At 42.3% G+C, this 144,179-nt stretch overlaps 9 protein-coding genes across 9 annotated transcripts; 7 read left to right on the plus strand and 2 right to left on the minus strand.

Annotated features, from left to right (window-relative positions):
- Positions 1–27,912: 27,912 nt before the first annotated feature.
- tlcd4b (TLC domain containing 4b) lies at positions 27,913–44,652 on the plus strand. The gene is made up of 7 exons (XM_080043224.1): positions 27,913–28,163; positions 31,972–32,124; positions 35,381–35,470; positions 39,800–39,858; positions 40,224–40,318; positions 40,439–40,512; positions 44,021–44,652. Exons 2-7 carry the CDS (start codon positions 31,979–31,981, stop codon positions 44,370–44,372), a joined length of 816 nt encoding a protein of 271 aa, XP_079899350.1. The 5' UTR covers positions 27,913–28,163; positions 31,972–31,978; the 3' UTR covers positions 44,373–44,652.
- Positions 44,653–56,932: 12,280 nt separating this feature from the next.
- On the plus strand, positions 56,933–68,603 carry cnn1b (calponin 1, basic, smooth muscle, b). Its single transcript, XM_080044457.1, has 7 exons — positions 56,933–57,214; positions 62,709–62,830; positions 62,936–63,002; positions 63,870–64,007; positions 64,459–64,575; positions 65,345–65,491; positions 67,147–68,603. The coding sequence occupies exons 1-7, from the start codon at positions 57,155–57,157 to the stop codon at positions 67,387–67,389; spliced, it is 894 nt and encodes a 297-aa protein (XP_079900583.1). The 5' UTR covers positions 56,933–57,154; the 3' UTR covers positions 67,390–68,603.
- A 160-nt stretch (positions 68,604–68,763) lies between these two features.
- Positions 68,764–71,575, minus strand: elof1 (elongation factor 1). Its single transcript, XM_080044458.1, has 4 exons — positions 71,527–71,575; positions 70,641–70,772; positions 70,475–70,545; positions 68,764–70,250 (listed from the first exon to the last, which is right to left on the minus strand). The coding sequence occupies exons 2-4, from the start codon at positions 70,754–70,756 to the stop codon at positions 70,186–70,188; spliced, it is 252 nt and encodes an 83-aa protein (XP_079900584.1). The 5' UTR covers positions 70,757–70,772; positions 71,527–71,575; the 3' UTR covers positions 68,764–70,185.
- Positions 71,576–75,235: 3,660 nt separating this feature from the next.
- Positions 75,236–78,385, plus strand: tmem205 (transmembrane protein 205). Its single transcript, XM_080043482.1, has 4 exons — positions 75,236–75,339; positions 76,497–76,605; positions 76,718–76,881; positions 77,476–78,385. Exons 2-4 carry the CDS (start codon positions 76,506–76,508, stop codon positions 77,776–77,778), a joined length of 567 nt encoding a protein of 188 aa, XP_079899608.1. The 5' UTR covers positions 75,236–75,339; positions 76,497–76,505; the 3' UTR covers positions 77,779–78,385.
- Positions 78,386–80,293: 1,908 nt separating this feature from the next.
- On the plus strand, positions 80,294–94,391 carry rab3db (RAB3D, member RAS oncogene family, b). The gene is made up of 5 exons (XM_080044208.1): positions 80,294–80,613; positions 84,954–85,190; positions 90,772–90,890; positions 91,281–91,405; positions 91,498–94,391. The coding sequence occupies exons 2-5, from the start codon at positions 84,954–84,956 to the stop codon at positions 91,683–91,685; spliced, it is 669 nt and encodes a 222-aa protein (XP_079900334.1). The 5' UTR covers positions 80,294–80,613; the 3' UTR covers positions 91,686–94,391.
- Positions 94,392–95,995: 1,604 nt separating this feature from the next.
- On the plus strand, positions 95,996–99,464 carry epor (erythropoietin receptor; the record flags this gene model as incomplete). Its single annotated transcript, XM_080043946.1, has 8 exons — positions 95,996–96,098; positions 96,390–96,525; positions 96,750–96,916; positions 97,361–97,512; positions 97,978–98,137; positions 98,277–98,364; positions 98,491–98,578; positions 98,721–99,464. The coding sequence occupies 8 exons, from the start codon at positions 95,996–95,998 to the stop codon at positions 99,462–99,464; spliced, it is 1,638 nt and encodes a 545-aa protein (XP_079900072.1).
- Positions 99,465–102,144: 2,680 nt separating this feature from the next.
- swsap1 (SWIM-type zinc finger 7 associated protein 1) lies at positions 102,145–103,965 on the minus strand (the record flags this gene model as incomplete). Its single annotated transcript, XM_080043711.1, has 2 exons — positions 103,385–103,965; positions 102,145–102,717 (listed from the first exon to the last, which is right to left on the minus strand). The coding sequence occupies exons 1-2, from the start codon at positions 103,676–103,678 to the stop codon at positions 102,145–102,147; spliced, it is 867 nt and encodes a 288-aa protein (XP_079899837.1). The 5' UTR covers positions 103,679–103,965.
- Positions 103,966–104,028: 63 nt separating this feature from the next.
- On the plus strand, positions 104,029–116,029 carry znf653 (zinc finger protein 653; the record flags this gene model as incomplete). Its single annotated transcript, XM_080043673.1, has 10 exons — positions 104,029–104,324; positions 104,511–104,551; positions 106,659–106,976; positions 107,421–107,929; positions 109,051–109,228; positions 111,270–111,354; positions 111,483–111,600; positions 111,710–111,824; positions 114,603–114,702; positions 114,875–116,029. 10 exons carry the CDS (start codon positions 104,029–104,031, stop codon positions 115,050–115,052), a joined length of 1,938 nt encoding a protein of 645 aa, XP_079899799.1. The 3' UTR covers positions 115,053–116,029.
- A 3,562-nt stretch (positions 116,030–119,591) lies between these two features.
- tspan34b (tetraspanin 34b) lies at positions 119,592–125,287 on the plus strand. The gene is made up of 8 exons (XM_080044463.1): positions 119,592–119,691; positions 121,685–121,762; positions 122,592–122,807; positions 123,764–123,838; positions 123,933–124,040; positions 124,149–124,280; positions 124,394–124,486; positions 124,769–125,287. Exons 2-8 carry the CDS (start codon positions 121,706–121,708, stop codon positions 124,826–124,828), a joined length of 741 nt encoding a protein of 246 aa, XP_079900589.1. The 5' UTR covers positions 119,592–119,691; positions 121,685–121,705; the 3' UTR covers positions 124,829–125,287.
- The last annotated feature ends 18,892 nt before the right edge of the window (positions 125,288–144,179 follow it).

Below are 144,179 nucleotides of genomic sequence, written 5' to 3' on the forward strand. Positions count from 1 at the left end.
GCCTTAGGCACACTGGGAGATTTTTTCTATTTCTCAATCCGTCTCCTGCGCGAGGGGGGACCTTTATGCTATTTCCCTGTCCAGTCCCTCCCTCCTGCCATCCCATATACCGATTCTCTAGGGAAGTATGAGTACGCCACATAAGCCAACCCTTTTGGCCTACATATACAACGACTTTGGGTCCTTCTTGATAAGAAGACAAAAATGGTTAAAGGGCTGAGAGAAACATTGAGTCAGATCCTTTTCATATGTAACACATTGGTGATTTCTGATAGCCAGGTTTTAAAAGAAAGGTACATCATATTTTTTCCAATGGATTAGAATATTTATTTTTGCAATAACCATAGCATATTGGTTTGTCCTATATGGTGTAAGTGTTGGTACGAGTGGAAAGATGTTGAGGGCCACCTTAAATTGACATGCGGGGAGGATTTCACAGTTATGTATATGTCAGAAAAACACTGGAAAACACCAGAAATGATGTAGTTTGGGACAAGGCCGAGAGGTGGTGACCAAAAAGTATACCGCTGGCCGATTTACATTTAGGGCAAGCCAAGTCGGTGAGACAGAAGGGTAGAAAAAGAGTGTGGTTTGGTACAAGAATAATGTAGCCTGTTGAGAAGCACTGGGAGAGAATTGAGCTTGACTTTGAGTCCCCCACGAACAATCCCCCCCACCCACAAACCACCAGGACCACCAACACCTCCTCCTCCTTCCATAGCAGGTGGCGCCACTGGCAGCGTGGCAGAGAGAGGGCTTTGATTCCTAAGCCAGTGGGCTCAGTGCATATTCAAACTAGGGCCCTTTTGTTTGTGTTGCTGCGAGGCCTCGAGTCGGACTCGCATGCGGAGAATACAAATCAGACCTTTGACAGGAGCAGTTAACCTGCCGCTAAATATAGCTGCCCTGGGTCTGAAAGAGATGGAGGGAGCACAGGGGAGAGAGAGAGAAAGAGAGATGGAGGGAGCACATAGGGCAGGAGCGACATAGAGAGTGAACAAAGGGAGAGATGAGGTACAGAAGTGAGCCTGGTACCCTTTAAATTGTATTCAGGCACCCCTAAAAAATATTAGTTAAAAAAAAAAAAAAATCTGTATTTGACAAGCCCCCACTAGTTAATTTTTCGAAATCACAGTGTTGATTCTGGGATAAGAGGAAACACCAACCCCAGACCAACTGGTAGGTGTTACCACATTATGATAGCAAGCTGTGAAGTGGTTGTAACATCATGCCTTCAAACTCGGCAAAGCTTTTGAAAATAGGCAATGATGTTAAACTATTCCTTTTAGCAATTCTGGAAAAGGCTTTTAGTCAAAAACATGGAATATCTCCTCACAATCCGCTATCCATCCATACTGTATATGGGCTGAAAAAAATCCTGTGTTAATACAGAGCCTCGACTCTGTAGACGCCAAGGGTATGTTATCAGCTACAGTGGCCCCCTTTGATTACTTTTTACAGAGCCTAGGCGGTGTATTACACCAGATCTTTATTTAAGGTATGGACAGTAGGCTGCTCACGAGGAAATATTCCCTGTTCTTTCTTTTCTCATCCAACTTAAAAATGCTCAGTTTTGTGTAAATAAAGTTTTTTTTAAAAAATACATTAAAATGGTGCCAAGTGCCCCTAAAGCTCTGGTCCTATAGAATGCCCCCTGCTTTCCCCTCTGTGTCCTTTGGTTTCCCTGTGCTAAAGAGATTATGGCAGGGTATAGATGGGTCTGGAAATGTGTACACAGATATGACTGCTGAGCAATGCATTGACGCGTGCAAAGCCATTAGTGATGCATGTGTGTGTGTGTGTGTGTGTGTGTGTGTGTGTGTGTGTGTGTGTGTGTGTGTGTGTGTGTGTGTGTGCACGAGCATCGAGGAGGGGGGCAAAAGAGAGAATAAATAAAAAACACACCGAGTCTGGGAGTGTAGTGGGTTGGGGGGAGAGAGAGAGAGAGAGAGAGAGAGAGGCAAATGAAAGATAGGGAGAGTCTGTTTAATAAAGCAGCAATCTTGAGGGAGCCAGGGTGAGGGAGCGAAGGAGAGGGAATGAGAAATGTGCTCATACCACAGGGATCTGAGCGGACTGCAAAAGAGAGGGGTGGAGAGAGACAGAGAGAGAGAGAGAGAGAGAGGAAAGTTAGAGAAGTAAAGAAGGCAGGAAACAGGAGGGGTGGGGCGCAGGACTTACAGCCGTCCTGTGGTGCTTACACTCCCTCTCTCCATTGCCTCGGATCCTATAAAAGCCCCAGCACCTGACCGCCGGCCGGGGTCATCTTGGCTCACGGAGGGAGGACTTTGGGGGAATGGAGCACTATAATACATGGCTGGACAACTTGCAAAGCAAAATGTGTGTTCCCCCGGCCTCATGCAGCGTCCTCTTATCCAAGTTGATCCACATGGTGTGCACACGCGGCCTGCATGTGAGGGGAAAAAATCGAACCGTTGAGTGATTGACAGGCTGCAATACAGCAGTATTATGTAACAGCTGTATATCAGCCGCAGAGTGATAGATGGTCAGATACGGTGTGTGTGTGTGTGTGTGTGTGTGTGTGTGTGTGTGTGTGTGTGTGTGTGTGTGTGTGTGTGTGTGTGTGTGTGTGTGTGTGTGTGTGTGTGTGTGTGTGTGTGTGTGTGTGTGTGTGTGTGTGTGTGTGTGTGTGTGTGTGTGTGTGTGTTTTTGTGTGTAGGGGTACTTGTACACCTATTTTTGTGGGAACCAATTTGAGCTTTAGACCTTTAGGAGTGAGGACATTTTTAGAAAGTGAGTACAATTTGGCCGTGTCTCACTTCGGAATAGGCCATCAAAGGGCTGTTTGAGGGTTAACACAAGGTTTTGCGGTTCAAGTTAGAATAAGGTTTAGGTAAGGGTTAGTTTAAGGGTTGGTGAAAGGCATTTAGTTTTGAAGGTTAGGGGTAAGAGGCTAGAGAATCCATTATGTCAATGAATGTCCTCACAATTATAGCCATACAAACGTGTGTGTGTGTGTGTGTGTGTGTGCTCTTTCCGCATGGCCCTTGGAAGATATAAAGTACATCCGCCTTCAGTGTCAGCCCCTGTAAAACCCTGCATCCTGATACTCACTGACAAATAATAAAAACCATGATGAATGGTGGCGCAGTCCCACAATATGCCCACCTCGTCAGCTATACTGAGCTATTATGCAATGATGGAGCAACACTGCTTCAACATCACTGGCGCCACCACAAACCCTATTACTACTGCTACTACTAGAGTACACGTATATAGCCACTAGCCCCACTTCCACACTGCTACCCCAGGGAGCTGAGCTGTGTAATCCCCCCAGCGGATAAGGCCAGGTTTTGGGGGAGATTTGGGAAGCAGAGATCCCCGCTGAAGCTGCCAGTCCTCTCACTTGTGGAAATTTCAACAGCTGGAAATCCCATGGGATTGGATTAGGATGGATATAGAGCCAGTCACTGAGAAGTTGCTGTCAGGGAGCTGCAATGCTCACAGTGGGGCCACAGAAGGCTACACAAGCAAGCACGCGCTCACACACACACACACACACACACACACACACTCACACACACACACACACACACACACACACACACACACACACACACACACACACACACACACACACACACACACACACACAGATTGTGCTCTGAATGGGCAGGCAGTGAGACTTCCTTTACGTGTGCATGAGGCAGTAATGCACTTAGCTCCTTTTATGCGCTGCTGATGAAAAAGACAATTTTAAAGGAGAAGGGGGGTTGGAAGAGAAAGACGCTGGATTGGGCCTCGTTTTAAGCACAGTGATGGGGATTTTTTATTTGTAGCGAAGGGAGGCGGGGTCCCACGAATTTTAATAACAGAAGAACGTCGATCATTCCGCCCCCAGAATTTAAATGCGGGACCATCTGTAATTTTGAAAAGTTAATTAGCCCAACGCGCAACGCGGTCATGTTCGGGGCAAACGGCTCCAAAGCACAGCACTCCAGGCAGTCTGCCACCGCCTAATGAGTGTCTCCCGGTGAGCGGGTTTATCATTTCAACTCTTTGGTGAAGGTTACATTTGAATAATTTCCAAGCCTTAGTTAGAGACTATTGTTTAATGTGCTTATTAGTAGCCTGTATCCTCCTGATGGAATTAAGACGCGAGGGGAAAAAAGGGGGAAGCTGACCAGTCCAGTGACCAAAGCATGGAACCAAGTTTACATCTTTTTTTTTCTTTTTTTTTTTAACTTTACCCCGATTATAGGATACTTCTTATTATTGTTAAGCTATTATTACTATTAGAGAGTAAAGATTTCAACCGAAGACATCCTTCACTGAGCTGTCACTGCATCCTCATCAGTGTGCATCACCATGATGTGTTCTTATCCTTTTTCTTCCTTTCTTCATCTTCTCTCCGAATCCCGGATCGTCGAGTCGCCTCCGCCGCGCCCCTTTGACCACGTTTGATTCGCAACAATGGGAGGACAGGAGAGAGAGAGAGAGAGAGAGAGAGAGAGAGAGAGAGAGAGAGCAGAATCAGAGCCAGAGATTCCAGGATCTATAGGGAGGATAAAGGGTATACAGAGTGTCTGCCTGCTCTCGGATCTCCTCTTTTACCTTTATTTTCTTCCTATGAGGTGAGAGATTTCTTCTTTCTTTTTTTCTTCTTTTTTTGGTGTGTGTGTGTAGGGGGTGTTAAAGAGAGAGTTTTACAGAGGGGGGCGTTCCCCCCCCCCCTTCAGTGTGATTTCCAGATATTGCCAATGCACCGCCAATGCACCGCCGCCGTGCGCGCACGGGGAGGAAAAAAATTGACAGACTTCCAGCGACAATGAGGTGAGTATATAATGCAATATGAAACCTCCGGAGATGCCGCTGCCGTGTTGTCTGTGCTGTGTAATAGAATGAATGGGCATAGGCGTTAAGTCATGCCAATATGGCCACAGACTGCGCTCTGCGTAAAGCGGGTAGCAGCAGGTTGGTCAGGTGGTAGTGGGCTTCTTCAAATGTTTGGCCATTGCAAAGAAATCGCTCTCCTCCGGGTGGATGGGTGGATGGATGGATGGGGAGGGAAGGAGGGAGGGGAATGATAAAAGCGCTTAGTGTATTAGAGTCGCATTGGTGTCGTGGCATAACCTTGTCAGACCATGCCTCTCTCTGTCTTTATTCTCTCCATTCATCCGTCTCCTCCTCGCGTATAGCCCAGTCTTTGCCAACTTGCGCCGGAACCTGCTCTTTCTTGTTTTTTCATCTGTCTTTCTTTACTATTATTTTTTCTTCTTCATCACCGCAACGTCAAAGTAGGACGAAAGAGTTTGGACGTGACTCCCGCTTGTTGCTTTACCCTTTTGCGGATGACTCGCCTTCGTGTTCAGAGTGAACAGCCCGCGCCTTGTTGCGGATGTGAGTGACTTTATTATTGCTTTTTTTATTTATTTTTTTAATGGGCTCAGAAATTCAGAACACTTTCAGGAGAAGAAAAACAAAGTAGAACAATAAGAGAGATAGGGTGAGACAGGGTTGAGAGAATGTGTCAGATTGTGCTGTGCTATGTTTTGCCAATGATTCCCAGAATTCCACACAATGATTCTTCACTTTGTCGCACCTCCGTCATGTATCATCCCATCAGGGCCATTTCACCATCAGGGGCTGTGGGTTCACGGATACAGGCTGGTTATATATGTTGTGTGGACCCTCACCTTATACCTCAGGCTCTCTCGGCCTCCCACCTGACATTCTCTTTTATGTTCCACATGCAGCAGAATCTCATGTCAGTTTCATGTCAGTGTCCATGTGGAACCAAACGCTTTAGACCAACCAGCCAGCTCCTCACATCAACATTTTGGAGCTGCCTCGACACAGAGGGCTCCCCACCATAATGTGAAGTCCTCTTCAATTGATTGCTTTCTGCTCACTTCAATGAAATATTCAAGCCTTTCTCCTATGGACCAGCCCCCCCCCCCCTCCCCACACACACAAACACACACACACCCTGAGCTGCATGATTCAATAATGAGTGAATTATTATTTCAATCCGTGTAAAAGCTAATTCTGCCTATAGCTTATAATTGATTGAATTTCATAGCATTTGCAATTCAACTGGCAGCTTGTGTGTGTCTGTGAGAGCATGTGGCAGTGTGACGTGCACGTGTGTGTGCATGTATGTGTGCGCGCACCATGGAGCAAGAACATCAATTTGAATAAGTGTGTGTGTGTGTGTGTGCATGCGCGCCATGGAGAAAGAACGTCAATTTGAATGAGTGTGTCCTTGTGTGTGTGTGTGTGTGTGTGTGTGTGTGTGTGTGTGTGTGTGTGTGTGTGTGTGTGTGTGTGTGTGTGTGTGTGTGTGTGTGTGTGCGCGCGTTTGAGTGCGTGAGCCTGCCTGCCCGCCTGCCTGCCTCTCAGCGTGCATGTGCTCAGCCCCTCAGGCACGTTGGCAAGCATGAACTCCCTGAACTCAATCCTTGTCCATTAAATTCCTATTGATCAAGGAGCCGAGAGAGACATAAAGTTCCATCTCCTCGGTTTCATGTGGGCTCTGGCTCCGAGCCCCGTGTCTTTTAAGGCCCCCCTACCCCCTGTGAACAGGGCTGGAATGGAGGAGGAGAAATAAAGGGAGGCAAGACAGGAGAGTAGGCGGAAATATAGGAAAAACGAAAAAACCATTGGTCGAAGCCTTGGGAATCCATTAGGAGAGATGGATGAAGAGGGGGACGCAGGAATGAGCTAACAGTTGATTATTAGATTGTACTTCAGTGCCTGAACGTAGTAATTGTAGATGTACATTTCCAACACGTTTTTCCCTTTGTGCACCATGTCCATTTGTTTGAGTAGCCGTACTTTTGCGCAATGCACACGCACATGCGTGTGTGTGTGTGTGTGTGTGTGTGTGAGTGAGTGAACAGGGGGGAGACATACATTTAGTAACGCAGCAAAGCGCCACATAGCTTTCCACTGGGAGCTGTCCTTGGTTCTGATCCGTGGCCCTATATGCTCCTCTCTCCTCTGCCCACTACAACACACACACACACACACACACACACACACACACACACACACACACACACACACACACACACACACACACACACACACACACACACACTGCCAACCCCCCTCTGCTCCCTCCCCAATCATTCCCTTCCTCCTCTCTACCCTGTTGATTGACATCCAAATGCTCTACGTTTGGCTCGCTTAAGGCTCTCTCTGTGTGTGTGTGTGTGTGTGTGTGTGTGTGTGTGTGTGTGTGTGTGTGTGTGTGTGTGTGTGTGTGTGTGTGTGTGTGTGTGTGTGTGTGTGTGTGTGTGCGCGTGTGTGCATACATGCGTGTGCCTCCGTTTAGTGTGCCTGGTGGAGGGTGTTTTTCGGGCGTCGCGGGGGAGGGACTGGGCCATCCTCAGAGGGCCTTGAGCAGAGAGAATGCTGGGTAGAACCAAAGAAAGAAAGGGGAAAAAAGGAAGGAGTGAGGGGAGGAAAAACAAAACATCTGTGTGGTAATTGGGCTCCCTTTAGTATTGTAACGCATACATTGACATCTGTTTGATAATTGGCTACCCCGGCTCCTCGGCGTGTGTCATGCTAAATGCCGGTTTGGTGGAAGAGAAAGAAAGAAAGAAAGAAAGAAAGAAAGAAAGAAAGAAAGAAAGAAAGAAAGAAAGAAAGAAAGAAAGAAAGAAAGAAAGAAAGAAAGAAAGAAAGAAAGAAAGAAAGAAAGAAAGAAAGAAAGAAATGAGGAGGGGTTGGGGTGAGTGTGTGTGTGTGTGTGTGTGTGTGTGTGTGTGTGTGTGTGCACATGCATTTGTGTGCATCAATACGAATGGGGGAAGGGATGCTTGGATTTGTTAGCACTGTGAACCGCTCTACAGGTCTCTTGTGCACACACATTCACTCACCATTGTCTCTTTCATAAAAACAGGGCCCTTACCTGCGGCAGCATGCGTGGCCCTGAGCAGGAGGCGTGTGTGCGCGGGTTCACAGCCAGCGCTTATATAAAAACATACAAGTGCTAAGTGTCAAGTGATTGTTTACAGCCTCTGTCGTGCTCCAGCCTCTGGGGTTTTTGCTGCCGCGCTGTGATTCGAGCCACAGGGCCCAGGAGCGATATTAGCTGCTTCCGCAATTTGTACAGAGCTTTAGAGGGGAGAGGCCGTCAAATTGCATAGATAAATATGTTGAATAATTGATGCGGCGCATAGTGGGGAGCTGTTTGGGAGCACACTGGAGATTGCCGGTGATGCCTGTGTGCATGCATCCTTTGCAGACAGTCTGTCTTTTCTTTTATTTATTTTTTTATTTTCAGACAAGCGTATGCTCTCCTATCCTCGCAGGCTCCCAACACCACAAACGCGCTCCACTCCCCCCCCCCCCCCCCCCCCCCATGCTCTCAGCCGCGCACAATCAATCCTCGACGTGTGGGTCCGGGGCTGCGGCTTTTATAGATGGGTTCTGTGATCTGAATTCTTACATCATCCTTTTAACTCTCCTATCCACTAGAAAGCACTTTGGGTATCAATAGGACAAAATGTTTCATATAAAAACTCCTTTCGCTGGACCTCTGCGTCATCAGACATGGAGGTTTAAGCCGCTACTTAAAAAAACTAATTCCTTGTAATGCCTTATAATACCTACCTGTTCTATAATCCTGCAGATCTACACACAAGAGTGTCAGAGCTTATAGTAATGGCTAAGGGATTAATTTGCGGATTTCTTCCTAGATGACACATAGGGGAAATGGTTGACAGAGTCAGAGGAGACTGGCTGGACAAGCCCCCCCACCAGGACAGTTAAGAGCAGGAGATGTTAAGTCCTGCATGAGCTGAGAATTGGTGGGGGAGCTGCTATCTCCTCCCCTAATGCAGTCTAATGCGAGAGCTTACGGTGACAGAAAGCGGAAGAAAGAGTTGTAAAGACGCGGGGATTTGAGATCTGCGGGCCTCGGAATCCGCCAGGGTACTATCAGGCTACAACCTCCTATGAAGAAGCCCTAGGTTTTTTTTTCTTTCTCTCTCAAAACAGCCGTTCTCTTTCACTGCAGTCTTTTCATCCCTTTCTCCACATCCATCTCTTTGAAAGAAAGAAAAAAAAGTGTGGTATTTCACATTGCAGAGGTGTTTAGAATAATAGCAGGAATCACTCCTTTCATGTAGTCTCTTTTCAGTTGCCGAGGAGCGCGGCGGCGCTCTCCGCCGTTTGATTCCGGGGGCCTTGAAGATGCGAGGGGCAGAGGGATGTGAGGACTGCTTATCTCGTCCTGACACAGCCAATCATGTCCTAGAATGACAGTCCGAACCCAGCTGATATCCCCCCCCCCCCCCCTGTGTCTCTTTTTCTCCGTCTCACACAAACACACTCTGTCGTCTCTTGAAATTACACTCCGTCTTCTTCTTTTTTTCTCTCCTCCCATTACATTCCCTGACGTTTCCCTTATTTCGGCCACCATGGGCGCAGCTTTCCTTTCAACATGGGGGGGGGGGGGGGACACATTCAGCAGACCTCCTCCAAAACAATGTTTAATGTCAAACACGTTGCATCAATTTGTGCCTTTTCTGCATCAATTAATGGTTAAATGTCCTTTAATCTGTGTTCAAGGAAGCCATAGCAATGGTGGGAGGTCGACTAGATTGAGATAGTATGATCCACTTTAGGGGTGTCTGAAATCAGTGGGAAATATATAGTTACAGGTATGAAGGATATTTAAATCTTTCGAGTCCCTGAACAGTTATTTTGACCTCTTTTGGGAAATTATTTTAGTGTGGGACAAATTGACCTCTTCTATATGTTGAGGGGGACATATCTAGGACTGGGTAACCAAGTTCGCTCATTTTTTGGCACCGACCAAAACTCCTCCATACCACCAAAAATCGAAAATTGTCTTTTTCATTCAATACCAAATTTTTATTCTGTAGGGATTAATCTCACGATTGGCTGTGTGGCGCATCCAGGAAAACTACACTATAGGTAAAAACATGGGTTACGCAATATGCACCAGTGAGCCTTACATACTGACATGCACCTGTCAATTTTGCTCTGAAACTATTTGCACCGATTCATTGCATTGTTCACATTTTGTTCATTCTTGGCTCAGGAGATCGGGAATCATTGATTAATCTGAAGGCAGTCAGTTTGACTCCAGTTTATTAAAAGTTGTATGATTGATGTCAAAATGAAAAGCTGAAATATAAAACCTAGTGTGTAATGTCTTCTTGTTAAAACATATTTCATAAAATTGGTATAGAAATAAAAAGGGATAGTTCAGGAACCGATATCGAGGTCAGGGTGCCCGTATCTGTATCGATATTGAACATTTTTGAATGACACTCCCCAGCCTTTGACACATCCCCTGCCTCTAGGACTTTGCCTGACCACCACTGCCGACACTTTTTCCTTTACTGTCGTGTACCCGTCTCCTGTCCTTCCCCATCCCCCACCCCCTCCCCACACCGTATACCTACCAACACACTTGCACACACCCTCCAACCCTAGTGCTCGCTCCCTCCTCTTCTCTATCTCCTCTCTGTCTTCTCCTTTTCCCTTTCTCCTCATGTGTCTCATGTGTGTCAGCATGGGGGCTGGAGCTCGCAGCACTGCGGGGGCAGCAGCCCTCCGCTCTCCCCCTTAGTTGTGTGCGCGTGCGACTGTGGCGCTCACTGATAAACACAGGGACAGGGGTGGCAAAGCTCACATCTCCCACACTTCCTTACAAGCACTGATGAAGCGGGGGAAAAAAGCCCAAACTTTATTGCACCCTAGTGCTCGATGACAAAATGACTACTTGTGTAAGCATGGCAGCATTCTCTCTCTCTCTCTCTCTCTCTCTCTCTCCGTTTTCTCTCATTGCTCGCCTGCTGCTGACTGTAGATACAGTCGGCGTGGCAGAAAGAAATTGTGAGTAGAGAATATTTTTTTACGACACTGGAAACAAAGGCGGTTTCACTGGCGCATAGAGATATTTGCAGCGGTCGGCGAGGACCTCGATACAGAATGGGCATCTTCAACAAAAAACACTCCATTTAGAGCGATAAAACCTGTAACTTGCTAATTATTTACTCCCCTTTATACAATTGATTTGCTCAGAAGTCATCATTCATTGTTTTCTTCCACCATAGCAAACGTTACTTTGACACATAAACAGACAACGCTTAGCAATCTGATACGATTGATGGATTCATCGATTAGTATAGATCCACTATTGTAAGAACTGCTACGAATCGTTTCAGTCCTCTTTTTTAAACTAAAATGGTGAAGAAAAAGCCCCACATTTTCAAATTCCAGCTACTGAAATGGGAAAACTTGCTGCTTTTTCCTTTGCTGATTGCATACAGTAATTGGGGTATATTCTGTCTTTTTTTTAAAAAACAGACGAGTAATTGATTAATTGTTAAAAGACAATGTCCAGATTAATGGATAATGATGATAATCCTCATTCGCCCGCCCTTAATGATGGGATGAATCGTTTCCCAATAGAGTTGTGTTCTGTTTCTTCTTCCTTGCAGGGGCCTGGACAGTTTGATCAGCTTATGAAATCCCCACCCTTCCCCTCCAGCTCTCTCTCTCCTGCTGTATAGCGTCAAACAGAGGAAGGGGGGATGGGAGGCCAGAGAGAGAGAGAGAGAAGAGAGAGAAAGTGGAGGGGAGTGAGGTGGCCTGACTGTTTGCTCCCGTCTCGACCACGGGTATTCTTGGGTTGATAATACAGATGTCGATGTTATTGCTTGAGAATACGCGTAGCTGAGCGGAAGCCATCAACATCAATCGGCAACAAAACAAATGGATCTTTAATACCCACGCCCTCCTCCCGGACAACCACAGACCTGATGTGAGGAGCGAATATCCACAGAGCGATGGTAATCCCAAAGACCTGCAGCTTGTTGTGGTCCACCGAGACTCGCCCAGTTTTTCGGTTCCTCTTTCTACCCAGCATCCTCTTGCCTCGGACTCTGCAGGAAGTAAGATCCTTCCAAGCGTGCATCACACACCTTTTTTAAGCTCTGATTGTTCATCCGCTTGACAGGTGCCCTTATCAGCGTTGCATGGCGAAGAAGGGGGGAATCCAATAAGTGCACATGGTGGAGGGGTGAGGGGAGGGGGGGGGGGTCGGGCTGCCTAAGACACGACTCTGCACGACAGGACAGAAGGTCCAGCCGTGCCACTATGCGCTCCTGTGGCTAGCCCCGCGTATATAAGGTCACAGTCAAAGAGCAAATCCAATATCCAGACAGAGGCCGGCGGGCAGACAGGGGCCTCTCAAAGGCAGGTAGGGGCACACGCATGGCAGGCAGCGCATTTAGAGAGAAAAAAAAGTCAGTGATAAATCTCTACTCTCAGCTGTTCTCCGAGCAGCCCGAAAAAAAAAGAGGAGACAGAGTAACAGAGACAGGGACAATGACACGGACCAACTGGTAGCAGCAAGGCAAGTACAATATGCAAAATGAAATGTGCAATATTATGGAAAATGTGTGTGAGCAAAAGCCGTCTGGATCCAGTGGTGGTGGCACGGTATTAAATACATTGACTCAAGTTATGTTCTGAAGTATACAGTTTCTGAGGTACTTGTACTTCTTTTGAGTATTTCCGTTTCCTGCTGCTCTATACGTCTCATTCATTACATTGCACAGGGAAATACTTGACATAACAATATACTGTATGTTGTACTCAATTGCATTTATCTGATAGTTTTGCAGATGCAGATTTTTTATGCAATCAACTGTTGAATTCAAAATGTGTCCTTCTTATTGATTCGGATACTGAGCTCTTAAAGGGTTTGTAATCCATATTTATTATTTTAACCATGTATCAAATTACAAAGTGGAAACAAATGTTACAGTGTGAAAGGAGTTGCTCGAACAGCGATGAACCAAAAGAAATTTGCTTCAAAAGCATCGGGTACGTACGTTCATCAGATGGACACAAACACGACTCCAAATGAAAAAATAACAGGTTTGCAGGTTTTACAAGTTCACCATATATCAACTAAAGAAAAGGCGAGGCTGTGCCAATGTTATGTTCACAGCCTATTCCCAGTGCTCTTATGTGTTCAAAAAAGTCTTTCTAAAGCATGTAAAATGCTCTGCATTTTATTTAATGCTTAAGTGCATATTAAGTAAAGCATAAAGCCATATTTACTGCAGTTTGTGAGGACCAGCGCAACTCTTAATTAATATTACCATATATATAAAATAGCACAGCATAATTTACCTTGCTTATCACACACCATAGTAACATTATGTTTGCAGTCTGTAATTATCAAATCAAATCTAGTTATTTTCAAAATTGTAGAAAGTGGAACTGCCTCATCCTTACTAAAGAGGCTAATTTCTTTTAATACAATTTGAATTAAAATCAGGTTTAGACAGATTTCAGTTTACTAAAATAGTTTTTGTTGAGAACTCATATAAAAGTCTTCATACGACTGACACACACGATTAAACCACCCAACGATTTAGAAAATCAAAGTAGCTCTACCTCCACCAGCTACAGCCGTAAAATGCAGTTGATGCCTCTGTACTAATGAACGGATATAATAATCATAACTCATGACAAGTGCTTTTATTTATGATCCTCTGAGTATATTTTGGTGTTAGCATTTCTGAACTTTCATTGAAGGAACATTTTGAATGCAGGTGGCATCACTGCTTTTAGGATTTCAGGTTTTGATAACGTCTCGCACCACTGGATCAAATCACCAACCCGGTCATTGTTTAGAGAGCTGTCATGTTGGTTGATTCCGCTAATAAATTCACTATTCCTTCCATAATCTCTGTTCATTTTGTGATGTAATTACCCCGTCTGTGTTAGCCTGTGATGAGGTTGGTCAAAATTGTCAATCTCCCCTACCCTGGTACAGTTCGCAGGGCATTGGATCATATTAGCGTTATTGTAATGGGGTGTAATACGATTATTCAAATCCCTCTATTTCACAGTGGGCGAATGGGATTCTGGGGCTCATCCATGTAAAAGGGCCCTTTGACAGAAACTGTGTCTGTGTGCTAAACCCTGGAAATTCCCAGCCAAGAGGATTCTCCACGCCACTCCCTAGAGACTCCGCTCACATCAGCACCACTTTTTCTCTGTCACATTGTGCGCGCGTGTATAGGTTTCTCTGTGTGTGTGTGGGGGGTGTCTGTGTAATGTTTCTGTCTCTTCTTCCGCACAGCAATTAAAGATCAAATTGATTTCCCTGCCTACACTGATTACCTGCTTCACTAGTTTTGTTTTCCTATGATATCTGATTAATACTGAGACTATACACATGGGGGGGGATGCAATAGCATTGAACTCCTCACATTATCATTCAATAATGTTCTATCACAAGCAAATGTGTATCAACACTTCTGATAAATAGTCGATTGTTGAAGTCCTTTTGGTTTTAACGGAAAATGCCCAAAACTTTCTCGTTCAAGACTTTTGAAAGTGAAGGGTTCCTGTATTTGTACTTGTCAGATGAATTCATTTAAAAAATAAGCTTTAGTTGCATCCCCTACAGTGCATTCCATTGGATTCTTTAAGTAGACATATTCTGTCCAACTCTTGTACATTGATGGCACTTTTCCATATGGTACTCTCTACTCTTCTCTACTCTACTCGCCTTTGGTACCGGGTCCTTTTCTGGAGTTTGTTTTTTCTATTACAAGATAGTACCCATGATAGTACCGCCTCTGTGTAGCTAGCTCGTTGTCTTAGTAACACTACGTGAAGCCGCGATGTCAATGTGACAACACACTAGTGGAGTGACCAGGGCTTGGTTGTCCGGGATGCCATTTTGAAAAAGATAGCAGAACCAAAACTGGAGAGAAAGCAAGCTCAAACACTGCAAATGCTACAGTTGCTTCACTGTTTGTCATGCAGGATAGGATGCCATGCTTTGATCACTTAATGGCAGTCACAATTTGCTCTGACCTATCAGTGTACTGCATCTGCTCACGTCATTATTTAGTACCCGATACGTACCTTTTTGGAACATCGACAGAGTAGGTACCAAAAAGTAGGTGCCAGGTACTTCTACATAAACCCGAAAAAGGCGAGTAGAGTAGAGTAAAGTAGAGTAGCATCAGTATCTTGAATGGAAAAGTGGCTTCAGCTGTTCTGGAAACATTTCAGTTGAAACCACAAAAGTATAAAAAAAAATATTTCGGGGAGCACCTAAGTCTGTAGGCTATCATTCTCTGGAAAACCATGAACGACTGTGCAAACGTTTGTGCTAATCCTTTGAGTAGATGTTGAGCTACTTCACAAGATCAGTAAAAATGTTGACCTGCTGGTGGTATCACAACAAGAAAGGTTAGGGGATCACCAACGTTAGTATAATTCATCCTCTGGGAACAAGGGATATCCGTTCAAAATGTCATCTTAATCACTCACTAGCTATTGAGGTGTTGTCTGGAATAAAGTGGGGCTGGCCAGCAAACCAATATTTCCATTCTTAGAGCAATTCTGCCAGCATGGCTGAGATCAATATTGCTGTATATACCATATCTAGGTAATGATCTGTGGCAAGTATTTCCAACATCTCTCTCCACCGAGTATGGTGTTGTTCCTATGCATAATTGAAAAGCCCACACTGTATATCTACAGCAGTGTATGATCAGTAACACTGCCTACATGCCCAATACTAAAATCACCTATAGTTCTCTGTTCTCGACGACCAAACTATTGTATTTCCTGTACCATAGGCCTCTCAGCAGGAGCGCAGCGAAACATGGCCGACAAACAGTCCAGCATGTTACACGTGAGAGTGAGCAGAAATCAAGGATAGAAAAAAAATTCCACCTGGTCAACCGAAGCCCTCTCCTCCTCCTCCTCCTCCTCCTCCTCCTCCACTTCCTCCTCTCCTCTGACCCACTATCCTCTTCCCTCCTCCCTCCACTCTATCCCCCCATACTATCATCCGTAATAACCACAGCACTGAAACAAACAGAGACAATAGACTCTGAATGAATAAGTGCGTCTTGGGTTTGGCCTGCACGGTGATAGTGGTAATTTCCCCCTCGATGGGTCACTCCATTACAATTACCCCGCAATATTTATCCAGACAAACAAAAGGCCTGGTGCATGCAGGAGTGGCTGAGGGGATGGGATTGGATGGATGGATGGATGGATGGATGGATGGACAGGGTAAGGATGCTGCAGGTATATAGAAGGAATGGATGGGGAGCGAGGGAGGGAGGGGGACGGAGGGAAGGAGGGAGGGAGGAAATGGCAGTGCAATAAGAGCCCTCTCATTAGGGCCTGTCTTTATCACTGTGCAGCTCCTATGAGACGTGGCAGATGAGAGGAGGGAACAGAAGGCCAGGAGGAGAGCAGAGCTCAGATTAGGATCCTTATTGCTATGATAATCACTGTTTGTCATCCGATGCGCACGTTTCACACCTGTGGTAAACGCAGATGGGTTAGTGCGTTAGCGCCAGGGTCATATCAGCCGGTGTGTGTGTGTGTCTGTGTGTGTCTGTGTGTGTTTGTGTGTGGTGATTCTGTGTGCATGTGCTTGTACGTGCTTTTTTTGTGTTTGCGAAGGAAGGAAAGAAAAAAAGAGATAACAGTTCATGTATGTGCCCATGTGAGAGAGTGAGAGAAAGAGAGTGTGACATGAGCAGTGAGAACAATGTGTGTGTGTGTGTGTGTGTGTGTGTGTATGTGTGTGTGTGTGTGTGTGTGTGTGTGTGTGTGTGTGTGTGTGTGTGTGTGTGTGTTTCTGGTGCGTGGAAGGGCGCGCACGTGAACGCAAGTGTGCGGACGCATTTAGAATGAACAAATAGATAAAGATAGAATGAAATAAATAAGTAACAATCACATGCATTGCTCTCGGTGCCTGGCAACCGGATCCCTCCGTTGCCTTGGAAACAGTTGCTACAGAATGTGAGGTGATTGGCAACCGTGACAACGAGGAGGGAATAACATTTGACCCCGCTTGCTGACGAGGGGAGGCGTGTGGGGGGGGGGGGGGGTGAAGAGATATAGAGAGAATAGTAGATAGAAGGTGGTATCAGATAGAGCGTATTTAGAAATTCATCCTCTGAAGCTGTCTCACTCTCACTCCTTCTTTAACACACAAAACCTCTTCCCCCTGGCTTACACACGCGTGTGTGCACACACACACACACACACACACACACACACACACACTCAAACTGACTCTTACTGAAACTGCAAAAGCGTGCGTTTGGACATACAGGCATGCACGCACACAGCCAATCCTTTAACATACCAGTGCTTGTGCCAACCCAAACTCACACTCTGCCACCCACCACCATGGCACACACACACACACACACACACACACACACACACACACACACACACACACACACACACACACACACACACACACACACACACACACACACACACACACAGTAGTCTTTGGGACTCAACAAATTATACACTACTTATTTCATCACATGTAAAATGTGCAAGGGGCGCGTTTGAAATTGCATGAAGGCGTGCAAGTGTGAGCTTGTGCTTGCTTTATGTGTGTTGTTCAACAACCACACACACACACACACACACACACACTTAAGCTAGAATATAACCACACACGCTGTACAGTGCCGGCGCGTATTCATCAGGAAGGCATTGTTTTGCTCCTAAAGCTACACTATGTGAAACAGAAGGCAGTGTGAAATCACAGCCAGCTCCAGTGCCAAGAGCAGAACCTTCTCCTGCCCCCCCACCCCTCCCACCCCCCTCTCTATATATTTCCTTCTCCTCTGTTCTGTTTCCAATCCGATTTTACTTCCCGTCTTTCCATCCCTCTCCTTCCCCTCTCTCTCTCTCTCTCTCTCTGCCTGGCTAAACTAATAAGGGTGTGATTAATGGTCTGCTAATTGCTATAATCTCAGTTAATTAGGGTTGAGATTCTTCAGCGGTGGAGTGCTTTAGGGAGCGACGCATGTTGCACTGATGTGGAGGTACCAAACTGGCAACACTTCACGTACACAGGAAAAAGAGACGTGCTCGCTGGCAGGCTGACCAGTGCGGTACAGTAGTAATATCTCACTCCAAGGTTCCAGTTTACACTTATACACACACACACACACACACACACACACACACACACACACACACACACACACACACACACACACACACACAAGGGATGTCTTTTGAGACTATTTACGTACACATGTATATACCACTGTACAATATAGCCTACTGCATTTTCGTCTGGACAACATAAGAAATAATTTTTATTCAGTCCAAAACTCTACAAGCTCCCCCCATGTCTCTATTAGGGCTTGAACTAAACTAAATCAATTATTTCTGTCTTCAAGTAATTATGAGGATTATCGTCTTTATTAATCAATGGATCCCTTTTCTGTGCAGATCTTTTGACCCTTACATTTTGTCAGGGGGTCAATTGTTTTCACTTTGCTTGTTTTGTCCGACCAACACCCACATATATCTGGATTCATTTGACGCTCAACTGGGGGGGGGGGGGGGGGCAAATATTTGTATTTAATAAATGCCTGATTGAATAATAATGCAATTGTCAAAACTGTTTCTCTTTTACACACTTCATAGTGTCGAATTTACTTGTGAATTTCTCAGTTTTACATTTCAGATTTCCTGGCTTACATTTTTTCTTATTTGTCGCACATCATTTGCCTGTTACTCTGCTGTTGCTGCCTGTGAAAGAGACACTTGACATTAAGTCTCATTGAGGGTTTTTCTCATCAAATGACGGTTAAGGGACATTCCATAAATTATTTGTTTGGGGGGAGGGGGAGGGCTGCACCTTATGATCCATTTTACAAAAAAAAGCAGGGCCCTCCCAACCATTATTCACATTTTCCTTGAATCCCTGACAAAGGGAAAAATATTCACATCAATTCTATAAGGGAAAGACCCTCCCCTTGATCTCCCCCAAAACATTGTCCCAGCTAAATATTACATTACTTTTCCCCTTTTTCTGAGCCCTATCTCCTGCTAATCAATTTTGTATGGTCCTTTAATTATCAATAGTCACATATTTGTATGCATTTTTCTCATATGCCCCCTTTCGGATCACAACCGTTAATAGGCAGGCAACTCATTATTTTCTCCTATACACACAGACAGAAACTCAACCCCAAACTCATTAACCTCGAACCGTTGCCATCTTAACAAATGCACACCTTTTTTTTTCAAACTCCCACTTTATATTCTAGTTAAGATTCCAACGTTAAATATGTATATATGTCTAGTACCATGGAAACATGGCCAGAATGACGCACAAGACATCTACAGTTTTCTGTTTGAAGCTACGGTGCAGCCATGAAACAGTGATGCCTCGGGTTTGAAACTTTAAATATTTCACATTAGTGTGGAAGACGTTTTGGCGGTGCACTGGAACAAGGAGATCCGGATTAAAACAGTAGCTGTGCTGTGTGGAGGAAGAAGGAAAAAAAATGTCACCTTAAAAGTTAGTCGAGGTCAAATTCAAAGGGACACATGGGGCTCAGCTGGTTAGAAAGATAACTCTCACTCTCACAACGAAATGATTGCTGCTATGGGTGAAAGTCATGGCAGCCGGGGATCATTTGTGCTGGCATGTGTTTTAAAATAAATAGCCTATAACAATATTTCACATATTTGAATCGGTTAATCTTCAATGTGCAGTTCTCTTTTCTTCAAATATGTTTGGCACATATAGGAAAGATAAGGCTCAAGATATTTCCTTTGACAGTCGTTGACCCACATACACAGGCTATACGGTGCCTGCATGGTGTGACTTTCTGGGTGTGTTTTTAACTGAGAGGTGTGAAGACTGGAGCCTCAGCCCCTGGGGATATACATGTACCCTGTGTCTCTCTCACACACACACACACACACACACACACACACACACACACACACACACACACAGGGCAGCCGTGTCTCGCCTCTAACAGCCAGGTGGGCTCCAGGTAACCCAGAGTGACAGCTAAGTGTCTGCAGGACGCCGTCCAGACGTGTGAGGAGCAGGACAGCTGGGCTGCCTCCCCAGATGTGGCAGAGTTTTGTTAAAAACACACAGCAAACACAAACACGCACACACACCAGATGTGGCAGAGTTTTGTTAAAAACGGACACACACACACACACACACACACACACACACACACACACACACACACACACACACACACACACACACACACACACACACACACACCAGATGTGGTAGCAGGAGTCACAACACAGAATGCCCCAGCTGTTGACGTGTGGAGAAAAAGAGGAGGACTAGCTCCTGCTGTCTGATGATGGCACACGTCAAACTTCCCGGGGATTGGAGGACAAGCGGGGTTAAATCATCCTGACAGTCGTTGGCAGTCTGGGTAAATAATGACAGGTGCATATGAATTGTGTGTGGGTGTCGCCTGCCCATGTGTATATCTGCGCACGATTTGTTTCCTGGTGGAAAAGCTTTCCCTCTGCACTCTGCTACTTGTTACAGTTAGTTAAGTTTAGTTGTGTGGGTGTAGAATGGAATAGCATAGATGCACAGCATGGCATGGCATAAAACTTATCCCCCCCATCAATTTCTAGCGCCTCCACACACACACACCCACACAACCACATAGACACGCACAGACCGCTATGCTGCTATACCCATTCCACTCTTTTAATTGCTTTACACACTGATATTACATAATGTGGCACGAAGCATACTGTTCAAATTCCGCCTTGAAGGATATGGGTTTTGTGTCCAGTTTTAACATAATTTGCTCACTCTTTCTCCTTTGCACTTTCTATTTAATGCAGGCCTTTGTATTGCACTGATGCAACAGCCACTGAATGGGAAGGAAAGCCACCCCCCTCTGGGTTCCTCTGAGGTATGTTACTGGAAGACAGCATCAAGTATGCCATCTTGTGTTCATCGTCAGAATAGCAACAACTGATGAAGGGGAAATTGCAGTCACTCGCTGAAGAAGTCAGCCTAAAAGAAGTCATTACTTAAAAAAAAGAGGTCAAAAAAGTTTAAAACATGGAGCTCTTGTCGGCCATTGTTCGAGAAATAATTGTCAGGATGACTTGGGCCTCAGTTTTAAATATTGGTATACTGGTGCCTAAGACAAAGGAGTGTATCTATAAATGTTCTGTACCAACAACTTCTCCCGAACAGATCTTTGTATTCCACTTTTCTATTCGAGAAAGGACAACTGAGACCCGTCAATTTGTTCTCTGATTTAACAAAAGTGTGTCAATGGATGTACAAGTTGTCTCCATCAGACATGATATGGCTTTTTATAGTTTACTGTGATACATATATGATCAGTTCTGCATGCATTCTTTCAGTCCATTCACTATAGTTTACCAGAAGTGAAAGCGAAACTTACACCTCGTTCCACTACAATCATTTTCATGCAGCCCCTTTGACATTCTTTTTTTGGCAACGCTACTGCCACGTGCTTTGACTAAGAATATTTGTTTAAACTCCAGCTTTGTGAGAAAATAATTGTATGTCTACGCCATCTAGCATGTACAGATTTGTCTTCGCCCTAATGTCTGTAAAATAAGTGATAAATGTGTCTGAATCTCAAACATTGTACATGCAAAAATATTTAAAGCTGGCCCCCCTCATGTACAACTGTGATATCAACAGCTCCAATATTTGCCCAATTATAAAGCACACATCCTTTATGTGCCACACTTTAACTTTCAGGATTCCCTAAAACCAAAGTGAATCTATAACTATAACGCCTACGATCTTTCCGCCATCTACTTTTTTTTCTGTTATATTTGAAACCCAATCCTAAAACAGTTATGGACATATTAGCATTGATGAAATAATATCTGGGCAGGTTAATTGCCATGGTCCTTGCCTATTGATATATATAAGGGATGCAAAAAATATGTATTTGTTCATGTTAGATTAACCTTGTCAACACATGCTCTGAACAGCAGTCACTGGCAACATTCACACACATTTCCTCCAGCAAAAAATGTGATGTCCTTCCAGTTATTAACAGCCTCCTGAAAAAGGCTGTTCTTTCAGTCAACTTAAAGCTGGGGTGGAGGATTTGGGGAGAAAATGGCAGTTGGGATAGAGATTCGAATCCAAGTACCTCAACTGCTCCACTTGTTCTCTTTGGTCCCTCCCCTGTGAATGGACAGTCCCAACAGCCAATAATAACAGAGAATCGGAGCCTCGCTCTGATTGGTCAAAGTGTACAGCTCATGTTAACTTTGACCAATCAGAAATCATATACCCCAGCTTTCAATGCCTACTTCTACTACAATTTAGAAATTGGTTCATCCTAGCCTGAGAAAAGGCAGAAAGAGTGTTTTATGGTCTCACTGTCTAACCCTACATTTTGCACAGTTGTGATGTCACTGTGATGTCACAACTGTGCAAAATTTACAAAATGTGCACATTTATACTACATAGGATCTCAGAGTTCAATACACCTTCATATTCCCACTGGGGAAGTAGGCCTTTAAGTTAAAATGTATCATCATATACATACACGGTTCAGGAAAAACACCACAAAACACAAACACTTTGCCGTATGCCGAAACGAAACAAAAAATACATATTAAAAGTACAGGCTTATTTGTTTGAACAATAGCTACTATACTTTGGACTCTCTACCTGCAATAGAGTTCTAATTGGTCTCCTCCTGAGATAATTAAATATTTCAAGCCCTGGTATGTCCAAACATTACTCACAGGGCCCAAGGGACGGTAATAATTACTGTAATTGACTAAAGACGGCAGCAGCACAATGATTTATTCTGGCAAGTGTTTTTCGTAGGATTACAACCAATGGTAGTGCTTCATAAATCGCACCATTCCAAACTCTGCATAAAGTGCAAAGCAGAGGAAAAACACAGCATTAATATATTAATAAAATTATTTGCATTTTACTCCCCACACTGACGATGTGTTTGGGCACATGTGTGTATATGTGCAGGTGTGTCTATGCATGGTGACGTGAAGTCATTTTCCCAGTTCCTGATTGTGTGTTTATAGGTTATCCAGAGATAAAAGATCCAATCAGGGTTTCAAATGCTCCTGACCTCGGGGGCAGAGCCGTTAACCTTTCCAGAGCTCCGTCTCAAGGCTGGGTCAACTCTCTGGTGAAGACAGACGGAGACCGCTGCCTCTTCTTTTGCTCTATATCTCCATTTCTACTGAGGCCAAAGGGCAAATACTTAGATTATCTAAACCTTTTATACCGGATGTAGAATCAAAATGGCGAGCTTTTTATGTGTTTTACCTAGCAGGGTAAAAAGGGGGATACCGCAAAAACAGTTCTCATACTGAAACTGGTTTATGTGTAAGCTCAAGGGCCGTAGCAAGGATTTTGGAAATAGGTCATGACTTTAGTCTGTCTAATTCCACTCATATCCAAATAAAATATTTTGACAAAGATCAAATAAACGCATGCATGTATATGTGAGCTTATAGAAATAATTGATAGGCCTACTGAACCCTCTCAATTCTTTATTGACGGGCCGAAAGCCTTAAAATGTATATGTACCATTCTGATCTAGAAATGAGTAAATTAACCAGAGGCAAGGTATTCAATTGTCAATTGATAATCCATGTAAAAGACATGTAAGTAAAAACACATCATTATTCCTCTATTGCAGCGTAGAGCTAGTTTGTCCTCGTATCATATGATAAACAGACCAAATTTAAGATCAGACCAATTTTAACAAGCTAAATGGATAGTATTTCCAAACTGTTTGTTTTAGCTTCTTAGCAGGCCCAGGCCAGACTGGACACGGAAGTGTGGCCCTGGCATGCTACACACTAGGACAATAAAGATCTTAGATTAAGCTAAATGGATAGTATTTCCAAACTGTTTGTTTCACTTCACACATTCCAAGCCAGAAGATAACAAGTGTGACTTTGATTGCTGGAAACGTGTACTTCCCCAAATCCAATAGAGCAGGACAGACCAAAGGATCCACTCCTGTAGAGGTATGTGAACTACATAGATGATACATTTACAGTGGATTATGTATAAATCATGAATTGGGCAAATCTGTAGTTCCACAACTGAATGTCCTATGAAATGCTGCTGACCCTGGAAGTAGCACTGGCTTAGCTGCTTACCTATACTAGACTAATTGCTTACGAAAGCAATTTAAAGTAGAGCAGACAAACCCATTGTTCTAGCCATTCCTTTTGTGTTCTCTTTAGTATTCTTGATGTAGAACAAATCCATCTTCCAAACTCTGCAGGGTGTTTGTTGACTTTACTGCATCAAATTCAAAGATCCATGTACAGTATGTGTATTCTTCTGGGGTCAGCATATGGTCTACTGCACTGTAAACTGTAAATCTATAACCTCCTTGTCCAGGACCACATGCCAACCATTTCTCTCATTCTGGAAAAGGCTCTCAGGGGTGAAAAAATAAGCTTCTTCTCACGTAACTTCATGCTTCTATCTTAAAAGAACCAAACGCAGTGGCACCTGACTCTTTCTACATAGCCCCTATGCGGCCTGCCCTTCGTCCTGTCGTGAGATGAAGTAGCCTGCTGTAGTAAATTACTCTCCTAATAAAATAAACGGTGTCGTTGTTGTCCTCATTATCATCATCATTACACGTTAATGACGCTAAGTCATCACCAGGGACGTGAAATTTCCATCCTTGAAAATGTAAATGAAGGGTTTTTGATTTGTGAGTCTGACTTAAACTTAATTTAATCAATCGGATAAGCCTTTGAAATATTCATGAGTCAAATAGATGGACTTTCTGGTTTCTTTTCTTTTGTTGATTATAAATAGAACCTGTGTGTTAATTTGGCGCAAAATAAATGTATTTAAAGGCCTACTTCACCGGTTTGAATATGAAGGTGTATTGAATTCTGAGATCCTATGTAGTATAAATGTGCAAAAAAAATTAAAATCGGTTCATCCTAGCCTGAGAAAAGGCAGAAAGAGTGTTTTTTTTAACCCTATATTTCTCTTTCTCGTGACATCACAGAAAGAGAAATATAGGGTTAAAAAAACTTACTTTGTAAATATTACTGTGATGTCACAGTAAAAGACATTACAGTAATATTTACAAAGTAAGTTTTTTTTAACCCTATATTTCTCTTTCTGTGATGTCACGAGAAAGAGAAGTATAGGGTTAAAAAAAACACTCTTTCTGCCTTTTCTCAGGCTAGGATCAACCGATTTAAATTTTTTTCGCACATTTATACTACATAGGATCTCAGAATTCAATACACCTCCATATTCAAACCGGTGAAGTAGGCCTTTAAATGCCGATCCATTGCACACCAAGGCATGAGTCACGTCAACCAATTTGACATCAAAGTAGTGAATATAATTGCTTCAGACTCAAATCTCGTGCCAAATTTCAAAAAACATATTTTTCCTTTTAAGTACAGAAGAGACCGCACTCACTAAATAATCCAGTTCACCTTGGAAACCAGTTTTAGCATGTCAACTCACACATGCATGCCTGCTCCTATTTGAATGCATTATTTCCTCGCACTTCTTTATGTTACTTTTCCGCTCCCATGATTGGCATCTGATCTGCTCTCGTCAGCAGACATTGTTGAGTAATTCTTCGAGGCTCTCCATTGTTGGAGACAGGATTAAGTCCATTGCGCCTTGTTACCCTTCTTTCAATCAACACAAATACCATTTATCTCTGTGTGCTTTCTCACACACTTCCCGGCCCAGTCAGTCACGACGCCATTTATTTCACAAATTTGAATTTTCACATCGAAATTTGAACAATTTGGGACAGTTTCAGAGACTTGGATTAAGCCTAGTCCTGGACTAAATGGAATTTTGAATGGAGATTGTTCATTGAAAGTACAATTTAGTCCAGAACTAGGCTTAAACCATGTCTGCAAAACAGGCATTTACATTCTAAAATTAATTATCTTTAAATTAGTATTGGATTGCATCAGAAACCTAATTTTAAATGTGCTTTCTGGCTTGAATATAGCCATAATGTCTTGAATGTCTTCTACAGCATGTTCATTTTTGAGGTTCCATCTGGTTGTTCATTGAGTGACTACTAATAAATTCAGACATCTGTCACGTGGCACTTTGTATTTTCTTTAACTGTATTTTTCCACGCTTGATTCCGACTCACTTTAATCTGTAATGGGCACAATACAGCTCTCTCCATTAGAAATATCCTGAAGGGAGTTATTCAATTTCAACACAATTCAATGAAACCTTTGTATCAAGTGTTAAGTCTGTCTTAACCTTGGCTTGCACCATGAGATTTAAATACAAGCCAGTGCATGAGAGTGAGAAAGAAATACTTAGGCTTGTTTGTTTGTGCGTGTGTGTGTGTGTGTGTGTGTGCGTGTGCGTGTGTGCGTTTGTGTGTGTGTGTGCATGTGCGTGCGTGTGTGTGTGTGTGTGTGTGTGGTGGAACCAGACAGACAACCTTGTCTCAACGTGTGTCCCTCTGCAAAGTGACTCAGAAGCTGATGGTTGCTATGACAAGGAACAACCCTCTGCAGTGTAAAATCTACTGATAAAGCTGTAATGACCCCTTCAGCCACTTGTCAGTATTCTAACAATGCAGCGTGGGTTGTGCATTGTCATTCCTTTGCCCTTTGTGTGTGAAGGGTTACCTTAAATTCACATGCTTTTCCCCAGGTGTGTCCGCTTCCTCGTACAGTGTAGCCTACATTCCAGTGTCTGGCGAATGCAGGTGTTACTCCTGTCGTCAGTTTAGTGTGCCAGATCACGATACCCGTTTGTATATGTACAATAGATCTGCCTTTCGAGCCAAGACAAATATAGTCTACTATCCTCGTCATGCCTTGGTTTCCTCTATGCTTTCCGTGTGCTCACCCTGTGTGCCGCAGGTCAAAGAACAATGTCAATGTGTTGGTCTTTTTAAAACTTAGTTTTATCCTACCAACACTCCAAAACCAAAAAAGAAGAAAAGCTCAAACTAGAGATGGGCTATTTGTTTGTCGATGAAATAGCAGTTTCATTGAGTATTGATTCATAGCTAATATTACATTTTTCCTGCAGCAAGGTTTGGAGAATGATTAGATGTGTGCATGCATGCGTCATCATCTTCCACATTGAAGTTGCATGATGCTGTAAATAGGCTGCTCTTTGTTTTATACGACGATGTATTATATGTTATAATCATATGGCCCTCTCTAACCATTCGAAGAGAGCAACACTGTCTTTTATTTATTTATACAAGGATTTGTGTGGAAAGCTTCCAATGTAGCCTATCTGGCCTCACTGCTAAGTTTAACCCACAGAACATACCACAAGCTCTCAAACACACATTACAGATGTTATTTCACACTCAAGAAAGATTGTTTTTTACCTTTTACGCACCTTACAGATTGAACAGACTTCAGGACTCACTCAAACTTGAGCGAAGGCCTCCATTGAGACGTTCAGGATGTTACACTACATATAATTTGCTCTTGATCTTATATAGCCTAGGCCTATCTGATTTTTTTATTTGTATGTAGCCTACTGTAATTAGGCCATGTTATATTGTTCTGTGATCTTTTCGATTTTTTGTTGTTTTATGATCATATGTCGGAGGCTATGTAGGCCTACTGTAATTTGGTCAAGCTATTTTTATTTTAAGCCTATTGTAGCCTAATCAGGGCGTCATTGGAAAAGAGAGTAGCCATATGCTCTAAATGACCCTCCCTGAATAAATAAAGGTTAATGCATGATAAATAAATAGGCTAGTGGTTTGAAATATTGGGGCTACGACAGGGGGGAAAATATATTCCGGGCATTTAAGTCTCCACCTTCTATCTTGCTGTAACTTATTATCAGTAATATTGCAGCACGCACGCCCTTTGTTCCTCGTGGGTGTAGCCCATGGAAGTATAGTAGCCTCTGCCGAGGTGGGGGCGTGTACACTAGCAGGGAGTGTGGGGGAGGGGGGGGGGGGCATATACGTGTCGACGTCACCGCTGGCTGGGTCCTGACTGTCAACGCCAAAATAATACGAGTAAAAAACTTTTCCTCCAGACTCATATCTCGAAACACATGGCCGTGAGAAAACAGGGATGTGAGAAAAGCCATTTTGGTCCGGGCTGTGATGGTCGTTGGGACACGGCTTTGTTCGCGTAGCGGAGGTGCCTGTTTTTTCCTCTCTCTCTCTCTCCCCCTCTCTCTCTCTCCCTCTCTGGGCTCGAGCAGCGAGAGCCAGCGGGCTGCATCAGTTTAGCCGACTTGCTAGCTAACGTCAAGTTGTACCAAGAAAGTGGAGAAGACGGCGGCCAAACGGGAGCTCGTCCGCCCAAACACAGACCTATGCGACGGATAGCAGGTACCACAGCTCTCCCTAACGCTTCCACCACATCACATATAGCGCGGGCCATCAAATGATGTGCGTATCTTACACCATTTAGATATGTTTTTACCGAACAAATCTTGGGACTGCAACACCTCTGTGCCTTCGGTAGCAGCAGCAGCATCGATGCTATACGTAGCCGTCCGTTTTACAGCTTAATAGCCAACAACTTCCCTCCCATGGAGTTATGGGGATCGAGTAGTAATGCTGCGTATTACAATTGATTCAACACATGCCTGGTTTGTTTTGTAAAAACTGTGTCTCCCAGAGATAATAATAAGGGTGTATGTCTGACATGTTGCTCGCCATTAGCCTACCAATAACTGCCCGCAATGCTTTACTATACATATGCACCCACTGCAAAGCATAATGTCAGAGGACTTATCAAGGAGAGGGAGCAATATACAGTTACATATAGCCTACCTTTCACTTTGAGCTCAACACGCCAGTTGCTATCATGCAGCATGCACAACACTCCCGGTCACAGAGGGGAGTGTTCATTAATTAATTGTAAGACCCAGTAGCATATGCTACATGCGAACATGTCTTGCAAGCTAAAGCGACAATCATCGCCAGTTATTTATCAGTATTCGTGTCATGACCCAACCTGCCTACAGAGATTGGTTAGCCGACGCTGGCCAAGGCTTGTGAGCTGCTACCACCACCGCGGCGACTCAGTCGTACTGGTCTCGTGTAGCAATGCGGTAAGACAGGCGTTCGGGTTTGGATTTCCAAGGGAACAGGGGGAAATTGAACCGCTATTATTTATGTTTGGTCGATATGTCACGGGGTCATCCTTTGCTGACAGCAGCAGGATATAGCCAGGCGGAACAAGGTCAAACGTCGACCGGGCGGAGTAGGCTACCTCTCCTGTGTCCACCGCAGTAAAGAGGCCGGGCGTGTGTGTGTGTGTGATGCCTCTTCCCTTGGGGCCGTGTGAAGAAGGCTCTGCCAGGTGAAGAATGTCAAATGAATAATTCAGTCACACGCTGCATGTGATCAACGTGGCCCTGGAATGTTCACAGCCAGCTGCTACTGGGGACAATAATGAGGCTCTCAATGTGTTGTCTATGGCTCCTCCAGGAAAGATTGCCCAGCCTCAGCTACCCTGTTGAACAGGCCAGCTTTCTAGTGAATGGCTGGGAGGGCATTGGAAAAGCTCGGTGGAGCAAGGATGAGTTGCACTTCTTGTAGCTGCTTTGATTTGTGGAAAAGGTCTATTTGTTGTCATTCTGTCAATTTTCATCCATTTTGAGAAGTTAAAGGTGGAGTTCGTGATTCTGGATAATGTGTGTCATTTTTTTGTCAATCTCCTCATGATCCACTACCTGTCCGTACTGTGTGCGCTGGAAAAAATCTGCTCTGTAAACGGGCTTGTTGCTAGCTACAGTGTGCCCCATTTGTTTGAATAGCATTTGTTTACATGCCAGTTTACAGAGCCTAGGCTGTGTATTAACACCAGCTATTTTTTCAGCGCACACAATACGGACAGGTAGCATATCGTGAGGAGATATTGACTGATTTTGACAACAAGCGTTCTCCAGAATCGCTTTTTTTAAAGTGTTCCAAGTGTTCTTAGAGCTCAACTGGGAAACTGGTGTGAATATTGCCTCTGGTGGCTTTGAGCTAGCAGTATTTAGATTGATGGCTTTTGCTGGTGGCACTTTGTCTTGAGGGGGTTTGTTTTCTTCAACAGCTCGTTCTTGTTTCAACACAGGACAGTGTGTATCCATGACAGGGCATTTTAGAGTAAAAATAGAACTTCACGTCGGCTACATGCCTTAAGTGTCATGTGCTTCCCACCGGCTAAATAACTTAGGTGACGCTTCTGTGAAGGAAGTTCTGTTAAGGTTGGAGGTCAACTCAGGTGGAAGAATATTTCAGGAGACTTGGATGAATTATGAAGCAATATTTATTACATTTATTTATTACAGACTTGGCCAAGGAGAACCGGACTGCAACTCTCGTGACTTGCACTTCAATTCTGCCAGATACATGTTTAGAGCTGTGTCTTAACCTCGCGCTATCTCTAACACCTCTCCGGTTCGGGCTCGGGCACCAAGCGTACCAATGTTTTGGTTCAGAGCTGAACACAGTGAACCATAACATTCTGGAATAGAAGGAGATGAGACTTTATCTATACAACTGACCTAAGTGTCTCCTAACAGGCTCCAAGGCTGACCTAGAGTCTGTGAGACACACACACAAGATATAGGCATATGAACTATTAATCTTTACCATTAATATTACAACTAAAGACCCAAAATTCCCTCACAGCTTCCAAGAGGCATAGCCTTCACACACTTTATGGCTAGATTGTAGTCTCCACCTTTTGTGTCAACCTGCCCCTAATAATCCTTACCTAGTAATCGTCGGCTTTTCCTGAAATAAGTGGTTTTCAATGGCTTGCATCATTTCTTCGGTTAAAACAGAATTCCAGTGCGTATTACAGGCCAAAGTCCAGACCAGCACTTACATGTGACGTTAAAGAGCAAATGATGGGGTCATGATGAGGATGGTATCCAGTGTTTCCTATCAACTTCGTTACCTTTTGTATTCAGAATTCTAATAGGTGTTGCAGCTATATGGACAATTTGGATGGAATGACAAGTGTAAACGGTGCTGATGAACAACACCTGTTGATGACAGGGGAAATAATAATGGAAACGGGGAATGCTTTCAAATATGATGATTATAGTCCTCAGTCCAAGTTGAAGGCTACGATTTACTAGGACTATTGTACTTGCTCCTTATTTTGTCGATTTGAGATAATGATGTCGGTGTAGTTGTTAAAGCTCCAGCCCTTAGACATCCGCTGGCTAACAAAACATCTTGTAGACTCAAAGAGGAATTTTCTTCCTTTGCAGTCCTTCTCCACTGAATGCCTGTGTTTTGAAAAGTCAGGCTACTATAGTGTGTTGACCTGGGTGACTGTCCGCTAGTAAACACACAACTCTTCAGTTTGTTTACAGTCAGTTGTTTGCATAAACACTCTGCAGGGTCATTAGTTTGAATGAGTTTTACTGTTTCTGGCTAATACTGCCAACAAAGACAACAATTATGGAAGATTAAAACAAGGCAATACATTCAATACCAATGGTCTAATATCGTGAACAGATGATTACACATACAGTAGATAGGAAAAATAGTTTTGATTACAGCCTCAAAATGTGTTTTTCACAGCCTCTGCCTCATGAACCGAAACCCGTTGCTCCATCTTCACAATCCTCTTTTCTTCCCTGTCGCTGTAGCCTTTGTTTGCTTCTCAGGGAGTTCTGGTGTGTCCTAAACAACTCACTGTAATCCCCACTTGCAAAATCTGCACAATAATAGAGACCTTGTATTCCAAATCTGAATGCTGCCGACTGCCGTGCTACGTATTGTATTCGCAACACATAATAACTTTCTCTTTTTTTTTCTTCACTCCCCATATTTCACTCTGGCCCTCTCTAGTAGCTCCTGTGTGCCTTTCATCTTCTCTCCCCTCCCCACCTCTAAGAACTGTCTGAAGCTCTCATGTCACTGGCATTAGACCGCCCCGCGTGTCTTCTTCGGCTTGGTCTGTCTCGTCCCCTGCTATATCCCTGTCTTTGTTGACTGGGTGAACCACACAGGGCGCGGGCCGCTTCGCCCTCTCACCACCACCACCAACACAGGGCTCTGGGCCCAGAATGATTGACAGCCATGGATTGAGTGTGTCCGTCAGTATGCGTCAGCCTCTCTCTCTCTCTCTCTGTATATCCTGGTCTGACTCGTCCTCCTCCTGCTGTCTGTTGTTCTCTAGGTGAGTGATGGAGACGAGAGAGCTGGCCGTGGTGGCTGGCAGCTTTGCGACTTTCCAGGTCCTCTTCTCTGTGGTCAGCCCGCTGGTCTCCTCCGCCATCACCCCGGGTTACGGACGGCAGCCCCCCACCAAGTTCACCGAGTGGAACTCCAGGTGTGTAACTGTAACAGGAAGCCACTGTTTTCTGTCCTGTATTCAGGCCTTTTTGTCTTATGCGTCTAACCTGTAAGTGCTTTTTTTTAAACCAAAGCTGGACTTTTTCTTTGTTTTGTTTTTTAACAACTTAAAGGTGGAATGGGCAATTCTGGAAAACTCTTGTCAAAATCTTTTTTTTTCAAATCAGTGAATATCTCTTCACGACCTGTGTGGGTGCTGGAAAAAAATTCCAGTGTTAATACACAGCCTAGGCTCTGTAAATAAACAGGCATATTGATAGCTGTGGTGGGCCCCCTTTGCAATCATACCCTTTATTTACATATCCATTTACAGAGCGTAGGCTGTGTATTAACACTGGATTTATTTTCAGTGCACTGTTTTTTTTTCAGGTATCAGATCTTGAGGAGATATTCACTGATCTTGACAAAGTGTATTTGACAACAAGCGTTCTCCAGAATCGCTAACACCAACCTTTTTTAAGACCTTATCAGAGTTAGATATATCATTCACAAAAGGTTATCGTTTTGGATTTATGCATGGTTTGTTGCATCACAATACAGATAGAGTCCCTCATTATCAACTGAACCTTAGCCAGCCAACCCGTCTAGAAAAAAAACTGTTTTGAAAAAGAGACAGGGAAACCGCTAAGGAGGAGGTAACAAAATCCACCTTCCAGCGCCTCTTAGGACATTTCCAGGTTACTCCAGAACAGGGGTGTCCAAACTACGGCCCGCGGGCCAACTGCGGCCCGCGGCCCGCTTTTTATTGGCCCGCGGCCGATTTTAAAAATATAATGCAATATGGCCCTTTAAAAAAAAAAAAAAAAAAAAAAAAAAAAAAAATTTTTTTTTGCATTTCTTAGTTAACCCACTAGTGCAGGGGTGTCAACACTGATTGATTGGCCCTTGGCACATTTTAAAAATATAATGTAATATGGCCCTTTTAATTTTTAAATAATCTAAATGCACTCATTATATTGCAGAGAAATATGTCCCATAAAAGAAAAAGAGCATCAAGGCCATCCCAGAGGACCCTGCATAATATTTAAATTTAAATTAATATTATTATGGAAAATCTATGTGTCCTTCTCCAATAGCTTCTAAATCATCTGACAGTGTTTACATTTTTTTTCATACAAAATTCTTCAGCTTTAGCCTCTTAATTTCCCTCTCAAAGTGCACCAGATTCATGCATTTCACTTTAAAAACTTAAAAAAATCTCCCGGGGGGGCATGCCCCCGGACCCTCCTTGGAGGGGCGGTATCTCAGCTGGCTACTATTTTCACCAAGCTGGACATTAGACGTAAAAGCAGAAAACACTGGGTGTATCAATGGCATTTAACAAGAGGGGGGATGTATATTTTTAATGTGCAAGTAAAGTGTTGCCGTGAAGAAGGATTACAATTTACGAAGACACTATGAAACTAAACATCAGAGCAGCTACATGTCCTGATAAATGTGTTATTTTTGCAAAGTGGCCCGGCCCTTCGTAGATTTTTCTGTATGTGGCCCTCAGTGAAAAAAGTTTGGACACCCCTGCTCCAGAAAGTACTGGTACTTCCCGTAAAATAGCAAATCGTCTTTTTCTACACTAGTTTAGGTAGGCAGATTTTGTTACCTCAGACTGAACATGGCTAGCTGTTTACAGTCTTTGTGGTAAGCTACAATATCAGCTTGATATTGAGTGTACAGACATGAGAACAATATTATTCGTCTCATCCAGCTCTCTTCTGCAATAATGTGAATATGGCTATATCCTAAAATGTCCAACAAGTATTATCTCTCTCCTTCCAAGGTTTTTTTGTGATCTGACACACTTTGACATACATAAACAAACAGCTTATTAATATGTTATTCTGTTCTACTGAAACATAGGTTTTAATACAAATAGTAATGTTGAATTTAAAGATATTGGATTCTCTTGTGCATTCTTGGTCTTTTGGGATCCAGACGTTATAACCAGGTTGAAACTCTAAAAAAACAAATTCCCAAATTGTATGTGTTATCATGGATAGCCCCTATAGGCCCACTGTGAGGAACCTCCCTGGGATAGATGGTATAACATTGCAAAGTCTTGGACCTGTGTTAAGCAAACAGCAGTGTTGTGGGGGGAACTCAGCTCCAGTGCTGACGTGGACACTGATGAGGACTGGTGGCCAACTCGCCATCCTTCCACGCATGAACAAGATTAGGTTTCCAGGGGCGAAGTTCAGAGGCCAATAACTTTTGGTTGCATAACCTCTTTCACTGACCTTTTAGTCAGTTTTTCTTGCCATATATCAGTGCTCGCAGGCAATCCTTCAATTCTACTATTGCCTTTTTTGTCCATGTATGAAAGTCATGGTTTTACTGATAAAGGATTAGTCCAACACAAGTCAAAGACCAGACACTGATGGACTTCAAAGTGGCCTACCATTGCATAACAGCTAGCTCTCAGTGTATCAGTGTGTTGTTTATGTAACCGCGACTTAAGTGAAAGGAGAGGAGGGGAGAAAGCATTTTCTAAAGACAGCAGGCTCTCATGTCTAGTATTGAACACAGCTGCATAAGCAATACGACTGTTGACTGTTGATATTGTTTATTTCTTCGTCTCTACATCTGGTTCCTTTTCTCTATTGTCCAATTTTAGTTTTCTGTCATTTCTTACGAATATCATTTGTCAACACAAACACAAGATCCAGATAGAGGCCGCCCGATTTGGAACTGAAGCCTTTTGTAGACTGTCTACATCGGCATTTGTCTTGCCAACTTCTCTTTAGCCAAGTTCCCCCGTCGCTGTTCCATTTTTAGACACTTCACTCTGATGTCAACAGGGCCTCATCCACTCATACAGGAGTTGGTTTGTAGCAGGGCTCAGTCCTGCAGCAGTGGACAGGGGGCTGCTGTTTACCCAAGAGGCCGTGCGGTGACAGTGGACGAGCAGTGATTCTGGTACAGGGGAGATAAGGCCCACTGGACCTCTGGAGTATCTCCTTAGTGGCCCAGATAAGCCTTCCAAAGGTCAGGGGCAGCCAGTATCAGGCCTGATTTAAAAAGAAGTTACACCCACATGGACACAGGGGACAACATAGATGTAATTACATACTGTTTGGAAGCATGTGTGGATGACAGAACCCACACACACACACTCACACACACACCCACACTTTCATGTTTACCCTTTGGTTATAATTCCTGACTGTAAACTCCTGTCAGTCTGCCAGCATGTTAATTTTATTTTGACCGTGTGTGTGTGTGTGTGTGTCCCTCCCCAGGTTGGTGTCCACTGTGCACGCTCTGATCGTGGGTTTGTTCTGTCTGTACATCCTGTGCTTCGATGATGAGGTCAACGCCAACCCCGTCTGGTAAGAGGAACTGAGAGCAAAGCTGATTCATGACTGAACAAGCCAACACCACTGTAATATAGTGAAACAAGACACGAGACTGTGTGTCATGCCACCGTGTAGGGAGGACCCTGTAAACCCCCATAAACACACAAGCAAGGATGCAGTATACCAATTGGAAAAGGCAATAATATTGACCCCTCATACTTTGCCATTTTGGCAGTTAAAAAAACCTTAGCGAAATACTTTTTTTTTTACTTCACAGCGCTGCACAGTACAACCTACTTTCAAAATGAAGAAAACAAACAAAATCACTGCATGTAATTGACTTGGCTTGGTATGTGTACATGCAATCTTATACATTTAAGAAGCTATACACAATGAACAAGCAGTTGCATTTTTTTTTGGGACTTACTCGATTGTGTCCGTATCTTTTCTTTCGCTTAATTCCGTTTGAGAAGAGGTTTACACGTGCAGCGCAAATATGAGCGTGTCTGATTTAGCGTTGTCCTATTTTGACAGGTTCTTTATTTGACAAATTAGGCCTCCATCTTTTACAGGAGCTCGGTCATCTTGTAACACAGGCATTGGTGCTGCTGCTGGGCACGGACACACACTCTGAGGGGATTTATTAGAAACGTACGCACATTACACAGCAGATTTTTTTCATGACAGTTATTAAAGGAATATTGTTGCTATTTTTAGACACCCCAGGATATGGAATTACCATATTACCGCCCATCGTGTGTGTGTGTGTGTGTGTGTGTGTGTGTGTGTGTTGATCGCTTTAATAGAAACATGTCGTCACACAGTTCCTTCTATTCAGAACGGCAGTCACTTGGGATCTGAGGAAAGGGATGAAGGTGGGTGGTGGGTTGTAGTGAAGGATAGTCAGGATTGGTCATATATAACTTTTTGGAGAGATGACAGTGGCGTTCCCTTCATCAGAACACAATGGGAAAGGGTAGAGGAGGGATGTAACTGTGTCAGCCAAGTCTCCAGAGAGTTGTAGATTCAGTGGATTTAGCCTTTGATTATTATCTTCACTGTCTTCTCCATGCTACTGCTCACTCACTCTGTCTTTTGTATCAATGAATCCGGCCATTTCTTTCTCCCTTTCAATATCTGTCTTTTTAAAATATTTTTACTTCCTCCCTATTCTAACAGCTCTATCAACGTCCTTCACTTCTTTATCTTTTTATTTTCCATCTTGTTTCGCTTCCTCTCTGGCTCTGTAGCAGACGGACTAGAATCCCTCCAACAAAACAACAACAGCCTAGTCCTCTGCCCCCCCCCCCCCTCCCACACACACACACACCCACACACGCACAGCAGCAGTCTTCCGTGCGCCACCTCCTGCGTCTAGCTGTCTTTTAAGCCCCACATCTCTGCCTGACGAATCAATGCAGCACACCGACCTCACTCTTATTGTCTCTTTGTCACACTCGCCCGTGATGGAGCGACCAAAAGGGGAGAAAAAAAGAAAGTGGGGGGGGGGGGGGGGGGGTCTAAAGAGGGACCAAAGATGGAGGCGTCCCTCCCCCTCCTACCAATATTCTTCCCCAAGCCTCTTTTTTTGTGTGTTTTTAAGTGGGACAAGATTCAAAGGAGTCAGTGATTATAGAGAGTGCTTCTTCGTCAAATCATTGAATATCTCCTCACCATCTGCTACCTGTGCTATGCTCTATAAACGGGTGTGTATTTCTAGCGACAGGGGTGGGCCCCTTTTGTTTACATAACAGTTTACAGAGCCTAGGCTGTGTATTAACACCGGATTTTATTTCAGCCCCCACACACACACACACACACAGAATGTACAGGTGCCAGATTGTGAGGAGATATTCACTGATTTTGACAACAAGCATTCTCCAAATTCGCTGAAATCACCTTTAGTGCCATTTTTTTCTGTCACATTATTACCTCCAGTTCTTCCCACAAAGAAAAAGGGAGATTTCTTTGTGGAAATAGTTTAAGCTTTTATGCGTAATACGTGTGTTCCAACTTGTGCCTTGCGATTTTCTGTGAATTTCATCTTATTAAATGTGGCAACTTATCCCCCAATCAATACACAGCGGTATTCCTAATGCCTTCGGGGCTCACCTCGTTGCCACACAGGAGTGTTGCAAGCATAAGTTCTCCAGTCAATCTGATTTTGTATTACAGCATCATTAAAACCTGTCAAACGGCAGCATTGTTCTCTTCAGTTGTTGCATGAGTGGCCGAAGCCATGCTTCTTGGAAACCTGCATTGTTTTTCAGCTGCTGCTCATGTCAGCACGACCCAGTCTGTTATCATAATCCGTTCAGTTAACAAGCACCATGTCTCCCCCGCCCCGCCTTCTCCTGTATTTCTTGATTTCATTAACTTCAAGTCTACCTTGAAAACATTGAATTCGATGTCGGAACTTTAAAAAATAAATTGTATCTACATTTATTTTGCATCTTTTGTGAGGCTTGTTTGTTTGAGTGTCAACAAGTCCGATGCACCAAACTCTCTTAACCCACATCATTTGTTTTTCGACTGGATAAATGTCAACCCCTTTAATGAACAGGTGGCATTTATCATAGCATTTATCATAGCGTACAAGTCGAGCAGACGCCTTGCAAATTGATACATGTTCTGCTCCATTTGTTTCGCTCCCAAGGAAATGTAACCCAGGAGAAGAGACACATTTTCACACCGCGGAGCTTGAAGTGCTGCCGTCGGGATTCGGCAGACAAAGGCGAAAACAAATGTTGCCGTATCAGTAGAGACGCTAGACTGAGAAAATATTACCACAGCAGCTGGTCGACGCCATGTTGTCACTGAGGGAGAGAAATGAAAAAGAAATGGTTGAACATGAAGCTTGATGGATTAAAACATCTATTTTTTTTTAAAATGCGCCTTTTGGACTGTGCGACAGGTTTATTGCATGTCACACACGATGCGAGATGGCTCTAATAAAAATCTCGTCCCATGCTGTGCCTGTGACAACAATATCAAGAAGGTGTGTCGGATTGTGTGATGAATGTGGGGTAAATTGTAGCACTAGGATGAAAACGGAAAAATAAGTAGACTAGAGCAGATGCACTTTGTCATTAAGCACCTCCAGAGCTCCAAATCAGGTCTTCACCAACATTATTTTGGTTTATTAATGGCTGCCTTTTTACATTACGCTATTGGTTTTGGAACATTTATTTAATTGAACCCATGTTTGGTAATGTATTTAGACTCAATTCATTCAGATTGTCCACTGCACAATTAATAAACTGAGACTGCCTCACACTGATATGATTCATCAGGAAGTCTTTGGACTCATGACTTTAGACTCTCCCACTGACTCTCTGTTCAGTTGGTTTGGGTGTTCACGCTTGCCTGCTGCATTTCGGTCTCTTCAGTGCAGTGGTGTAAAGACACAACTGATCAGTAAACAAGATATCTCTCTCTCTCTTTCTCTTTCTCTATCTCGTTTTCTCTCTAATGAAACCGAAATAGGGGAGAAAGGAATTGAATGCCTCATTAACATTGTGGTTTTGTGCCGTCTGTGTCACATGTGCATACAAACACAGTGCCCACACTTTAGTACAACTCATATAGACTCGGTCAAAGTACTTATACCATCCAAGGTGAAATGCAAGGTGTAGGATATCATTTGACAGGGCCCAGGGGTCGTCCGGTAGGTAATGTGAGCCGCTATATGGAACGTGTGTGTGTGTGTGTGTGTGTGTGTGTGTGTGTGTGTGTGTGTGTGTGTGCGTGTTTGCTTTGGAGTGTGTATGTTTATACAGTATGTGTGTCGCAGGGTCCTGTTACAGAACAGCCAGTAATTCGCTATACGATACGTGTGACTGATACCAGGATCGGATGTCTACTGAGGCAGAGACACCTTTATTGTTATTTTGAACAGATGTTAATCGCAAGGACACCTAACGGTTACCAGAGCACGTCACGGGTCTGTGACCTCGGCTACTCATTAGTGTGTATTCAGAAACAGAAAAGGCTGTAGAGATATTCTGATATGCTGTTCAAAGAGTTGTTTGTTGTGCTACGGACACACCGCAAATACGATCAACTTCTTTTACAGCCTTGTCAACATGCTGTTGTTTTTTTAATCAAGATGTAAATGCACTACCACTCCAACCTAATCAACAGTAGACAATCATTTAACAATCAACCTTGGATGATCCGTCTACATGATTTTTGTCTGGCGTGCTGCTCTTGTTACATTAATTAGAAGTAGACTGTCTTGAGTGAGTGTCTTAGATTGTTCTGGAATATTAAGTAGTTTTCCCCCTCCAGACTTGTTCACTATGAATGTTTCAGCTGTGTCAAAAGTACCTTTCTAATAATGTTTTCTCTGCTGTTCCACAGGGGTGACCCCGGTCTCGTCAAACTAAATGTAGCCATAACCTGTGGTTACCTCCTTTATGGTGAGTTCTATTTCTTCTGTCGTCTGAACATATAGTCTGGCACACAGTCTGTGAGGGCAGTCAGTCAGTGTATATGGTGAAGACAATCGTCCAAACCCTGTTCATGGAGTATTTAGTTACCCTGTATAATTGACCCAGACTGTTTTAGAAAATGAATGTAATGACCATAGTTTAGGCTTTAAGTATCAAGTCAGCCCTAAATGTGTCTCCTGCAAATGTTCTCTACATTTGTAAGCATGTTGTACTTGTTCCCACTACTGCTGCTGCTTTCTTTTAAAGGCTGTAGTGTACACAATGATCCTCCTTGGTCAAACAGACGTATCAACTTGATGCCTTTCTAACTAGCCTTTCACCCTGTCCTCTAGACCTTGTGCTGCTTGCATGTAACTGGAGCACTATGGGGGACAGCTTTTTCGTCTGTCACCACTTGGCGGCGCTCTATGCATATGGATATGTGCTGGTGAGTCCATCAGTCTTCAAGACACACAATGTATGAACTGAAATAGCCAGTGAAGACACTGGATTATTCCCATGTCGTGTCATAAAGTACGTTTCATTTTGGTCTGTTTGGTCGTTGCAGACACGTGGAGTGCTTCCCTACTTTGCCAACTTTCGTCTCATTTCAGAGTTGTCCACACCATTTGTGAACCAAAGGTGAGTCCGCCGCCATGCTAGTGAATATCCACTTCATATGCAGTGGTGGAAAGTTACACATAAAATGTATTCAAGTACTGTACTTCTTTTTGTATTACTTTATACATTTCTTCCAGTATACTTCAGATGGAAATGTTCTACTTTTGACTCCACTACAATATTTTGATCAATTTAGTTTCTAGTTACTTTAGAAATGAACCTTTTTCACAGAAAACACATGAAGCGTTCATGCAAGTACAGCTGAAACATTGGTCCATTAATTGAATGGTAATTTGAGAGAAAATGTATTGGCTATCGACTGTTTTGACATTTGTTTATGCAAATATGCACAATAGTTAATTGAGCTTCTCAAATGGGAGCATATGCTGCTTTTCATTTAAACTATATATTCTTTTACAAACCATAAAAATCAATTTATGAACAAAAAATCACAAGTTTTCAGTCCTATACAAAATCCACCTCATCCAGATACATGACATCATTTCATTTAAAATGATAAACTTAATAATTTAACATTTTAAGTACATTTTCCTGATTATGATTTATACTTTTACTTCGGTAACATGTATAATACAGGACTTTAACTTTTACCAGATCATTTTTAGCATTTTGGTATTTGTGCTTTAAAAGAAAAGGCGGAGTCAGCGTATTCTTAAGGACACTTTTTGTCAAAATCAATGAATACCTCCTAAAGATCTGCTACCTGGCCATACTGAAGAAATCCAGTGTTGATACATAGCCTAGGTTCTGTGAACTGGGACATAAACAGAGGGTATCTAAACAAAGAGGGCCCGTCGTAGCTAGCAACATACATTCCCCTCCATAAGTATCGGAACAGTGAGGCCAATTCCTTTATTTTTGCTGTAGACTGGAAACATTTGGGTTTGACACCAAAATATGAATATGAGACAATAGATCAACATTTCAGCTTTCATTTCCAGGTATTCACATCTGGATCAGATACACAACAGAGAAGATAGCATTATTTGTAAAGGAACACCACATTTTTAGGTGAGCAAAAGTATTGGAACAGATAGACTTAAAATAAATTAAAGTGAATAAGACTTAATATTTTGTTGCAAAGCCTTCGCTTGCAACAACTGCATCAAGCCTGTGACCCATTGACATCACAAAACTTTTGAATCCTCCTTTTTGATGCTTTTCCAGGCTTTCACCGCAGCCTTATTCAGTTGTTGTTTGTTGCTTGCTCTATAGGGTTTAAGTCTGGAGATTGACTTGACCAGTCTAAAACCTTCCATTTCTTGACCCTGATTAACTCCTTTGTTGTTTTTGCAGTGTGTTTTGGGTCATTATGTTGCTGCATTATGAAGGATCTTCCAATCAGTTTGGTTACATCTTTCTTTAAATTGGCAGACAAAATGTTTGTGTAAACTTCTGAGTTCATTTAGCTGTTGCCATCATGTGTTACATCATCAATGAAGATTAATGAGCCCGTCCCAGAAGAAGCCATGCAAGCCCAAGCCATGACATTGCCTCCACCGTGTTTCACAGATGAGCTTGTATGTTTGGGGTCATGAGCAGATCCTTTCTTTCTCCAAACTTTAGGCTTTCCATCACTTTGGTAAAGGTTCATCTTGACAACAACACAGTAAAACATGATGGCAGCAGCAAAATGAACTTAGAAGTCTCCAGAAACATTCTGTCTGCCAATTTAAAGAAAGATGCAACCAAACTGATTGGAAGATCCTTCACCATGCAGCAAGGTAATGACCCTAAAAAACTGCAAAAACAACACAGGAGTTCATCAGGGGCAAGAAATGGAAAGTTTTAGACTGGCCAAGTCAATCTCCAGACTTAAACCCTATAGAGCATACATTTCACCTGCTAAAGAGGAGACCGAAGGGAGTAACCCCCTAACACAAACAGCAACTGAATGAGGCTGTGGTAAAGGCCTGGAAAAGCATCACAAAAAAAGAATGCAAAAGTTTTGTGATGTCAATGGGTCACAGGTAGGGTTGCAAAGGGGTGGAAAGTTTCCGGTAAATTACCGGAAAGTTTCCAGAAACTTTCCACGGGAACTTTCGCTCGGGAATTTTGGGAATTTTCAAAATTGGAAATTATAGGAATTAACAAAATGGCGGTAATTTAAATGATTTTTTTTTCATAACCAACCATAAATCTAAACTTTTAAACACTATGTTTGGTCATAGGCAGACATCCATGCAAAATTATACAATCAAAAAACATTACATTTGTATATGAATGGGTGAATGTGGTAAGAAATGTAAAGCGCTTTGGGGCTGAGAAAATCGGCTAGAAAGCGCTAAATAAATCAAGTCCATTTACCATTTACCATTTACATTTGAACAGATTTATTTGTAAGAAGAACTTTATCAAGTTGATTATTTTATGAACAATCAATAATTTCACTGAACAACAAAAAGATGAATGTTGAGTAAATTATTACTCATCTGTCTGACCCCACCCATTCAATAAATAAAGTCAAATGCCCCCCACCATGTGATGGAGGAATGCACAGAGCATGTAGGGGACGTGGCCTCAGTACCCCTGCAGTAGGATGTGTGCTATGTGCAATTTGCCAAGTGTACTTGCATAAAATCTGGTTGTTTTAGTCAAGATTATGCTAAAATATATTGTCCCCAACTATATTTAAAATCAAAGCTTAAGCCTCTGTAAACCTGGTCTAGTAAAAATCAATTTATGATATCAAGTTGGGTATCTCAATAAACTTTAAAAAAAAATCTGATTTGAAATTAAATGTTCATAAATATATTAAAACTTAGTTGAAAAAACTGCTTTTTACAGTCTAGAACGTTTGCCTGGACTGAAATAACATAGTTAGGAGAATTTAGTGCATTTGGGTTGCTTTAAATTGAGTAAATTCCCGTTTATTCCCGTTAATTCTCAAAATTCCCGTTAATTCCCATAAATTCCCGTTAATTCCCATGGAAAGTTTCCAACTTTGAAAATTCCCGGAATTTTGCAACCCTAGTCACAGGCTTGATGCAGTTATTGCAAGTGAAGGATTTGCAACAAAATATTAAGTCTTATTCACTTTAATTTATTTTAAGTCTATCTGTTCCAATACTTTTGCTTGCCTAAAAATGTGGTGTTCCTTTACAAAAAATGCTATCTTCTCAGTTGTGTATCAGATCCAGATGTAAATACCTGGAAATGAAAGCTTAAATGTTGATCTATTGTCTCATATTCATATTTTGGTGTCAAACCCAAATGTTTCCAGTCTACAGCAAAAATAAAGGAATTGGCCTCACTGTTCCGATACTTATGGAGGGACACTTGTTTAATTCCACCCCTTCTCCAGAACTCATTGTAATTAAGCTTCCTTTGTCATAATAATTATTATTAATATTTTAATTTATTATTATTTTTTATTATATATGTATTTTTTTCTAAATACTCTGTCCACCACTCTTTTCATATTCATGCTTCTCCATATCCCTGCCCATATCTTCCACTCTTGACACTCCCTATTCACGCTCTCCCCCACCCCCCCCCCCCCGTCCAGGTGGTTCTTCGAGGCGCTGAAGTACCCGCGCGCCAACCGGCTGGTGGTGGTCAACGGCGTGCTGATGGCGGTGGTCTTCTTCCTGGTGCGCATCGCGGTCATGCCCTCCTACTGGGCCAGCGTCTTCGCCACCTTCGGCACGGCGGAGTTTGAGCGGCTGGGCCTGGCCGCGCAGGTGGCCTGGATCACCTCTTGCATCGCACTGGACATCCTCAACGTGGTGTGGATGTATAAGATCGCCAGAGGCTGCTACAAGGTCCTGACAGGCAGGGGAGGACGCAGGCTCAAGGGAGGGGCGGAGGTGTCTCCGGCCAGCCCGGACAAGAAGCACGTCAACAACCACACGGACTGAAGGAAGGCACACACACACACAGAGCAGAGGATAATGTACAGGCACAGACATAAAACAAGATGGAGGGGTCAGACATACAGGAGTCGCTCTCTCTCTCTTTTGCTGTAGCCGTCGTCGTCGTCGTCCCCCAACCCCCAAAATCCCCCCAATCTCAGCCCCGTAGATCTCCCCTGTTGGCCAGTGGACTGGGACTGGGGGCTAAGAGTCTTCCCAACACCATGGGACAAGGACACCGCTCTTTTGACTCACTCTTTGAGCACCAGCCCCTTTGCAGCCTCTGTGTGTTTTTCACTGACAGATTATAATGGCTGATGGCTACTCGGTTCGCAGACGACAAGGTAGAGCTCACAAGCACACTCTTAACAACTGTCTGTCTTGTCTGTCACTCGCCTCTCTCGTCCCTATTGCCCCCCCCCCCCCCCCCCCCACCCAACTCTCAGTCTCCTCTCATGCTCCACTTCAGCCAAAGCCCAATCCTCTGAAGTGCCTGCCAAAGACAGGAAAGCAATAATGGTGGAGGAATGGGATCACAAAAGTCTAACAACAGAGTTCAGCCCCCCACCCCCCCTTCACAAGACGGCCATCTCTCTCTCTCTCTCTCTCTCTCTCTCTCTCTCTCTCGCTCGCTATTGCTCCCGAAAACGACTGGAGGCTTCTTCTGTCGCTCCTATTCCGTCCACACACTCGAGGAGACGCGGCTCACAGGAGTGAAGAGCTCTGCCTTCACATCCGTATACAGTGTTGGTGAATCCACAGTGCTCCTGTCTTAAACTCATCAGACCTCACATATAAAAAAAAAGAGATGGATAAACACCATAATGCCTCTTCTGCAGTATTGCCTGCTGTGGCCTCCTTGTAAACAAGTGGCTCCTGCCTATCTCACCAGCCATGCCCCGCCAAGCAACTTTACAATTTGGATTATAGATGAAAAAAAACTTAACGATACGCATGCAGGAGCGAGAGAGGCAACACTCTCCACCATCCTAAGCGCACCACAGGACAATTTTGCCTTTTCAGTATTCACCGTGTTGGCATCACTGTGCTGTACTTTGGCCCCCACCCCCCTCCACCCCTTTTTATTCGCTTATTTTACACAGCCTGAAGTCCAGTAAGCAGTTTTCAGTAACGTGTCTAAGTTCACATTGCATTCATGGCAACCCTCTGCCTCACTGGATCGGGCTCCACCATCCAGCTTGAACGTTTGGTTTTGTTCTGTTCTACCTCTCCCCCCCCTGCCTTACAGAAACCTTGTCAATCCATTCGCCAAAAGATAATCAACGTTTTTCTTCTCCGGTTCCTATCTATAGAGTGATTTTAGCCTTTAAAACCTTATCTGTTGTTAATATCACTGCCCCCGCCCCGACCCCCCCACACACACATACACACACACTTTCTACAGAGCCTATCCCAGCCAATTTCTCACCAAACTGTGTCCAAACTGAAACACCCCAAAAGGCTTCCGGTTGAGCTTAATGTGTTCTCAGTGACTCTACTGAGAGCCTCGTTAAATGAAGGGGACAGAGAAAGTTCACACACACACATCTGTGTATCATAGAGTGCAAACTATACACTATATTTGGTGCCCTTCTGAAACAACTACGTGGTTCCCTTCCTCATTGGCCGAATGTCAGCGTCTAACAATGTCAAATTTTTTCTAAAGTTTCTAATGGATCTGGATGTACCAATCTGTGACAACAGGCCGTCACTGTCAAAAGCAAAGTTGCAATCTGCATGTTTTTATTTAATTTCTGTATAAACTGTATCATCACTATATAGCATGGTGAGATTGACATATTTCTGTGATGCCTTAGTGAAGATAGATCAATAACATCTTTTGTATTGATTGCATTATTCAAAATGCTGAAAAAGGGGTTTGTCTTCCAAAATGGCTGATGTTTTTGCCTCTCGGAGCATACTGAATGCATGTATTTTTGATTTATTTCTCCTTGCGCTGCATGTCTGTACAGTATATACAGTAGCTCCGCGGGAACCCCCCCCCCCCCCCCCCCCCCCTCTGGCTAACTCACTGATATCTCTGTATGCCTGTTGGCATTTCTTTTTAAAACAATTCCCAAATTCTTCTCGAGCGTTAGCGGTTAGCAGACACTAATGACCACACCGCTGATATCATGACAGACAGAGATACAAGAGGATGTTTCAGTTTCGGCTTTTTTACAAGGACAAACTCACGTTTCCTTTTTACTTAAAAGAGAGCTCCATCAATTTAACATTAGTCTCCTAGAACGTTGTCGAACTCACACTGGACAGTTTATTTTTAATTTTTTATGTAGGATCAATATCGACGTAGCAGAAGAATCAGTGATTTTAGCCAGGTTTCTTTCCAAAAGAAGTCCACTACTGTTAATGCAAATATTAGGAGTTGGTACATAGAGATGAACAGCAATTGGCGCTAATGCTCCAGTCAGATGTCATCAAATCATTTTAGAAGGAAGGCACATTGAAGATGAAAAATGTAGACAATTCTGATTGTTCCATTGTACTTATGTTATGATGGTTACAGGCTCTTCATTGCTCCACAGATCTGAATGTTATTGTCTTCAGTTTCTTTTTATGTCTCTCCAGTGCAGACCATTGGTCTTTTAAGTCCCATGTTGTTTTATGTTTTTATGTATTAACATGATTTGTCCACCTATGCCAAGCCCAACATTTTTTTTTAGATATTTCTTTTTAGTTTTTTTTCCTTGTGTGTGTTTTTTGAAGGGGATGGTTTGGATGGAAACGCACTTAATGCCTTTTTTCTTTTTTATTATTCCACGCATTCTTTTTTGTTGTGCCTGCATTACCCATAATGCATAACAATGTCGTTGGAGTTCTGTGAGAGATTGAGGTGTGCTATGCTAGTAGCTAGTGTAGCGTAGAGACGCTAGCTTCGAGCAGAGATGAGGAGCAGTTTAGAGGTCTGATTTATTTTCTATTTATTTTTTTCCATGTTTAAACATGTTGTCTTCAGACACAACTGACCTATCATCAGATTTCCCACAGAGCCAGAAAAGGCCTCGTACAACTTGTAAACACAGTGTGTTGTCCAAGATCAATGGAGTTCCCCTTTAAGGCATTGTGTCTCTAGTTGCATAGCTAGCTAGTTTCTAATAGTCTGGAAATGTCTGCTGGTGTTATCACTTTGGACCCCTAAAGCACACTCCCTGTGGAGCAATAACTCCTGATCTCCTGTATTTCTGTCTGTCACCATAGAGGAGGGCCTACAGTATCTTGTGCCTTTTTTACACAAACGGTGGATGTGACGCAGCCAGATTCGCATGACCTTTCTAATGTAATACCTAGTGATTATCTCCTCTGTATTCCGGTATGTATACACGCTCTGTATATATTTTTATAATCTGCCTGCACAATGATTAATCCGGCCAAGTATTATAATCCAAAACTGATTCCCTCTCTCTTGGGGGGGAGCCTGTTTTGTGTTGATTTCTGTGTGCGCACCCCCTTGAATACAGGGGACCGCGTCTCCATGAATGTTGTGACGGGTTATATAGTGAATTTAAGATGAGCTGTTTCCAAGGTGATGAGAAATGGGAATCGGACTATATATTTTTGTTGACACAAGCTCTTTTTAAGAGAAACAGGTAGTTTGATTGGACGGCTAACATCTCAACTCCTCCGGGCCTCCCAAACTCAAAAAGCTGTGAATAATTCTATCGGTTCAGTCACACGACACTATAATAGTTTGACTACACTGTGGGAGAGTTTCCCGGAGACTGACTGAGTAGTGAGTTCCCTTTGCTATTTGTTGAGTTTTAGACTGAGCCTGCTCTCTCATGCACAAAGTAGAAAAAAAACCCGTACGTTAAGTGGCAGTGTGTTTTTCCTGGTTGGACTGGACGGACTGAGTTTTTGTATTTGTCAGGGTTTTCTACAGAATCTTATTTCAAGACCTGATTATTCGTGCTGTATCTCACACCCTGGGGCCGTTTGGGAAACATTGGGACAGGATGACATAATGAATAGGCTGCTGTCTTAAGGCCACACAACAACCTGTGTTTTACCAGGTTAGAACAACCACATTGCCTTTTTGTTTTCTTTGGGGAGGCCAACGTTCATTATATTATATTATATTATATAATGAATCTATTTAAATGAATATATATATCCTAAAGGTATATACAAGTATATCTGTGATCAAGTATTGAAAACCAGATTCACACTGTACTAATTCAACCTGTTTTTGGTCATATTCTGTTTCATTTTGGATGATGGGATGTCCCTTTTCTTTTCCAAAGGTATGTGATAACAAAGCCACATCAGATTCTATGTGGAACTTCAACACAATATTTTCTGCCGGCCTTCACCAGGTTTGCACGTGGTACTTGGGCAACTATTATTTCTGCCTCCATTTTTCTTTTTTGTTCTTCCGAAATACTCGATTTCAACCTTTTTAAATCCTAGGTGTACAACGACGTAGAATGGATTGAATCGCAATGTCGCAGCAATGACAACATTTGTACAATGTTTAGGAATGACTGATCGACCTAAGACAAAGTGATAATCAAATAACCTGCCAGTTTTGTTTTTTTTTGTTCCCTTTTCAAATGACTCGCCAGTGTGGCTTATGTTCCTCCTCTCCTCTTCTTCAAATCTATTTTTATTTTGTCTTTTAATGCAATGCAATTTCTTGTTTATGATCTGTCTCTTTTTTTTTTTGTTTTTTCCGGTGATTTTTAATGTGAAACAGCCTACACTACACGCGGGTCCTTTTGGGGGTTCCTCCAGTCTGAGCATTATTACACTTGTGACTCGGATTGTTGTCGTCTACAATGACCACTACTAATGATCATGTAACTGTAGTGCTGAAAGCTGAGATTTACTTGAAGGTGTTGCTCTTCAATAAAGTTGAAGACAAGAGAATGTAGTTTGCTTGACTCTTTTATTTTTTCCTCATTTTTACTTTTTTTATAGTTAAATGTTTCTCTTTGTCAGTTTCCTTGGTTACTGAGCACAGCAGTGACGTCAGCACGGGGATGACCTGATGTATTCAAGCATCCAGACAGCAGCATACTGAGCTGGTCCAGTCGTCTTGTGTGTCAGCTGTGGGCCAAGACAAGCTACTGGTAGACGGCACTACTGCTCAGTATGTTTATTTTAATGTTTTAACTGTGTCTATGTGATGGGGGCTGTTCCACAAAAAAAGGAAAAAGGTTAAGTATGGACCTTCGAAAATCTGATGAAAGGGGCTAAAAATGGGGAGGATTGAGTGAAAAGAGGATGAAAGAAAGTTATGAAATAGTTTGGATAATGAAAGATTTTGAGGGGGATGTGTTTCTGAGCCTCAGTCGGTCTGATTGAAACCATCTCGTGTGTGTGTGTGTGTTTGTGTGTGCCAATCGGTCAAGGGGCTTGGTCACAGACCGTTCCCGAGGAGCTTTACCAAACATGGTCACGTAGCAGAGACTCAATGAAAACATCCCCCTGGCTACTACACAGCACACATGGGCCGTGTGGACTTCCTCTTCGACTGCACTCATGCACATGGTGTCATGCTTCATCACCTGCACACAGAAAACACACACCTGCATGCTACAAAAACACAGCATCTCTCGTCGGTGCCCGTTCAACACTATATTGCCATCACATCAAAAAGCACAAAGAAAGGGCCCTGCGGTAATAGGCCTGCAATGCATCTGGGTCTCGGTGCTGTTTTCATGATGGACTGATTCTGAAAAGAGAGCCGCAGCCTTTCCTGGGTGTTTACCTTCAGTCATCTGTGTTTGTCTGACATTTTAACTCAGCAATTTCATGCTTTGTGAGCGTCAAGTCTCCTCTTTTCCTCCCCCAACAAGCTACACTGTCTGTGTTTTGAGTTTATTCCTTTTGCACTGATCAAGTTATAGTTAAATAAAAAATAAATAGAATATATTGAGAGATGCCTATTTCAGGAGGAATTCATGCTGAAGACCAATTCCCAGACTAGGGGAAACAAAAACACCCCCCCAAAAAAAAAATCAACATTCCGGTCTTTGTGAGAGGCTATAAACGGAGGAGATTTTACAACCTACTTGAACCCCTTGGCCTGAGTCGATTTGGAAGGACTTAATAAAAAACTGTTTGTTAACATGCAACACCTAACTGTCGCCACCTGCCCCCCCCCCACCCCCCTCTCCCCCAGAGGTGTCATCGTGATCCTGTCCCTGCCTGAGAGGAAAGGGCCAAGATTAAGACGTGTGAAATACAAACTGAAAGCATGAGCTGTCACCATTCCATCCAGGAGGCCACACACAAGGTAAAGATGAGGGATGAGGTTCAGCCCATGTTCAGGTGCTTCTTACTGGAAAAAACCTACATTGTCTGAAGGAACTGTTGAAACATTTTGAAATGGTTAGAAATAGAATGAGAAACAGTTGAAAGAGGCTGGTGCAATACAAATACCCCCAAAAAATTGGATTTGCAGTTGAGATGAAGATTCCACAATGACTAGAAGTTCTAGCTTAAGTGTAAGGAACTGAAACGAAGTTGACGCACCATTTTATGTGTTAACACTCAAGTGAGGTGAAGGTATCTGTTAAAGTAAAAGCGCTGAAACGATTTGAAATGTTATTTTGAAGTTTATGTGATGATGGAGGTGTCACTTGTGGAGTTCCTTTTAAATAATTCAGTAACGGAAATTGTAGATCATCATACGAACTGTTTGGATCCTAAGCTCTCGAAAAACACTAGTGGATAAAACTGACGCAATTCTACCTAAACTGGGCCTCTTTACCCATCAGCTACCATCCACGTTTTTGCCATAAAGACAGTGACAGCTGAAGTGGAAGCAGTTGAAGTAGATTGTATAAGAACAGTGGAGCTTGACAAAATAGTCTTAAAGGGGCGCTATGAAACATTCAGAAATTCCTTTACAATGGCGGTGTGAGTGGCCATAAAGTTAGCTGCACCATCCCAAACACCGCCCCCGAACAGTGCGAACGAGCAATGGCCAAACAGTGATAGACGAGATGATGTGATTAACCGCTTATGATGGATGGGGTAAGTTCTGCTGCACCGTTAAGTTTATTTTAGTTTGACTAACGTTATGTTTCTGACATACTTTAAATACTGCGCCTGATGAGAAGATTAGGCAAGGTCTACTTTTTCAAGTTACATTGCCCATTCACCCATATGCAATATAAAATGTAAATTGTTTCGTTAATGTAACATAGTTGGACCTTTTAGAATAAATCTTTTTCAGGTGTCACTTAATGAAGTTTAAATAAAAGAATGAAGTTTGAACTTCATTCAAACATTTGAAAATGGAACAAAGAAACGACATAAAAGTGTTTGACAAGAAGAAGTTGAGGCACAAAAGGTGTCCCAAAGAAAACCATTAACAATAGTACTAATAATAAAAGTATAATTAGGGGATAATGAGTGTATCATGTGCGGGCTGTTTCACTGACCAAATCCAGGTTTGTTTGGAGCTTCCTGTCCTACCGTACAGACAGGTTGGAATTATGATGCCATGAACTCAGCCCTCAGACCTTCCCTGAGTTGCGTAGGGATCTCGAGGACTTCTACCATAAATAGCCAGACGGAGTGTGTAGCGGGGAGAAGGGTTGGCGGGGTGGAGGGAGGGGAGAAACAGCAGCACACTGCGTGAGTGTCCTACTGGCTTTGTGAAACTGCACCGATCTCCCTCACCATCTCCTCCCTCTCTTACTTACCCCTTTTTTTTGTTGCATCTTTCACTGTAAAAATTACAAAGTTAGGAAAATCTTCTAGATGTTTGAGTTTTGAGGCCACCTAAAGCTTTAAGTTTGAAGGAAAACTGTCTACATGTGAGCCAACTAGTTATCATCAGTTGAGATAACTTATGTGTAATGAAAATGTATCTTTGATATGTAAAAAAAAACTATTTCCAATTTTAAGTTCTACATACAGTATATGAATGTCTAACAATAACAGTTGTAGTAGAACAGTAGAAAGCAAACAAAACCAAGTCAGTTAAAATGTTTATTCAAACGTTTAACAGTGTGGAAACTGTCTGAAAGACTTTCTGAACAAAAAAAATAACAAAGCTTCAAGTTTTTTAGTATGTTGAACTCAAAACTTGAAGTTATCGACGAGGACGATTGTTATCTCAACAAAAGATAATGAGTTGGCTCAAATGTATGCAGTTTTCCTAACAACTAGAGAGTTTGGCCAATAACTCAATAACTCAAATATCTAGTAAAGACACTTGAACATTTTAGTTTAACTTATTCCTTTTAACAGTGTTTTTTTAGCCTCTGAAACTCTCCGTCTGCATTTAGTTAAATCTCATGAGTCATGCCTTGTTCCTCATGCCTCCGTCACAACACACGTAACTATATTCTACCTGGAGCTCTCCCTCCTAAGAAAAGATGTTGATTTATCTGTTCGCTCATGATTACTTCCTGAGAGTGTGCCATGTGTGTTCAACATGTTTCGGCCCCATTAGGACTTAGAAAGTGTAGTTCATCAAACGGCTAAACTGTTTAGGATTCCAGCTATTGCAAAACACAAGGGGATAAAACTGTGACACATTTACTGTCTTTTGACCTAAATGAGGCCTATTTATCATCAGCGTCCCATCCTGCAAAAGGCAGTGTCAGATGAATTTAGAGCCATCGTAAACAGTACAGCCCACTGCGCAATAAATATTGGACTGTAAGTCTCTTATATTTACTGTGCTCTTTCACAAGACGTTACATCTCTATCCCTCTCCCAGCCGCCTCATGGCCCCTTCCCTTCTCCCATCATGCCCAAATAAAGTGTCCGAATTCCATGTGTGTGCTTCTTCTTCTCGCTGTGAAATGTTTATAAGACCCTCGCTTGGTGTGTGTGTGTGTGTGTGTGTGTGTGTGTGTGTGTGTGTGTGTGTGTGTGTGTGTGTGTGTGTGTGTGTGTGTGTGTGTGTGTGTGTGTGTGTGTGTGTGTGTGTGTGTGTGTGTGTGTGTGTGTGTGTGTGTGTGTGTGTGTGTGTGTGTGTGTGATAGAGGGAGCATGAATGTGGCTTAGCGTAAATGAGCATGTTCTGTATGCAGATTTATGTATTCCATATTAACAGGCTGTTTATGGTCATTGGCTGTGCTGTGTGACGACTGTGTGGGTTCGTCTTATAGGAACACTACACACTTCAAAAATAAATCCTTTACAACATTGTGATAGCGTGAGGTGAGGTGGAAGGTCAACCTGTTTACGAGCTCTTTATTGTACTGTGACTTGATTGTTGGCTGTTTATTGGTGCACTGAGCTAATCGGTCGTTAATAACATACTCACAAGGGCCACGTCTGTGCAACACCAGCAAGTCAACAAATGTATTACTTCTTCATCAGTTTAATTGTTCAACTATACTATTTTTAAATAGTCTTCCCCACAGCACTACCAGCATATCATTTATTTTATTGTATACTTACATTTTTAAATTGGGCTCTAAACTTTGATTAAAAACCTTGTAATTACAGACTTCAGGACTTACAAACCAGCTGAAACTTCAACCTCAATGCTAACCTGATGATGCTAACATAAAAGGAAATCAACTTTTAAAAGGCTTCCGGCTAATTACGTACAAGTAACCGGAACTGCTTAATCCACTGTGTCAACCGCAATTCCCACACGACATGTTTCTCGTGTAACGTAATATCAGTAAGTACACTTCCACTTTATTTTGAAAATTCTGCCTTGCCCTGTTTTATTCGAATTGCCCTGTCATACAGGCCTGATGGAGACATACTTTTATTGTATTAGATGATTACAATTTTTTGCTCCAAATCATTCAGACATAAAGATATTCAGTTTGAAATCCTAATGCTAATCCCACCACGTGTGATACCAGAGCACACGCTCCCTCTCATCTTATTAAAGGCCCCGTTGGACATGACCTTAGTTTTCACTTTTGACCTCTCCCAGTAATCCCCCTGTAGGCCTCATGCGCTCTAAGACACTTACGATATCACATCTCACTTGTATTATTCGATTAAAACCTTGAACATCTTGCTATTAGCCCTGCTTCTCTCCCTTTATCAGATTTGTCCACAGTGCTGCTTGTTCCGGGGGTGCGTTTGATGCCTGTACGATCAATATTAATCAGGTGCTGGACTCAAGAAAGTGAAGTGGAAGCGTTCCATATTTACCGCAGAGAAGAAAAGTGAATGTGATGTATGTTTTTGCTTCCTGAGTCAGCTGACATTTTCTTTTTGAGACTCAAGAGTCTTTTAATTCAATTCAGTTTGATTAGCTTTAATTGCATGAATGTAAAAAAAAACATAGCAATTATCAAAACCAAAACGACAACAATAATAATATGTCAATGGCAATAATCAAATTAATATGATACTTTCTTTCTTTCTTTCTTTCATCCGTCCTTTCCAGAATGTTCCCCACAGGCTCCATCGGCATGCCGGCCATGTGTCTGCTGGTGACACACACACACACACACACACACACACACACACACACACACACACACACACACACACACACACACACACACACAGAAAGATACACACATATATGTATATATTAAAAAAAGAGAAAGCTGAGAGGTGAATCATGCAGCCCGGGGAGCCTCCCCTCCGCAGCACAGACCCTCTCAATATGCTGCATTCCTTTCCTTGTCATCCGCCCGCCTATTTGTGGGGCGGAGTGATAACACACTGGAGTAAAACTAGAAAACCACCTCATTGTTCCCAGAGTGACGTCAGGCACTCTACAGTAGCTTCCACACACAGCCATGGCCAAAGTGCTGCATCAGTCACACAGAAGTGTTGGAATGCACACACTGTATACTGTATATACGTCTGGTTGGTATAAACAAAGAGTAAAGAGAGAATTCAAAAGATAATGGAATATTTCTCATTTAAGTTACACACCTAAGTTAAAGAATTGTAAATGTATCAGTCGTGTTTTTCTCCTCCTGGTGAAATTAACATTATTGTGAATTATGTTGAGAATGTACAATAAAAGAAGCCAGATTAGCAGTACATTTTTAAAAGCCTGTGCCCTTGGCGGATGAATAACAAGATAATACATTAAAGATACTGAGTGAAAATCTGTAGAGTTTCTTTTTAGTTAATTGAGATTGAGTGGCTTTCTTCTGTATCCCACAACCCTCTGCATTTCAAGGATTTCTCCTCCATGTTGGCTTGAAGGTTGAGATTGAAATGATAATTCGATACCAAGGAAAGCTCCAAGGCATGCTTTAAAAGGGACTTTGTGGTCAGATAAGTTTTCGTTGTCATTGCTGCTGCTTCCCCAAGGCCAATAAATAACTTTCTCCATGGAAGATAAGTCCTTGTGGGGTGCACAGCACCAAAGGAGTGGATACTTGAATTTTTACAATCCACAATTGGTTGAAAACACACCACATAGCGGCACAATGGACCTTGGGGTTTGAGAATGTTCTATCGACAGTCAACTCAACACAGCATGTCTTATCTCTCAGATTTTATGCTAACAGTGAAAATACACCGAAAAGAACATTGCAGAAATGTAGGCTACTGTAAATTGTATCGTTCAGGATACGTTAAAGACAAATTAATATATATATAATATAATAATATACAGCATATATTTTTATTTTAAGTCTTCCAGAAATGGCTTTACTGAAATATCTACCAGAGGGTTTTATTTTACATTTATTTAACCAGGAGGTCTTTGGTAACAATCCCATAACATTTCATCTAGCACCATAATAGGCTAAACCTTTTTTTAGGTTTGGAATGCAATAACTATTTGACTACTATTGAATTGATTGACTTGAAATGTACCACAGAAATACAGGGTCCTATGGATACATTCAAACCACTCTGGTGGGATCCATTCGTGCAGCGCCATCATCTGACTAAGCATTTCAATTTGCCCTAAACTTTGGTCCATCCAATGATATTCCCATGAGCAAATGTTACAGTAAACTTGCTTTACTTTTGTTTGTTTATTTATTTCAGGCATATTATCATTATAGTTATGATTATTATTGTTGTTATTGTTATTGTTGTGTTCTTTTATAGGTTACCCTATTATAGGGAGAATACCCTTTATTTTACTATAGCCCTTTCTTTATAACAAGCTAATTTTCCACTTTTTTAACATGGTCTTCTATTGTAATATTTCTAGTTTTACTTTAGGTTTTTAGTTACTAGTTTTACTTTAGGTTTACCATACTATTTTATTTATTTATTCACAGAATATAATGAGTTAAAATCAAATAGAGGACACGTTTGTTATTGAAATGCATTTTAGGGCCATGACTGATCAGCAGCTTAACACGTCGATGACATAACTTCAGCAAAGTGCGACACCAGTTTTTTAAAAAAGAAAAGAAAGAAAGAAAGAAAGAAAGAAAGAAAGAAAGAAAGAAAGAAAGAAAGAAAGAAAGAAAGAAAGAAAGAAAGAAATCATCCCTGACCGACCGGCCCTGAAGGTGGAAAAAGTGACACTGATTAAATCCTAATAGCCGAGCGGTGACATCACTCCCCAGATGAGGAGGCTATAGCGTCCCCATTGGACGACGGCATTGTCCAATCACAGCGCACACACATGGGAAGAGTTTAAAAAAGAATCAGAAAAGTGTCGGAAAGTCGTCGGAAAGCCTCATCAGCAGCAGCTCCAAGCACGACTGCGACTGCATTTCAAACTCAAAGAATAACTATAATATTAATAATAATAAAGATACCCACGGATTTGTTCGGGACGTTTCTGTGTTTTTCTCCTGCCTTCGGACAGAGACAGAGAGAGAGAAAGAGAGAGATTTAACCTGCTTCTCCATTTTTAAAGCCCTCTTCGGCTGCACTGTAAATAAGACAAGAACAACAGAATGTCAACGCATTTCAGGAGCGGTCCAGCCTTCGGACTTTCTGCCGAGGTCAAGAGTAAGGTAGGTTTTACACACTAGGCTACTTATTATTGTCCTTTTTTAATAGAGAAATCATGCTTTAGCTGGAGCCTTGCCTCCTTCAGTGAGGTCAAGGGTCAATGGAGGCTACCTAGCGTTTTCACAAATAATAGCCTACTGTAAACAGTCCCATTGTGGCTTTATGTCAATGTGTTTCCGCAACACAAATATGGTGTTCCTTAAACATAATCTTTAACACGGGGTGTGTAATAATCATAGACTGTAAAAAAAAATCGTTAAATGTCTGTGGGAGAACCTTGGTAGTGGCTAGTTTTTTTTACCCTATTAGGCTAATATATTTCCATCAATGCTTGATCTTCTCATTAGTAAGCGCACAAAAGCTGTCTGTAACTCCTACCTCACATCAAATATTTTGAGCAGGTCTCGGTTGCCACATTTTTGGTGTGATTTATGAAGGGTCAGGGCATTTATTCTGTGAGAGGGCATTATTGTAAAGCATTAAGAGTTGACAAGCACACAAAGGTATTCCTGAATCATCGGTAATCAGTAATGATTGAGGCCTTGATTTTGTCAATTTAAAGGGACATATCGTAGACTGGAGTCAGTGGTAGTAAAAAGGAACTCAGATATTCCTGTTTACTTAAACCGTCTACGAGGAACTTTTTTTTTTAAATTGTCAACAGTCTCACAGCAAACGAAAACATCAGCAAAGAACGATGCTACTATTATATAGTTTTAATTGCTTTTGCACTGGTCTGATTCCTCTGCGACTTTGACAAAACGATTTACGGCAGGTCGACCAGAAAAGCTACAAACATAACTTTGCTTCATATTTCCATTATAAATCTCACATAGTCGAGTATATAAATACATTACCTCTTCACCCTGCATCCTGCCATCTCTCTTTCACTCACTCCCTAAACAAAGCAGACACACGCTTGGGGTGCTGCCGGTGTCGTAAAAAACACTACTTCTTCTGTCTAAATATGCCCCTAGAATCAAGCAAAACTGGAAGTGTGCTGGATGTACAATGTTTCTAATTGTGAAAGGAAATGATGTAGCATGAATTTGAAAGACATAAAGTAGGTAAAGTAGAAAATAGCCCAACTTGGACTTAAATAGTGTTGTTCTTGTGTGGTATATCCATGATGAACACACACAGTCACATTTGCGGGCGTTTAAAAGCTGTCACCATTCTAACAGGAGGTGTTGACGCAGTGATTGTCACCATAGGATTCTTTATCCCAAAAATTCTTCTTGCTGCCTCTATCATGACAGTAGCAGTGAGTGTGTAGAGTGGTAGAGTGGTGTGAGTCAGAGCTGATGACAGTAGTCTGCTCAGGATGAGAAAGGTCAGCCTGTGAATGTTCCAGCTCCCTCATCATCATCATCATCATCATCATCATCATCATCATCATCATCGCCCTATAGTGGTGTCTCTCATCGGCACTTTAATCCAACACTGAGGGTCAAACCCACATTCCTATCATGACTTTGCACTCAGCATGGTTGCAGGCTGAATTAGAGATTTGACATTTTGTTGTTGTTGCTTTCTTTGCTGCCATCTTCTCCTGTACCTTTTTTCAAGGGGTGTGTGTGTGTGTGTGTGTGTGTGTGTGTGTGTGTGTGTGTGTGTGTGTGTGTGTGTGTGTGTGTGTGTGTGTGTGTGTGTGTGTGTGTGTGTGTGTGTGTGTGTGTGTGTGTGTGTGTGTGTGTGTGTGTGTGTGTGTGTGTGTGTGTGTGTGTGTGTGTGTGTGTGTGTGTGTGTGTGTGTGTGTGTGTGTGTGTGTGTGTGTGTGTGTGTGTGTGTGTGTGTGTGTGTGTGTGTGTGTGTGTGTGTGTGTGTGTCATTGTATTATTCTGTAGAGTCAGTGGAGGACTTCATGTGTGATGATGATGATGCAGGGATGGTATAAGTTCCTGCAGCATGACATCAGAGGGCACACACAGACTGTCTGACAGGTACAACAGGAATATAATCCAATGGCCTTTTATGGAGTGGCACGGCTCCGAATTTTGGAACTCGAGAAAGTGTCCCTTACTCTAAACAGTTTACACCACAGTCAAGAAAATGACTAAACACTGTCCTGACAGAACGCAGGTGGAGAGATGCGGTGCCAGCAGCATAACGACGCCTATAGCAAAGGGATGGATGTCAATGGAGCTATTTCCTTGTGTGCGTGTGTGTGTGTGTGTGTGTGTGTGTGTGTGTGTGTGTGTGTGTGTGTGTGAGATTCTCTGACTATCAATTACAAACAAATAAACACTCACAGTCTTGGCTCTGTCGTTGGAGCCCACGACATAATATTATGCAGCATTGCAAATGGCCATGAGGGATTCTACTTAGGTTGTGGGCAGATACTTAAATTGAGACTGTGTAACTTTTGGTATACGAAATGAAACATTCCCTTTCTTACACATTTTAAAGTTGAATTCCTTATACACAAATATGTCACTCAGAGGATTTGCTGCTGTAGCCTTACTTGGTCTGGTATGACCAGTAGCATGTGGTGGCTAATGTCAGCTAATGTTGTTCACAACCTTTTATAGATACATATTTCTGTTTTAACTAACATTTATATGACATTAATGAGTCCGTTCACTTTCTCTACTACTTGTGCTACTGTCTCTCTTTCAGCTTAACCCTTTGACATTTGATCAAAAGTGACACAGTCTTGCTTCATTGCAGGGTTTATAATGCTTTGGTTCTAGTGTTGAGTTTTACTAACAAAAATGCACCTAACTTGAAGAACTACGAATGTTTTCTTATAGAAACCCTTATTTCATTTAGCAAAGAGAGAAGCCAAACATATTATCAATATAAAACACTCATACTTATTCTTCAACTTTGTTACATTTTGCTTATTTGCCAGATTTGTATATAAATACACAATAAGCTCAAACTTACAAACAGGCATTATGTAGTAGTTGTGTGGCTCCTTGTCATATTTGAGGTGTCTATAGGTTATCAGAAGCATGGCCCCTATATAATACTTTCTACGTTTTATTTTCAATAACTGTTGTAGGCCCAACGTGGTCCAGATACCTGATATTTAACAAAAATATAAAATTATTGGAAAAAGCCCAAACAATTATGAACATAAACTTGTCTTTTTTTTCCTTTTTTTTCACTTCCATTAATAATGTCTCAACCCCTCAGCGATAACTTGTGACCCATCGGAGGGGCCCAACCCCAAGGTTGAGAACCCCTGGACCAAACAAGCTAATTGTATGAAGTAGTTAAAGTAGCTGCACTTGGAGCAGCTCCAAGAGTGCAACTCCATGCTGCTGCTAACACATTGATGCATCAGTATAAAAACGTAGGCTAATACTTGATCAAAGATCAGTCAAGGTCTCACATACTGTAGGTGACGGGTCCAAGCAGGTCCTCCACCATTGGCTACTGGACTAGTTCTTGTTCTTGGTGCTAAGATCACATGTTTGATTGATGTTTGATACCATTTGATTTTTTTATTACTATACATGAGCCTTTTGTTATAGGAGAACGGACACACTTAACGGCCCTATGTGTTTTTATAGTGGGTGTCTGCCGGAAATGCACCTGTTGGAAGACGGAGAAGAAGTACTATAGACTAAATAACTACAGTAAATACATATTCACTTCATCACTTGATATTGTGGAAGAACTTGAGGCAGTGGTGGAAGATGATGCCATCTGTAGTAACAAGCTTTTTGTCCTTGAAGGCCACGGTAGCTTCTGTAAATTCTGACATGGAGCGTGGTAATCTAGAACTTTCACCACTTGATGATGCCAAAATTCTCCCATATCACACGGTGTTCCCTTTTTCATGCCAGTCATATTTGTGAATCAATAGTGGCTTTAAATCCTCTCGATAGCAACATGGCTCCGACTGCATTCCTGAAAGAAACACTACAACTGAATCAAACGCATAGCTGAGCTAGATGCAGGACCTGTCCATATCGGCCTGTCTTAATGTAGACGTGGTTTTGCCTGAACAGTTAACTCGCTGTAAAAGGGCAGATTCTGGAAAACCCAGAGGGAAAGAGAAGGAGAGAGGGAGAGAGAGAAAGAGGAAGAGTGAGTGAGAGAGAGAGAGAAATATGAGCCAGGCCGGAGGGAGAGGGAGGGAGGAGTGTCTGGGAGCGCTGTTTCTCCCAAGTTTGGTGTGATGGACTGGGAGCTACGCTATCCCTGCTGCTTTGAAATACTTGTTTGTGTTGGCTGCCGATTCCAGACTGTGAAGACTTATCTGCAGAACATTCAGGAAAGTGTGTGTGTGTGTGTGTGTGTGTGTGTGTGTGTGTGTGTGTGTGTGTGTGTGTGTGTGTGTGTGTGTGTGTGTGTGTGTGTGTGTGTGTGTGTGTGTGTGTGTGTGTGTGTGTGTGTGTGTGTGTGTGTGTGTGTGTGTGTGTGTGTGTGTGTGTGTGTGTGTGTGTGTGTGTGTGTGTGTGTGTGTGTGTGTGTGTGTGTGTGTGTGTGTGTGTGTGTGTGTGTGTGGAATGGCAGCAGCCTTAAACCCCATTGCCAGAATTCAAAGTATTAGGGGCAAGGTGTTTGTGCCAATAAGGAAATACATGGTGAGAGGAGAGAGAGACGCCAGCGAGTTCCTCCATGCAGGAATGTCCACAGGGCTTTTTTTCATTTTCATTTTTCATCCAGTTTTACCCCTCATCTCAAGTCCTTTTATATTATACAGCCAGACATTTTTTTTTATAGGGAGTACAGTTATGAAAAAGGAACCAGAGTTATTGTAATTCAATTGATAACCTGACATTAGGCATGAAAGTAACCTGTCTATTACACTGTGTCTGTCTCTATAGAAATTCACTTCTTCCCAATCCAAATGGAAAGAGCAATGCCATGTTTGATGGGAAAGTCATGTACAAATGATACAACCTTCTCCTGAATAAAACGACATCATACGTTTGCAGTTATAGGGAAATAAGCAATTTATTTGAATATTTCCAAATGACCCGCCTCTGCTCTAACTTGTAGGGTGCTCTGTGGGCTCGGCCCGAACATGCAAACAATGTGAAAAACCAACATTACATGGAAAACAAAATCTCCTATAATTACAGAATAATAAATAAATATTTACTTGGGTTTAATGGGGCTTTTCTTTTAAGGACATTTGTTCCCCCCCCCCCCCCCACCCATAATTAGGACCAATTGCACGTTCACAAAAGCTTTTCCATTGAATTCAAAATTCTAAAATATGTTGACACGCTTTTGCTGCACACATTGACACTTGTTGTTATTCTACATGAGATAAGCCCTGTGCCCAATAGCATCTGTTTTCCATTTCTCAGTACCACAGGATGTATATAAAAACAGCTCTTCACCTGACCACACAATTCCTGATTCTTTTTTGTTGTTGTTGCGTATTTCTAGTGAAATTCCCTAGAAGGACTTAAATTCTGAATCTCTTTGGGTTTAATAGTGTGTGTGGTTTTGTTATAAAGCCTATCAAGCCAAAGTCCAATCTCATGTGTTATCCCCCCCCCCCCCCCACACACACACCCACCCACCCAGCTTGCAGGAAAGTACGACCACCAGAAAGAAGAGGAGCTGAGGCTGTGGATCCAGGATGTAACGGGCAAGAAGGTCGGGGAGAGCTTCATGGACAGTCTGAAGGATGGAGTCCTGCTGTGCGAGTGAGTACCAAGTGATGAATCTTGTAGCGTGCAAAGCGTCTGTACCCACTTTGAATCATGCCACAGTTCTTTTTCTAAAATGTTGTGTCTCGTTTCTCTTTGTAGACTCATTAATGTTCTCGAGCCGGGTTCGGTGAAAAGGGTCAACAACTCCACGCAGAACTGGCACCAGGTAATGCACCACCAGGGCCTGTTTATATTTGTATAGTGTTAATAGCTGCCGTGTCCAACCAAGCCCATCTCAGCATGACTTTTATGAGTCTTTTTTTTTTTTACAGGACTGAAAAAGTACACAGGGCTTTTTAAAGCTCAACTTAAGCTCTTTCCAAAGATAAAATAATTCTCCCTGTTATACTTAGCCTACACTTGTAAAATGAATGCACGCACAGTCACTGACTTTCAACCCAAGTAAATTATTATAAAGGCAATGCACAGATGAAAAAAAAAAACTGAGATACTGTTTTTATTAAGCAAGTGTATATGCGTTTACAACAATCTATTTTTTTAACATCACATAGCATCCCTATCACACTGTAATCACAACATTAAAGGTCACCTTTTTATGCAAAATTCACTTTTTTCAGGGTTTTTAAACATTGATATTGGTCCCCAGTGTGTTTAGAGACTCCTAAAGAATGAAGAGATCCATACCACTCTCATGTTTGTACGTTAGATATGAAGCTACCTCTATGCTGCCGTTTGAAAAATAATGGGAACAGGGGGAAACGGCTAGCCTGGCTCTGTCCAAAAGGAACCAAATCCACCTTCCGACACCTCAAAATCTTTGCCCCTGCCGTCAGTCTTTGTGTTAAGCTAAGCTAGCCGTCTGCTAGCCGTAGATTCACATTTACCATGATGGCATCATCTGACTTTCATCTAAACCTATTTACCCCCAATGTTAAAGGATTCCTCTTAATAAATAGAAAAAGCAGCATGGATTATGGGGAAATACTCTGGCTGTGTGTGCGTTTCCAAATATCTGCTTTTCTCAATTATCTCCACTTTTTCCGTCCGTCTGTCTTCTTCTTTTTTTTTTCAGCTGGAAAACATAGGGCAATTCGTCCGTGCCATAACAGACTACGGTCTCAGGCCCAATGACATATTTGAGGCCAACGATCTGTTTGAGAATACCAACCACACTCAGGTCCAATCCACACTCATCGCTCTGGCTGGACTGGTGAGGGCAGCTACACACACACTCACTCACTCACTCACTCACTCACTCACTCACTCACTCACTCACTCACTCACTCACTCACTCACTCACTCACTCACTCACTCACATTCACCCACTCACTCACACACTCGCAGACTGTTACTACAGTGACATCTGTTGTAGGAAAGGCCCATGTTGGTGTCTCACTCAATGGGGGGAATCCTGTGCAATCAACAAAAGCTGCAATAATTTTAAGCCTACAGTAACCCAGGAGCATTGACAGTGATGTACAGAAGCATATTGTGATAATTAAACATACATGTTGCAGCCACCAGCTACCACTTAGCATCTATCTGAAAGTGTTGCATTCGCTAGGTCTACATTATGGCAACAACAGCAGTAGCATGATACAAACAATACGGCTATGAAAACACACTCTTATTACTACCACTTTCCCCCTTCTCTTCCTAAGGCCAAGTGCAAAGGTTTCCACTCCAAGTACGACATAGGAGTGAAGTATGCTGAGAAGCAGCAGCGCCGCTTCGCCCCAGAGAAGCTCCGGGAGGGACGCAACGTCATAGGCCTGCAGGTCAGTGATGCTGAACCTGTTACCTTCTTCTATATGAACAGATACTGTATGCTTGTGGTTATGTAGATGCATGAATCAAGCTTGTTAGAAGGCTTCACCATAGGCTTAGATTAGATAGATTTTTTTGGGGGGTGCAGGGAATATGTCCCCCTCAATATCTAGAACAGGTCAATTTATAGCCCTCAAAAAAATATGTCTATATCCTCCTTAACTTTATATTACCCAATGATTTCAGACACCCCTACACTGGACTGTACCATCTTAACCTCCCTGACCTTATGAAATAAAATGTCATATTAGTTAACACTGGTGCCCAGTAATAAACAGTGAGAGAATGATTCCTAAAAATAAAAATAAATCCCATGTGCATATAGATTTGAACAAAACAGGAGAATAAATATTTGAAAGCAATACAGAATAACTGAGGGCCTTAGTTACTGCATTATAGTCCAGTATGTTTGTGCACCTGAATGTTGTCTTTTCCTTTACACAAATAAAGCCATTTCCAACTTAAAATTAATAAATAATTTTTATTTTATTTTTTTAAAGTCACCAGAATGCAGGACGTTTTCTGCTTAATGCTCTCTGCTTTTGGATTATTAACGTGGAATAGAATTGACAACAGATTAATGGGATTTTTTGGCCCTCATAGGTGTTGTCCTTTTTATTAGTATTCAGTCGACAAATGCTGCCCAAAGCAGAAACTAAGACCCTTAACTACCAGTTACTATTGGGCTATTTATCTTTTTCAATGTTGCTGTGTCTCTAGATGGGAACCAACAAGCTTGCCAGCCAAAAGGGCATGACCTCTTACGGTACGCGACGTCACCTGTATGATTCCAAGATGTCCATGGACGCCCCACTGGACCAATCTACTATCAGTCTACAGATGGGCACCAACAAGGGAGCCAGCCAAGTGAGGAGACATTTTACACTGAAATTACACTTTTATTAATTAAATTCACACATTCCTAAGATGCACCACTCATTGTTTTTGTATTCAAAATGTAGACGCATTCATTTAAATGCTAAGACTAGTTGATGTTATAATATACTTTCTCATGAAAAGACCCAAGCGTCCAATGATTTTAGTTTGGACGCTTGGGTACGTCCATACTGGAAGTTCCTGCTGAAGACGTCGTAAAGCTTTTGGCCATATTTTCTTAAACAGTTAGGCACTGTAGTTTGTCCCCAGCTATTTTCAGCTGCCAATTTTTAATATGCATTTGGTACACTAGCACAGTGACTTCCTACCAGGAAAGATTGTAGAGTAACTCAAGTAATACGAAGACAATACATTTTGAGTAACATGAATGTGTTCCGATTTTTAGCGCTTGGAATGTATCCTGCGCAGGCAAGTGGAGAGTCTAAAGTGGCTGGAATGGTTAGCTAAAACTAATAACAGTTGGAATTTAGCCAAAATGAATGAATAAGTGGTAATAGTTGACTAGAAGTTATGTAAATCAGTGATTCTTGAGAACCGGGACAAAAGGCTGTCTTCCATATGTAACTGCTGTTGTGTTTAAAACTAAAAATATTTAAAATTGTAGATGTTATTAGGGATTAAGAATAGAATGTCTGGAGCACAATTAAATTAAATTAAATTTTATCATTATTCTGTCAAATATATGACACACTTGTTATCTTCTCACGACGTCCAAAACAGTGTGTCCTCAGAAAAGGTTTCAATCTTTCACATGCAATAAAACCTATTAAAAATGTACTTTAATGATTAAAAATTGCTTTTTTCATCAAAAGCAACACTAAATAATCTCTCATATCGATAAAAAAAAAATCTACAACACATTCATGTTTTATAAGGATTCTAAGTGGTGGGACAACATTACTGTAAGTCAACACCGTCAGACATTTCATTATGTAAAATGTAATAAAATCAGGCAAAATAAGGGTCAGCTGTCACTTTGAAGGACCTCTTGTCAAATTATACCTCTGCAGAGTACATTAGAGTCAGACAGGCTCTGATAAGTGTTATAGTTTTAGAATATTTTACATTCCGAATCTTGAAAGTCCTGTGTCACAACCATGATATGTCAACACCGACTTACAATTTCTGAAGAAGTTATTTGAAATTTTTTGATGATTTTATTTTCCTGAAGTAGTTCATACTAGCACCTAACATCAACAGAAAAACCAAATGGCTACTAGATAAATTTAATTTGTTATGTTTAAGAAACGTTAAATATGTCAACACCGTCGGACAGGAAATCTGACGGAGTTGACATCTGACGGTGGTGATAGGCCAATGACGGTAAAAAAAAACAAAAGCTGGGAGGTTGTGTCAAAGCTTAGCTCAGTAGCTTAGTATATGTCGGATACATACATGTAATTTAATTTGCCGAAACATAGGGTTTGTATTTTTTCAACATTGCGTTTTGTCCCACTTCTCAAGAATCACTGAAATATATTGCTGAACTAGACAATGTTCATGATAATGAAGGAACATGTCACCAAGTGGAACTATGTGGCTCATTGGTGTTTTTGGACACTGGGGCACCAGCCTTTTGTTCTTTTAGAAAAATATGTCAATATTACCGTGTTCTGTCCCCCTAGGCTGGTATGACTGCCCCGGGAACTAGGAGGCACATCTTTGACAAGAAGCTGGACCTGGAGAACTGTGACACCACCACCATCTCTCTGCAGATGGGCACCAACAAAAGGGCCTCGCAGCAGGGCATGACCAGCTACGGCCAGCCACGGCAGGTCTACGACAACAAGTACTGCACCAACCCCACCGAGGCGCCCTTCGACAACGGGGGAGAGGAGTTTGATGGCTACACCCAGTATGATGACTAAGACCAGCGCGGACAGCCTCACCCCCCCTACCCTCCCCCCGTCTCTCTCCGCTTAACTTCAGACCACCAAACCGTAGCGGTCTTTGCGACCAGCGACCCTTCCAGACTGTTATTTAACACTGTTTCGTCGTCGTCGTCGCCATTCCCCATCCTTTTTTTCCAAACATACTTTTTACTCTTAGGAATGCATTGTTTGTCTTTCCATGAGTAAAAGAAAGAGAGTGTTTACACTGACCTACGTCAATACATTTCAAGCAGTGGCCAACTTCTGTATCACATCGCTCTGATGAATTTTATTATTATTACAGCTAAAAATACCCAGACACACAGACCTAATACCCTTTTACTATTTATAGATTTTTTTTTTCTACGACTTTTTATACTTCCATTGTGATTCGAGATCTAGGACTGTTTATACCCACTCTCCTCCCCTTCCAATCCAGTTTCACACTGACACAGTAATATTCCTTAAGGAGGAAACGAGTGGCCATGTTGGTGCTATTGAACTTTGACCCAGTTGGAAACACAGTCCACATGCAGACTCCAGGACCGAATCCTTTTGGGATGACACGGAGGCCCGAGGTCCACAGGCGGATGCTGCAGGAGGACTTGTAGCTTTTGCGCTGGCATCGCTTTGCTTTGTGAGCACCTGTGCTGACCAATAGTTACGTTCACAAGCCTGCCAGATTAGCCATCAGGCCGGTCTCACTAGAGGGCTTATTTACATGGCTTTGTGTGCACCACAAGTCTTTGGTTTTTGAGAAAAGTATTTAAAAAACAAAACAAAACAAAAAAAAAAGGTTGAGGGGTCTGTCAGACAGTGCTGTTATGAAGACTGAACAGCCGGTTTTTCTGTTATCTAGTTTGGAGTTAGGCTTAAAGAAGTCACCGGTAGTTTATGTCCTGTTGACTTTTTCTGACATCTTTTTTTTTTTTTTTTTTATGTTGAGCCTCATGCCTCAGTGAGCTTTGGCTTCAGTGCTGTTGCTCCATTTGCACTTTTCCTGGCTTCACCTTGTGTGCAGTAAACATTGGTGGAATGTTACTAAGTAGATTCACTCAGACACTGCAAATTTAAGTTATTTAACTTGAGTATTCCCATTTATTGCCACTTTATTCTTCTAATGCACTGCAATAAAGATGCTCATATTGTACTTTTCACTCCAATGTGGTCGGTTATTTTACAAAATAGAATTTTAAATAGGCAATTATGATATAAAGAAACACTCAGCCATGTTTTTTGCTTTGAGTTTTTTTTTAATTTTGTATTTTAAGTACATTTTCCTAATAATGCTTAGGCACCTTTTACTTAACATTTAAAATGCAGGAGTTTTACTTGTAATGGAGTGGTTTTTTTTTTTACTTTATGGTATTGCTATTTTTACTCAAGTTACGTATCTGAGTACTTTCCCCACCACCTTCTGTAATTGGTCATATTAGACCAGTGAATTGTGCCACACAGATGAGATTCATGTTTTAAAATGTCTGCGTCACACTTGTTTACCGACCGAATGTCTTGTGTGTAATGTCATAGGGAGGTCAGAGGCGTCATTAGCCCTTATAGGATTCACTTTAACCCATAGGTTTGTGGTCTGGTGGTACACATTAAAACCTCTGCATATTTGTGTACAATTTTAAAAATTGACATCTAAAAGTTTTTCAAAGTGTCAGAATTAGCTGTTTGACAAGCATTGTGTTCATGTGCTGAAAGGGCGAATACATTCTAGCTCTTCATTGAACATTGCCATTCACCAACAAAGGCCTCAGAAGACATGTAGCAAAGTGCCATCTAGTGGGAGAAAAGTGCATGTGCATTAACTGTATTTTGAATCCATGAACCATCAAATCAAATGTAGGAAGGTAGTTTTATTCTCTTGTTATTTCTTCCCTGCCATATCCAAAATGGCAACAATGTTGACTGTGTAGTAACATTTCACCCTAATGTGTTTGGCTTTTTTTTTTTCAACATTGTTCAAACTCTACATCTTTGCTAACCTTGATTTTTTTTCTATATACCTTTCACTAAACTTGACATTTGTGCAATAAAAAAAAACACTTAAAAAATATGGTGCAGATTTAATTTCTCAACTGTAACAAACTGAAAATACACTGATTTGGAATGCATGGAAGTAGTGTAATAGAAAGTACATGATTGTGATTAAAAATAGAAGGAAAATAATAAAACCTAGAAGTACAAATATATATACTAACGATTTTTAAGGTTTGGCAGTTGAAACAAAAAAAATAATTGGTCACTGGTCACCAACAAAATGTTTCAGTGCACAAGTGAAAACTTAAAACTACTTCCACAAAAGTAACATGGTTTTCATTATAAACTCCAACACTAAAAGAAACAACAATTTTTTTTTCATCCAGAAATCACAAAGAACACTGATTGAGGACAAGGAATGTTATACACAGGTGGAATTGATTTTCGACCTAATTATGACATTAGTAAGTAAAAAAAATAATAAGACAAAACATGATCTAATCTAAAATAAAACGTTTATCACTGACATATGAAAACGCTTACACTGAGCACTGTGATGTTGACACAAACATGGTGACGATCTGGCCCTGCCAGAGGGACGTGTCACAGCCTACTCAGTGAGCCGCACTGTAGCAGAATTTAAACCAAGCATGTCTCCATAGCACTGTAGATACATGCTGATTCTATTGTTGGTGAATATTTGGCTACACCGTGCCAGCTGAACGGGATTTAAATGAGCCGACTTATCAAAGGAATGGAAAAGTGAAATGTAAGTGAAAGGGGGAAAGAGGGACCGTTCAAAAATGACTACTGGTTGGCTGCTTCACAGGCGTCGATCCAGTCGCTGTAAACATCCACTGCCTCCGACAGATCTGTTTGGAAAAGGGTTAAGGGACAATCCGAGTGCAGACCGACACCCCCACACACGCAAACGCACACACACACACACACACACACACACACGCACACGCACACGCACACGCACACGCACACGCACACGCACACGCACACGCACACGCACACACACACACACACACAAACCAAAGCTAAACATTCTAATTGTTTACCAGACATGATGTTGATGATAAAAGGATACAGGTTATAGGAGTCTGGAACTCCTCCAAACAAACACCGCACGATATGATTCCTGTGTTTCTTGTTCGTTCCCTGCAAAACAGTTGGTGTTAATTGTTAGTTGTTTTTTGTTATGTTGTTCATAACTCATTCCTCCATTATTCCTGAAGCATTCTGCTGTTGCTTACATTTTGACATCGCAGGATTTCTCGTGGTTACAGAACGGGCACGTGAACTGGATGTCCAGGTTACCCGTCATTTTCTTCTTGGTAGGCGGCTTTCTCTTTGACTTTCTGCGACCCATTTGGAATGTTGTATCTCTGCAGAAGAAAAAAAAACGTTTTGTTTGTTTGTTTGTTTCCATCAGTTATGGACCCTTTCACAGTCAATTGCCCGTTAAATTATTTTACAAATGGGATGACAAAGCACCCATATGTGTCTGCTTTTTCTGTTTGTATTCATTCACATCTATATAATTCAATGAAGGTGATTTTTTTTGTGGCTTTGAGTATTTCACTGAGCCACAGTAAGTAGCCTAAAGTCATTCTCACTGCCTTAAATCCACCTTTACCTAGTACGCAAACGTTTAAGAACACTACACAATACACATAGACAGTTAACAAGGATTAGGCTAACATTATCAGTATTAGTTTGTTTTTAATCCCTGCTCAGCTGATAGGCAGGTAGAATCACTAACATGCTCCTGTAATAACACATTATGCCCTTTCCTTTGTGGAAAATAGGTAACGTAACGTTGCCTTCATTACAAATTTAATTTCGAATATGACTGTTTTGATACAGTCATATTTCCAGTCTGCAGCTAAAAAAAGATCAACAAACGACAAGCACACGATATGAAAAACACTTGCACTGAAGCGCAAAAAGGCTACCGCTAAGCTAACTTGCTAAGCGCTGCTAGCCTGTGAGTAAAGAAGACCGTGTATTAAATACACATTACTTTTCATAAACGACTGTAACGATAACCAGGCCAAAGCGACGTGTGCGTTTAAGTCTATTATGGATGGATGGGTTTTAGTAGCATTTAAGTACTGATGTGATTGTTTTTCGACTTACCGAAAGGATGTCCTGCAGCTGAGGATGCTGTGTATGCAACCTGATCCGGATGAGGCACAGGCATCTGTCTGGGGACGGCTATTGATTGGTTAGTTGGTGTTTCGATTTGTGATTGGCTCAAAAGTGGAGACTGACAGGTCGCTATCCAATAGAGGATGTCGTTTTCTCGGTAACGCCTTCCTTTAGTTATTTGCGGTCTTTTATTTTTTTGTATTTTTTGTTTGTATGCGCTGGTGCTTTAATTTTGAAAGATCATTATCGGAAACGGAATGGCACGGTAAAAAGTGTGACTACAAACGCTATGAAGCAAATTAAAATACTCTTATTTTACGGTCTTGTACCTGGCTGTAAAGTGCACAAGGTGTGTCAGTATTTCGTTGAATATTGTATTACCATCATAAAACTGTGTATGGATTATTTTTTACATGCATAGTTAAAGCTACAATCTAAATATGTAGGCCAGTTTGACTGTTTGATGTTTGTTCTATTTCGTTCCTACTGACCGCCAGAGGCGGTGCTTTCAGCCATAGATAGAACACATATGCGCAGGTGAGTAATGATCAATTATACCAAAATAGTCTGTGACACCTGGGTGACCCCGGGAATATTCCGGAAGTCATTCGAGGATATTCCTTATCTTCTCGCGGAGTAACAGGACACAAACATTGTTGTGTGATAATATACCATTAGCTTGTCGCAAGTAGCTTTGTAACCTCAGACCAAGGAAGGGAGTTTGTCAACGAAGTAAGGTATATAGAACTATAAAAAAGCAAACGTTATCTCCAGCATTTACAGTTGGCCAGGATTGATATCATTCCATGATTAACAATAGATTGTCTGGCACATTTTAATCTTGATTTAAAAGCGACAGATTTTACAGTGTTTATTTTTCTTTTCTTACATACAGATCAGCAAAAAAGTCTAACCAACTGGGGATAAAAAGAAGCCTCTGCGCCCCGTACCACCCGCAGACAAATGAATTGGTGGAAAACGAGAATGAATGGGACCATCCAGAGGTATATTGTCCATTTTTACTTATGTGTATAGTTTTAAGTTCTCATACTGTAAGCAATCGTGTGTGTGTGTGTGTGTGTGTGTGTGTGTGTGTGTGTGTGTGTGTGTGTGTGTGTGTGTGTGTGTGTGTGTGTGTGTGTGTGTGTGTGTGTGTGTGTGTGTGTGTGTGTGTGTGTGTGTGTGTGCGCGCCCCTGATGGCTGTCGCTCATAGGTTCGGTCATTTGACAGTCAGTGCTTTAGAATTGCAAGGAAGTGACATCATGATATACTTCTGTGTCAAATGTATTCGTATAAATTAGACACAGAAGCGTGTTTTGTAAATCACTGTGTATCATTTTGCAAAACGTGTGAGACTAACATTGTGTATCGTTATGCAAAAAGTGTGAGGCTTCCATTCTGCTTATAGTGGTGCAAATCTGGGCCAATGTTTTGCTCCTTGAGTGTACGGTTTTGATTGTGCAACACTTGATTTTAGTGTTTATGCAATCGAGAAAAACAGTAATAATGTCTTAAAAAACATACTTCTTTATTATTTTCTCTCATTTTGTTTTCCAGAGCACTGTCTAAATTGGTCAAGGACAAACATGAAGATTGGGACAAGCATTTGGACGTTGTCATGTTTTGCCTAAGGCCCAAATGACGTTCTCAAATTCGCCATACTTTTTAATGTTTGGTAGTGAGGCGAGGTACCCCTCTCAAATACCTGCTGAATACAAGGTGAGTTTCACTTAAAAATTATATGAATAAATAAAATTGTAAATTTCTGCTATAATGTAAAACAACGTATTGTAATGTTTGACTGTAACTTCAAAATCATGTTCTAGGTTGACAGCAGCATTGAGGACAATATGTCTGTGGAAGAGGACACAGGAGAGGCGCTGAAGATTTCAGACGTCCTACAGACAGCCATAAAAAACAATGACCTCAAACACAAACAATTGAAAAATAAAGTCAAGGCCAACTTTAAGGTAGGCATGAAAGTGTGGAGGTTGAATGTCAGGTGCCAACTGAGGAAAGGGGGTAAATTGGATCCTCAATACCTTGGGCCCTACATTATTTCCACAATAGAGGGGAAAAGTGTTGCATCTGCATCTAATTGACAGCCGGGAAGTGGTGTTCCCCAAAATAAATAGTGACCACTCAGTTATCTACATAGAGGATAAACCTAGGGTTCCACATAAATGCCCCAGTGCTAGACAGCCCTCCTCCTCCCAGTGCCGGCTGACCCCATGATCATCAAAAGTATGTATGATGTATGAGAAATGAACAATTCTTGAAATATTTGGAAAATTGTTTGCTGAAAGTGTAAGCAGGCAGCTTCTTAATTGTATGCAAATGTATTGTAATGTCAAAGTCAAGATTTAGGAAAAGTCATTAGAGCGCAGAGGGAATGGCTGTAAGTATATTTAAAAATATTTGGGGAACATTCTGACACAGACTGAAGAGCAAACCCATCACAAAAATCCTATTCTTCAAAATCAGGGGGAGAGAAAACAGACAGACCACATAAAAAAGTCAAATGCAACTCCAAGAAATAGCCAGTTTCATATTTGACAATTGTAGACATAGAACCAAGGTGCTATTATAGATTGAGAGTGGATTTAAAAGACCAATAGACACATTTTCATTCTTAAACTCCTTTTTATAGATGTTAATGATGCATGGGAGGGGGAAAAAGTGTGTCCTCCTTTCCAGAATTGGACCCATATGATCTTCTTTGCAGACATTTACAACACTGGTCCACAAAGAGATCTTGAAATTGAGGCGAGATGAAATAGTCTCCTAACAGATATTGTTAAAAGAATGAAGCACAATTATAATTTTTGATATTGCCAAATGTGTTTTAATCCTGTGTTTTTGTTATTTATGCACAATTGACCCTGCTGCCAATTTCAATGACTGGGATTTCCAAAACGGATGATTTTATTTTGCTGAAGATAATAAACAGCTGTTAAATGAGACTGGAGTTGTTCTTATCTACCCCATATAGCCCACATGAATGTTATAATGTCAGTTTGAAGCATACATATAATTTTAACTGCAAGATTCAGCTTCAGATCAATTTATGGCAGGAGCAAAACGACTGAAACAGGTTATATTTGCCCATTTAAAGGTATTTCGCCTGGTAAAAGACACTGGATGGGATACCATCTATTTAATGTGATACTCAAGATAGGGCTTTAGATAATTTTCTGGCAGGAGGAAACCTATTCCAATGTGTTATATTTGCACTTTAAAACGTTTAACAGCTGTTAAAACTGGATTTGGAATATATCTGCCCATTTAAAAAGTATTTCACCTGGTAAAAGACACTGGATGGGCTGTAATCTATTGAATTTAATTCTCATGAATGTTATCAACTCATTTTAAGGCAGATAAAACGTTTCAGTATCAAGATAGGGCATGAGATCATTTGGATTTGTTCTTACCTATATAGGCTAGCCCAAATGAATGTTGTAATGCAGATGCAATATTCTACTACAACATGCTTTACATTAAATGAAAAACTGAGGAACCTATAAGAAGGATTCATTAAAATAACCACAACTAGATTTTGTTCTCACTGATTTAAAGGGATATGTTCGTATTTTTGAAGTGGGGTTGTAGGCAGCAGTTAGGCTACTTATGCATAGTTAGAGAATAGCCTGTGATTGGTCCGTTTCGCCTCGAGGGGCGGGGCTTTGTTCTCATATGAAAAAGGAAGCGGCGTGTCTGAACCTTGGACCGTAGTAGACTATCTGCATTTTGCATTTCTAATAGCCAAGGCTAGCCTACTCACAGGAAAAGAAGACACCAAGGTGAGCGCGGCTATGTGTAACGAGTAGGAACTGTAGCCTACTTGCGAAATGGTAAACAATGCAGGCAACGCTAAAGTTGTGTAACTGTTCGCTACTGAGAGTAGAGAACAGTTACACAACTTTAGCGTGCTATTATAGTAGCCATAGGTGCTATTATAGATGCTCTTTTCACTCAAATGCTAAAGCTGGTTAGCTTGTCAGTTCCAAGCTGGAAGTAGTGTCATATTATATATAGCCTAGTAGGCCTATATTTCTTACTTAGGCCTTCTTACTGTCCATAGATAGGGATCAGGTTCACTGCATCTCTCTTATGCATTTTGCTTTATGAGCCCATGTTAATACGTTGTTGTTGTTGTTTTAGGAGATTATAGTTGTCAGTTGAATCCGACGTGTGTTATCTGCCTCTGCGCTGTTATCTTTTATTATCAGGTGTGCAGCACGCGTAGGCCTACAGCACTAGGCGGGACGGATAGGCTACACCAGACCTAGGATATCTGTTTAGCCCCCTTTGCCAATCCTATACTGTGTGGCGTCCCCGGAGGCTGACTCCAAAAACATAGGCTATTTAAAAATGTCGTCATCATCTTGATAGGCTACTTAATTATAATCACGATTTTGAACTGATGACACTGTTCAGAAAATGCAAACTAACTTCAGTTTAAAGTGTCAGAGCCATGAAATGTCATATGGAAAGATTAAAAAGGCTACAATGTATTTTCCTATCCTTGGTGTTGACAGAGTTGTTTATAAGAGTGATCATAAGATCTCTAAACAGGGGTTAGACTCATGGACATATAAAGAAAAGTTAGATTTCTGACCCATAGGCTACTATGTGCTGGAATTACTTTCTTGCAGACAATAGGGATAAAAAAAATATATTTTCATAAAGTAATTATTGATTATCTTCTTGAATGGTGAAAACAATATTGTCTGTAGAGTCATTTTTTTTCTCCTTTGTCAGATGTGCAAACCCAGTCAAAGGGAAATGGAAGAATTGTAATAAGATTGAAAAATATATATATATTTATTTGTTGTAGGCTAGTTAGTGGTCTGTGGAACCCCAAACAGTGAGGAAGTAAGGTTGATTTCAACAAAACAGAACGGTTAATAATGTAGTGTAGGCTAACTGTGATTATAAAACTGTGTGTATTTTGCAGATTGACACCATGGTGACCGAGGGGGAGCCCACAGACTTGATCAAAGTGCTACATCTGTTGGTGCTCTCTTTCACCTGGGGCATGCAGGTGTGGGTCTCCTTCATAGCAGGTATGAGGAACACAAACAGAAGAGAGTCATGGCTGCAACATATACAGAACTGTTTCAGCTCTATATTTAGCTTCTAAACTCTTTTTTTATTCGTTGATCTCTCGTTGTGCAGGTTTTGCACTGGTGACGCAGGTAACCCTGCATACTTTTGGTCTGGTGCAGAGTAAGCTCTTCCCTGTCTACTTCTATTGCCTGATGGGTAGCAATGTTGTCAGCCTGGCTGTGTATGCAGTGCACCACCCCAGAGAGCTGCTGGACTGGCATGAAAGCGTGCAGGTCAAACATCACACCTGCACACATTACACGCTTACATGCATATATTAAGGCCAGACATGGCAGATAACATGTCTTCTTTCATACTAGTATATGTTTATTTGACTAAACTTTGTCTGTTTGCATCTGTATATTTCTCCTATACAACTATGATACATGTTGTTAATAAAAACATATTTTTAAGACCCGTACATAGTACACTTGTACAACTTGATTCATAAAATGAAATAGGGCTGTATTCGAAATCTGTTCTGTAAAAACGTTGGACATTATCATGTTGTAAACAACATGAAATAAAGATTTTAACTCTGGCTTCATCATCTAACATCTCAAAGTTTAGTTAGAGATGTAAATGTACGCATGAAGAGTTAGACATTAGCCAAACTTGCATATTTTTCTCTGAAATGTTTTTAATACAACAAATATTTTCTTTAATGTAAGTATTCAACTGGCAAAGTTTCATGATGATATCAATGTAAGTTAGAAATGTTTCCCTATTTCCGTGCAGTGTCTCGCCCTAATTCCAACATTTTGAAAGAAAACTGTCACCATGTTGTCTTCCACTGAAGTACTGTATCACTCTTTGTCCTATTTCAGATGGGCCTGTACTTTATGGCGCTGGTCATGTGCGGTCTGAACAGCCAGTGGTTGGGCCCGGCGGCCACCGAGGTGATGTTCCAGCTGAGGGAGGTGGAGGAGGAGCATGGCCTGGGGAACCAGATAGGCCTGGGCAGCCAGAGAGAGGAGTATACTAAGCTCAAAGTGCAGGACCCCAAGTACAAAGCCTTGAAGGGCAAGTTTGGTCGCTACCACGGGATGTCCAACCTCTGCAACCTGATAGGCTTCCTCTGCACCACAGCTAACTTGATCTACACAGCCCTGAAATTGTCCACCATTTAGAGAAGAGCAGCTTTCAATTCATTTGCAATCACACTGTTTGTGTATGTGCTTTCATCGCATGTTATGGCACAAACGATGCGTGAGTAAAGGTCAAGGTTAGTGTATGTATACAACTTAATTTTAATATGCCCACAAATGAAAGTCACATGTAAATGAAAATAATTTAAAATCCCTTTTTGTTACCGCCACAGAGCTACAGCGGTCCCAAAGTGTCCTTATGAGGGAGGATGCCATTGTTTCAATTGAGCGTCCTAAAATCTCACCATTGCTGTTCGCTTTTATCTTGCCATGTCAGTTAAGCTAGTTTCATCATGTCAATCAGTAAATCTAATCAGTGCTGTTTCATAGACTCCGCTGTTAAGAGTTAAATTGCTTTTTAGAAAATTACACTTTGAAAATTTGAATCCCCTACCCTCAGGTGCAGTGTGGGCCATTTACTTTCCTCCCCACCAGGGGGCGATGCTTAGACACAAGTGTAAAGCGTTTGTGGAGCTATTGCTGCACTATACTGCAGTTCATTTGTAAAATATTGTATGATGTATTTTAATGGAGATTCTTATGAAAACATTGTTGAATTAACACTGTGATTGTGAGATTAAATAGCACGCTGTTTATATTCTTACATGTGCACTATTATTTCTTTCTTTTTGGTCTTTTCATAATCTTTATGCTCGGAAAACAAACACTTGCTTAATTGGAAGTAATCCTAATAGATTCCCATTGATGAGTGAGTGCAGAGCCTGCAGACGGTGCCTGGATTTAGAAGAGGCAGCTTTTAATTAAATTACCAGTGACGCACATCAGGTTTTGGAGAGGTCCAGCCTTGAATGCAGAGAACACTCTCACAGAATGAGAGATGCACTGTCCTTGTTACAGCTACAATATGTGCACTAATGGATCATAATGGACTCATTTCAATATAAAAAGCAGGGAATGAAAAGAACATGGATGAGGTTTTTTCTAAATGCATTTCAGGTTTGCCTTCTTTCTTTGACGTTTCTCTCCATCTGTGATCAGAAATTCAGCAACCATCCAAATCGATTTTTTTATTTTTTTAAGTTTGAATTTTCCCTGCTTAAAAAAAAAAGAACAGAATGAAGTCTGATCACGGTTTGCGTTATCTCACTTGCATTTTGTCAATGGGTCTTGTCTTGTCAGTTTGGAGCAGGTACAAGGAAGTAAGTCAAGAAGTGTCAGACACTTTCAGGGAATTCTATTGGTCTTCAGCCGTCCTCTCTAGTTGCTCGCTACAGTGGCATCCGGGAATGAACACTATTTAACCGAAGAACAAGTTTATCCTTATCTCTGCATGGCATGGCTTCAGAGAGTTTTCAAGTGAACTGTTCATTTTCTCTACAAAGCTTGATAACAAAGTAGGAGGACTGTTGGTAAAAATATGTCTAAAACACTGTACAGTAGATCGCTTTGATCAGCCAACATACTGACTTAAAAAAAATGTAATGGGGGCGCCCTTAGCTCAGTTGGTAGGGCGTTCCCCCCATGGGCCTCGGCCAGCAGCGGACCCGGGTTCGATTCCAGCCCGCAGTCTTTCTCTGCATGTCACTCCCCTCTCTGCCCCATTTCAACTCTGTCTCTACACTATCAATAAAGCATAAAAAATGCCAAAAAAATATCTTAAAAAAAAAATTAATAAGTTCCTGGTGTGCAAAGTAAAACACGAGGAAGTAGGAAACAGAAGGATGTGTTAAGGACTTGCATCAGACAAGTTCCACCATTCCTGAACCACACAAGGAAATGAATTAGTGTGTGTGAGAGAAAGTCGCTGCAGCAGTCGCACACTGAGCACAGACTGCTGCTAGTTCAGGGAGCATTATTTGGAACACAAGTAATACCGCAGAACAGCCCTGCAGTAATATACTGTGCTAAATTTATTATGAGTCTGGGAGTCTGAAGCAGCTGTATTCCATCACCTCAGGTAGAAATGTAGACCAAATTTGCATTTGTCTGATCCCAGTGATGGATACTGTGTATACCAGTTATCAGGGGACTAGTTTGACACAAACATTAATCCCAGAGACACTTTAGCCTATAGTATACATATAATACCCCCTAGCAGCTAGGTTAACCCTGCCATGCTGATTGGGACATTATAGGAATGATACCAAAGAGAAAAATATATACATATAATATATATGTAATACATATTTCTATCACTATTGAGTCTTCCAAAATCATGTCCATCCATATATAATGTTAGAAACTGAGGAGGGGAGAATAAAGGCCCTAACACAAATCCCTACCATAACACAAACAAATACTTGTTTTGATGTTTTCATTATAATACGACTATTTAAAACTGCTAAATAGCCTAGAGACACTTGTAGGTAGAGTTGCCTACTTATTAAAAAACAGTGTCGTTTCAAAAGGGTGTGTGTGTGGTGTCCGCGCGCTCACGTGCACACGCACCGTGACCAGCCTTCTCCTCCTCCTCGCGCTGTGTAAACTGGCACAACCTCAAAGCGTTCAGCGGCTTCTGCTACACAGTGTCCGCGTTTCCTAGAGGGAGCTCCAGCTACAGTGTCAGCCTTTTAAACACTCAACCGAGATCCGGGAGCCGCTCTAGTCCACAATACAAAAAGGAGGAAGACAGGTGGAGCAGCCAAAAAAAAGTAGCCTGTTGAGGAAGGGAAACAGGCCCGCGGCTGGTGCTGTTTTTACGGGAGCAGGAAAGGGATATCTGAGGTGTTCAGCTGTACTTCATTCGGCTATACTTTCCTCGGGATCTCACCGCAGGACTAAAGACAACCGCCAAGTATCAGTGAGCAAGAGTCGAAAGGGGAACCGTATTGGACGTTTGCTTTCTTCCAAGAGAAGGTGAGGTTATTTTTTTTAAGTTTTAAAAGTCTAGCGGATTTTTCTTGCCTCACTTCCTTAATGCCTGAGTCTTTCACTCAGAGTTAAGGTTCTATGTTTCCTTTTTGATTTAAGTGAACAGGTGTATCCCCGCGGAATGATACCTAATGTTTATTTTTCTTCTGTGTGTTAAAAATATATCTTAAATAGGTCTGTTTCACTATTGCTGCATAGAGTAGCCTATGAATATTTGGCATAAACCTTTACTTATTTTCCAGTATCGAAGTTAATCTAGGCCCTAATGTCTTCGCCTTTTATCGCCCATCTGTGTGTTGGGTTCCAGTCTTTCCCCTATAATGAATGGACTGATGTGACATCTGCCAACTGATCAATAGTGGTCATTTCCTGCTGGCTCCTCCCGGCTCAGCAAACAGTGCCAGCCGAGAAACCTGGCCGTACAACATCATCAGGCTCCTATTCACCGCGATGGCCTTTATTTGTTTTACTGGAGATAATGAAAACTCCAGTGTGCAATAAAGGAAAGGAGCTCTCTCTCTCCCCCCCCCCCTCTAACGTGGAGGATGGCAGAGATGACTGGCCCTGATACTGAGGCAGGTGCTGATGTGGGGCTGCTTATCAAAAGTCATCCCTGTTTCTGTTGATCAATGTTGCTCTGGTGACAGTGTTCCCAGAATGCATCTCACCCAGCCAGACCTCACTTATTTGCAACATGTGATGGAAGAAGGCTTTCTTATTGCAGTCAGATGTACTGCTTTGAATTGTTAAAGTATGTCTTTGTCAGTTATCAACATACTTAGAGGGAACTTGGGACCACTGAATTAAGCAACCCCACACAGTAACAAGGAAACAGAAAATTGCCTACATATTGTAAGTTATGTCTTGTGTTTTAAGAAATGTCCTTACAGGCCATAGGCGCCTACTTATTAGCCCGCAGACATCCTGAGCTGCACAGTAAACATGAAAGACATGTGACTGGGTTTACCTTAGGCTTAAGCTGAGCTCATGGGAAAGTTGAAGTATGAAAAAAAGTATAATTTCTAAGAGGGAGATCTATAAGTAGTAGCCTACACACACAAAAAAAACAACATGTCCCCAAGGCCCGGAGACCCCTTTAAAGCACGTCAGGCATCATGTGATTTGGGTTTTCCAAGCAAAAGTGTCCCGAGAGATTAGAAAGACTTGAGAGGCCTTTATGTAATGGCCAGGGAGCAAATTTTGGTCTGAAAAGGATTGTGTTTACAGGGGCATGAAACTTGCCTTCAGATTGAGCAGGGAAGGAAAAGTTGTGAAACAAGCATCAGGTAATTTTTCTTACTGTTTTGTGGGCAGGAGCATTTCATCACCACTTTGTCAGGTTGCACACACACACACACACACACACAAGCGTGTGTGTGTGTGTGTGTGTGTGGAAAGCCTGCCTCATGCATGTCACACAGTTACAGAAAAACAAGACAAATCCAACAAAAGGGAAGTTTCAATATTATTTCAATACAACATGGCTTTCAATTAGTCGAGGAGTTAAAAGTGGAGTCAGCGATTCGGGGGAGAATGCTTTTTGTCAATCAATGAATGTCTCATCACGACGGTATACCTATTTGTGTGAGTTTGGAAAAAAACCATCCATTGTTAATACACAGCCTAGCCTCTGTAATCGGACATGTTACTACTGTCAGCCTCCTTTGTTTACATTCCAGTTTACAGAGCTTATAGGCTGTGTATTAAAATTGGATTGTTATAATGCTCACACACAATAGCCCGATCGTGAGGAGATATTCATTGATTTTGACAAAAAGGGATGTTGGCAACAGTCGGTCTCCAGGATCGCTGACTCAACCAAAATATTTTCTCTTGGCAAATATTAAAGATTTAATGAGTAATAGTTTTGGTGTTTGTGTTGTGTCATTAGTCATAGTCCTGTGATCTTTGTTCTTATAGTCTTATAGATGTTTTTTTAAGGGACACCCAACAGGCTCTCCTCTCGTTGGTATAGTGTGATGTGAAGTGATAGATAATGGAGACCTCTGGCTAGCTTAAAGCTGAGTGAACTGCTTTGACCACTAATGGCTCTTGCTGGCAGCTGAGTCCTAGTCTGGTCTCCACGGAGACAAGTCTTACCACAGAGAGGCAGGGCCGAGCTGCACCGATTGGTTAGCTGTGTGTGTGTGTGTGTGTGTGTGTGTGTGTGTGTGTGTGTGTGTGTGTGTGTGTGTGTGTGTGTGTGTGTGTGTGTGTGTGTGTGTGTGTGTGTGTGTGTGTGTGTGTGTGTGTGTGTGTGTGTGTGTGTGTGTGTGTGTGTGTGTGTGTGTGTGTGTGTGTGTGTGTGTGTGTTCTCCTCCTCACACCCAGAGCTGTGCGGCTGCTCTCCCTCCTCCCTCAGTCTGGATGACGGATGCTAAAAGCCTTAATGGGAGGGAATCTCATACCTGCCCTCAGGAGAGATTACCCTGAGATGAATGGCTATGATGAAGCCAGTGGACAGATGGCTGAGCTTGCAAAATGTTGAAAGCACAAGTGTCTGTGGACTATTAAAAACTTTTTCCTGACTGTCCCGACTTTTTTATTTAGTTGACACATTTTCTAATGGAGTCGTAACAGGATCACATTCATCACAGGTGGTTTTCATTGATTTTTGGCCAGGTTTTGATCAAAAGTGGATCAATAACACTTATTGTCAGTCACTTATATTAGAATGAGTAGTTGAGCGATAATCAATGAGATGTCCTTTTGAGTTTTATTGCAAACAAACAAGATTTGTCATTTTCAGTTTTACTCGCCAAATCACATTGTGTGTAGCCTTTCATTGAGGCCTGAAAAATGTGTTGAATACATTTCTTACCTCGTATAAAAAAATATATAATTTGACTTGTTGCCATGCATGTGAGCTGTCTTCTTCTTTGGTGGTTAATTGCTAGCCTGGTGAGACCAGGGGCCTATCCGAAAACTTTTTTTTGCATAGGAAATTTCCTTTCCTATCGAGATGACCCGGAAGTGCTCGGCAGATAGGTGATCCGAATAACCAAATTGCTTAGGAAAGGCATAGGAAAGGAGCCTCGATTCATCCTTTAACCCTCCTTTAGCATAGGTTACTCCTGGCTAACCTATGCTAAAGGAAAGGAGATAGTAGTATCCCATAATCCTTTACGGCGGCAAGATTTAAAGCGACAGGCCACCGCCGGAGTTTACCGACTCTACACGAATACGAACGAGAGGTAAAACAGAAGAGAGGAGAGGAGAAGAGAGGAAGATTTAACTCGGCTAAAACAAAATACTCCCCCCCCCCCCCCCACACACACACACACAGGCTAAAGATAATAAAGAACTCATAAAAGACCAACATCATAATAGTTATTTTCGTAGCACATAATTTACACCATACATTTAATGAAGTTACTGGGGGCAGTTCATTTCAACATCAACACAAGTGTAGCCTTTTTTTATTCCACACGTGAATTGGGATATATGGGAGTGATTCTCACTCTGTTGGCGACAACCTGATTAAAATCAATATGAAAAGAACGCATGGATCAAACGAGCGCTTGTTGTAGTCAATTTTCGGAGAATAGGCTATAGTGTAGTTTCACGCTAGTGACTCACGTCAGCAATACTCGCCGTCGCGCAATGACGTCGGTTAGGAAAAGTGGAGTCGAATTCATTTGAAACAGCGCTGTCCTTTCCTATGTTCGATAGGAAGCACCTTTCATCTCTCCTTAACCCCGATGACGTTTAGGGGTTAAGGCATAGGAAAGGAGGCTTATAGGTTAGGAGATTGGACTTTTCGGATAGGCCCCAGGATGATCAAGGGAGCTTCACATTTGTCGATCCATGTTTGAGTCACTGACGTACATGAACCAATCAGGGGCTGTCTTCCACTAATGGATGAACAGCAGTCAGAACGCAGGCCCTGATTGGCCCAGTCATTATTTGCCCGGGTTCCTATCCATTGACATTGGAGATGCGGGAAGCAATGTGTATCGTCTCAACTGCAAGCGAGCAAGCATGCTCGTGCATCCTCAAGCGGAACAACAGTACCAATGTGTTGTTTTGGAGATGGATTGCTGTCATGGGGCTGTGATGTATTTTGGTAATGTAACCGTAACGTTAATATATATATTTTTTTCATACATATTTCTATTGGAAAACATCAACTACAATACCACAATTGCCAACATGCAATTATTTTTTCCCCAAATAGAATACAAAAAAAAATAAAAAAATCCCATTAACGGACAAAACAAATAAAAGGTGACAATAACTTAAATAAATAAATTAAATAAAATCCGGTAATGGTTAGGTTCATTTTTTTAAGATGGCTCTTCTTCGTCTTCTTCTCTGTCCTTCAGATGGCGTCAAACGACTCCCGGCTCCAGCAGCAGCCCTCCCAGAAGGACGCGGCTGATCAGAACTTTGACTACATGTTCAAGCTGCTGATCATCGGCAACAGCAGCGTGGGCAAAACCTCCTTCCTGTTCCGCTACGCTGACGACTCCTTCACCTCGGCCTTCGTCAGCACGGTGGGCATCGACTTCAAGGTCAAGACGGTCTTCCGCAATGACAAGAGGATCAAGCTGCAGATCTGGGTGAGTGGAGAAAAGATGCAATACATTGTTATTATTACATTGTATTACCATGAGGCCATTTGGAATATACAGTATTATGTAAATGCTCAGAGTAGCGTTAGTGGCAGGTTTTGGCTGCCAAACTACAGCCATAGCTAACATTGCTTATTAAAGGTGCACTATGTAACTTTGGGTGTGTCAGAGAAGTGGACATTTTCTAAGATATATTTTCATAACTGAATAAACAAAGGTTCCTCACAGGACAATTGGATCCCTGGAAAACTACTCTTTCACTGTTGTTGTTTACAGCAGCAGGGCCCACAGTTTGGTTTACAAACATATTCATTCTAGTCTTACGTTTTGGTTCCAAGTTCCTCAAAATAATTAAGTTTGGATTAATGATTTATAGAGTTATTCAATACTTAGAATTACATGTATAGTAAATATGTTTTGTAAACTAAACATCTGCAAATGTCAACAATTCCCCCTCCCCTGAAATTGCTTAGTGCAACTTTAAGTGAAAGGTTCATTGCCTTTCTCAATCTATTCTACACCCGTGCTCCATCAGTATTTGGAGTTGTGTTTAGGTGGGGATTCCAGTCTCCTTAAGATTTTATTAATTTAGATGTAAATATGAAATAAATATAAACAGGGATATAAAGAAAATGAGAGTGAGCCCACGTGGAATCCTTGCTGGCACCAAGAAGTAGAAGCCTTACCCAGAAAACCTTTTAGACACATGGTTTGTCTAGAATTGTGGGTTTGGCCCTTGTGCAAGTTTGACCTGTTAGTTGTGCAAGTGTTAAAGAAGCTTGACTTCCTCATGGTTTCATGTACATTCTCACTCCCTATCCTTATCTGCTATCTGTATGCTTTTGCATAAACGTGTGAAAAAAAAATATACAGATGGTCTGAGTAAAAAGTTGAGTTAAGTTCTCAGATTTTAATACTTTCAACCAATGCATCAAAGCCCAGTTGGAGGTTCTGGTTAAGGGATGGTAAGCAACTATTTTCCCTCAGATATTTTGCCTCTCATTAAACTTGCAATTACTTTTTTTAGGCAGCCTAAAGTTGATATGGTGCACTTATTAGAAATACACCATACTACGGAGCACCATTAGCATTTATTTGGAGTCTACATTTTTGCACTTTACATCCTTAGGGAAATATATGGCTCTTAAGCTGCTCATATATCCCATTATGTTCAATGGCAGGTTGCTTCCTGTGTCTGTCTGCTGTTTGCTTGGCAGGTACATGTACAGTGTTTTTTTTTTTTTTTTGGGGGGGGGGGGCTTTTGATTATAGCTATGGAAAAGGATGAGTGTGGTAAGACTGAACCAAAACAGTCAAGTATCTCAGCATAAAACCAAATAAGCTGTAGGATGCAAACAAGTTCTTTATTCTAGATCCTTCCTTGCATGTTCAGTGGTAAGGTCTTTGTTTCCTGCTACATTCAATTGCGTCTGACATAATATACAGTTATGTGGTCATTTGTTTTGAACATTTGTCATTGCCACATTTTGTGATTTTACAGCAAGTCATGCAGCAGTTAGTGTAAGTCACCAACTGAAAGGCTGCCATGCAAGTAAGGAGAATGCCAGTTAGCAGTTAGAGTTTTAACATCACTGTTCTGTAATGCCACCAATTCAATTCAGTCTACTCACCATGAGGATCACTACATACAAAGCCAGTGGAAAACCAGTTGTTAAATGTCTTTATGGAGTTTAGAAAAAATATAATGGTACGAGGGGTCGCATCAATCTGTTCATCCTCGAGTCCAAGTGTAAGTTTGCACATCATTTGAATAAGAACCCTTAGGGCATTCATAAAATATTGATCTCACAAGATTAGGTCAAGGACACAGTGACCTTGACCTCCATGATCTCATCAGTTCCTCCTTGAGTTAAGACTGGACATTCGTGTTAAAGTTTGAAGATTCAATTTGGTAGAGGCTATTTGTTTTATACCCAAACTTTTACAAAAGTGCAACACCAAATTGATGAGTTTGACTTTTGGGGAACATTGCTCATTTGCTTTCTTGCCGAGAGTTAGGTGAAAAGTATCGATTTAACACTCTCATGGCTAACGGTGAACATTAAGTCACAGCCTGCAGCTCCTTAGCCTAGCCCTAGAGGCTGGACACGGCTGGATCAAGCCGGATAACCTCTCCTACAGTCCCAATCACTTATTGAACCAGGCTTATACATTTCTCTCTGAAGTGTGTCCTTAGGTTTCCCTCCCTCGCCACATTCTCAAAGCACACTTTAATCCTATCGGTATACTTACTTTACATTGTTAAAGCTGTTCAAACAGATGATTCATTTGAACCAACAATGCGCAAGCCGCGCTGTATGGCTGAAGGAGCAGCATGCAAACGACAGAGAGGTGAATCAGCGACAGAGGAGCCCACACCAAAACACACACTCACCAACATGACCAAACATGTGTCTCCGTTAAATTACATGCAATGCAGTGTGGTATATTCATAACAGCTGAGGAGGAGTGCTAAGGTCTGACCAGTGATGACTGTATAATGTGTGTCATGTAATTATGTAATTATTTGGGTTTTGAGAAGGTGGGGATTGTGTGTGTGTGTGTGTGTGTGTGTGTGTGTGTGTGTGTGTGTGTGTGTGTGTGTGTGTGTGTGTGTGTGTGTGTGTGTGTGTGTGTGTGTGTGTGTGTGTGTGTGTGTGTGTGTGTGTGTGTGTGTGTGTGTGTGTGTGTGTGTGTGTGTGTGTGTGTGTGTGTGTGTGTGTGTGTGTGTGTGCATGCCCGCGCCTGGACTTAATGTAGCTACTGATGTTGCTGTGGAATAACACAGAGACCTGGCATTTCCTAGGTTCAGGAAGTACAGGAAGCTGCCTATCAGCATGTGACGGACACGGAGTCAGTTCATACAGCAGCATTAGTGTGGCAGTGTATTTAAAGGGTGTGGTACCAGCAGGCATGTCAATTGTACCAGCCAATAATGTAACTGCCCATTACGTAATTGTATTTCATGTTAAGATGTAATAAATGTGTAGATAATGTAGTAACATGCCCAATTTAAAGGCTAGTGGTTTAGCAACCACTGGCCTTAATCCCAAATGTAATAACTGGAGTGACTTTATTAAAATTTCATTCGTTGCCTTTTAAGTATGACATTTCCTTACTGTTTCCTTGTTTTAAACACCTGCTTAAAGACCGGACCACACAAACACCCCTACTCAAAAAAAGTTATTACTTTAGTGATTCAGAGATGTTATTACGTTATTGGCAGCACATTTGATAAATGGATAAAATGTCTCAATTCATGCAAGAGATTTCCCCATGTCCTTAGGCTAAAAGTATTGTTGATGATCCCACTGTGCCAGCTGCCAACCCCCCTTTGTGTGTCATGGAAAAATAGGCTAGCCTGATTACACCACACATGGCCTATGCACAGTAGATAAGCCCAGCTCAAACATATGGACAATGTGTCCAATCAATGTGTACACGACTTGTTTACATCCCGAGGATTTGTCTCGTAGAAATATACTTCTGATCGTTGAACAAATGTGCACACCTTTTGCACACTGAGCGTACACATATACATCCACACATGTGTTTTGTATGTGTGTGGGGGTGATAAACGTGTGTGTGTGTGCACTCTGCTTTGTGTTGGCAGGTGACGCATGTTTAACGATGAGGGTCGCTGTGACGTCAGAGCCTCTGATTTAAACCTCTCCCTATATCTGTCATGATCCTACATACACACGAGGGAGCAGCTTTTGTTTACTGGCCGGGTTTGATGATTATAGCAACCATGGAGGCCGTCTATTTGGTTAAGACGTCCCATTACGCCACCAAATATTTGCTCATCTCTGCATGGAAGAGATAAAGATGCACCTGTGATATTTCACATTTTTTCTGATACAAACCCTGGACAGGGAACAGAGTCTGACGCTGGCATCAAAAAGTATAAAAGAGTATACTGAGGCTAGGATATGTTTGTTCTCTCTATTTATATCTGATGTCTCTTATGGAGGGCTGTGTGCAGCAGACTGCCCTCTGTCTTGCCCATTTTGTAAAGTGAGAACGATGATCTAGCCCGACCACCCAGAGCAGTCCTGGTTGTAATGGAACATTCATAACCCTAAATGGCCTCTGGTTACCTGGACAACCCACTCCTCCTCCCCCTGAGTGTTAGGAAAACATTAGACGAACACAGAAACACACACACACACACACACACACACACACACACACATAGAAACACACACACACACACAGACGCACACACACACACACACACACACACACACACACACACACACACACACACACACACACACACACACACACAGGCCCCTGATGCAAATGAAGGATTCAGACAGGTTACCAAGTAATTGTGAGAGTGGAGGGGAGTTGCTCCATCTACCTGATCCGGCTAAACTTTCTGTGTTGAGCATCCACTAAACTATTTGAAGCCGTTTACTGCAACGTCACACATAGCCTCCATTCAACTAGAGGATGGCTCTGAAAGTCACTGTGGCTTGGAGGCAATGCCACACGGTGGCCTGCATCTCCTCACACACAAATCTGATACAAGACAGCATTTCTGGTTTGATGAGAAATGCCATCTTCTGGTAAGATTGTGCAGTGTGAAGCTAGTGGCACTTTGATGTGCTCATAAAGCAGAGTGCGCTGGAAGGCGAGAAACGGTTTCACAGAATGCAATTATGCCCTGGCAATATCCCAGTACACAGGATCAATAACCATCTTTCTTTCTTTTTTTCTTTTCTTTTTTTGCCATACATCAACCTGACTTGAATTGAATAAGAAACTGCCTTTTTAAAACTCAAACGTATCAACAAGCTGCCTTAAAGAGAAAAATGTAATAGTTTAAACTCGGCACCATAGCCAATGATTATCTAGAGCTGTGATTCCCAAACACGAGCACTTTTGCCCCAGGTGGTTCTTCTGCAGTAGCCAGGAGTTGGCTCTGAAAAACAGATCTTATGATGCCATTAAAGAGGAGTATCCACACAGTGAGTCAGCTTTAAACCCTGAACACTATGTGATGGGGTGGAACTTCCGTGTATAAAAACTAGTAAGCAAGTGTTCAGAGAAATCTAAACTGGTAATAGTCAAGATAAATCATTTAAATGGTTTGTTGTAGATACAATGGTTAGTCTTTTTGTTAAAGCTAACTTTTTATAGTTAAGTGGTAGGCTATTCCAAGTGCAAACTTGACCAAAACAATTATTGCCTTGACAATGTACTGTAATTGTATTTAGAAAACAACAACTATTTGTCCTGTATAATTGAAAAAGGTAAATGAGTATATAGTTCTAAATATGTTACACCCTCACTTTCTGTCTGAAATCTGCTATTCTGACAGCCATTTCTGAATTAGAGACAGTACTTTTAGGGTAGACCACTCACTCTAACTGATTTCCACATGTACTGTCTGTGGCAGCACAAGAGACAAGTATTGCAGCAACTGGCCATAATTTGGATAATACTGCCCCCTAGTGGTTTCATCATGCAGTGAATGTTCACAGGGGAATTGGAGATATTTTTCATAAATATAAAGTGTGTATATATTTAAATATATTTGTGTGTATGTGTGTATATGCAGGATACAGCAGGGCAAGAGCGCTACCGCACCATCACCACAGCCTACTACAGAGGAGCCATGGGCTTCTTGCTCATGTATGACATTACTAACCAAGACTCCTTCAACGCAGTTCAAGACTGGTGAGTTGGGCATTTGCTCTATGTATAATAACCCCCGGGAGATTAGTTTTTTTCCCCCATTAAAGGTGCACTATGTAACTTTGGGTGTGTCAGAGAAGTGAACATTTTCTAGGGTATATTCTCATACCTTAATGAACAAACTTTCTTCACAGGACAATGTGGTCCCTTGGAACACTGTTTGAAGTTAGGAAGCTTCCTGAGAGGTTACTGTTTCACTGTTGTTGTTTACAGCAGGAGGGTCCACAGTTTAGTCTACCAACAGATTCTAGTCTTACGTTTTGGTTCCAGGTTACTCAAAATAATTTAGTTTTGATTTATGATAGAATTATTCAACACTGAGAATTACATGTAGAGTAAATATGTTTTGTAAACTAACTGTTTGTCGTACAGGGCGACACAAATCAAGACCTATTCATGGGACAACGCTCAGGTGATCCTAGTGGCTAACAAGTGTGACCTGGAGGACGATAGGCTGGTGCCCACAGAGGACGGCCAGCGACTGTCTGAGGATCTAGGTGAAGGCTCTTTCACTCACTCAGTTGTGTCTAATCGTACGGTGTCGCATGTGACATTTTAACATGCTCTGCTGTATTTGACCCCTCTTTAGGTTTCCAGTTCTTCGAGGCCAGCGCAAAGGACAACATCAACGTGAAGCAGGTGTTTGAGCGCCTGGTGGACGTCATCTGTGAGAAGATGAACGAGAGCATGGACGGAGACATCAACCTCTACCCCAACAACGTTAACCCGGGCCTTAAAGACTCGTCTTCAGAGAGCCAAGGGGGCTGCGGTTGCTAAACCACTGGCCTTTTTACCAAGTCCCCACAACACACATACACACACACTGATACTCGTACATAAAGTCCACCTCCTTCTCTGTGCCTCGACCCCTGGATAGTGCCTCTTCCTCTCTCCTTGCGCCCAGCTCTGCTTAGACCACACAGCGCAGCACCAACCAAAGAATAGCTAGCTGAGATAATCTTCATCAGAGCTGTCAGACCCCTCTCTCCTCCCCGGGCCTGTCTTCTTTGTCCTTTTCCTGAAAGAGGCCCACTCTGTGTCTTTATGTCTTTGTGGTCTCAAACCCATCATCTCTGTTGTGAGCTGATAGTCCACTAAAACTGCCCAGTGTCCTGGCCACCCCCCTCCATCAACCGTCTTGACCACTGTGGCTCAACACGCTATATTGGAAAAAATAATTCAGTGGCTTTAATTAGCTGGAAGCTTGTGATGCCAAACGGAGTCCGTAGATGTCTGTCTCTGCCTTATTTGAGATTCATGCAGTGCACGTGCTTAGGTTTCCCTTTGTTTATTTAACATTAAAAATGTTACAGTTTTACAGTGATGATAGTAGTAACCCATGTCATGAGCTCAGTTTTTACAATGAGACATAGGCAACTCGAGATTTGATTATCCCTCCTGGACAGCTATTTAAACCGTGTTACACTTAAGATACCAAATGAGTGTAGTTTCTGCAACTGTAGGAGTTCTTATTCGCCTCACATTTATACTGAAAGTGATTTTAGTAAGTGTATTACTTTTATTAAGTAATGAACAAGACATAACAATATAGTTTTGGGTTGCCTTTGGACAGAGCCAGGCTAGCTGTTTCCCCCTGGTTCCAGTCTTTGTGCTAAGCTAAGCTAATATGCTGCTCGTGGTATTTTTTCTGTACGTCAAAGTTGCATCAATCTTCTCATCTTTCGGTATAGGGCAAATTCTCAAAAGGATTAACAATTTCTGGAAAGAAATCATCAGATTCCGTCAAATGTTGAATGCAATCAGAATTTTAGTTGCTCCTTATTTTCTTTTGAAATATGGACACATCAGAAGAATACAGCTGAATGAAATTCACTTGCGAAAATGAATTTATGCCTTCATGACGTTGGTTGACGAGTGCTGATTATGCGTTATCGATCCTAAGAGATTTCTCATTTGTTGTTAGATTTGAAGGTACACATCTCATCATCTATCACTAGTTATGAAGTCAAAGCATCAATCAAGATGAGGATGTAAACCAGGAGACTGTCTTCATGAACCCTATCTGGCCCTGAGCCTTAATGCCAGTATTGTCTTGTCTTGCAGTCCTGTCGAAGCCTTTCGTCCTGCACTAACGCTGAGACCGCAGCCCTGTCCTCTATACAGTGCTGTTATCAGGAAGTCGTTTAACACTGGTGACAGACTTGCCCTTGCTCACCCCTTTGTGCCACACTTCCTCTCTTTATTTATGTCCCACACCGGCATGTGCTCTCACAATTGCACACCAAACGCACACAAACACACACACTGCACCCCCAACTGCAGTTGACCCGGCCAACCAACTATGCTTAACCGAGTATTTACGAAGTGGTGCATTACTTTTTTTCTTTCTTATTTTTGTATGTTACTGACAGGATGACTGTCGTGTGGGATTGCAGCTCTGTGTGTGTGTGTGTGTGTGTGTGTGTGTGTGTGTGTGCGCGCGCGCCGCAAAAGAGAAGAACACTGATCTCTGAGAAGTGTGAGCATCAACTGTGCTGTGGCCACTATCAGATAAAACGATGAGCTAGAGCAGGAAGGTTAACCAAAATAAGACCACTTTATATATCCCATTACTGTAAGAAAATAGGGTTTTATCTCCTTTATCTTCTTATGTTTGCCATCAGTTTAACTCTACGTTCGTTCGTTTCTCGTTCACATCCCCCCCGTCACCCAGCGCCTGCAGAAAACGGTGATTTATCGTTTGCAGGATTGTGGGGAAAACGTACTAATGTACACATCTTTGCAATCATTTTCTGTTAATCATTTACTGTGCCATTGTACGGCCACAGTCCACATGCTGACCACTGACTGTCAGTTAGTATCAACCATCACCTCTGCAGCACGATAGCAGCCTCACACTCACCATGCCAAAGCCTGTCCGTGGTCAGCTCACTCCCTGCTATTGTATAAGACTGTGGTCAGTTATCTCTCCCATCAGTGTGTGCTGCTGAACAGTGATATAGTTGAACAGATATATGCACCACATTGAGCTTACAAGCAGGGGTTTAACAGAAGGAGACTGTGTGGAAGGTCATCGACTCATAACACTATACCTTTTATATTACAGAACCTGTGTGTAAAACACTGTGCAAGTGTGCAATGTATTTAAATAGAATGCAGAGGCATTCAGAGAGCATATAATATCTGCAGCTGCTGCTTGAATACATATTGAATGTGCTACTCTTGTACTTGGCACCGGTGTGCTGAACTGTTCACTGTTATTGAAGTTCTATCCACTTTAGCCACTCTACTCTGCCACACTGGAAAACGACTGACTCTTGATGCTTTTGTACAAATAATACTGTGGCATCCAGAGCTGTTAGTCTGGGCCGTGTGCTTTCTTCCTCATGTTTACAATTTGTTTGTTTTCATGTGTTACATTACTGATTGGTCGCTCTCTAAAAAAGGAAGGGAGAGTGGATCATTCCATCCCTTTTGATTTAGGGTTCTGAATGTGTTGGATAGAAGCATTTTGGAAATAAAAATGCATCCATTAAATGAGAATACATTTAATATGTTGAAATGTATACATGGAAATAAAGAATATATTCATTACAAAAGGGTATTTGTCCTCATGTCCTTTTTCAAAGCAGTGTCTATGACTTAGTCTTTGTGGTGAAGTGTAATTTACAACCATGCATCCTACCCCCCTAACCCCAAAACACCAGACCAGGGTTTTTTTTTCACATTTTATCTGAAGAACCAGGGAAACCACACTCTGCCATTGTCCTCCACAACAATGCAGATTTCCTCATCCTCCTCTTCCTGCCACCTGGTCAGTAAGAGCAACTACCTTCCTTGTGCACGGCCTCTATGTATTATACCAAAACTAACTTTACAATATGGAGTTTAATTTGCTTAAGTGGCCCCAAAAGACTGGGCTGAATTTAACAACGCAAGCTGTCATCATCTGGAGCTGGTGTCGTCACGTGTCTCATGAAATGCAGTGTTACTTTACATCAGCACCCACTTGACTGGGATCATGTGATGTAAAGAAGCGCTTCATTGCATTTAAACTGACGGGGATGGGCCGTTACGCCCCCCTGGGCTACTTATCATCATGGGTGAAGAAACAGGGCCGTCTGCAGCTCTGATAATGCTGGTCAAACGAAGAAAACATGTGGGTGCTGTGAGGAGATAAGAAGCCGTTTAAGTGCGCGACTTAGGTAGGCCTATGAGAGTAAACTGCATGCGGTTTCCGTTACTTGTGCACTTGCAGGGATTAAGTAGGCACGGGGCCAACAAGGAGCTGAACTCCACCTCCTCCAAGTCTGAGCACCAGAGCTCCAGTGCAATTAACGAGACAGGTGCATGCGCGTAAATTTGTATGCACCTATTCCTTGTTTTTTCAGTATTATTTATGGTGGAAATGTAATTGTGTTTGAAATAGTTATATAAAGTAACAACTTTGAAGGATATATTTCAACCGATTTCAACCCCCTGAACTGTTATTTTTTTTTACCTCGGGGGGTGTCTTTCATATATTTTGATTTGGACAAACAAATGTAGGCCTACCTCTTCTATATATTGAGGGGGACTTACCATTTCCATGAAGATAAGAAACACAAGTTAAGTGCAAATGTATACTAGCTAATATCGTTGTTGGCTAAACTTAATATACAATTTCGTCACTAATTGTAAAACATAACATTATAAACATAACAGTTAAAAGCATGAACTAAATGAATAAAATCTATCTTTCTATCTATTTATCTTCACGTATGCGTTCTTTTACGCACGGCCCAAGTCTACACACTTCCTAGCTCACTACAGCAGCAGAAACAAGTCGTAAACATCAATGAGAGCATGATTACCGCCCATCAACAGTAGAGTAAAACGTGTAGCAAGACTACTCTTGCCCCACCTCTCTCTCACTGACTTTGGGGGAAGTAAACAGCTCTGCTCCACACACCTTATCGCTCGCAAGCAGGCGCGTACCCGCGCTGCGCTATCCATGGTATCTAAACAAAAAAACAAGCCTCCCCCTGCGAGAGTTGCAGTAGATGCGTTTGTGGCAGGTTGCTCTCTAGTTATGCATGCGGACAACAGCAAGCCAAAGTCTGTCTGTTCACAGAGAAGACAAAAGAATGACATGCGATCACCTGAGCCGATTGTTGGCACTTTACGTGATATTCTGCGCCATTTGGACAGCTACCATCGTCCGGGGCGCACGAGACTTCGAAAGAAAAGGTAGGATAACTGTTTTTTTAACGGGCCAATGTTTTACCTGGTGTGACAACAAAACAGAAACTTTTGAAATAAAATAAGTTGATGAGTAGAAATGTTGGGTAGATTTAAAAAATCATTTCAGAACCCCCTCTCAAGTTATTGTGTTGGATACTTACACCACGTTATTAGAGACACACCAGGGTTGATTGGATTGTATGTAAGATGTAATTTATAATATGACAATAACAACAGCAAAGCTTTGTCTGCTCTCACACTTGTGTTGCCCCCCTCCCCATTACTTCATTTCCTAAGTGGCCATGTTGCTGAAAGACGAACGAGAATCCCCAAAGTGCTTTGCTGAGGGCAGGAAGGACTTCACTTGCTTCTGGGAGGAAGATGAGGAGAGGGCCGTGTCTGTGGATCAGTACACCTTCACATACACCTACCAGTAAGTCCCATTCTGTACAATACTGTGTCACAGCAGGCCATGTGGTGTCCAATATGTCACTATACTTTTTTCCACTTTTCTCCTCTTTCTTTCCAACCATGATGTCAATCAAATGGCATTGTAAACCATAGTGATATGCTATGAAGAGTTCTTAGTTCTTATTCAACAAAAAGTTTGCCTGTCTCTGAGGCCACGGTGTTTGTGTCTCCCTCTGTCGCTAGCAGAAATGAAAACAGCAGCAGGTGCCCTCTGACAGCGCAGCGTGCGGCTGGAGGGAAGAGACTGTTCATCTGCCGTCTGGACCGAGCCCAGATGTTTGTCCAATTAGACATTAAAGTTCGTCGAGAGGGAATGCTGATCCACAATCGGAGCCTTCTCATCGAGCTCCTCTGTAAGTTAATGCAGTGCAAACTGTTCTACCTGCCTCCAGATAAACAATTCAGTTTGAAGGTTGCACCGGGAATATTACATTCATTTTCATCGCCTCTAAAATTCCCAATTAATTTTTTTAAAGTTGATATAATCAATGTTTTTCTATTATACAGTTCAATCTCGTGACTGAGAGTCACTGAGGTTTTATTAAGTGTTTTTTTGAGAGCTTGTTTTCACTTCCTCTCATTTGCCAAAATGTGCTATTGGCTCTGGGAGGTTCAAATGATACTGTCATCAAATATACACTTGTGCCAAACATGCATGTGATATCAGAGTATGCATGGTTACTGTAGCATCGTTTGTGTGTGACACAATGTTGGCGAAGACTAATCTTACCTAGTCTTCCTTGTCCTTAAAAAATGCTTCCTAACATTCTGACTCTTCCTGTCTCTCTGCACACCAGTTCTTCTGGACCCTCCGGCTAACGTGTCAGTGAGCAGAACGGGTCAGAAAGGTCAGCTGAATGTCAGCTGGTTGCCTCCACCTCTCAAGTACATGGATGACAGCATGATGTACGAGGTCAGCTACACCAAGGCAGACAGCCACGTGGGGCAGGTACGATGGTTATTTGAATGTCTTCGCCGATATGTTAAAGGTGGAGTCAGAAATTCTGGAGAAAGCTTGTTTTCAAAATCACTTTTTGTAATGATCCGCTACCTCTCCGTACTGGGTGAGTGCTGAAAGAAAATACAGTGTTAATACACAGCCTAGGCTCTGTAAACAGGCATGTTGCTATCTACGGTGGGTCCCCTTTGTTTACACATCTTTTGTATACATAGCAATTTACAGAGCCTAGGGCTTTGTATTAACACTAGATGTTCTTTCTGCACACACATAGTATGGACAGCTAGCATATTGTGAGGAGATATTCACTGATTTTGACAAGAAGTGATTTTGAAAACAAGCATTCACCAGAATTGCTGACTCCACCTCTAAATGTTAAGTGGAGCCTCGAACGGCATGTTTGTTAAATGAAAGATGCACAATCAGACCTGTGCTGATGAGTTGCAGTGTGTATTTCAGGTAGAGGTGGCACGAGCCAGCTCAGATCTGATCCTGAGAGGCTTGCAGCCAGGTACAAAGTACAAGGTTAGAGTTCGTGTAAAGCTGGATGGGATCAGTTACAACGGCTACTGGAGTGCCTGGAGTGACCCTGTGTTAATGAAAACACTGCCTGCAGGTGAGCACTCGTTTGGAGATACGATACAAAAATGTGTCGCCTATGTATTCCCAGCAGAAAATCAGCAACCTATTGATAGGGAAAGTCTCCCAATGTTTTTGCAATGACTGTTTTTTGATCATTCTCTGCCTCCTTCCAGAACTCGACCTACTCATTGTTTCCCTGACTCTCATCATCTCCTTCATCCTCATTGTGCTGTCTCTCACTATGCTCCTGTCCCATCGCAGGTCTGTCAACTAGACACACATTACCTTGTTTACTAGTCACAGAAAATCCCGGTTGCCTCTGTTTGAATCTAACAATTAGGATAAACAGAAAAGGGTAGTCATATTTACGTCATTATACTCTTTCAGGTTTCTCGTGAAGAAGGTCTGGCCTACTATTCCGACTCCAGACAGCAAGTTCCAAGGCCTTTTCACTGTTTATGGTGGGGACTTTAAGGTGGGAACAAATCAAAAACACAATACTTCACTTATAGCAATCGGTCCCATGGTTGTTAACATAATCAACATAATGGTGTTAGAGGAGAAAAGTACCTTCTTCCTTGGAAAGCAAAATAACCCTTTGTTGTGTTTTTGTATAGGAGTGGTTGGGGCAGAACAACAGGGTCTTATGGTCAACTCCAGCTTTCTTCAACTCCGAGGAGTGCCCTTCTCATCTGGAAGTCCTTTCAGAGCTCAGCCTTTGCCCCACAATGGCTTCCCCACCTCTGCCACCCAAGGCATCCAGAGCTTTGACCACATCTGGAAAAGAGGATAAGGATGTAATGAAAGGACTGGACGAGAGAGGGGCATTGGGAATTGGTGACTCGGCTCAGACAGAGAGATGGAGAGCCGCACCACACGACCACTGGCTCATGGACCGCTTACGAGCGCTCCACCAGGATCCTGTACCCTGCTCCCAGTCCTCACTGCTGGAGTCTCAGGACGCCTATGTAACACTCAGCGGCAACATCCGCACCGAAGACGAACACCTGGATGATATCTTCGAGGAGACTTTACCCCTTGAGGTGCTTTTTGCCTCCAGAAAGACACAGGTGTCATGCGAATCTCACTCTGACCTGGGTTCTGCACAGCAGAGCTCCGGGTCAGGTCGCCTCTCATCACAATCTAGCTTTGAATACCCAAATCCGGTCTGGATGCCCAAAGGCCCCGGGTACACCTACATGGCAGTGGCAGACTCTGGGGTCTCTATGGATTACAGCCCCATGAGCCGATCAGATGACTTTGGGAAGTTGGTTATCTACGCCAACGACTACAGGAACGAGATCCCTGCTCACAGAAGGCCCTTCCTGACCAGGCAGCACCCTGTCCATTATGATGGCTGAGACGGAGCTAAGCCAGACAGACTGCACATGAACTGAGCCACGAAGCAGGCTAACTGAAGGGTATTGACATATTCACCCAAAGCAACATAGCCTCTCTTTAACTGTTAAGAAAGGTGTACCATGGATTTGGGAGCCGAATGATACCAGTGTACAGTCGAATGATACAAGTGTAAGCCAAAGAACTCAGAGAGAAGAGTTCACTGGATGTACATACATCCTTTCTACTTTATTTTATCATCCCAGATCTGTACAGGACAATAACATTCCACGGAAATGGCAATTGTGGTTTACACAAATAAGAAAGGTCGGCATACTGATTTGTAAGTATCTCGTTCTTTAGTTCAGATCAGGAATTTAATATAAAATTCACCAAAATTCAGGTTGTTTTGAGTGTTTCCAAAAATACTTATTCATATTTTAACTAAGTGTACTATTTTCAAGCTTCAATGCAAAATGGCTATTAGACACACTGTTCTAATGACATGTCAGAAAGAAAAGGGCAGGTGATGCATATATTTTTTTTGTCAACAATTCCCATGAGGAGATGAGCTAGGCTAAACTCTACAGCTTTGCCTGTACTTAAGTCATATCAAAGTTAACATAGTCACATGTTTCTGACCTGTAAATAGACTTCATGTCATTTCCCCAAGTTGTAATTTGTGAAAAATATCTGAAACGTTGATATATCACTGTTCAATGTAAATAAACCCACATGTAATGGAATAATGTTGGTGTATTGCCAATTCCTCGCACGACCAACTCATCAACCACACAACATGAAGACAGTGCAGCAGTGCTTTTTGCTAAATGTTTATGTTGGGATACTCATATGCTAACAGTTAAAGTTGTTAGCATGTTCACTTTTCTCATTAGCATTACAGTGCAAAGCAAAGTGGAGACTGAGCCTCATAGCAATCCATTAAATAATTGTTAAAGAGTTATTTCTGTCTGAGCCAAAGTGGTTGACTGGTCCGAACAACATTGCCTTCCCTTGAGCCTTGATGCTAGCATGGTTATACAACTACTACAAAAATATAAAGCATACTCTGTTTGAGATGTTCCTTTTTTTTTACAATAAACATGGGTAGGCTACTGTGGCTTATTTTGAGAAAACAATCATATATCAGTGTAGAAGTACATTTTCACTAGACCACCAAATGTGTATTAATCCCATGATGAAAGTAGTACCAAACAAATTAACCATTTAGTCATGTTTGACTTTGACTATGTTGGCTTAAAAAGACAGTGCCCAGCCTTTTGAGAAAATGTAGTTTTGAAAAACAGACTTACACTTTGCCGGTTTTGAGATTTGTTGACAATAACAAATAGAATATTGCCAGAAATGTATTTTATAATTCACCTCAAATTAAATTACACAGCTCTCATTTGAAGCATGTTCATTGAAAATAATATGATGAAGCTTTTATCCTAATTGTTTTGTTGAACAATCAAATAAGTTCTTGCCATTTCCGGAATGCAGTATCCTGGAACAAATTAAATAAAATTACTACTACTGTAGGTTGTAACTGTAGTTGTTAGCAAGTTTTTTTTTCATCCATCTGTTGACTTTTAGTCACTCCTGGTTTCTAAAGAGGAGTGCATGTACATTATGTTTGAACCTTGATCATTCGATTCAAACAGAAAATAAATATTTTTTAAGATAATTTTTTAGCGTTTTTTGCTTTTTTATAAGACAGATTTGGAGAGTTAAAATGGGGCAAATAGGGTAAATCATGTAGAGAACCAACCACACAATGGGTCGGATTCAAACCAGTTCTGCTGCGATGAGGACTGAGCCTCTAGGGGGATGCTCTAACCACAACACCACAGGCGCCCCCTCAAACTGAATATTTTCTATATATTTTTTATGCTTACTTGCGCTTGCATATATCAATATCTTTTGCAATATCTTATAGTGTAAATCATTTTACTCTTAGAATATAACTAACTTTTCACAATCAAATGGTATTATATATTCTTAGTATTTCCTTATTAGTAGTTTGCTTAGAAGTTGAATTATAGTATTTTCCATGTTTTATTATGTTAAAATAATATTCTGTATTAATGTCACTGTTTATTTTTAAAAAGAGGTACATTCTATATACTATTTTTAATTTGTTAAATACTTTAACTGTGATATCAGCCGCTTAAGTCCCATGTCTCACACATGTAAACCGCTCCAGTATTGTACATCATTAGTTGCCAACCTGCCTCTCAAAGATTGCCAGATCACATGATGTTTAAGGGAATAAGAGGGCATGTTCTACGACATGTTGTCTTAATATTTTTATGATATGTTGGAAGGGATGGACACAAGTAGAAATTCCTCAATGTACACTTTCTTTTATTGTGCTAGGTTGTTATATTTCACAAAGCTTTATGTCATTTAAGATTTGAAGTCAATAAATGTTTTACATCTACAAACACTGTGGTCCAGTTATATCTGTAAAGGGGGTTACAGCAAACTACGTCATGCTGTTCTCAGTGATAAGGCAACAACGTTTGGTGAAAGATAAGGTTTATCACGTGACAATGTGCAAAGCAAAGGCAAGAGCTGCTCTGTTACATGAATGGAACTGGAAGCTTAAAAAATTTAACATATTAAACAAAACTACTCCCTGAGTGATCAAATTCCTTTTTAATACCTCCCCTACGGCTTAAGTTTTTGATACAGACATTTTCAAACCAACTTAAACTCCATTGAACCATCGTGAAACATTAACAGCTGCCACTCTCGGGCTACAGCTGGCTTGTCCTCACAGTCTTTAGCAGAAGACGCCTCTGTGATGCCCATGCCGGAGAAGTAAATGTGCCAGACGTCCTGTAGTCCGGCTGCCGTAGCCTCATAGCTCCTGTCTCGGTCCAGAGTGCAGCGTACCTGGAAATAGCGATCAAGGACATCAAGGATGGGGTCATTCGCAGAGGCCTCACCAGGACCAGCTTTCTGAGTGTCCGCCTCTGACTGGAAAGAGGCGATGAGACGGCAGGGGGCCGAGCTGGAGGAACGCTCTGTCAGGAGTTGCGTGAGAAAAGCGGCGCTGTCGCAGAGCAGCGCAGAGAGGTGTGCTGCACAGGACTGCTCCCCCGAGTGAACTGCACCGTGGCTGCCACCTCCAGAACCGCACAGGAAGCCCTCCAGCCCGTCAACTATGATCAGCGAGGGAGGGGTGAGAGAGGTGTGGGTGGACTCGTGAAGACTGGCCACCTGCAGCAGCAGCTCCTCCAACGTCCGCGGATAGGAAAACTTGATTTTCTTATTTAAAAAAAAACAAACAAAACACATACTTCCTCATATTTAAATGTTTTCATTATTATCTCTTTGTACATTGTCTTTTTTATGTTATAGATAGTTACCGGTTCTCTAAATACATTTTAGTTTTTTGTAAATTGTTGGAGGGAATCAGAGATTTAAGAACTGTAGCCTACCTGTTGTGCCTATGATAAATAAATTAAACTTATACCTTCAAATATAAATATATCTTTAACATGTTGCATATAGCAATGTAAAACCGTTTTTACTGGGCTTTTCTGTCATTAATAAATAATTTACTGATAGTTAGTTAATAAGGATAACTTTCGCGTTGCCAGGTTGTGATATCCCTCTGACTCGATGGCTCATGAGATTTTCACTTTCTAATGAGCCATCGAGTCTGCAGTTAATGTTAATGATTGACTGATGATAAAGCATTTTTACAATAATGGATCTATTGTCTTCAGTTTAATATTGTTCAAATGTCCCACATTTCAAGTTGCTGGAGGATGGACACCTGACAGGGGGACACCACAACCTGGCAATCCAGAAAATAAAATTGTAGGCTTTAGTTATTAACCATATATAAATGTCTTAGTGGGATAACTTAGCCTGTTGTAAAGAATTCACTCACTATCATAATTCTACATAATAAATCAAGTATACAAACCTTCAGACTTTCTGGGCTCAGGCTGGGGACACATTTCTGCAGAGACACAGGGAGGCTCTGAATTTGCGTTTGGGTGAAGAACACCACCTTGATGCCCGCCTCTGAAGCGGCTGTCACGGCCGCCAACAGCAGGACGGAGCGGCTGAGGCGGCGCTCTCCCACCACAAGGGTGCTGCCATAGACTGCATTGGGGCTACAGTGTGCCGGGGACGGAGTAGGGACTCTGGGTTCCGACCTTTTTACGTCTGTTGGTGAATTGAAAGTCCTGAACACAAGTGTTAAAATATCCGCCATGAGCGACACCACGATACGTCGTACGTTTATCTAATAACGCTGACTGATAGTGATGTTTACGCTGAAGTTTCCCGCGTCTGCTTTCATGTAGTTGTACAGAGGCGCTCGTGCGGTCCGTGTGAAACAGTTTGCTTATTTTACTGTTCCGCTACACACACAGGATATTTTATCTCAGTGTTTTGTAAGAAACACCCATATGCTGCTGTCATTGTTATGGAAAAAGTGTACAGCCCAAGTAGTGTGGGAAGACAAGCAGAGGTAAATAAACGCTTCTATAAAGTTATGCTTCCTGTTTAGTCTGACAACTTCCGGAGTGCCGGTCAATCACAACATCAGCTGCTGTGGCCAAGATGGCGCACAGCCTGGCAGAACTCGAGGTTCCCCTGGACGCAGACCAAGCTGGGGACCAAGGGAAAGAGCTTTTGAGGCGGTGCAGGGGACGACCCCGGCTCACGGACTCCGACCGAGCCCAGAGGCGTCTCGAATCCCGAAAGAAGTACGACGTTAGGCGGGTGTACCTGGGAGAGTCACACAAGCTGTGGAGCGAGCTCCGCAGGCGGACCAGTCTGAGTGATGCCGGACTAGCAGAGTACCTGATCCTGCTCAACTCCACCTATGGAGACAAATACCAGGAGGAGCACTGCGGGTGAGCCCAGTCAGAGCAAACAGTGGCCGGTCTATGTGCACGTTAATCGTAATTCAGGTGTATGATAATACCTAGGTTCTGTCAGCCAGACACTGTTGGCATGTGAGTGACAGCTTCACTGGGGCGGTGTTTCATTCTGCTGAACTAGACCAGTTATGGTTTGTGTAACGTGTGTCTGCTCCACAGGAAGAAGATTTCTCCAGAAGTGTCAGGAAATGAGAAAAAGGGTGAGTGGTGCTTTGACAGATGGGATAGTGTCATAAGTTAGAGGTGTGGGACAGCTGCTTCTCATCTTAGTTTCAAGTCAATGATTGTTCCAAAAAATCTGTTGAATCTTTTCATCAATATGATTCGAGGAAGAGAAAATTGCAGCCAACTGTTGTCATGAGAGCATACACAATCAATACTACGCCTATGGTCTAATTAACACCTGAAATGTCAGCATGGTTAGACTTTGCAGATCCTACATTTGTTAAGATAAACTAGGCTATTAATCCTGCTTAATAGTTGTTAATGCATTTGAGATGGCCGAAAAGTTCCAGGTAAACAAAAAGAAAAACATACAATGTAAGGAATGACAAAATGAGAAACACTCATGGTCGATCCAAATCAAACTATTTTCATATTCCATATCAATATAATGAGATATTTAGTCAAAAATAGAACTTTTAATATTCAAAATGTTAACATAAGTAAAGCTAAACCATTCCATTTTCCAAATTCACTTAGCATCTTCAAATTTTGACCTGGTAGAAAAAGCATATCCGGGGCGCTCTGGTGGTGTAGTGGATAGAGCGCGTACCATATTGGCTCCGGCCTTTGTTGCAGTGGTCGCGAGTTCAAATCCGACCTGTGGACCTTTATTGCAGGTCATCCCCCCCCCCCCCCCCCCCTCTCTCTCTCTGTCTCCCCATTTCAACTCTGTACTGTCTAATAAAGCTTGAAAATGCCAAAACAATTATAAAAAAGAAAAGAAAAAACATATCCGTTTCAGTCATCTTTCAAGCACAAATGACCAACATTTCCCTAAGCTCCAAGCTAAAATGGGGGAAGGGTTTGCTAGTTATGTAGTAATACATTTAATATGTTTGGTTTGGATATATCCATGATCTTTAGAAAGTTATGATGGGCATTTTCCTCTTCTTTTGGATGAAATAAACTATTTAAACTAGGGCTCAAGCGATTAAAAAAAATAATCTAATTAATTACAGGCTCTGTGATTAATTAATCTAAATTAATCGCATACTTATACGACACTTTTATGCCTGTTTATAAACAACTGTAGGCCTATAGGCTACCGTTTGTTTCTCTCTCTCTCTCTCTCTCTCTCCGTCTCTCGTAACTTCTGTCTCCTCCCCTCATTAGTTTCTACATGAAATACATTTAGGAACTACTAGTGCCGAAAGAAAAAAACACAAAAAAACTAGCAGGCTAAATGACACACACACACACACACACAAAGGAGGAAAATGGACAGGCATATGCTAGGAAGAGTGAGAGGGGGCGGGTGTCCGTTTGCGGACGATCGCAAACAAAAGTGAGACACGGAGGAAGATTGAGAGATAGGCCTACTGTTTTGAACCTACATTGTTAATTAGGCACCCACTAAATCAATAATACACAGACACTGCGGAGAATAACATAAGACGTATTCCTACCTTCATGATTATTTGCCCGGAGCAGCCCATAACACATCCATAGAGCCCTCGGCCCCTTTCCCCTGCTTCTTTCTTTACTCTTTAATCCCATGCGGGCCGTGTCTGGAAGCTACAGGTGAAGCTCCGCTATCGTCTTACCTCTTTTGCACCGGGTCAAAGGGCAATATAGAAGTGCGATTCATCTGCGTTAATTTTTCTGTGATTAATTAATCGAAATTAACGTGTTAATTTGACAGCCCTAATTTAAACATTTAAAAAACAACTGCTAGGGTATTGTAGTAGTTACAGCACTTTTTTGTGATATTTACTCAAAATGTAGAATTTGTGTAATTTCTCATAAATCGACTTCAGACGCCAAACTGTTGACCTATGCTTTGATAATTATGAGTATCTCCTAGTCCTGTTGTTTACTTACCATTGGTATTTGTATTTAACTCCATAACTTACTTCTCATCAATATTTTCTTTTCTTGGTGGAAATAGACTTCTAAAGAACAGAAAAAACACAATGTACAGATTTGTACATTGTGTTTTTGTGTGTGTTTAGTTGCTTTCAGCCTCTTGAATGGTCCACAAAATCAACAGGGGATTTACAGGGAGTCAAATGTGATAATGTTGATTGGAATCCAGTTGCTTGGCTCACCTGCGACTGCCCTGCCCCGTGTTGTGTCTCTCAGGCAGGGAGGAGCTGGTGTGCAGCCTGCGGAGCTTGGTGTGTTGGTACCAGGACCACTCCCACTCCTGCCCTCACGAGCCCCAGCTAACGGCCCTGGAGCCGCAGCCCGACTCCTCCACCGCCGCCATCTGGCAGTGTGAAGACAACCATTCGTTTGTGCAGTACCTTTTCTCACCACCGAGGGAGGCCAGTGACTCCGAACGTGAGGAGGGAGAGAACTTGGAGAGTGATGGAGAGAGTGTGGCGATAGAAGACGTGCCTGTGACCAAAGGCACGGTGAACAGCAAGAGGAGAAAAGAGGCTCTCAAACAGTCCAAAGGTGCAGAATGGTTACTTTGTTCTTTTAAATATACACAGGTGCATCTAAAAGAATTTGAATATCATTGAGAGTGAAAACATGTACATACATTTCAGAAGCTCAACATTTCTGTTATATAAATACATTTTTGGAGTGGTCTTCTGTAAAAGATTTATATTTTGAGATGCTGGATTTTTGATTTGAATGAACTGTAAGCAGTAATGAGCAAAATAAATACAAAAAAGGATTTCACTTTATGATTTTCTTTACTTAATGAATCTAGAATTTATGAAAGTTTTACTTTTTGAATTAAATTACGGAATTATTTAAAAATGTTCATGATATTCACTTTTATTTTTAGATGTGCCTGTACTGTATATATCATGAGCAGTGTACTGTTTTCAGTAGCTGCTATGTCCTGAATTCCCTGATGATTAACTCGCTCTTTCTCATGGTTTCCTGTAGATGCGGGAGAAAATGTGGATGTTCCCGAGGTACAACATCCAACCATGAGCCCGATAGAACAGGCCACAGCTCTGAACGACCAGCCCACTGCAGAGGCCCCTTCCAAGGATGATCCACTGACAGGAGGACAGCCTGTTTGGGAGATGGAGATGGAGATGGTCATGGAGCGACAGCAAGGTTCCCCCGCCGCAGCTTATCACTCCATCCCCTCAGAGGGAGAGGAGGATGAGGCTGAGGATCTGAGGCCGGGCAGCGACGGAGGTGAAGATGAGGTCAGAACCGTAGCGGTAGGTTTGTCCTTGGCCAACAAACTGGATAAGACAGAGGAGGACTCGCTGCTAACGCAGGGCTTGAGCGACACAGTTGGACTAGAGGCTCGGCCAGAGCTGTCGGCCCAGACGCCCACGCATGAGCCAGAGCAGAGCCAACTGTTTGACCATCAGACTCTGCCGACGGTGGTGACCAGCTGTGACATCCCCAACCAGAGGAGCACTCTGGAAGGCTCACAGGTAGGGGAAGAAGTACCAGCCCTGTACGATAATATCTTTATTGTTGTTTTAACACAGTGTAAAATGACAATATCGAATGTCCCTAATTTTGCATTTAATTTAGCAAAAATTAGCATGTCTATGGGAGATTTAAAGGGACAATTGGCAATAATTTTTTTTAAGCTGACATAATCAGAGGGTGTTTTCAGTGAAAAGAGAGAGAGAGGTAAACAGAGAGACAGCTAGTAGGCTACAGCACACAGCTTTGGAAACACAATTTCGAGTTGTTGTTTTTTTCCTTTTATTTTCATTTGTGAGGGATCCAAAATATCAGCAATTAGCAATATCTGCAAAATTCCCCCAAAGATATTGAGATATTATTTTTAGTCAATATTGCACATCCCCTATTGCAGTGCTTCTCAAATGGTGGGGGACGCCCTGAGTTGTCAGGGGGGGCGCGGGCTGCCTTGATTTCCAATTGATTTATTTTTTATTTTTTATTTATTTTTAAGTGCTAGCAAGCGCGATGTGTGCTTGTGTATGGTCATATCCGCGCGAAAGACCGCAATTTGCAGTAAATAAATGTCCACATGTGTCTCCGAGTGGCTCTGTAGGCTATTTAAAAAGAAATCGAGCAAGTAGACTAATAATAACATTAATGAATTATTGGTTATCGCATCACAGAAGGCCTATTGGCCTATAATAATAAAAAAACACCACCTTAACTATGTTTACAGTTTAAATTTTTTTTGAATGAAATGCAAACCTCAGTGAATCATTTGCTCTTGTTTCTCTGTCCTGAGATTCACATTGAGCTAATAAACTGAACTTTGATTTTTTTTGCTGCAGAAGTTATCTCAGCTAATTTTTGTTATCTAATTTGATAATGAGGTGATTGTATGCAGAATGTTCGTGCCAGAAACTCATACAGTGGTTTTGTACAGACAAATAAATAAATATTAGCAGGTTCTCAATAGTATTTCAATTTAGGGAGGGCGCGAAAAAAAATGCTGTCCCCTAGGGGGGGCATGACAGAAAATAATTGAGAACCACTGCCCTAATGAGTACCTTGTGGAGATATATTTACACATCAAGGAATATACTTTTACTTTTCTCTCATAAGTGACTTTTTCCATCCCCAGTTAATTATCATCACTGGCCCCAGCTATGAGGCGCTGGCATCGGAGGGCATCCAGCTCAACATGGGCGGAGGAAACGTGGAGGAAGTCACCTGCACCGTCATCGGAGGTGTCACCTACAGCCAGGACTGCACATCGGACTCCAAACACAGTACACCAGAGGACGAAGACTCCATGACAGGTGCGCTGCATTCAGATCTGCCTTACCTCCATTTTTTGTCGCGCTTACTCCACTGGTGGGACTTTTCTAATTGCAGATGAATGGAGAGGCACCTATTTGGAGACGCATGGGGAAAGTGGAGATCCACCGGAAGTGGATTTCATTGGTCAGAATTGTAACCTATTTGTTTTCTTCTTTTTGTTTTACTGCCGGAGTTCACCTAGCGGTGAATAATAATACACGGTTTCCACCGGTTATGATGCTAGTACACAGTAAAATACGTCAGTTTGTTAAGGGTCCCAAGTGGCCAGGACGGTGGTAAAAAGTACATGTTGAGGTAGAAGATGAATGAAGCAACGAAGCTTTGTGTACATCTTCTGAAATCCGTCTGTTTAATTCACAATCATCACGAGTAGGTCAATCACATACAAATATCAACTCTTATAAATGAAACACAAAAAGTGCCACCACATTAAAATAAATAACTCATTTTAAAAGCGTGGAAGAAATAGTTTCTGAAAAAGAAAGTAGCATTTTCGTGAATGCTGCATTAATGCTATACATAGTTATTTTATCTGAAACAATAGCTCAAACATTAGGCTAACGTTTGTGTAACTAATGTTAAGGTTGCTTGTGACCATAGTACTGCCTATCTGTCTAACAAACAATTAGGCCTATTTCTATTACAGTCCTATCTGTCTAACAAACAATTAGGCCTATTTCTATTACAGTCCTATCTGTCTAACAAACAATTAGGCCTATTTCTATTACAGTCCTATCTGTCTAACAAACAATTAGGCCTATTTCTATTACAGTCCTATCTGTCTAACAAACAATTAGGCCTATTTCTAGTATAGTCCTATCTGTCTAACAAACAATTAGGCCTATTTCTAGTATTTCTAGCCATTCTCAATACTTTTATTTTAACAGTTGACAATTAGGCATATCTGTGTAACAAATATATAATTATCCTGACTTCCAAAAGCTGCTTGTCTTTTCCAGCCATTCTGATATGTCATTTATAGCTGTCAATCATTGAATGAAGCTGTCAAACGTACCTGCACTTATAGCTGTCAAATTTTGAAATCGTCTTCTAAACCAATGAAATCGAGAGTTCATGGTTTTCGACCAATGAAATGACGTTCGGGGAGGGACAACGCTTTTGACCAATGAACGAATGAACTGAGTTTGGGGCGTACAATTCTGACCAATGGAATTAGTTTGGGGCGTGGCCCCATCTTGCTTCCGGTGTAGTGGAGGTCCGTTTTCTCCATGCGTCTCCAAATAGGTACTCTTGGATGAATGGGCGTCTCTGTGTACCTTTTTTAAGTGAGAGTGCAGACACACACACTAGCCTGCAAATGTTGATGTAGGGCTGTTTTAGGTGTGCACTCCAAAGATGCCACTAGGGGGCATGGGTGCCAATAAAAGAGGATCATCAAATCTGCCTTTTTTGAAGTGATGCTGACAAGAGTCAACAGCCTGACTATATAGCGCACATATCCTCAATCAAAGCACAAATCATTCCCTCTTTGCCTATCACCTTTTGCATATTAGTTTTGGAAAAAAGTACCTGGTCCTCACCTAAGGATGGCCATTTTGATCCAGGCAAATCCAATAATCCCTGCGTTCCAAATCGCATACTTTCTACTATTTAGTATGGTAGAAAAAAGATTTAGGATGTCCTGATTCTTGTGGCCAGATTTAGGATCGATAGAAAGACCCGGATGTCTACAACCAGCCAAGATTTTTAGTGTTGAAAACAGCATCCTATTTGGGCGATTCTGATTTATAATCCAGTGCGAACCTGAAGTGAAGTCACATCAACGGAGCCTCCATATGAAAACAAACGGGGATGCAACGGATATAAAAGCAAGAGGCAAGATCGAGGTGCAATGTTATGATGAAATAAATACATAAAAGTATGTCCCAATAGTATGCCTACTGCATCCTAACTAGATTCTTTTTATCGTCAGATGTAGTATGTAGAATAGAAAAAAGAAAGAGTATGCGATTCGGAACGCAGGGAATGAGTCTTTCTTGTCGCCTTGTTTCCCTGCAGGCTTGAGTGACAAACAGCTGCTGGAGCCCACTGTTGATGCTTTGGAGCTGGGTAGTGACAGAAGGCTGCAGCGGAGTCTGAGCAGGTGGGTGTGGGCCTCATACTCTGCATGGTAAAGTCCCAGAATGAGAAGGACTTGGAAGTCACCAGACATGGAATCATTGTTGCTCTATTGTTACTGTGAACTGATTCTACTGCATTGTCCTTTTGCAGTGTCAGGTCAAAGAGAAACAGGCGAGGTCCGGTGATTGAGGCGGATGGGATGCTCAAGATGTTCCACTGTCCGTACGAGGGCTGCAGTCAGGTCTATGTAGCTATTAGCAGCTTTCAGGTACAAAACGGCAACTTCTTTCATTCATTCTTTTCATATCAGTTTCGGTTGGTTTAAGATTGAGATAACCATATATTTGGTTTATGTCACTCTCTCTCTCTTTCCGTAGAATCACGTTAACTTAGTTCACAGGAAAGGTAGGACCAAGGTGTGCCCCCATCCAGGCTGTGGAAAGAAGTTCTACCTGTCCAACCACCTACATCGCCACATGATCATCCATTCAGGTGGGCTCACCAATACACACTTTTGAATGTCATTTTCTTAAACCTACATGGGAAGAGGTGCATGCTCGGTGAACTGGTGTGGATTGGTACACTATGGAAATGATTCCGGTCAGAGAATCCTTGTTGCAGGAGAGTTGTTTATTTATAAGGGGACAAGATGAACATGACTGGTGTTTGTGTGTGTAGTCTGGATGGAATCAACCTAAGACCGAAATGGTCTTGAATTAACATAAATTCAAATATAACCAAAGTGACTGCTATTTATTCTATCAAGCACATAAACTTACACCATTAGAATATTATCATAATAGTCAAACAAAAAAAACATTACCACTACCACTGCGCAATACAGCAGTAATATTTTCTTAGTTTACACATATATACAGTACAGTATGTATATATACAGGTCCTTCTCATATAATTAGCATATTGTGATAAAGTTGATTATTTTCCATAATGTAATGATAATAATTGAACTTTCATATATTTTAGATTCATTGCACACCAACTGAAATATTTCAGGTCTTTTGTTGTTTTAATAATGATGATTTTGGCATACAGCTCATGAAAACCCCAAATTCCTATCTCAAAAAATTAGCATATCATGAAAAGGTACTCTAAACGAGCTCTTAACCTAATCATCTGAATCAACTAATTAACTCTTAACACCTGCAAAAGATTCCTGAGGCTTTTAAAAACTCCCAGCCTAGTTCATTACTCAAAACCGCAATCATGGGTAAGACTGCCGACCTGACTGCTGTCCAGAAGGCCATCATTGACACCCTCAAGCAAGAGGGTAAGACACAGAAATAAATTTCTGAGCGAATAGGCTGTTCCCAGAGTGCTGTATCAAGGCACCTCAGTGGGAAGTCTGTGGGAAGGAAAAAGTGTGGCAGAAAACGCTGCACAACCAGAAGAGGTGACCGGACCCTGAGGAGGATTGTGGAGAAGGGCTGATTCCAGACCTTGGGGGACCTGCGGAAGCAGTGGACTGAGTCTGGAGTAGAAACATCCAGAGCCACCGTGCACAGGTGTGTGCAGGAAATGGGCTACAGGTGCCGCATTCCCCAGGTCAAGCCACTTTTGAACCAGAAACAGCGGCAGAAGCGCCTGACCTGGGCTACAGAGAAGCAGCACTGGACTGTTGCTCAGTGGTCCAAAGTACTTTTTTCGGATGAAAGCAAATTTTGCATGTCATTCGGAAATCAAGGTGCCAGAGTCTGGAGGAAGACTGGGGAGAAGGAAATGCCAAAATGCCTGAAGTCCAGTGTCAAGTACCCACAGTCAGTGATGGTCTGGGGTGCCATGTCAGCTGCTGGTGTTGGTCCACTGTGTTTTATCAAAGGCAGGGTCAATGCAGCTAGCTATCAGGAGATTTTGGAGCACTTCATGCTTCCATCTGCTGAAAAGCTTTATGGAGATGAAGATTTCATTTTTCAACAAGACCTGGCACCTGCTCACAGTGCCAAAACCACTGGTAAATGGTTTACTGACCATGGTATTACTGTGCTCAATTGGCCTGCCAACTCTCCTGACCTGAACCCCATAGAGAATCTGTGGGATATTGTGAAGAGGAAGTTGAGAGACACCAGACCCAACACTGTGGATGAGCTTAAGGCCGCTATCGAAGCATCCTGGGCCTCCATAACACCTCAGCAGTGCCACAGGCTGATTGCCTCCATGCCACGCCGCATTGAAGCAGTAATTTCTGCGAAAAAGTTCCCGACCAAGTATTGAGTGCATATCTGAACATAATTATTTGAAGGTTGACTTTTTTGTATTAAAAACATTTTTCTTTTATTGTTCGGATGAAATATGCTAATTTTTTGAGATAGGGATTTTTGGTTTTTCTTTACTTTTTTGCCAAAATCATCAATATTAAAACAATAAAAGGCTTGAACTACTTCAGTTGTGTGTAATGAATCTAAAATATATGAAAGTCTAATGTTTATCATTACATTACAGAAAATATTGAACTTTATCACAATATGCTAATTATATGAGAAGGACCTGTACACTCCTCCAGTGATCAACAATACACAACCATATCATCCCAAGTAACCTACATTAGCTTTACCAAATTTGTTAAGGTAATTGAACTATTGTACATTATGCAGTTAAAGGCCTACTTCACCGGTGGGAATATGAAGGTGTATTGAATTCTGAGATCCTATGTAGTATAAATGTGCAAAAAAAAAAAAAATCGGTTCATCCTAGCCTGAGAAAAGGCAGAAAGAGTGTTTTTTTTAACCCTATATTAATCTTACTGTGACATCACAGTAAGATAAATATAGGGTTAAAAAAAAATTACTTTGTAAATATTACTGTGATGTCACAGTAGGATAAATCACAGTAATATTTACAAAGTAAGGTTTTTTTTTTAACCCTATATTTATCTTACTGTGATGTCACAGTAAGATTAATATAGGGTTAAAAAAACACTCTTTCTGCCTTTTCTCAGGCTAGGATGAACCAATTTAAATTGTTTTTGCACATTTATACTACATAGGATCTCAGAATTCAATACACCTTCATATTCAAACCGGTGAAGTAGGCCTTTAAGCTAGCAAACTATTGATAAGCATGCTAAACAGCAAAGGAAAGGAAAGTTAATATCAATTCACAACATGATTTTTCCGTGACACATTTTTTCACTAGGAAAAAAATCTGCGCTCGTTAGCTCAGGCCATGTGCCGGCAAGAGAGATTAATATTACCTTTGCAGGAGAACTGGAAGACTTGTGTGTACACTCCATATGTAACATAATCTTTTTTACAGGGGTCAGAGATTTCATCTGTGAAACGTGTGGTAAATCGTTTAAGCGTAAGAATCACCTGGAGGTTCACCGGCGGACACACACGGGAGAGACACCACTGCAGTAAGTGGCTAAAGCTACAGATCTTATCATTACATATTTTTGCGTTAGGATGAAGTTTTGTTCTGTGTGTAAGAGAGAATGGCCCGTTATTATATACATGATTGTCACTCTTCTCTTTTCTTCCCTGTTCCCGCCTTCCTTTCTTTTCTTCTCGCCAACACCATCTTTTAAGATGTGAAATCTGTGGCTACCAGTGTCGCCAGCGAGCATCCCTAAACTGGCACATGAAGAAACACACTTCAGAGGCCCACTATAACTTCACCTGCGAGTTCTGTGAAAAGAGGTTCGAGAAGCTGGACAGTGTTAAATTTCACAAGCTAAAGAGCCACCCGGACAAGCAGGCAACCTGAGGTACCCCAGACACAGGCGTTTGGAGCACAAAAAAGTACAGGTTGGCCCTGGGAAACCAAGGGAAGACCTCCGGTGAAGAGACAGACTTTTCCTTTACTGTGTTTGTCTTGCTTCTTGTGTGCAGAGGGTGATGTGAACATCACCTGGGAATGCAAACACAAGCTACGGATGAAGGCAAAAAAGTGGTACAGTCCAACAGCTGTGCAGGACATAGACTGTTTCAGTGCCCAATATTAGTTTTACCATTTTTGGTAACGCTGGGAAAAAAGCTTAATCCACTGCAGATTCATACTATTCAAATTGACCATCCCCTAACCCCGTAACAGTTGATAGCCTAATAACCCATGTAGGCATGTAGGAAGAGAGTTATTTCATATACAGATATAGATTTTTCCCCCAAAGCTAAAAAGAGAGAAAGTGTAAGTAAAAGATTAAACAGTTTGTTTATATGCTTTAGCTCACTCTAATCAGCAGAGCCAGCTAACAAACTTACTACCAATAGTAACCTGATGTTACTTCCAAGGGCAGCCTACTTTTGTCCAACATTTGAGAAGATATTTATGTTAGGTCACATGTAGCCCTGTTTATGACGGCACACCCACTGTGTAGTATTTCCCCACCATATGAGAGCCAGTCCAGGATGCTAGTACTATATCAGAGTTAGGCTAGCATTAGCAACTCTGACCTGCTCCTTATTGAATCTGGAAAATCAACAATAGTTAGTTGTATGTGTACGTTAGCTTAATTAGCTAGCGCACTACAGCTGATATATCATTCTAGTGACACATGCCATGTCAGCAGGCAAAAATCATTAGTGTGTCGACAGCTAGAAAAAAGAAGGCTGTATTTCATTACCAACAACACATTGTTTTAAAAATAATAATGATAAGAACTTCAAGAAGAAGCCTAAATCTGTAACTGTTGCCATTGTTAAGTCCATTTTTATTTTGCACTTGTCTTGAACACAGCTATCTGCGTGGGGGGCATAGCTAACGATCAATTAATTGTCGATAGAAGATATTTCCATAAATAATAATAATTCATTTTATTTGTAAAGCACTTTTCTTTCTTAAAAAGCTATCTCGAAGTGCTTTAAAGGAAAACATTTTACAGGCTTTGTCCTGCAGTGATGTTAGGGGCACATCATTGGTATTTAAGGTGCAACGAGGAACTTTTAAATATTTCCTCTGATGATCATATATAAAATACAATGGCAAACGAGACCATTAGTGCAAAAAATGCTATTTTTATATTGTTTTTCTTAATCCCTTGGTCATGCGCTAACCCAGGAACGACAGCTGGTGTAGTAAAAACACTATCGCTTTTGTCCAAAGGGGGTGCAAGAAATAACACAAACTGAAAGTTCCTTTGAGAACCCTGAACTGGATTAAAACATACAAAATACTAATAGGGTCCTTTAAGGTTAAAATATGGCTGTTTGGTCCTTTATACACTAAGAAAATGATTGATGACTTAATTGTGTGGTGGTTAAATAGTAAGATTTCACTACATGTAGTGGTAAATCTACTTGAAATTGAGGTTGTGGCCTTGGCGTCATTGAGGTTTGACTGTTGAGTTCGGAACTGCAATGCTTGTACTGACACAACTTCTTCTATTCCAGTCATTCAAAAATTGAGCATCTGTTTTATTTTATTCTAATTGTCTGTTTTCTACAACCCAGTGTCCTGACTCACAGGCGCAGGTGAATAGTCCAGTAGAGTTAAATGTGACAATGTCTCAGGAAAGTTTCCCTCCTCTTGCGGTCCCTTTTTCACGTGTTTTTTTTTGTTTCTATGCAAATGCACTTTTTCTGTCTCCTGTCAGTTCTGTAAACTGATGCATTACTAAAATATGTGAATATGACCTATCTTTATTGTATTTTTTTTTCTGAAATACATTTGCTAGGCTCAATTGGTATGCAGCGTATATCCTAGCCTTTTGTTTGCTTGTGTGTGTGTGCGTGCGTGTATGTGATATAAATTATTTCTGTGTGTCAGTAAGGTTTAGCATTAAAGGGGTTTGACAAATGTCACATCTCACAAAATAATACTAAAGTAAGTCATGATTATAAATTAAATTTAAGATTATAAGAGAGAATTTATATTAATATAAAACATATTCGATAATTTCTACGTGCGAGGATTTATTGTGTTTTCATGTAGGCCTACTTGATGTTGGCCCAATCCACAACTATTCTTATCAGCTACTCTAAAATGTCACCATTAACATGCCGTGACTGATCATCACTATTCTTCTGCTGTAAATCAACAAGTTAGCCAATTCCACCCGCCACTCTCTGTTCTTGATTGTGAAGCTCAGATAAAGCAAAATGTCACACTGCACAATGTAAGAAATATGAGGCCGAGACAGTCTTACTGTTTATTTAGTGCTGTCATGAAATGATACTATATTTCGGCCTATGTAGGACCATTTTCGTCATTTATTGACATTTATCTACAAGCAAACTCAGGTTTTTCCATCACATTAAAATGCATACAACAACATGTCTAAAGAATACAATAAAGCAAACAGCAATAAAAGAATAGAGCACTGCCTCGCCTCCAGCCCACAGCCAGCTGAAAGGTTTGCCTGGATAAACGTAGAGAGAGTAATAATGCAACTAGGCTTCGTTCGTTGCCATGGCAATCTCACCCAACCCTAACCTGTTTGCATAGACAGAAGAGGACTCTGCTGCTGTTTTGAATGAGCTGCAGTCTTCCTATTATCCTGTTAGTTAGGGTATATCATCAAAGAAAGCATTCAACATCGCTGTGGTCTGTGCAAGTCAACACACCCTCCCCCACATGTCATTTAAGCAAGCATCTACCTCACCTTGTTATGGAAAAGCACAGACATGACTCAGTCCCTGGCAAGTATCCCCACTCTTGTCAAAAAGCGGCAAAAGATGCCCAACTTTGTTTATGATTAATTAACAAAAAAATGTTGACATTTTCTCCATCACCAACAATATCTTCAATATTATCTTAATTCAGCTGTAAAAACAATTATGGATATCCAGTCATTTGTATCATATGTAGATGAACTTAACCAGCTTGTTTATGGGACTGAGATGATGGAAGGCAAAAGTTTGCCTATATTACATATCCTTTTAATTGTGCCAAGTGAGAAAATTAATAAACAAACATTCTAAAACAGTGGTCCTAAGATGAAAATAGAATATACATTTCTTTCAAGACTGTGTTTAAGAATGTATGTCGATATACAATTCAGAGAATAAAGACAATATACAATGTTGACATTAAATTTGACGTTCAAGAAATATTTCTGTAAGGCTGGAAAGATGTTGACAAATGTGAACCTCTGGGATCAATAACTCGCAACCTGTCACAGGGAGAGCAATAAATATAAATCTAGCTTTAGAGGATGTCTCGTTTCAGCAAAAATTAGGTTACACACAAGAAATTGCTTTTATTATTATTACTATCTTTATTATGTTCAAATTGGAAACAAAGGGCAAACACACTTCCACAATCTGTTTTGTATAGGTCTTCTGCTTGCTTTGTTCTTCCTGGCTTCTCATGCATGAGCAACTTGTGTTATCAATGTCAACATGCATCAGTGCAGAAGCCATGTATTAATGCTGTATCACTACACTTCAATGTCCCCTGTTTTTTTATTTCCTGGTTTGAGTGGTGTTTGTACTTTACTGTAGGACATTTGGAAGTGAACAAAAGCCAAATTAAAGGTCTAAACACTTCAAATACTGTATACTGAACCCATTATTTCTGTTTGAAAAGCAAGATCTTCTTAATCTCATCTAGGTGACCTGATAGAATAAAGCTTAAACTACTTAGGAAACATGTTTTCGAAATATTTTTCCAATCTGTCAACATCTTTCCAACTTTACTGCAGTCTTTACCTGGCAAGTTTAGTTACGACATTGTATTTCGTCTTTATTTTCGGCATTGTATGTCCACTTTATTCTTGGCATTTCGACTCTATTCTCAAAGTGTATAATGAAAAAAGACTTCCTCTTCCCATTTGTTTCTCTCCTGTGGGCCTTAAACTCTCCCATAGAAACTAGCCTGAACACTAGACATGGAGAGATAACGATCTGACATTTTCTGAGGATAGAAAAGTTTGAGATTGGTCTGTTGTTACAAATTATTGCCAAATAACACTCAAAAATGCTTCCATTAATGTGTCCTGCTGTGTTCAAATAAACACCTTGAAAACAGGAACCAATATATGTAAAAAAGGGCTATATACATGTAATCTCACACGCTGTCTCCTTCCTACCTCTCTACCCTCCCTCAGGATTGACCGGCCTACAACTCCATGGTGATGTGTGTTATTACTCAGCTGCTTTGGCCACACCCACCTGCACTTATAACCAGCCAGCAGCCTCAGAACTAAGAACAGAAAAGCTGGAAAAAGTCCCTCAATCTCTCTTGTATCTGACAGAGGACAGAGGAAAGCGGGATACAGAGAGTTTACTGTGGGTCCATTTTTCAGAGGAGAGAAGAAGAATAATACACTCCTGTCCTCCTTGTTATCTGGCAGTCAGTCTGCTCCCACGGCAACAGGCAGACTTCACCCGAGTGAAAGGTAGAGAGTCCATCGGCGGTGACCCAGCCTCAGAGCGCACGTCCTTTGGATTTTTTTCTCCTGTGATAGGTAAGAATGACCTAGCTGAGGCAGGTGGATTTCAACTTTTTATGTAGGTCTCTCTCTCTCTCTCTCTCTCTCTCTCTCTCTCTCTCTCTTTGTGTGTTTTCTAGGTTGTTTTGGTTATATTTCAAGTGCCGTACCAACGTAGGCAGCGATCCATCCAACAATGATCCTTTGTCCCCCCCTGAGAGAGACCTGCCTGCAATTATTCTGCTCAATGGCCTCCTTTGAGATTTGTCCCTGTGTGTGTTTGATGGAAGCAGGCCTGTTGGAGACGACTCAGATGTTTTTCAGTGGATCTATGGCAAATACAAATATGTTATCTGACAACGTCCCACAAATATAATACAGTCCAAACAAGAGTTTCCCCCTTGATTTGTCAAGATGTGTTCTAAGGAAAAAAATGGAAGTGTATTTGCTGTGCCTTCTTTTTTTCCCTGTCATTGCTGGGACATTTTGTAATTTGCATGTGACTCTAGCTTGTTAATACATCACCGACCGGGGGCAGACTCTCTTCTGTGTCGGGTTTCATAATCACTGACCATGAGGAAGTGGAGAAAAGTTAAGAGGAGTGAAATGATGCAGGGAGTTTTGGGAGTCAAGGCATCCTGGCCTGGACCCCCCACAGCATGTATGATTAACTTGATGGAGACCAGCTTCTACTCAAACAGCAGAGACAGGCCTCTAAGGAACTGACAAGCCACTTCCTATTTTGGGGTGCACTTGACATGTTTCATCTGAGAGGATACTTGTAGAAAGTCACAGAAACATTAAATGCTGGAGGAGAGCATGTATAGGTTTGAATAAAATTAAATAATAGGGAGAGAGGAGGCCTCGAGGGATATCCCAATTCTCAGAGAGCAGCCTGTTGCTAATACACAATGGGCTTCTGCTCAGTCATTGTCGGCAGGGATAACAATTTGTCTGTTTTGTCACACAAACACAAAGGGCACTGTTCCCATCTGAGAAGTCTACACACACACACACACACACACACACACACACACACACACACACACACAAACTAAAATATTTGGAAGGGACTATTTGAAGTCACTCTAGAACAGTGGAGGTTGTAAAAAGAAGGGGGTGGAAGGAGAAGATTAGGAGATAGGATACATACGTGAAGGGCGATAGATGTTACATGTTTGTGTTTAGAGGAGGTGTTCTGTTGTGGTGTGTTGTTGTGTGGTGTGTAGTATGCATGTGTCAACAGATACAGGGCTGTTATTTTGTAATGTGCCTCCATTGAGTTGCCATGTTAGCGCCATAAAGTCTAAATCAATGGGTGTAATGGAATCGGCCGGCCGGCCAAAGAGTTCTCCATGCAAATACACACACTGAAGCATTTGTTTCCTTCACTGCATCGGTGTCAATATAATATCCACCAAGTCATGTCCACATATATGATTTCCACGCATTTTATTCAAAATGTTCCACATTTGAATAAAAATAGGGGAAGCTGCAGGGACAGGGAAACATATTTGCATCCTGACCTGACTTTGGTTCCTTGTTTTTCATTTGCATAGCGCCAGCTCTGTGAAGCACTTTCCCAGGAAAATATAGGGAGGCACACTTCCTCAGTTGTCACCTCTCCACTCCCAAAACAACAAACAAAGCCAACTCACCCAAGTGCATTGTAAGGTGACGGGTCTAGATTAAATGTCCTGATTGTGGACAAATGAAAGGCTCGCAGCACTCTTGGTGTTTGAGAAAGATAAGTTATTAAACCTTAAAAGGGTAAACGGTCACCTGATTGCCGGTGCACAACGGCATAGTGAGCACACCAACAAGAGGACTAACGTTTCCCACATATATGAGTGTGATGTGTGTACACAATATGTTAAAAATGTAAAATGGATTAAGTTAAAGACGATAATTTTTTTTTAAATTGCCATAGCAAATCTCTACACTGTAGGAAAAATTATGGGTTTAAAATAAAAAAATATTATTACAGTATTATTGACCAATGTCTTTTTCTCTGTTCTCCTCTCCACAGGTGAAACAATCGGCAGCAAAAATGGGATGCTTCGGATTCCTCAAAGTCATGATGTTTGCTTTCAACGGCATTATCTTTGTAAGTTATTCATGTTAATATTTCAAAATATGATTTTATTTTCCCAGAGAAAACACTGTCACTTCTACATCTTCCCTCTGAAGGCCTCCGGAGAAGGTTGCAGTGCAAGCAAAGGAAAAAAACTGAAACTTTGTGACAAGGAAGTAAATCAGTGGGGAATTTCATGACACATGCAAGGGGTGAATTTGAGTTTAATTATCAAACTGTGTAAATATATCACTGGAGGAACATTACTTAAAAGGTCACTTGTAATTTTGGACTTGTGATAAAAGGATTATAAGAGATAATGTTCAAGTTTGAAGCATTAAGGGCCAATAGGTCTTAAGTCCCTCATACTGTATGTGTGAGTTAACTTGTGTTAGTTGACTGTTGACTGTTTTTCCACAGTTAAGATCAGTTTAATACATTTTTCTGAAGGCACATTGAAATGTGGCTTTTCGTATTTCCCCTCTCAAGTTTTCCACTTCGAAGCGGGTCAGAGCGCAGGGCCAGACATAGTACAGCGCTTCTGGAGCCGTTTGGGGTTAAGTGTCTTGCTCAAGGACACAATGGTAGAGATGGTGGGCACCGTAGATGTAATGCCAGCCACCACTAGTGTTACAAATAACACCCTCCTTTCCGGTGCCGGGTATTGAACAAGCGACTTCATGGTCACTGGTCGGCCACCTTTCCACTACTAGGCCATCCTACCACCCTGTTTTTCACAGACTGAGTAGCATTCCCAAGGACAAGTTAACTGATGTTTTACAAGAAAAATGTGGGAGTTACTTTTAAGACACCTCTCCTCTCATCCTGTGTCTTCTGTTCCGTGTCTCTGTCCCTTCCTCAGTTGGCGGGTGCTGCCATCCTGGGTGTTGGGATCTGGGTGAAGGTAGACAGCGGCTCCATCCTCAGCTTCATTGGGAAAATTGAGGATGCGCCTAAAGAGCTGGGTCAGGTGCTGAATGTGGGCTACCTGCTCATTGCACTAGGAGCCCTCCTGCTCGTCATCGGCTTTCTGGGCTGCTGTGGAGCCGTCAAAGAGAGCAGGTGTATGCTGCTGCTGGTAGGTTCTTGTCTAGTGCTTTATACAGATTAAAGGTGCTCCGAGGAACTTTCAGTTTGTGTTAAATATTGCACCCTATTTGGACACAAATAGGATGAAAAATATTTGGCGGTACTGTTTTTACAACGCCAGCTGTAGTTCCTGAGTGAGCGTACCCATGACAAAGACATTAAGAAAAACAATAAAAATTGCATTATTTGCATGGATGGTCTCGATAACTGTTAATGTTCATCAGAGGAAAAATTTGTTTAAGATGCCTAAGAAACAATTAAAAGTTCCTCGTAGCACCTTTAAGAAAATAGTTCAACGTTACACCTATTTTTTCTTTGAGCCAGTTAGCTTAGCATAAAGCTTATCACCAGAACGCGTAATTTATCTAAAGATGGATCACTGTCTTGAAAACTTAAGGAACAAAGTCTTTACTTCGCACAGTCATCATTCATACATGCTCCAGCCTTCTTTGAAAGTTATTATTATCCTTATTTTATATCTTAAATTTGTCAAATATGTATTTAGCAACAGAGCACAACTTCCCTGAAGCTTTGAACACATAAGCTACTGCAAAAAAGTGTTGTTTCAACACTTTGGTTTTTGGACAGATCAAACAAATGAGATAAGGTCTTGATTAGTGTGAGTCAAAGGGACCAGTAGGTACCATGCAAGCTGTTTTTCCCTGTTTCAAGAGTGTTTGTGCTAAGCTAAGCCAACTGTCTACCTATGGTTGCTTTGTATCAACCCTACAGACATGAGAAAGGTTTCAATCACGTTTTGTTACTCTTGGCAAGAAAGGGGTTAGGTGTGCTGTTTACAGAGTTAATCCAGTTCGATCTGCTTCATGTGTTAGATAGGATGTTTTCTACTGCTGCCAGTTTTTAAAAACATTTCCCTGATTTAAAATGTTAGTTGGAAGAATCCCCATTCTGCTAAAAGGTTAACATTCTTACCTTTTTTCCTAGTTTTTCATCATCATCCTGCTGGTCTTCATAGCAGAGGTTGCGGGTGCAGTGGTGATCCTGGTATTCAGACCCTTGGTAAGTTAACCAAGGAGCTTTAGCTGGATCATCATGACAGGTGCTGTATTTTGGCTTCTCGGACGTGATCATTCACTGTATGTTTGCATTTCAGGCGGACGAGTTGTTCACCAAATTTGGCACGGCAGCCGTCAAGAACATCAAGAAAGACTTTGGGGAAAATCCTGACATCACAGGCCTGTGGAATAGCACAATGAGCACAGTGTGTACTTCTGCCGAGCACAATATTACTAAATATGGCATATACCTTATATGTAGCTAGATTATTTTTTGTTGTTGTAACACATACTCTCTTTGTGTCAACCTTTAGTTAAAATGTTGTGGATTCTACAACTCCTCCGACTTCGTGGACTCTCCATATTACAGAGACCACATGGAGCGATTCCCACCACAGTGCTGTCCGGGCAGTAGCATCCCATGTAACCAGGCGGTGGCTAACACGGTATGCATGACCTTTGGAAGTGGTTAAAAAATGTTTTTATATCAAACATACACGTTAAATTAATAAATATTTGTTCCACCCCTCTTTCCGTCTCTTCTCTTTATTTCTCTCAGACAAGCACTGGGTGCTTCATGAAGATCAAGCAGCTGATTGACGACAACACAGTGGTCATTGTTGGAGTGGCGCTGGGAATAGCAGTTCTGGAGGTATGACCTTATCACTCATATTCTCTCTTTAGATTAGGCTGAGGTGCATCAGAGAGAGGATGAGGTTATTGTGCATGAAGGCTAACTCAGCACCTGACGACTAATATGTTGTGTTGTGAATGACTTTGACATTATAAAGGCGTAGCTATTAGGACATATGTATACACTTCTAATGAAAGGAAATGAAGAAAAACTGCACACCATAATAACAATGTTAAGTCACATGATGGCATCCTTTCCGTTTTATTTGCATGTTTTACCCATAATGTGTATTCTCCTCAGATCTGTGCCATGGTGGTCTCAATGAGCCTTTACTGCAGAATAAAATCCACGAGGGCCTAACTGCAGAAGGCCAAGGCTTTATAACGGATCATTTTTAATTGCTGGGCCTTTCTGCATCCCACGTCCCCTCTAGAGGAGTGAAGGGCTGTGCCTTTATCTTGCAAAAAAGAAAGCCTCAACATTGAAGACAGTTCCCGCCAGGTTTTGTGCAATCAGAGTGACTGAATGAAATAACAAATCTATTTTTTACTATATTTTAAATGTTACCTAATAGATGCCGCACATGAATGTACCCCACCCTATTTCTTAGGAACATTATGCTTTGCAAAACAGGCTACACACACACTCACACACACACACACACACACACACACACACACACACACACACACACACACACACACACAGTGTACCATGGCTAGCTAATGAGGAGTTACATGACAAACTGTGGTCACTGTGATAATGAAACAACCTAGCTTGTCAGACACAGGAGCCAATTTTGTAAAATGTAAACCTGTAAAAAATGGCAACAGAGAAAATGGCAGATTATTTGTTTGTGTGTATGTTGTGTGATGGTGATCAATTTTTCAGAATGAGAGCAAAGCATTTGTTGTCCCTGGTGAGTTTTTGAGTCGGCTTCATGTACGTGTGATATAAGTTATGAAAATGAACGAGAACCTACAAACTGCAGCTAAAGAGGAGCCACAAATCCCTCTTCTTTCACACTGTAACAAGCAAGCAGTGCAAACTTGTATTTTCAGTTACAGAGATTCAAACATAAGTTAAGTGTGATTGATAACTATTTACAGTGGAAAGGTGAGCTCTTGTGCCCCATCAGGGCATTCAGGATTGTGTTTAGACAAGATAACATACAACACATTGTACATGTTTATCTGATTAGGGTGAAAGCTAATAGTCTTCCTTTATTTACATTGATAAGAAAATAAATGGCATGTGTTAATGTGTAACTTGGAGCAAATGCTATTCATCTTTACTTTCGAATAGGTGGGCTACAGCATCTGCAGCATGCATTTGTTTGGCATTTATTATGGAGTAGCCACTGTTAAAAAAAGCTGTGAGTCCGAAACCTGCAGTGTGTCCACACCAGTTAGCTATGAAACACTTTGGACTCTGGCTTCATTTGCTGCCTCACAGTGCGGAAAGAAACTTCCTCATGCTGGGGGAAAAACATGTTAACATGGGATGTGCCCGTTAATGTTAGTGCAACACACTGGTTAATATATCTGCCCTTTGCCCACTCCTCATAGCACCTTAATGCTGCATTAGCCGTTACAGGCACAAGACATACAAAACAATTTGATTACTCTCTTAATGATGAATTTACCATCCATCAATGCTGCAGTGTGCCCATAAGTAGGCAGTTGCTAAGATAATATTATTAAGGCAGGAAGAAGAACCTGCAGTCTGCTTACATGCGCCAAGCAGAGGTGCACACAGTAAAATGTACATTTATCATTCTTGTAAAGTTCAACATGTCTGTTGGAATAGGTGTGGAATAGGGTGGCATTCAAGCATTTTGTCCCTCTGGATTCCAAATCTTTACATACAAACAATACTTTAGCAATTCTAAATATGCAGTAAAACTCAAATGGAATTGTCACATTGATAATTTAGACCCGTCTTTAATCAAGCTAGAAGAAAAATAGGAAAGTGGCAAATTATCTCGCTTTAAAATATACCAACCAATAGAAACTGACATGCACATGTCTTTCCAGGTAGAATTAAAGGAACACTAAAGCGATTGTCCACTCCTGTTTCCTTTCCCTAATCATATCTGCTTATGGACACACACTCAAGCACGTACACATGCGCATGCACGCACGCACACACACGCACACACACACACACACACACACACACTCTCTCTCATTGGTTATGTTTCGTTGTCAGTCTGTGTTTGTGTCATAATCCTTTGCTCAGCTGCCCCACTGTTTTCCCTGGCTGAGGCAGGCAGGAGATGCAAAATAGGAAATGTGAAGTAAGAAAGAAAGATAAACAAATAAAATACACAAAACACAGATCAGATTCAATGTGTCTACAAAACTCTCCAACCTAGACACAAACATTACTTTTAATGTTTGTGTCTAGGTTGGAGAGCTGAGAGGTTGGCTCTCAAAGACTTCAGATTTCATTTTCTGATGCAGTATCACAGTCGAACCACATAGTGGCACTACATGCTTTCTGACAAACACAAGCACAGCTATCAATACTATATAACAAAACACAAAAATAGTCCAGTGGTGGAAAGATACTACATTACATCTGCACTAGAACTGTAATTTCAGGTGTTTATGCTCGACTTGTGTATCTACTGCTTTATTGTTACACTTCTTCTTCAGAATGAGAAATACTTTATTGATCCCAGAGGGTAAAATGCGCTTTGTTACAGTTGCTCCAATTAAGAATAGAAACGCACATAGCGAGAAACAAGTGTACAAAAATATTTATTTATTTTATTTATTTGTTTATTTGTTAGGGACAGTGCATATTCATGAACAGCTGTAACATTTACAGCTGTAAAAATGCCAGATTTTAGCAAAAATGCTAGATTTCATCTGTTGTCCCTGGCATGCAAAAAAATACAGGTTAAAAAATGAATACATATACAAAGGCACAAATAACACAAGAAAATAAAAGAGTTTAAAGGTGGTCACAGACTTGGTTTTCTTTTATCCACTGTTTGAGGTGTGTTTTGAAGGTTGAATAATTTTGTGAGTCTGTTATTGTGAGTGGGAGAGTATTCCAATATTTAGTTCCTTTGACTGACAGAACAGTTTGTCCGAATGTAGTGCGTCTGTAGTCTAATAGTAGAATATAGAATATCTTTATTTGTCATTGTAACAGGTACAACAAAATTAAGTGCAGTTCTTGTTCAGTGCAAAAACATCACATTGAGGTAGTATGCATAAATAAATAAATTACAACTATGAAAATAGTACTACTATAGGCACTTAAGCACATAAGACACACAAACAAACATCCACATTCATAAATGTAAAAAGTGGAAACAACTATGCTTTAGTAGCACCAGTTGGAGAGGCTACAAAACAGTTTTTACCCAACAGCCAATGAGAACAAACAGACTACAAAACTGTTTTTAGCCTAAACACGTAAAGAGTACCGACAGGGAATGCACTGTTCACAAAAGTTCACAAAATAAAAGCTGTTTGTTTTTCTGTTCGGCATTTGTGATTAGGCTATGTTGTAGGTCGAAAAAGTTAGGCTACATTAGGACGTAAGCATGGAAATATACTATAACATCTCAAAATATAGCTCATCTATTCTATAAACTCATCAACTGTTTATAAAATTACTCTGAAAGTTTTGCATTTTTGTTCCACTGAGGTTGGACTAACCAACCAGCAACCCTCCACCACTCCACCACTCCTCCCATCCAACCATCCACAATTCACCTCCCTTACGGAGCTTTGTGCCCCTGGTAACCCAGTTAACTGTGTGCCCCTGGTACTCCTCCACTAAAGGAGGGAGGCAGGGGCCGTCGGCCACACAGCCCAAGTGCCGTCACCGACACTGGCTACGGACCTTTAACCATCCACCACTCCTCCCAGCCAACCGTCCACAACACCTCCTATCGCAGCTCCGTGCCCCTGGTAACCCAGCTTGCACTGCCTATATGCTCCTGGTACTCCCACAGTAAAGGAGGGAGGCAGGACAGTCGGCCACACAGCCCTAGCACTGTCGACGACGCTGGGCTACGGACCTCCAACCATCCACCAGTACCTCCAACCCTCCACCACTCCATCCACTCCCATCCAACCATCCACAAATCCTCCCATCCACAACTCCTCCCATCCAACTGTCCACAACTCCTACTATCGGAGCTTCGTGCCCCTGGTAACCCAGCTCACTGCTGTGCCCCTGGTACTCCCCCAGTAAAGGAGGGAGGCAGGGCCGTCGGCCACACAGCCCGAGCGCCATCACCGACGGTGGGCTACGGACCTCCAACAATCCACCACTCCTCCCATCCAACCATCCACAAATCCTTTTATCCAACCATGCACCATCATCCAACCGTCCAAAACTCCTAACATCCAACCATCCACCACTCATCCAACCATCCACTGCTCATCCAACCATCCACCACTCATCCAACCATCCACCACTCATCCAACCATCCACTGCTCATCCAACCATCCACTGCTCATCCAACCATCCACCACTCATCCAACCATCCACTGCTCATCCAACCATCCACCACTCATCCAACCATCCACTGCTCATCCAACCATCCACCACTCATCCAACCATCCACCGCTCATCCAACCATCCACCACTCATCCAACCATCCACTGCTCATCCAACCATCCACCACTCATCCAACCATCCACTGCTCATCCAACCATCCACCACTCATCCAACTATCCACAACTCCTTTCATCCAACCATCCACCACTCCGCCCATACAACCGTCCACAACTCTTCCGACCCCATACAGAGCTTTGTGTCCCTGGTAACCCAGCTCACTGCCTATGATCCTGAAGCTAGGTCCCACCGTGCCCCTGGTAACCCAGCTCAATGCTAGGTGCCCCTGGTACTCCCCCACTAAAGCAGAGAGGCAGGGGCTGTCGGCCACACACCCCGAGGACCGTCACCGACGCTGGGCTACGGACCTCCAACCATCCACCACTCTTCCAATACAACCTTCCACAACTCCTTTTATCCAACCATGCATCAGTGAACAAAATAAAAAAATTTGGTTTGCTCTGTTGAGATTATTAAGTACGGGTCCACTGTTTACAGGGGACCCGTAATTATTACTCTCCACCATACTTATTCTTCTGACTTCTTCTTACTTCTTCTTACTTCTTTTTATTCTTCCTCACATTTTCTAGCTGCTTCTCCTCCCACACCGTTGCACGTAGAAACGCAAAAATTTCACACAACGTGCGTCCCCACCCCCCGGGGTGTGCTATTATACAGTTTTTCCCATTTCCGCTAGGGGGCGCTGTAATGAAGTCCCGACTGAAAGAACTTTGAGAGGCCACGCCCCGCACGCCGTAACTCCGATTGACTTGAAATTTCTCACACAGGTGTATGTTAGGGTGCTCTACAAAAAAGCCTCTGGGACCATAAAAATTCTTCAGGGAATATTTCCCGCTAATTAGCATAAAGTGAAAAACAGCGTGTTATCCACAACTTTCTGACATTTGACTGTATCAACACCAAATTTCTCGTGAAGTCCCGGGGGACTACAATAAACATACCCGTAAAAGATTAGTAGGACAACTTGAAAAACATGGCCGCCATTGACCAAAAAGTTTACGCAGGGGCGGGGCTTAATAACACGTTGGCCATAACTCCTTAACCATAGGTCCTATCATCATCAACCTTGCTGGGTATGTGCGGAAGTCATGTGGCAGCATGTCCATAGAAGCTTATCGTGATTAACCCATAGGGGGCGCCACAGGGGCGGGGCCTATCCACAAATTGGCCATAACTCCTTAACCATAGGTCCTATCATCATCAAACTTGCTGGGTATGTGCAGAAGTCATGTGGCAGCATGTCCCTCGAAGCTTATCGCGATTAACCCATAGGGGGCACCACAGGGGCGGGGCCTATCCACAAATTGGCCATAACACCTTAACCGTAGGTCCTATCATCATCAAACTTGCTGGGTATGTGCAGAAGTCATGTGGTAGCGTGTCCCTCGAAGCTTATCGCGATTAACCCATAGGGGGCGCCACAAAAGTCACCCGACTCCGATTGACTTGAAATTGATTAAACATGTACAGCTCATGGTGCTCTACAATATAGCCTCTCAGAATTTTTTTGTAATTTCCGCTAGGGGGCGCTATAATTAAACCCAGACTGAAAAAAGTTTGAGAGGCCGCGCCCCGCACGCCGTAAGTCCGATTGACTTGAAATTTTTCACACGGCTGTATGATAGGGTGTCCTACAAAAAAGCCTCTTGGACCATAAAAGTCAACCTGGAAATAATTTCGGCTAATTAGCATAAACTGAAAAACAGGGTTTTATCCACAACTTTTTCACGTTTTACTCTATCGACACCAAATGTCTCACGAAGCCCCGGGGGACTGTGAAGCACGTCTCCGAAAAATATCAGTAGGATAGCTTGGAAAACATGGCCGCCATTGACTAAAACGTTTACGCAGGGGCGGGGCTTAATTACAAATTGGCCATAACTCGTTGCCCGTAGGTCCTATCGTCGTGAAACTCGCAGGATACGTGCGGAAGACATGTGGTGGCGTGGCCCTCTAAGCTCGTCGAGGTTAACCCACAGGGGGCGCCACAAATGCGAAAAACGTCATTCAACGATGCAATGTTTGCCGGGCAACGCCCCTTTCCCCCTGACTCCGACCGACTCATCGTTTGTCGGACGTGCGCGGCTCGCGTCGCTCTACGGTAAAGCCTCTGGGACCGCGGGGGTCGGCCGTGATTTTTTTCCTTCCCCGATTCGCGGGGGCGGCCCGTACTTTCAAAATCTCCGCGGGATTTCTAGTTATTATTATTATTTTGAACCTCTGGCACAGTGTTCACCCCGCAATGACCAACACTCCACCACTCTTCCCATCCAACCATCCACAACTCCTCTCATCCAACCGTCCACAAGTCCCACCGTGCCCCTGGTAACCCAGCTCACTGCTGTGCTCCTGGTACTCCCCCAGTAAAGGAGGAAGGCAGGGTCGTCGGCCACACAGCCAGAGCGCTGTCACCGAAGCTAGGCTACGGACCTCCAACCATCCACCCCTCCTCCCATCCAACCATCCACAAATCCTATCGGAGCTTCGTGCCTCACTGCATATGCTCCTGGTAACCCAGCTCACTGCTACGTGCCCCTGGTACTCACCCACTAAAGCAGAGAGGCAGGGGCCGTCGGCCACACACCCCGAGCACCCCGGTTAACTACTCTTTTTTGGAAGAGTATAGCTACTCTTTTTAAAAGGTTAATTACTCTTTTTAAAAGGGTAACTACTCTTTTTTGGAAGGTTAACTACTCTTTTAAAAAGGGTAACTACTCTTTTTTGGAAGAGTAACTACTCTTTTTTGTGTACCTTATTGGTGTACCTTATTGTAAAGTGTTACCGGGCATGGAAATAGTGGAAACTATGATGGAAAGTCAATAGAGCAACAGCAAAAACATTTATTTTGTGTTCAATGACAGACGTAGCACGCAATTCATACAAATAAATCGTACTTAAGGTAGTGTTAACTCAATAGATATAGTAGGCTACTGCTAAATGGAATAAACTTGTCAGACGCATGCCTTTCTTCACTTAGAATCACGTCATTATAACAATTGTTGTTCTTACATATTTTGGACACATTCTTATGATTCAACAATGTTGTTGGAATCATCACAAAACAGAACTACTGTACATATGAGACAGTTTGAGCCTGTTTCAGTCAGTGAGAGAAATTGCACTGCCTTGATTTTTCTATTTCAGAATAGTTTGGCTTAGAAGTTGTAAAGCCAATCCTGAGACACTCATGCAGCTTCATAAACCAGCCTCATAGGCATGTGTAAAACTGATTTACTGCATTTGTTTTATTTATCATATTACACCGTGCATTGCACACGCGAACCAGATTTGCAGACAACAATTTTCCTTAAAAATAAATAAAATAAAAATACTTTTTATTTTATTTACTTTTTTGGTCTGCAGGCAACCTCTTGCAGGCCAGAAAAAAAAGAACGGCCATATTCATCCAACCATCCACCACTCCTCCCATCCAACCGTCCACAACTCTTCCGACCCCATACAGAGCTTCGTGCCCCTGGTAACCCAGCTCACTGCATATGCTCCTGAGACTGAGTCCCACCGTGCCCCTGGTAACCCAGCTCACAGCTACGTGCCCCTGGTACTCCCCCACTAAAGCAACGAGGCAGGGGCCGTCGGCCACACACCCCGAGTACCGTCACCGACGCTGGGCTACGGACCTCCAGCCATCCACCACTCCTCCAACCCTCCACCACTCCTCCCATCCAACCATCCGCAAATCCTCCCATCCACCACTCCTCCCATCCAACTGTCCACAACTTCTCCTATCGGAGCTTCGGGCCCCTGGTAACCCAGCTCACTGATACAGAGCAGGGCTATTCAACCTCCTTAACAAGTGGGCCGAAAAGGAAGACCGCTGGGGGTTCATGGCATGGGCCACACATAAAGTAAAATGTATAATGTCAATTAATCGCTACAAACAAATCGTACTTAAGGTAGTGTTAACTCAATAGATATAGTAGGCTACTGCTAAATGGAATAAACTTGTCAGACGCATGCCTTTCTTCACTTAGAATCACGTCATTATAACAATTGTTGTTCTTACATATTTTGGACACATTCTTATGATTCAACAATGTTGTTGGAATCATCACAAAACAGAACTACTGTACATATGAGACAGTTTGAGCCTGTTTCAGTCAGTGAGAGAAATTGCACTGCCTTGATTTTTCTATTTCAGAATAGTTTGGCTTAGAAGTTGTAAAGCCAATCCTGAGACACTCATGCAGCTTCATTAACCAGCCTCATAGGCATGTGTAAAACTGATTTACTGCATTTGTTTTATTTATCATATTACACCGTGCATTGCACACGCGAACCAGATTTGCAGACAACAATTTTCCTTAAAAATAAATAAAATAAAAATACTTTTTATTTTATTTACTTTTTTGGTCTGCAGGCAACCTCTTGCAGGCCAGAAAAAAAAGAACGGCCATATTCATCCAACCATCCACCACTCCTCCCATCCAACCGTCCACAACTCTTCCGACCCAAAACAGAGCTTCGTGCCCCTGGTAACCCAGTTCACTGCATATGCTCCTGAGACTGAGTCCCACCGTGCCCCTGGTAACCCAGCTCACAGCTACGTGCCCCTGGTACTCCCCCACTAAAGCAACGAGGCAGGGGCCGTCGGCCACACACCCCGAGTACCGTCACCGACGCTGGGCTACGGACCTCCAGCCATCCACCACTCCTCCAACCCTCCACCACTCCTCCCATCCAACCATCCGCAAATCCTCCCATCCACCACTCCTCCCATCCAACTGTCCACAACTTCTCCTATCGGAGCTTCGGGCCCCTGGTAACCCAGCTCACTGATACAGAGCAGGGCTATTCAACCTCCTTAACAAGTGGGCCGAAAAGGAAGACCGCTGGGGGTTCATGGCATGGGCCACACATAAAGTAAAATGTATAATGTCAATTAATCGCTACAAACAAATCGTACTTAAGGTAGTGTTAACTCAATAGATATAGTAGGCTACTGCTAAATGGAATAAACTTGTCAGACGCATGCCTTTCTTCACTTAGAATCACGTCATTATAACAATTGTTGTTCTTACATATTTTGGACACATTCTTATGATTCAACAATGTTGTTGGAATCATCACAAAACAGAACTACTGTACATATGAGACAGTTTGAGCCTGTTTCAGTCAGTGAGAGAAATTGCACTGCCTTGATTTTTCTATTTCAGAATAGTTTGGCTTAGAAGTTGTAAAGCCAATCCTGAGACACTCATGCAGCTTCATTAACCAGCCTCATAGGCATGTGTAAAACTGATTTACTGCATTTGTTTTATTTATCATATTACACCGTGCATTGCACACGCGAACCAGATTTGCAGACAACAATTTTCCTTAAAAATAAATAAAATAAAAATACTTTTTATTTTATTTACTTTTTTGGTCTGCAGGCAACCTCTTGCAGGCCAGAAAAAAAAGAACGGCCATATTCATCCAACCATCCACCACTCCTCCCATCCAACCGTCCACAACTCTTCCGACCCAAAACAGAGCTTCGTGCCCCTGGTAACCCAGCTCACTGCATATGCTCCTGAGACTGAGTCCCACCGTGCCCCTGGTAACCCAGCTCACAGCTACGTGCCCCTGGTACTCCCCCACTAAAGCAACGAGGCAGGGGCCGTCGGCCACACACCCCGAGTACCGTCACCGACGCTGGGCTACGGACCTCCAGCCATCCACCACTCCTCCAACCCTCCACCACTCCTCCCATCCAACCATCCGCAAATCCTCCCATCCACCACTCCTCCCATCCAACTTTCCACAACTTCTCCTATCGGAGCTTCGGGCCCCTGGTAACCCAGCTCACTGATACAGAGCAGGGCTATTCAACCTCCTTAACAAGTGGGCCGAAAAGGAAGACCGCTGGGGGTTCATGGCATGGGCCACACATAAAGTAAAATGTATAATATCAATTAATCGCTACAAACAAATCGTACTTAAGGTAGTGTTAACTCAATAGATATAGTAGGCTACTGCTAAATGGAATAAACTTGTCAGACGCATGCCTTTCTTCACTTAGAATCACGTCATTATAACAATTGTTGTTCTTACATATTTTGGACACATTCTTATGATTCAACAATGTTGTTGGAATCATCACAAAACAGAACTACTGTACATATGAGACAGTTTGAGCCTGTTTCAGTCAGTGAGAAAAATTGCACTGCCTTGATTTTTCTATTTCAGAATAGTTTGGCTTAGAAGTTGTAAAGCCAATCCTGAGACACTCATGCAGCTTCATAAACCAGCCTCATAGGCATGTGTAAAACTGATTTACTGCATTTGTTTTATTTATCATATTACACCGTGCATTACACACGCGAACCAGATTTGCAGACAACAATTTTCCTTAAAAATAAATAAAATAAAAATACTTTTTTTTTTTTTTTGGTCTGCAGGCAACCTCTTGCAGGCCAGGAAAAAACAAGAACGGCCATATTCATCCAACCATCCACCACTCCTCCCATCCAACCGTCCACAACTCTTCCGACCCCATACAGAGCTTCGTGCCCCTGGTAACCCAGCTCACTGCATATGCTCCTGAGACTGAGTCCCACCGTGCCCCTGGTAACCCAGCTCACTGATACGTGCCCCTGGTACTCCCCCACTAAAGCAGAGAGGCAGGGGCCGTCGGCCACACACCCCAAGCACCCTCACCGATGCTGTGTTACGGATGTCCAACCATCCACCACTCCTCCAAGCCAACTTTCCACAACTCCTTTTATCCAACCATGCACCACCATCCAACCGTCCACAACTGCTAACATCCAACCATCCACCACTCATTCAACCATTCACTGCTCATCCAACCATCCACCACTCATCCAACCATCTACAACTTTTTTCATCCAACCATCCACCACTCCTCCCATCCAACCGTCCACAACTCTTCCGACCCCATACAGAGCTTCGTGCCCCTGGTAACCCAGCTCACTGCCTGTGCTCCTGAAGCTAGGTCCCACCGTGCCCCTGGTAACCCAGCTCACTGCTACGTGCCCCTGGTACTCACCCGCCAAAGCAGAGAGGCAGGAGCCGTCGGCCACACACCCCGAGGACCGTCACCGACGCTGGGCTACGGACCTCCAAACATCCACCACTCTTCCAATCCAACCTTCCACAACTCCTTTTATCCAACCATGCACCAATGAACAAAATAAAAACATTTTGGTTTGCTCTGTTGTGATTTTTTATTTGTTTTTTAAACCTTTGGCACAGTGTTCACCCCACAGTGACCAACACTCCACCACTCTTCCCATCCAACCATCCACAACACCTCTCATCCAACCGTCCACAACTCCTCCTATCGGAGCTTCGGGCCCCTCGTAACCCAGCTCCCTGATACTGTGTCCTTGGCAGGGCCGTCGGCCACACAGCCAGAGCGCCGTCATCGACGCTAGGCTACAGACCTCCAACCATCCACCCCTCCTCCCATCCAACCGTCCACAGATCCTCCATCGGAGCTTCGTGCCCCTGGTAACCCAGCTCACTGCATATGCTCCTGAGACTGAGTCCCACCGTGCCCCTGGTAACCCAGCTCACAGCTACGTGCCCCTGGTACTCCCCCACTAAAGCAGAGAGGCAGGGGCCGTCGGCCACACACCCCGAGCACCGTCACCGACGCTGGGCTACGGACCTCCAGCCATCCACCACTCCTCCAACCCTCCACCACTCCTCCCATCCAACCATCCACAAATCCTCCCATCCACCACTCCTCCCATCCAACTGTCCACAACTTCTCCTATCGGAGCTTCGGGCTCCTGGTAACTCAGCTCACTGGGTTAGGGTTAGGGTTAGGGTTAGAGCAGGGCTATTCAACCTCCTTAACAAGTGGGCCGAAAAGGAAGACCGCTGGGGGTTCATGGCATGGGCCACACATAAAGTAAAACATATAATGTCAATTAATCGCTACAAATAAATCGTACTTAAGGTAGTGTTAACTCAATAGATATAGTAGGCTACTGCTAAATGGAATAAACTTGTCAGACGCATGCCTTTCTTCACTTAGAATCACGTCATTATAACAATTGTTGTTCTTATATATTTTGGACACATTCTTATGATTCAACAATGTTGTTGGAATCATCACAAAACAGAACTACTGTACATATGAGACAGTTTGAGCCTGTTTCAGTCAGTGAGAGAAATTGCACTGCCTTGATTTTTCTATTTCAGAATAGTTTGGCTTAGAAGTTGTAAAGCCAATCCTGAGACACTCATGCAGCTTCATAAACCAGCCTCATAGGCATGTGTAAAACTGATTTACTGCATTTGTTTTATTTATCATATTACACCGTGCATTGCACACGCGAACCAGATTTGCAGACAACAATTTTCCTTAAAAATAAATAAAATAAAAATACTTTTTATTTTATTTTTTTTTTTGGTCTGCAGGCAACCTCTTGCAGGCCAGAAAAAAAAAGAACGGCCATATTCATCCAACCATCCACCACTCCTCCCATCCAACCGTCCACAACTCTTCCGACCCCATACAGAGCTTCGTGCCCCTGGTAACCCAGCTCACTGCATATGCTCCTGAGACTGAGTCCCACCGTGCCCCTGGTAACCCAGCTCACAGCTACGTGCCCCTGGTACTCCCCCACTAAAGCAACGAGGCAGGGGCCGTCGGCCACACACTCCGAGCACCGTCACCGACGCTGGGCTACGGACCTCCAGCCATCCACCACTCCTCCAACCCTCCACCACTCCTCCCATCCAACCATCCGCAAATCCTCCCATCCACCACTCCTCCCATCCAACTGTCCACAACTTCTCCTATCGGAGCTTCGGGCCCCTGGTAACCCAGCTCACTGATACAGAGCAGGGCTATTCAACCTCCTTAACAGGTGGGCCGAAAAGGAAGACCGCTGGGGGTTCATGGCATGGGCCACACATAAAGTAAAATGTATAATGTCAATTAATCGCTACAAACAAATCGTACTTAAGGTAGTGTTAACTCAATAGATATAGTAGGCTACTGCTAAATGGAATAAACTTGTCAGACGCATGCCTTTCTTCACTTAGAATCACGTCATTATAACAATTATTGTTCTTACATATTTTGGACACATTCTTATGATTCAACAATGTTGTTGGAATCATCACAAAACAGAACTACTGTACATATGAGACAGTTTGAGCCTGTTTCAGTCAGTGAGAGAAATTGCACTGCCTTGAGTTTTCTATTTCAGAATAGTTTGGCTTAGAAGTTGTAAAGCCAATCCTGAGACACTCATGCAGCTTCATAAACCAGCCTCATAGGCATGTGTAAAACTGATTTACTGCATTTGTTTTATTTATCATATTACACCGTGCATTACACACGCGAACCAGATTTGCAGACAACAATTTTCCTTAAAAATAAATAAAATAAAAATACTTTTTTTTTTTTTTTGGTCTGCAGGCAACCTCTTGCAGGCCAGGAAAAAACAAGAACGGCCATATTCATCCAACCATCCACCACTCCTCCCATCCAACCGTCCACAACTCTTCCGACCCCATACAGAGCTTCGTGCCCCTGGTAACCCAGCTCACTGCATATGCTCCTGAGACTGAGTCCCACCGTGCCCCTGGTAACCCAGCTCACTGATACGTGCCCCTGGTACTCCCCCACTAAAGCAGAGAGGCAGGGGCCGTCGGCCACACACCCCAAGCACCCTCACCGATGCTGTGTTACGGATGTCCAACCATCCACCACTCCTCCAAGCCAACTTTCCACAACTCCTTTTATCCAACCATGCACCACCATCCAACCGTCCACAACTGCTAACATCCAACCATCCACCACTCATTCAACCATTCACTGCTCATCCAACCATCCACCACTCATCCAACCATCTACAACTTTTTTCATCCAACCATCCACCACTCCTCCCATCCAACCGTCCACAACTCTTCCGACCCCATACAGAGCTTCGTGCCCCTGGTAACCCAGCTCACTGCATATGCTCCTGAGACTGAGTCCCACCGTGCCCCTGGTAACCCAGCTCACAGCTACGTGCCCCTGGTACTCCCCCACTAAAGCAACGAGGCAGGGGCCGTCGGCCACACACCCCGAGTACCGTCACCGACGCTGGGCTACGGACCTCCAGCCATCCACCACTCCTCCAACCCTCCACCACTCCTCCCATCCAACCATCCGCAAATCCTCCCATCCACCACTCCTCCCATCCAACTGTCCACAACTTCTCCTATCGGAGCTTCGGGCCCCTGGTAACCCAGCTCACTGATACAGAGCAGGGCTATTCAACCTCCTTAACAAGTGGGCCGAAAAGGAAGACCGCTGGGGGTTCATGGCATGGGCCACACATAAAGTAAAATGTATAATGTCAATTAATCGCTACAAACAAATCGTACTTAAGGTAGTGTTAACTCAATAGATATAGTAGGCTACTGCTAAATGGAATAAACTTGTCAGACGCATGCCTTTCTTCACTTAGAATCACGTCATTATAACAATTGTTGTTCTTACATATTTTGGACACATTCTTATGATTCAACAATGTTGTTGGAATCATCACAAAACAGAACTACTGTACATATGAGACAGTTTGAGCATGTTTCAGTCAGTGAGAGAAATTGCACTGCCTTGATTTTGCTATTTCAGAATAGTTTGGCTTAGAAGTTGTAAAGCCAATCCTGAGACACTCATGCAGCTTCATAAACCAGCCTCATAGGCATGTGTAAAACTGATTTACTGCATTTGTTTTATTTATCATATTACAGCGTGCATTACACACGCGAACCAGATTTGCAGACAACAATTTTCCTTAAAAATAAATAAAATAAAAATACTTTTTTTTTTTTGGTCTGCAGGCAACCTCTTGCAGGCCAGAAAAAAACAAGAACGGCCATATTCATCCAACCATCCACCACTCCTCCCATCCAACCGTCCACAACTCTTCCGACCCCATACAGAGCTTCGTGCCCCTGGTAACCTAGCTCTCTGCATGTGCTCCTGAGACTGAGTCCCACCGTGCCCCTGGTAACCCAGCTCACTGATACGTGCCCCTGGTACTCCCCCACTAAAGCAGAGAGGCAGGGGCCGTCGGCCACACACCCCAAGCACCCTCACCGACGCTGGGTTATGGACCTCCAACCATCCACCACTCCTCCAAGCCAACTTTCCACAACTCCTTTTATCCAACCATGCACCATCATCCAACCGTCCACAACTTCTAACATCCAACCATCAACCACTCATTCAACCATCCACTGCTCATCCAACCATCCACCACTCATCCAACCATCTACAACTCCTTTCATCCAACCATCCAGCACTCCTCCCATCCAACCGTCCACAACTCTTCCGACCCCATACAGAGCTTTGTGTCCCTGGTAACCCAGCTCACTGCCTGTGCTCCTGAAGCTAAGTCCCACCGTGCCCCTGGTAACCCAGCTCACTGCTACGTGCCCCTGGTACTCACCCACCAAAGCAGAGAGGCAGGAGCCGTCGGCCACACACCCCGAGGACCGTCACCGACGCTGGGCTACGGACCTTCAACCATCCACCACTCTTCCAATCCAACCTTCCACAACTCCTTTTATCCAACCATGCACCAATGAACTAAATAAAAAATGTTTGGTTTTTTATTTATTTTTTAAACCTCTGGCACAGTGTTCACCCCAAAATGACCAACACTCCACCACTCTTCCCATCCAACCATCCACAACACCTCTCATCCAACCGTCCACAACTCCACCTATCGGAGCTTCGGGCCCCTCGTAACCCAGCTCCCTGATACTGTGTCCTCGGCAGGGCCGCCGGCCACACAGCCAGAGCGCCGTCATCGATGTTAGGCTACAGACCTCCAACCATCCACCCCTCCTCCCATCCAACCATCCACAAATCCTCCATCGGAGCTTCGTGCCCCTGGTAACCCAATGCACTGCATATGCTCCTGAGACTGAGTCCCACCGTGCCCCTGGTAACCCAGCTCAAAGCTACGTGCCCTTGGTACTAGGGGTGGGAAAAAAAATCGATTTTCCGATTAATATCGATTCTCTCTCGGACGATTCTGAATCGATTCAGAAAAGTTAATAATCGATTTTTTATTTTTTTTTTTATTTTTTGTAAATACTTATACTTCCTGCGCCATTGCGCATGCACACCACACATGTGCGAGTTGTTTCCAAAGTGGCTTCAAAAGGGCTGAGAGCAGCAAACCCATGACCTGCACCGGCTTTATCTCTGTTTACGTTTTTGTATGAGAGCTGAATTCCAAGCCATACTTTTTGTACAATGTGTTGAAATGACATAGAAAATAATAGATAATAGAATAGAAATCCTATAGGAACAAGATTTACGAGATTAGAAATAAAATAAAACTGAATCGGTTTAGTTTTTACATACTTCCATATTGTGTTGAAATGCAAGCTGCATTGATTATTGCACTGTTCATAGAAAGTCATATTTGTGACAAGAAAAGCTTTTCTCTTAATACAATATTAGAGAAGGCAATTCATCTGTTGATTGTCTTTAATGATTATCACAAAAGTAGGAAGTGATTAGCAAACTCCTAGTAGCAAACTCAGATGAATATAAATATATTTTTGAAATTCAAACATGGGTATGTACATAAAAAATGTTTTGCATTGAGATGCATTGAAAATCGATTTTGAATCGAATCGTTGACCTCTGAATCGGAATCGAATCGAATCGTGAGGTGCCAAGAGATTCCCACCCCTACTTGGTACTCCCCCACAAAAGCAGAGAGGCAGGGGCCGTTGGCCACAAACCCGAGCACCGTCACCGACGCTGGGCTACAAACCTCCAACCATCCACCACTCCTCCAAGCCAACCTTCCACAACTCCTTTTATCCAACCACTCACCATCATCCAACCGTCCACAACTCCTTCCATCCAACCATACACCACTCTTCCAATCCAACCGTCCACAACTCTTCATATGCCCTACAGTGCTTCGTGCCCCTGGTAACCCAGCTCACTGCCTATGCTCCTGAGACTAATGCCTCATTACCACTGAGTAGAGCGGGTCGGGTCGGAGCGGCTCAGAGCGGTACAGCTCGCTTTTAAGAATCTCGGTGGTGTTTCCACCGCCGACCCTACCCTTACTGGTAGGGTGGGGTTTAGGCTGGACTGCGATAGCCGCCGACAGAATATGGGTCAAACTATTGGGCTGTGGAACAACTGTGGTCAAGCCAGCGGTCTCTCGTTTTTGCTTGGTCTAACCAGCCGCTTCTTTATTTATTTCCCTCGTGTTGTTGTGAGCGTAAACGGACAGAGACGGCTCGGTGCAACTGATAGAGACAGTGAGCGAACAGTGCTGGCTGCGGCAGCTACGTGACATCGTAGCAGTGGGACACAGTGTAACCAACTGATTAATTTAATGACGAGGAAAAACACCACACAATAAACAGTGCTGTGCTTACATTTTTCGCCAAAACACAAGACTCTCTTCACTCTTGCCGAGGTGACTACACACGGCGGAAAATATTCTTTCGACCAATAAACGGACGGCATGTGTAGCTCCGCCTTTTCGACACCCTTTCAGGCGGCTGGTAACCCAACGGAGGAGTACCGAAATTAGGAGCGGATCAGAGCGGTTAGGTGCGCTTAAACCGTACCCTACCCAACTTTTGGCAAATGAAAAGCCAAACTACCCTGACCGAACCGCTCCGATCCAACCCGCCCTACTCGGTGGAGCGGGACCTCCAACCATCCACAACTCCTCCCATCCAACCGTCCACCATTCCCTCCCCTTGGGTAGAACACGCCTCATTTGTCTATAAAAAGACTACGGAGGTCATATTCTCTCCACCAGACGGACTTGGGGAGGAGTAGATCAAGAAGGCTCGACGGATCAAGAAGGCTCCGACTCGTCGATTACTAGTCAGGTCTGACTCTACGAACTAACGCGCTGGTTCTCCAACGACGGCAACTGAGCGCTGAATAAAGGCGAGGAGACTGGACGGATCATCATCTCTCATCTCATCCTCTCTGCTGCAACTGTTACATTCACTGCGGCATTCCACAGGAGGACTTGCCATTGCTCCGCAAGCTATGGGCGGATTGTGTCGCAGCATCGCCACTGTATTACAGCAAATAACGCTGCCTGTCGTTAATTTCGTCGCTCGGTTTGGTGTACAGCTGCGCGTGGCTCACCGACCAGTTATTGTCATTTCCTTTGACAGGCAGACCCTTGCTGAAATAACAATATCCATCACGGTACCACAGGGGCTGATATTCAACATCAACGGAGCCGAATAGCAGAGCGCGATCAGAGAGCAATAGGCTTCGCAACATGCGGTGCTGTTGCTCTGTGCTTACTGTGAGTGCTCGGCTTCCTCACAGTGAAGCTGCAACACATAGTCCACGGAGGCAACCCCACAAACCAACGCTTCACAGCATCTTCCTCACCAACGCCAGATCCCTCGCTAATCAAACGAGGACAGTCACAGACCTGAAGAGGAGGACACCGAGTGAAGCGCCATTTGACCGTCCGGTTAGGAGAATCGCGTGAAGCGTCTGTTTGTCAATGAACAAAATAAAAAATGTTTGGTTTGCTCTGTCGTGATTTTTTTTAAAGCTCTGTCACAGTGTTCACCCCGCAATGACCAACATGGACAGTGAAGCAATCTGACGCCGGCCGGGGGCACACTGGACGTGCCAAGCGCTCCGAAAATCATTTGGTTGTCCACACCTGGGATGAATTTCTCAGCGCAAGTCGGCTCCGAAAACAACAGAAACATGGAAAGAATAAATGCTGTATTTTCATGATGTGAGGAGACCTGATTAACACATCAGCAATGTGACAATCTAAATATTGACCTGGGAAATAAAGTTTTATCAAACATTATTTTTTCCTTCTTCTTCCCGTGCCAGAGTTTTGCAGTAGAACATATAATGGAATGTTAACAGAGCAATAAACAAAAAAAAATTGTTCAATGACAATGACAGACGTAGCACGCAATTCTCGTTATGAAGCCTATTCTGATCTAGGGCTGTGCGATATGGCGATATAAATCATCTGACGAAACAAAAACGTCTATCGTTTCATTGTATGCAATATCGTTTATTTCGTTATGTTGCAAATCCCACTCTTTAGGACACAAACTATACATGAAGCAGTTAAGTTACTGTTAA

Source organism: Ammodytes marinus, assembly GCF_949987685.1.
Source record: "Ammodytes marinus genome assembly, chromosome: 16".
NCBI classification, from domain to species: Eukaryota; Metazoa; Chordata; class Actinopteri; order Uranoscopiformes; family Ammodytidae; genus Ammodytes; species Ammodytes marinus.

Bases quoted from the DNA above. Each gene is read 5' to 3' on its own strand.
- tlcd4b (XM_080043224.1), top strand. From the start codon at position 31,979: ATGGAGACGAGAGAGCTGGCCGTGGTGGCTGGCAGCTTTGCGACTTTC. The intron at 32,125-35,380 runs GTGTGTAACTGT...GTCCCTCCCCAG, and splicing joins TTCACCGAGTGGAACTCCAG to GTTGGTGTCCACTGTGCACG. The intron at 35,471-39,799 runs GTAAGAGGAACT...GCTGTTCCACAG, and splicing joins GTCAACGCCAACCCCGTCTG to GGGTGACCCCGGTCTCGTCA.
- cnn1b (XM_080044457.1), top strand. From the start codon at position 57,155: ATGTCAACGCATTTCAGGAGCGGTCCAGCCTTCGGACTTTCTGCCGAG. The intron at 57,215-62,708 runs GTAGGTTTTACA...CCACCCACCCAG, and splicing joins CTGCCGAGGTCAAGAGTAAG to CTTGCAGGAAAGTACGACCA. The intron at 64,008-64,458 runs GTGAGGGCAGCT...TCTCTTCCTAAG, and splicing joins TCATCGCTCTGGCTGGACTG to GCCAAGTGCAAAGGTTTCCA.
- elof1 (XM_080044458.1), bottom strand. From the start codon at position 70,756: ATGGGTCGCAGAAAGTCAAAGAGAAAGCCGCCTACCAAGAAGAAAATG. The intron at 70,546-70,640 runs GTAAGCAACAGC...ACTGTTTTGCAG, and splicing joins AAATCCTGCGATGTCAAAAT to GGAACGAACAAGAAACACAG. The intron at 70,251-70,474 runs GTATCCTTTTAT...TTTTCCAAACAG, and splicing joins GTTCCAGACTCCTATAACCT to ATCTGTCGGAGGCAGTGGAT.
- tmem205 (XM_080043482.1), top strand. From the start codon at position 76,506: ATGGTGACCGAGGGGGAGCCCACAGACTTGATCAAAGTGCTACATCTG. The intron at 76,606-76,717 runs GTATGAGGAACA...CTCGTTGTGCAG, and splicing joins GTGGGTCTCCTTCATAGCAG to GTTTTGCACTGGTGACGCAG. The intron at 76,882-77,475 runs GTCAAACATCAC...GTCCTATTTCAG, and splicing joins ACTGGCATGAAAGCGTGCAG to ATGGGCCTGTACTTTATGGC.
- rab3db (XM_080044208.1), top strand. From the start codon at position 84,954: ATGGCGTCAAACGACTCCCGGCTCCAGCAGCAGCCCTCCCAGAAGGAC. The intron at 85,191-90,771 runs GTGAGTGGAGAA...GTGTATATGCAG, and splicing joins GGATCAAGCTGCAGATCTGG to GATACAGCAGGGCAAGAGCG. The intron at 91,406-91,497 runs GTGAAGGCTCTT...ACCCCTCTTTAG, and splicing joins GCGACTGTCTGAGGATCTAG to GTTTCCAGTTCTTCGAGGCC.
- tspan34b (XM_080044463.1), top strand. From the start codon at position 121,706: ATGGGATGCTTCGGATTCCTCAAAGTCATGATGTTTGCTTTCAACGGC. The intron at 122,808-123,763 runs GTAGGTTCTTGT...CTTTTTTCCTAG, and splicing joins GCAGGTGTATGCTGCTGCTG to TTTTTCATCATCATCCTGCT. The intron at 124,041-124,148 runs GTGTGTACTTCT...GTCAACCTTTAG, and splicing joins GGAATAGCACAATGAGCACA to TTAAAATGTTGTGGATTCTA.